General features: G+C 40.4%; 5 protein-coding genes and 1 long non-coding RNA gene across 18 annotated transcripts; 1 reads left to right on the top strand and 5 right to left on the bottom strand.

Moving 5' to 3' along the window:
- Positions 1 to 1,046: 1,046 nt before the first annotated feature.
- SSX2IP (SSX family member 2 interacting protein) lies at positions 1,047 to 21,527 on the bottom strand. Of its 4 annotated transcripts, none has more exons than XR_013775365.1 (15): positions 21,407 to 21,527; positions 21,064 to 21,159; positions 14,462 to 14,595; positions 13,555 to 13,721; positions 13,106 to 13,306; positions 11,271 to 11,381; positions 9,880 to 10,015; positions 8,162 to 8,237; positions 7,916 to 8,087; positions 6,976 to 7,126; positions 5,657 to 5,793; positions 5,080 to 5,247; positions 2,941 to 3,050; positions 2,101 to 2,221; positions 1,047 to 1,926 (listed from the first exon to the last, which is right to left on the bottom strand). XR_013775365.1 is itself a non-coding variant. In XM_079314411.1 (15 exons), exons 3-15 carry the CDS (start codon positions 14,502 to 14,504, stop codon positions 1,776 to 1,778), a joined length of 1,767 nt encoding a protein of 588 aa, XP_079170537.1. In that variant the 5' UTR covers positions 14,505 to 14,595; positions 21,064 to 21,159; positions 21,407 to 21,527; the 3' UTR covers positions 1,047 to 1,775. The 4 variants fall into 4 exon arrangements, 3 of the variants coding, with proteins under 3 accessions (XP_079170537.1, XP_079170536.1, XP_079170535.1); XM_079314411.1 differs by having other exon boundaries at positions 2,101 to 2,244; XM_079314410.1 differs by lacking the exons at positions 1,047 to 1,926; positions 2,101 to 2,221; positions 21,064 to 21,159 and having other exon boundaries at positions 2,871 to 3,050; positions 21,407 to 21,493.
- A 27,581-nt stretch (positions 21,528 to 49,108) lies between these two features.
- Positions 49,109 to 60,783, bottom strand: LPAR3 (lysophosphatidic acid receptor 3). The gene is made up of 3 exons (XM_079314500.1): positions 60,248 to 60,783; positions 57,019 to 57,776; positions 49,109 to 50,597 (listed from the first exon to the last, which is right to left on the bottom strand). The coding sequence occupies exons 2-3, from the start codon at positions 57,752 to 57,754 to the stop codon at positions 50,248 to 50,250; spliced, it is 1,086 nt and encodes a 361-aa protein (XP_079170626.1). The 5' UTR covers positions 57,755 to 57,776; positions 60,248 to 60,783; the 3' UTR covers positions 49,109 to 50,247.
- A 9,236-nt stretch (positions 60,784 to 70,019) lies between these two features.
- On the bottom strand, positions 70,020 to 89,385 carry MCOLN2 (mucolipin TRP cation channel 2). 4 transcript variants are annotated; one of them, XM_079314494.1, is made up of 14 exons: positions 89,238 to 89,384; positions 85,934 to 86,093; positions 83,790 to 83,963; positions 80,163 to 80,307; positions 79,530 to 79,617; positions 79,303 to 79,399; positions 78,744 to 78,843; positions 78,491 to 78,606; positions 77,285 to 77,434; positions 75,786 to 75,887; positions 75,540 to 75,662; positions 72,925 to 73,131; positions 71,680 to 71,795; positions 70,020 to 70,505 (listed from the first exon to the last, which is right to left on the bottom strand). In XM_079314494.1, exons 1-14 carry the CDS (start codon positions 89,285 to 89,287, stop codon positions 70,469 to 70,471), a joined length of 1,665 nt encoding a protein of 554 aa, XP_079170620.1. In that variant the 5' UTR covers positions 89,288 to 89,384; the 3' UTR covers positions 70,020 to 70,468. The 4 variants fall into 4 exon arrangements, with proteins under 4 accessions (XP_079170620.1, XP_079170622.1, XP_079170621.1 ...); XM_079314496.1 differs by lacking the exon at positions 89,238 to 89,384 and adding an exon at positions 88,917 to 89,006; XM_079314495.1 differs by lacking the exon at positions 89,238 to 89,384 and adding an exon at positions 87,306 to 87,343.
- Positions 89,386 to 92,545: 3,160 nt separating this feature from the next.
- On the bottom strand, positions 92,546 to 107,603 carry MCOLN3 (mucolipin TRP cation channel 3). 6 transcript variants are annotated; one of them, XR_013775391.1, is made up of 14 exons: positions 106,180 to 106,318; positions 104,247 to 104,476; positions 102,331 to 102,498; positions 101,664 to 101,817; positions 101,284 to 101,368; positions 101,108 to 101,204; positions 100,402 to 100,501; positions 98,733 to 98,845; positions 98,506 to 98,655; positions 96,440 to 96,572; positions 96,237 to 96,359; positions 95,502 to 95,708; positions 95,002 to 95,131; positions 92,546 to 93,821 (listed from the first exon to the last, which is right to left on the bottom strand). XR_013775391.1 is itself a non-coding variant. In XM_079314493.1 (14 exons), the coding sequence occupies exons 2-14, from the start codon at positions 104,472 to 104,474 to the stop codon at positions 93,811 to 93,813; spliced, it is 1,668 nt and encodes a 555-aa protein (XP_079170619.1). In that variant the 5' UTR covers positions 104,475 to 104,476; positions 107,271 to 107,603; the 3' UTR covers positions 92,546 to 93,810. The 6 variants fall into 6 exon arrangements, 5 of the variants coding, with proteins under 5 accessions (XP_079170619.1, XP_079170618.1, XP_079170616.1 ...); XM_079314493.1 differs by lacking the exon at positions 106,180 to 106,318 and adding an exon at positions 107,271 to 107,603 and having other exon boundaries at positions 96,471 to 96,572; XM_079314492.1 differs by having other exon boundaries at positions 92,547 to 93,821; positions 96,471 to 96,572.
- A 73-nt stretch (positions 107,604 to 107,676) lies between these two features.
- Positions 107,677 to 133,407, top strand: DNAI3 (dynein axonemal intermediate chain 3). Of its 2 annotated transcripts, none has more exons than XM_079313862.1 (23): positions 107,677 to 107,785; positions 113,634 to 113,715; positions 113,958 to 113,996; positions 117,478 to 117,659; positions 118,219 to 118,323; positions 119,152 to 119,289; positions 119,730 to 119,929; positions 120,195 to 120,311; positions 120,985 to 121,169; positions 122,064 to 122,188; positions 122,292 to 122,381; positions 122,801 to 122,917; positions 123,720 to 123,848; positions 125,800 to 125,873; positions 126,648 to 126,795; positions 127,532 to 127,619; positions 128,157 to 128,287; positions 129,603 to 129,666; positions 130,022 to 130,152; positions 130,810 to 131,014; positions 131,385 to 131,473; positions 132,702 to 132,835; positions 133,180 to 133,407. In XM_079313862.1, the coding sequence occupies exons 2-23, from the start codon at positions 113,646 to 113,648 to the stop codon at positions 133,184 to 133,186; spliced, it is 2,568 nt and encodes an 855-aa protein (XP_079169988.1). In that variant the 5' UTR covers positions 107,677 to 107,785; positions 113,634 to 113,645; the 3' UTR covers positions 133,187 to 133,407. The 2 variants fall into 2 exon arrangements, with proteins under 2 accessions (XP_079169988.1, XP_079169987.1); XM_079313861.1 differs by having other exon boundaries at positions 131,382 to 131,473.
- LOC306805760 lies at positions 133,222 to 134,131 on the bottom strand. The gene is made up of 2 exons (XR_013775292.1): positions 133,992 to 134,131; positions 133,222 to 133,912 (listed from the first exon to the last, which is right to left on the bottom strand). It is a non-coding gene; the product is annotated as an uncharacterized lncRNA (long non-coding RNA).
- Between the last annotated feature and the right edge of the window lie 2,371 nt (positions 134,132 to 136,502).

Genomic DNA, 136,502 nt, shown 5'->3' with positions numbered 1-136,502 from the left:
CCATGAGCACACAATGGAACAGCAGCAGCCCCTGGTGGCATCTGGATCCTGCCTCAGCCATGGAGATCTGCAGACACTCATGGCTTGAAAATAATCCTGCTTGCAGAGTGCTGTTCTCCCACTTAATAGATTAAATTTTCACTTTACTTACCTCAGTTTTTTTAATGTGTATTTATTCTTCCACTAGTAAAATTCAGGCAAGAGCTGCCCAACAGTTGGGAAATGTGAAACCAACATGAACTGTATGCTGCTAAAAAGCTGAACAACATGATTCTGAACATCCATTTATTGGGGAAGAACAGGAGAAACAGAAATATGATATTGTCTTTCCAGCCTGACTACCCATACAGCAAAAAGCCCACCAAGACATTAGTATTGGCATTATCATTATATCCACTTCTGCTCCCTTACAGGTGCTATATGAAAGCCACACAAGGATCCTTTGCAGTTTATATTGCCTATTTCATCTCAGGATGGAACTTAGTGGACTGAGCTCACCAGCAGAAACTGCAGCTTCTTACCTTTGTTTCTTTGAGAACTGCTGTTTCTTCTTCTCCCTGTATTATCCTACTGCTAATTTTCCAGATAATCAAAACACTACACTCCATCCAATTCTGAAGAAAATGGGCAGAGTAGCAATGCATTTTCAGTGAGGGATTCTAAACTTCAGTTAGTTTCTCATCTCTGACCCCAAGAAAGGCAGTTTAAACTCAGACATCTTCCAAAAGACCAAATACACAATAGCCAGAGCTATACAAGTGATCACAGATGCACAAAAAACCCAGCAAGAGAAGATGGATTTATACTGGGGAGGGAAAATTACATGCACTGAGTAAGGTGAAGGAGACCTTGAAACATCTTATCACTAACTTGGCTATTTTTATTGCATTATAAACAAAAGAGACTTCCTCAAGGCTACACAGAAAATAAAATTCAGGAGTCAATTAAAATAAATACAAAACCAGCACCAGATTTGTAGACATTGCATACAGCCCTATAACCATGGTAGCTTAAAAGTTTACTGCACATAAATCATAGAACCAGAGTTTTTTAGAATAGAATTACACGTTTATTGTTCACATTCGAAATACTTTGGCTCCTCATTGAACCACTGAAAGTCCTAATGGATCTGTAAACTGAGTATCACTATAAAACAATTTAAAATGTCATGTAAAATAACATTTATGTATGCATGTATTTCATTTCATGGTTTCTCAGCATTACCACTTGCTCTATTTACAAATATATAAAGATTTTGCACTTTTAATCATTGAGATATCAAAGAGGTATTTTCAAATCACACAATAAATATAGAACCTGTTTTGTTAAAAATCTACAGTATACTGTACATTCAAGTCGAGGCAAAAGAGGATTTAATGCCAGTTACACTTGAGACATAAATGAATAATTCCAGTAATTAAACAATTTCTAAAAGTGCTATCTCTGCCTGTGATGAAAGGTAACATTAGGATCCAGTATTTCATTACAGTCAAAGTTTTAGACCATTGCTTTATTCACAGAATTAGAGCTTCTGTTACTAGAAAAATATCAAAGCTTTTATATATTTTTAAATTTTCTCTAAAGAGTTGCAAGAAAGAGGCAAAAAATGGTCTAAAAAATAAAAGCCATGTGCACACACGTAGAAACACACCACAATTCAGACCACCACATAATCCTCCAGAAGAATGATCAAACTCACAGCATTCTGTTTCATTTAGAATGACAAGTTTATGAACAAGTCTCTAACAAAAAACCCAGCAGGCAACCCTAGAAGTCTAAGGCAGCTGTTTCATGTGCAAGTTTCTAAATAGAGGGCCAACTCCAGAGTCTTCCCATGACTTTGTGCATTCTTCAGTTTCTTCTTTGTCATCACTTTCCACCCACAGATTTGGCATGTTGTCTGCAGTAGGTTTTTCTGATGCAACACTGGAAGCAGAAAAAAAGAAGTTACAATGCAAATAAATGTTTTGAATGGAAACAGTAAAGTTTCTATGACATAATGTTTAATATCTGTATAGCAACCATAAGCTTTAGATTATACCAAAAGAGTTACATAGAGTTCTGCACTCTAAAAACCATCTCCAACGTTGTTTCACAAACCTGTTTTGTGCAATGTGCTGAGATATCTGAAAAGGTTCTGGTGAAACAGCAGGACTCAACACAGAGGGAAATCTCCTTTGCCGAGATGCAGACTTCACCAAACGAACGTCTGGGTCAGAACCTAAGAGACACACACCAGTTAAACTGCAGCCCACTGGAAACAAGCAAGTGTTTGTGCCCTCTGCTTAAAAAAACAAACAAACAAATAAACAACCCCACAAAGACCTTAAAGCAGAGTTATAATAACAACTCTTATTGATACAGACATAAATAAAACTTTTAAGTATATGTAATGCTATGGAATTAAGTTATGTTAAAATATGCACAGACAGTAATTAACACCAACATAGAAACCTACAAACTTGTCAGAACATAGAAAACAAAATCAAAATGACATGAGATGTCTTACTGTGTCATGAACCTGACCATCACTCAAGCCAATGGAAAGACATGGCCAATTTAGCAGGGCCAGATCAATCCCTTCTCACATTTCTATTTCAAAGCTTTCATATGAAGGGGAAAACCAGAATAATGAATGTTCTACTGTATTTATGAAAGCACATGAAAGTTACCTGCTGTACTATGAGGTATTTGATATTCACTAGATTGTTTCACAAATATAAATTTACCACGTAAGTCATTATCAGGAAGGGAGTTACAATTCCCTTTTTAAAAGTATATTTGGAACCATGAGTTGCCCTGACAGGTGGAGGCATGCAGATACATGGTAAAATTTTACTTGAGACCTTTTGGGCTTTTAATTGTTTTTTTCATAGCTGCAACTTCTAGTTGAAAAGAAGAAAAAGAAACTGTGCAAGAACATAAATTTGAACCAAATACTTGCTTTTTAAGAAGGCACTTGTAGTCGTATTTTCAGGCTTGCAATCAGCAGTCATACTTAAGAACTGGTGCTTCAGCCATGCTCCTCTATCTTCTTCAAATGCCTTTCTCTAAGAAAAGGAATGACAGTTTACACTTATGACCACAGAAAAAAGTCTAGTCCACGTTAAACTGATGTTATTGTATTTCAGAATGCCAAAGTTGTAACATGCCCATGTCACTAAAAAGAGCCAGCAGCTTAACACAGCAAATACTGTTTGTGAGCAAACTTTAGAGCTCAACAAGGACTGGCTGAGGGGGCACTTAGGCTTCTAAGACCCACAGAGATCTGAGTAATCCTTTCACTCTACTGCTCCAGTGACACCATCTCCTGTGCTCTCTATCCCTCTCAGAGCAGCAGCAGCTCCCATCCAAGGCAGCTGCCAGGAACAATTACTGCTTAAACCTTCTAAACAGGGAAAAATACATTGAAAATAGCACTGATTGCTTCTGCCTAAAACAGGGGCAAAAAAAAAAGACTGTTGTTTTACTTTCTAGCCCTTCTGAGCACAGAAAAAGAAAACCTCAAAGAGATCCAAAGGCTTTGGAATCAAGCAACAAGCTATTTAATCTCCAAAAACCATCAGTGAAACAGGATGCTCCTATTCTTTGTCAGTTGAAAAACAGAGGAAGCTGAACTCCAACGCAAACTTTCACAAACACCTACAAAGCTTACAGCATTGCTTCTCATTTCACATTTCAGCATTCTGACAAGCTGAAGCATGAGCAGTTATGCTGCAATGTAGCCCTAAACATTTCCAGACAAACAATTATTGTTTATTATCACTCACAATTTTTAAAGCCGAATTCAATGGACGACATGAAATTAACCAACTCACTAAAATGCAGATAAAATTAAATTAGTCATAGTTAGTATTTGTTACCATGTAAACTACTGCTATCCCAGTAGCTTAAGCAAACCCAGAGAATTGTATTTTCTGGGTCAGAGAGGTTGGCCAGTTAGCTCTGTATTCTGTCTCCAACAGTGGCCACAAGAGATGCAATTTATGAGCATGGTCACTGCCATTTCTGCAGTGCATTCTCTCACAGGTTCCCATTCCCAAAAGCCATTTGATTTCACAGGTACTGAAAGGCACCCCCTTGTGCCTCATTTTTATCACATGTGAGTGTGCTGCCCATAAGCTCAGGCAACTGCTTTTTGAACTTGATGGTACACACCATCTTTACAATCTCCTTTGAAAAAAATCCAGAAGTCAACTACCTTACTATAAAAAAAAAAAAAAAGTACCTTTTTGGGTATGTTTTTTACTTAATTTCAAAATTAAGAGTTCCCTCTAGTCCAAGTCTTGAGGGATTTGGTGAACAACAGTAGCGCTTTCATCTGCTTAAACTGAATCCACAGCTTTATAAATTTTAATCACATCCCACTCCAACTTTCTGCTCTGCACATCAAAGCAAGCTGGCCTGTAAGCAATGAAGTCCATTTCTTTTTCCTTCAATGGCTTTTTTCCTCTCATATCTGTACCATCCTAATTTCACAGTCACATCAGCATGAGCATTCCCTGCCAACCTTTAAGCCCCTTCACAGTTTTGCCCCTACCTATGGGCTAGGCCAAAGGACATGTGCTAGAGCTCATTCACAGACATCTACCCTGACTGCCAGATCTGGCCAGCTTAACAACAAAACCAGAACTGATAATGACCCTACAAAGGGAAACACCAATTACTGGTGTTTTTGCAACAGTCACTGGTTTTCAAAGTTTAGAAATCAAATAGCTTTGAGATTTAACTCTGATGCCAAATTTGACTGAAATTTGCAGAGGCCTTACTTTTGTAGGAAACCAACAATACCCAAGTGATTTAGATAATAAATTTTGGAAGCACTTAAGACATTTCAAAAGCTGAAATAAAAATTGTTTGGTTCCAGTTGCAGAAACTGCATTTTCCAACACACACAAAAACCTTGGCTTTTTGAATTGCCAAGAGAATAAACTTTCAGAACAAACAAAGATATGATTTATACAGTATGGCAATGATCTCTCTCTATAGACATCAGAAACAGATATTTCTGGATGGCTGCACTTTAGCACATATAAAAGAAAGTAATTCATCTTCCATGAGAGCTCCCTTTCCCAATACCTCAAGTCCTAATCTAATAGCAGCTTCTGTAAAACTTTTTCGTTCCTTCTCAAAATTCTTTTTTTGCTCTCGAAACAGTCTCCATTCTTCCTGAAGACGCTCTCTTTCTTCCAACAAATAGCAGTCTTGTAGTAACAGAGTGGTGTCATCATCACATGTAAGCTGTTGCTGTAAATATAGAGCAACAGAAGACAAATGGTAATTTGGGAGTGACTCAAGAGGTACAGTATTTCCACAGGCTCAGTTTTATCACAAAAATGATTTAAGTTTAATATGGAAACAATGCAGTAGATATCAAGTAGGTGGATAGTGGGGACAGATTTCAGATAGCAATCAAAATGTTCAGGCAGCCTCACCTTTGTTTAACCCCCAAAATTATTCCTACCAGGAGTATGAAATCCTTAAATTATTAACTAAGCCACTAGCACAGTTATATTCAGACAGCCCACTAAGTTGTTATATTTTAAAAACATGATCAAGGAATATGGAGAAAGGCTCAGAGGCAAGAAGAGTGGAACATTAAATAAAATACACTTGGATTCAATTGAAAGAAATATTAAAAAATAAGGCCTATTACCTGTAAGAGCTGTTGCTGAGTTTTGATCATTTCTTTACATTGCTGAATCTCTAACTCTAGTTTTTCAGTTTCTAGCTCATGGTCTTCTCTTGAAATGACATCTTTTTCATTCCAAGCTCCTGAATGTCCACGTGACACTAAGAGGAGGGAAGAAAGCATATTTAAAACAAGTTTAAAAAACCCCAACACCTCATATCAGAGACTCATTGGAAGAGCAAAATATTTTAGACTATTTGTTTCAGCCTGAAAGACAGACAGACAGTGTGCTCAAAAGCATTGCTACCAGAAACAAGAGATCCAAAATTGATGCTACATAAGTAATTATCCATCAAATCCAGTTCAGAAAAAAAAGGCAAAAAAACCATGGCTGTTTCACATTCCCCAAGGTAAACCCACCATCTATGCTGCAGTATTACACAAAATCCTTGTCTAGTTCAGCAGTCATTTAAAAGAAAACTCAAGACAACTAAGATTTTTTTTTTCCACTGACACGCTGTTAGCCCATTCTTCTGAGCCCATTTTTGAAGGGCTTATGTGTTCATAAAAATATGACAGTAACTATATTTATCACAGATATAAAAAGCAAGCCTTTCCTTTCAAGTCCCGTGAAGGAAAAAATGGAGCTAACAAACACTGGATGTGTGTTTTCTTTCCAGTAAGGGAATGAATTACAGAAATGGTTGCATTCTGTACAATTACATACTGGTTTAGTTAACTTAATGCATAGCTAAATCACAATGATTGTAAGAAGCCAAGTTTTAATCCCCCAAAAGCCTGTACTTGAACACTAATAGAATCCTAAAGAGCTATACTATGGTCATCCCTATAAACTAAAAAAACCTAGAAGATTATTCCAAAAAAGAAGCAAATAATTTTAAATTTTTTTCTAATGCTTATTTTTCAGTTAGTTACACCAAATAAAGTATTGCAAGCATTCTTCAAATCCTTTCTAGGGTGTAAACATACTCTCAAAGGCCATCTGCTCTTTTATTTGCAATTGCATGCATGACCTTCTCAATCTTACTCTTGACAGCAAACATCCCTGTGGTAGTGGCTGCATTTACTTGCATGGGAAAATAATACTAGGAAAGAATTTTATATATTTTTAGCTGTCTTAATGCTGTTTAACAGCTGGAAATGAGGAGAGTCCAGCACCAAACCATCAGTCAGTTTCTTTTAGAATGCCACAAGAAGTCTCAGAGGATGTGGCAAGACAAGGCTCTTGAGAGGGAACTGCATATTTTGCATCCAATTATTTCAAAGTGCCACATCTGCATTAACTTTTCTAAAATGCATTTTATATGCAGTCAAACACCAACCTTGGTTATCCAGCTTTTCGACGTGGTTCTTCAACATTCGCCACTGTTTTCTAATGCTGTTGGTAAGCTGTTCTCGCACAGTTTCACAAGATAATTCCCACATATTCTCTTTATTTAATTCTCCAATATCTTCCTCCTGGTCTGACAGCACCTGTAGTAGCAGAAATAAGAAGCTGCAAACTATTTCAACCCTCCAAATATGTCTATTTGTTTATATAAATATGTGCATAGATTCAATTTACTGAGGAGAAGGAAAACCCTTACATAAAGATTTTTCCATCCAGGGAAATTTGACTCTCAGGGAGTTCAGTTCCCTGACAACATAATGCTGAGGAGGCATGTGACCAGGCAGTCCCCAGAACCCCACCACAGAGGCTGTGGGTCAGCTAGCAAGACTCAGTCATTCTCACACCTTCAACCTAGACAGGTTCAGACTGCTGAGTTCTGATGCCAGAGTTAAGCAGTAGCTGCCCAGTATGAGGGCAAGTCATCCAGTCAAGAAAAGCACTCACACCTTATAAAGAAGGTGACAGAGAGAATCTAATGCTTTTCTACACAGCCATGGCAATAAACTGTTCAATAAAAACATCCCATGTAAAGAAATACTTAAAATCAGGAGACAAACAAACAAAAATCCCAGGTATGCAAAATCCACTATTCTGCACTGCAATACAGAATTATATACCAGTAGCTACTGCATTTAAATTCAAAGAGTATTTTCAAAGCTTTTCATTGACTTACTGGAAAGAATACACTGTGCATTGTTCACAGAGAGCAGAATATTTAAACATGGATGGATTTCATACAAAGAACATGATGTTCAATCCGCTGCAATTTTCAGAAGAAGTTTGCTTTTTTTTTTTTTTTTAATAACTATCAGGTTATTCCAGCACAATACCAAACTACTATGGAGATTTAATTTTAATTGAAGAATACTTACCAGCCCATCTTCAGATCTTTCTTTAGGTTTTTGTTTCTGTGGTGGAAGAAGTGAAATAATATCTTTCTTCATTTGCTGGAGAATTTTCTTTAGCTCAGCATTTTCCAGTAAAAGCTGCTTTTGGCGTTGTTCATAATCACTTAACAGAACTTTGTACATTTCTTCTTCATTTCTGGAAGAAATAATCTTACAGTAACAACATAACAGCCCTAATACATGCTTCAATTAATGTTCTAAGACAACTACCTGGCTTCTGTCTTATCAGTCCTCCATGCACCTCTCTTCCCATCAGCTCTACCAACATAATTTAGAACTTCCATAGCTACAAATGAAAAGGATATTTCAAAGTTGAAACAATATGCAAAAAGATAAAGATTTAAATGACATTGCATTGATATGTATTTATTATAAAAAGACCACATTACTCAAATTTCCCCCTCAATTTGCAGACTCATATGAAACCACATGACTCTGCTTAAAGCAAAAATACCATAGTCAAAGAAAAAAAGTTTTAGAGTTTGGAAACTCAGAAGAATGCATTCTCATCCTGTCTTATCTTTTTTATGCATTTCTTAATGACACTTTAATCTTTAGCCTTTATATCAATTTATCAACTCTATGCTCCTTCTGGCAATAATGCCAGTTTTATCTCCTGTTTAGGGTAAGGAACTTATTAATCTTTCGTAAGGTATTCTCAAAACAAGTTTCTCTGTCTACATTTGAATAAAAATAAAATAAAAAAAATCCAACCACATCATTGACAAAAACTGAAACCCAATATATGACTACAGATTAGTGGTCCAAGCTAGTTAGCTACCAAGCAACCAGTAACTAGTTTTTAAACCCTGCTATTTTCACCTCACTGATACTTGAATTAGCACTAGCCACATGAAATCAAGAATGTTTAAGTTTTGCTGATGTGAGAGTGAAGTTTCTAGAGCTCACTGAACTGGTATCTAAAGATTGTCTGCACCAAAACAGGTGTTTCTCCTACTGTGTCCTAACCTGGTTTGGCTTAACCACAAGGACTTTCAGAAAACTAAGTCAGCAGAAAACCATCTTGGCAACAACATGAATAGTTTTCTTCTGGTTTAGAGCTAAAGGAGCTTACTAAAACATGTACTACAGCTGGCAATCAGCTGAGTTTGGGAGTGACAGGTGGACAAGGGCAGCACTTCCACTGGAGATATATTACATAAATACTTTAGGGCCAGCTATATGAACCAAAAGGTATTCTTTTCTAAGACCTAACAATAATACCCATTTCCAGCTATTTTTCACAGAAAACTACAAGGTAAATAGCACTGATGAGTGTCCTGAACACAATTTTTGAGCAGTACCACATACAAGTACTGATGATAAAGGAGATCTGGTTTCTCCTCACTTCACACAGCACAGGATGGTGCATGTGCCTTGTGTTACCTCCTCTCATAGTACAGGACAGTACATCCTGGTACCTCCTCTCAAACCTCTCAGTACTTGTGCTAACCAGAAGCAGGTGCAGTATCTCCACAGTAAAAATTTCACACAGTATGCCTTCCTGATGGCAACTGCTTGGAACAATACAGTGTTTATGGCATCACCCAAAATCTTTTGATAGCAACACTAGCAAGAAAATAGAGGAGAGATGGCGCTGGCAGAGGTGTTGATTCCTATGGAATTCTGGGAATAAATTTTCCTTACTAAGGAAAAAAAAACCCAACCCCAAAAAACAATCCCACCTCATTTGGTAAAGATCAGCATTTGGTTTATGCTTGGTATGTGATCTTATGGAACACAACGTAGAAAAGTCTTACACAGTCAATAACATGAAATATTGCATCTTTTCTTTAACATTCTAGCACCCAAATAAAAATCTCCAAGAGGGTTGCATTGCCTTTAATGACAAAAATGCTTAAAATGGGCTCTGGTTAACATACAGAATATCCTAATTTTGCTGTGGTAAAATTCAAAGAGTTACTTACCTAACTTTTTGTCTTTTTTATTCATGACTAACTGATGTAAGCGTTCCTTTAATTTGTTATATTCTCTCTCTTTCCTCTTCATGTCATGATTGTATTGTGTAGCTCTACTTGAAATTATGTTCTGTAGCTTCTGAACCTAAAAGCAATGCCACAAAAGGCTGTTTCTTCAACTAAAGTACAAACATAAATTTCTTCAGAAAACCAAAACACATGAGGCAAAATAAAACTTCTATTAAACTGTACTTCTGGTGAAAGGAAGCAACAGAAGCAATCATAAGAGCTCTCCCACCCCATGGACTCTGATCTCAGACTTATCTCAGGACAGCTACTTTGTTTTCAGCAAAAATCCACATCATAAGCAGCAGATTATAATACTATAATTCCTCTAAAGTACAACTGAATTCATGCTCTGATAAATCACAACTTTTAATGCCTTTACTGGACAGAGTAGAGAAAGATACACCTTTACTTTCAGTAATTCATGTCCAAGATCTAGGCTTACTCCAATTCTAAAGCATGCTTGTTAGGCTTAGACTAAAAAAATAAACTTCCCTTCCTTGGGGCAGCAGGACATTGAAAGACAGACTATTCCATTTGGTCTAAAAGAACACTAAAACATCATAAAGCAAATTTTTGACATGTACTATCAATTCCTAGGGCTCTATTATTTGGGGTTTTTAAAATTTTCTGATTTAACCTTACAAACATACAGCACATTCAGTATCATAGGCTGGAACTTCAGGAAGTCACTATGTCCACTTAGTACTGTGATTCCCACTGTATGAATATGTTCATGAACACAGAACATTCACAGAAACTTAGAGGAGCCACATTTACAAAAACACAGGAGCCATGTCAAGTACAATGCTAGGGAAGGAGCATACAGGAAACAAATCCCAAACTAAGAAGTGCCATGAATGTCAAAGTGTTTTCTGATCTTGATTGTTTAAAGATATTTAAGTTTTATGAGACTGTGGTTTTGAGCTGGGTTTCCCCCCACCTCCCTTCTTATTGGTCTTTTGCTCCCCTCTATAACATAATAGGAAAACCCCAAAAGCCTGTATATACAAATGTTTGCATAAGTGACTGAATCCTGTTGCCCCTCCTACTTTTTGATATATCTGAACATTCTAAGATAAAGCTGTACAGAAAATCTCTGAAAACTGCACATCTGCATTCCAGAAATACTCTCTATTATTGCCGTACTTTGGACATATTCCTTATAGGGATATTATTATATTATCCATATGCAACATGCCAGTCACCTTGAAAGACAACATTTACCAACAAAAAGCCACATTCAAAATGAGCAACTACAAGACTCCGTGCAAGAAAAAAAAATATCTTCAATATCTATATAATGACTTGTGTTAATGTACAAAATAACTCACTTCATCCTTTTCATTTTTAAGTAACTGGTGCAAATTTCTGTTCTTGCTTTGCAGTTGTCTGTCTCTTTCCTGAAGCCCAACTATTTCCCTTTTAGATAATTCCAACTGTTCCTAGAAAAAGTGTTGATAGTTCAATATCAGTAAGAATTAAAAACATAAAATTTTAAAAAAACCCAACCAACCAAAACAAACAAGCCATCTTAACCAAACTTCCAAACCACCTCACTTGAGATCCAGCTTGGTATTTAACAGATATTTATTACAGTTAGTACTTTTTCATTAAGTCAGGATTCTCTAAGCATATCTGTACTGTGACAGTGAGGTGGATACTAAGCAACCTGTATGAATTTGTAACTAGAACTTTACTGGAGCATTTCTGCTGAATCAAGGGTACAATTAACACAGATATACAGACTGTGAGCATAACAATGCAAATGGAATATTTCACATATACAGAGAAGGCTAGACAGATGATCTCATTATAATAGACTATAATATAAATATTTTTATTATTTATATTATATATTTATATAAATATATTTATTTATTTTATATTTATATTATATATTTTACTATAAATGCAAAACTAGCTTTTTAGAAAGTTTTGTCCATAAATAAGACTCAGACCTGAAATTGGCAGCTTAAATGACAGCCAAATACTATATATAAGCTTTTCCTTCATATGCCTAGTGAGGTACAAATGTGTAGATACATTTCAGCAACAAGAACTTCTAAACAAGTCACAGTGAAGTACAGGTAACACAATAATGGAAGTCCAGAGGACAGCTGTATGGTATCTGAAAGACTCTACATGAGAAACTTCACATGCTGACAGCCAAATTAAATGCCCTGGGATTCATGTAGTACTTAGATTTCCCTCTTTCTCCTTAAAACTATTCATCTAGAGAAAGCAACTGGAGTATTCTAGAACCTAACATTTTCTAGTGTTTGCATAAAAATCAGTGCAGCTGCAGATTATTTTAATGTCATCAAAATCCTTCTACACAACCAATTTCAGCAAAAGGGCTGCTATGATTTTGAAAAACAACAGCAGTATTTCTCAGGAGATAGTGCCAACCAGTCCAAGTGAAAAGCAAACCTAAAAAAGCACTGAATGACACACTGAAATATTTTCTCTTTTTTAATATTTTATTTTATTGACAGACTTAAGAGAAAGTCAAGTCTTTTCTAACATGACTGCACATACAAGTGCACCCAGGAACTTCCAATATATCAGCTACTCCACAGGGACTGGCCTTGAGCACATGTTTATCCTGTGATAAAATGAAGCTTAGTAACTTCTGGTTTGGCAACAGTTTCTGAGCAATTCTTGCAAAGAGACTTTGAAGCTGGATGTTCAAGGAATCCAACAACAAAAAAAAAAAAACACATGGAAAAAGCTTATTTTAGGAAATGGAAAAAGACTAATAAAATCCTGCACTACAAGAGTGATCTGTGCTTTTACTTGTTACACTGGGAATTTATCTTTCAGAGCTGAGCATACCCTTTTAATCAATACTAAATGATAGGAAGTGAAGCATTTAATATTTTCACTCAGAGTGTACATTAACATTCCCAATTCAGTCTTCCCCCTTCCTTGATTAAGGAGGCTAAAATTCTAAGTAATTAGAAGTTCTCTTATTAACTCATATTTCATTAACTTTAAGGCATTTTCATTTGGAAAAAAAGACTTCTAAAAACCCCAAAATACACATGAAAATACAATTGCAAATTAGTACTGGGAAGAAAACAAACAAACAAACAACCAAAAAAAGGACTTGCTGTTAAGAATTCAGGGATCTGCACAATTCTAGTGGAATAATCTTGTTTTTTACCTTTAACTTAGCATAGCAGTTCTGTAAGTGATCCATATCACTTCCCAGCTTCATATGCTGCATTTCTACTTCTTCCTGAGCTCGAAGGTTCTTGTGCTGCAGTACAAGCAATTCATTCATACAATTTATGATACATACTAAATTTAATTCCTTTCCTTTGGGCTCTGCATATATAGAAGGAAAGCCCATTGTTGTTAATTCCTGGTAAAAGACAAGGCGGGAGGGGAGGGAAATGAGATCAATAACTGGATCAATCTCCCATCATAATCCAAAAGACAGAAACAGCATCAAGTGAAATTCTGAATGAAAGCAAAAACCCCAATCTTACTTCCCACCAACTTCAGCTTCTGGGCACCAAGTAAGAAGCCTTCTTAATCCAGTCAATTTTTTTTACCATGATATATTGTGTGCAGGTGACAATGGCCAATAAACAGAAAGATCTGGCTTACCCTATCAATATAGGATATACTCTGTTCAAGATTCTCTTCTGTGCAGAAGGCACCGAAAAAGCTGTACATGTTTTTGGGTGAAGGCAGTGACAAACGTAGCACTTGTGAGTTCATGCTTGTAGGAGATCTCTTTCTTTCTGAGGTATATGGAAATATATTTTTGCTATCTAAAAGTTAAACATTTAGAAGAAATCAGCTATTATTTTAGCACTTCACGTAAAATCACACTCTGATGTACTAAAGTTATTATTTACAGAAATTTAGATTCCAGACCTCAGAATTTGATCTAGAATGACATTAAACAATTCACAATATATATATAAAAGAAACTTCCACTGAAGATTTAGACTCAATAACACTTTAAAGAGTTGTACCTTTCAAATTTTACTCATCCACCAAGAAAAAGCTGACCACACTTCCTTTTTTACTGACTTAGTAAAACACAAGTGCAAGAGATGTGCATTCAGTAAAATTCTTGTAGAATGTATAGTATTATTATACTTATTAAGTGTATGCTACAATTTACTCTTCCACTAGGCAAAAATAGGCATGAAAATATTTACTCCTTTAACAAATTTGCTCCTTTACCAATTTATGAAGCAAAAGAATATAGAGCAAGTGAAGAAATCTTTGAAAACACAAGATACATTAATAGGCGTGATTATAAAAAATAAAATGTGACTGCAAGTCCTAAACCTTTCCATACATATGCAAGTACAGTATTTTACATTAGCATTCCTGCAAGGACTCAATCCAAGACAAAGCACTGTTTGTACTACATATTATTTACAATGCTGTTTAACTATTCAAACATGTCATACACAAAATTCCAGTCTCTCTCTTTAGCTGCTATACCATCGCTGGTAAAATTAGCAAATCAACTAAATTCAAAATATTCCCAGTTTACCTGATGACAGCAATGGCACAGTTATAGACTTCCAATCTCCCATAGCAACAGAGACAGGCTGGGTACCTGAGCAACTGGTTCAGCAGCAAAGTATTTAGTACAATTGCTGGCAACGTGTGTTACGTAGGCATCTCCTAAAATAGCAAGAGCATTTCAGATTAACAAAAGCAGCTAATACAGCTAGAAGGTTAAAGAAAGCACAGGAGAGTGACTACTGAACTTGAACCACGTGGAATTTTTCTATTTCTTTACACTAAATTTGGAACACAGTAAGCACAGCAAATAGTATACTGTAAAAATGATGCACCTATCTATATTTAGACTTAACTGTCCTGTAAAACATTAACTAAAGCTAAAGTGCCATGCACATGTGAAAATAAACACTCATACTACAGATAACTAGTTGTTTCTGTTGATGTACATCAGAGAAAACAGAGCAAGCCAAATATTTTGTCCTGCCATATATAACCAGGAAGCAATTTTATTACTGCAAGCTTATATGAGGTTTTAACATATGTCTGTCTAAATGGGATTGTTGCTTAAAGAGATGTATTACAAAGGCTCTAAAGAGGATATATTGGCAGAGGGCAAAGGAGCTTTTAATAATTATTTAACCACTTAAATTAACTTATACATTTAGTAATACTGCCTTTCCCTAGCAAGTTCCTTGCTTCCTTGCAGAAACTCCAAAATTCTTGAAGGAAACAAACAGGAGAAGCTTTACTCTTGGCACAGCCACTCAGTATAGCCCAGTCCCTCTGGAAACCAAAGAGAAGGCACCCACCCCAAGGAAAGAACAAAGTGCTGGTCCCCTCACCCCACCTCCAGCACACAGCAAGAAGGCACATAATAGCATTAGTTATCCCTCACTGCTGGAAACTTTAAATCCAGCTTGGATGCTAATTGGACAGCACAACCCATCAGCTGTTAGGGGAACAATGATACTTCAGGGAAACAAACTTTCCACCTGACAGAAAAGAGGCCCTTTTGTTTCAACCAACACTTTGGAACAAAGTCTAAATCCTGTTATAAATGGATTCCGTACATCTTAGAGCACAGGGATGTTTTTACCTAACCTCTTGCTAATGTTTCAATAAACATACTTTGGCTAAGCAACTTCTAAATTTCTGGCACCAAAACCTTATATTTTTATCACCGTGGAAAAAAAAATTCATTTGGGCAGGGAAAGACAGGAAGGGATTGGGGGAGTGTTTTATTATCCCTAAGGTCTCTTGAGAACATAGACAGTAAAAATCCTTATCAAATGACAAAGCACAAAATACAATGTCCAAGAAACACCAAGTTTTTAAGAGATCATACTGGTGCACAGTCATGTTACAGAATGCACAGCACTAAAATATACCTCTTAATTCTTATCCAGCTAGATTAACATTTCTCCAAGTTCATAAATGTACATGTGGAAAAAAGGTAAACAGTTATTCCTCGCATGTGTTGCAATTTACTAGCTCCTGAGAACTTTCAGATCAGAAAGTACACATAAGGCAACAAGAAAACACAGTCAATGTAACAATTTAGTTGTTGCTCTTGTTAAAGAAATTACTTGTTCTGCTTTCTCTCTACACTTGATTTATGTGTATTTTTCTTTTTTCCACCCCTGTAAAAGCAAGATGCTCACAAATTAACTATACAACAGTGCTTTTAAAATTTAATTCAAAGTCAGTAAGTATTAAGAGGACACACTTCTTACATGCTACTTCCATTTCTGCTGGATGCATCAGATAAATAAATGCACAAACATAAGAGACAAAAGGTAGAAAATTAAGGTACAAGTATGTTTTCATTACTGACATCACAACCCTGCAATCTAATAACATTTTTCAAAATATTATTAGGAACCTCAAGACACAAATTCCATCAAGCCAAGTCCACAAAAATACTTACCTCATTTTAGATATGCTGCTACCTCCAAACAAACTGGCATTTATTCTTTAAGAGACTGCACCCACACTCCCTGAACACACAGTATTATCAACCCCAGGTCACTGTGCACTGACAATATTATTCTGACACAGCATCTGTCACCCTAAACAATGCCTGACTGGAAGCAGGGCTAATCCAGGTGTAGGAATGCAATGATTCTCTAAACTTGCACCCTGCAAATCACACACAGATCCATTCAGAGCAGATGCTTTAGCAAGACTACCCTGTGCCCAGGGTGAATTCCCTACCAGGTTCAATGACTTGCCCAAAAACCTGTAACCACCCACTGCTTTCTAGAGATAATTGCCCCAATTAGCAGTGTCACTTCTTCCCCCGAGCAGGAAATTCCTGGAGGCCAAGACATGGATGGATTGTGCAAAAATGAGCCTGAGGGACCCAACTCCAAAGTGTGAATACAAGGACAGAGCCACCTCACTGAAAAACAAAACCTTGTATCAAACAAAAAGACCCAAACACACACACCACTAAAATCACAGAAACTTTGATTAATACCAAGGAAGTAGTAATCAAACCAAGGCATTTAAGTGCTAGATGGAACAAGTGAAGTACAAAAACCTCAATGAACTTTAAAAAAAAGTGCATTGCCATGGCAATAACATACCAGAACTTCTTTGAAAGCCAACTTGGGAATTTTTGACAAAAAACTACAGAAATATTTCCAGAAACTTCTACGTAATTCACTAATAAATACATCTTTCTTTTCAAGAACACGACTGAAGTTCAAAATTAGTGTATTTCATAAGTCCAAAGAGCTAAAAGAAGTTGTTCATAAAATTACTGGCTTGTGTTTTGGGGGACAGGAGAGCAACTGGCAATAAATGCACAAGATTTAAGACAAATCTGATTAAACAAACCTGAGCTCAGGCCATAGAAAAACTTGAAAATCATAAGCAGCAAGAAGTAGAATTATAAACTTAACACAATATAGCAGAATTAAAAATCCTAAATATCATGTTTAAACTTGAAAAGGAGCAGTTGTAACTGGATTTGTAAAGCACACTCAAACAATCAGCAGAGAATTGTCACAGTGCTGTGATCATATTGCACCATCTGGTCATCCCAAACCCAGACAGGGTGTGACAAGTGGGAAATGCAGTATCTGCTAACCCCGAAAACTTCTATCCACCACCAAGGTAGGGAGGATATGGAAAGGCACCTTCTGGAGACATGCAATGTCTTAGAAGAAAGTTTGAAGAATCAGCATCAACCAGAAATTGTCCAACATTCCTTCTCTGTATATTTCAAACACTACACCTTGTGACATGCATGTGTTCCAACTTGTAAAACTGCGGGGGTACTTAGCATTTACTTGAGGACCAATGTGATTCTTATACACTAAAATAATACCCAAAGGGAGCTATGGAGCTGCTCAAAGCTTTTACATTTGTCTAGTAATCCTCAGATGTCACGCAGATGGCTTTGATCCGGATAGACAAAAAGGCACAAAAGTCCAGGTAAATTCAGGGTACACTGTAGACATGACATTGAAGGTTTACAAATACATTCCTGATAATGTCGTGACACATACTTGCTTTAATTCATGTAATCACTGTGGAAGTCTCTGCATTTCCTCCCTAGAGTTTTGATATTATTGTCTCTCTACAGAATTCCTAATAACAGTTTACCACTTGCATAATGATATATATAATATATATATACACTAATAAATATATCCAGTGATAATAGTACAGTAAAAAGTATACCTTCCTCTAAAAATCTATTACAGTTTTAGTGATCTTTATTTAATATTGTAATTTTAATGATGGCTCTTGCAACCAAATCTGAGCCCAGATTTTTCTTCCCACACTTACAAAATTGTGGCAATTTAATCATTGATCTATTAGCTTCAAAATGAGGGTGAAGAAATCCCTCAGCTTATACACATTCCATGGAAACTTCCAGTAATAGTAGATTTTCAGCTGAATTTCCCAGTATGTTTAAAAGTAACATGAAAAATCAATTCAAACCACCCAGTCTGTGGGTATGAATTCTCTGGTCATTCTGAATGTATCATATTCACAAATCCCAACTACATTTCTCCCTTTCATTTTACTCAAAAAAAACAAACAGGAAAACAAAATTTCCAACGGTTTTAAGAACATAAATATTTAATTTTCTCAACACAAGAATATTCTCTTACATCTGATAAAATGCAGTCTTCAATGACTATTCTGTCATGGTCTTTCCCTCAAACACTCAGGTTACAAGGAACATAATCTGAGGTACTACCTCAAGATTCAACTCTACATATTAAATACACAGATAACTGAAATTCTGTTAATTCAATCACTGAAAGAATTGAAACACAGGGAAACATTTTATCTGGCTCCCAAATTCCTATCCCATTTTGAAACTAACACCACGGATTTCACATTAGCATTTTCCTATCACTAAACAATAACTCTATTGTCAATCTTCAAAACTGCATTTCTCCCTTTGCATTCACAAACCATGTACTACATGCAGCTGAAGCAGAACATTCTGTTAGCAAATCTCCCTATGGCACAGGCAAGAGAAGAATCTCAGAAACCAACTTCTGCATGTTCTGCTCTTCTTCCCGAGGTCAACTTTAGCCAAATTTGACAGCTGTCTGTCTCTGCAAGCAGAACTTTTGTTTTTAAAAGAAAAGCAAACCTCTATCTTATTAGATCCTATAGTTGGTGAGATATTTATTGGGCAGAGCCAGAACTAGTATTCCAGATATCAGTAATTAGGAGAAGTACCTGTTTCAGTAGCATATAACCTGAAAGTTAAATGAGGCATGGAATGCAAGAAGATAACTACATAATTTCTCTAGAGATTACCAGGGAATTCAAGGAATAATTCTCCTGTAAATTCTAGGTTTCTGTTAATAAAAAAATGACACAGAAAGACTTGACAACTCCAAACAAATGAACTGGTGAAATGTCAGCACACCTTCTGGGGAAGGAAGGAACTAACAAGTCTGCCACAGTGCTCTGGAAGAAGGAATCACCCAACAAACCCCAGCCAAAACAGCATAACTGGATTTTCAAAAAGCTTTTCACAATGTTCCCTCCAAAAGCTCTTAAACTAAGACATTAAGAAATTTATTAATGACTGATTATAAATGGGAAAGGGCAAAGTGTAGAAACAAGTTACAGAAGAGTGAGTAAAGTGTATGAAAGTGTCAAGGAGACAAAAATTAGAGTCCCAAAGGGGTCTGTGTAGGCATTGTTTGTCAGTAAATTTAAAAGAGGTGATGAACACGTGTTATGCTCATGTACTATACAGAGTTATTCACAAAAATAAACACAGGTTGAATAACAAACTGCAGAACGTTCATACTGAACAAATGGATAATAAAAACACCAGCTGAAATTCCTTGTTCATAAACACAAACTAACACAATGCAAAAGACAACTCTGCTATGCACTTAAACCAACAGACTCTAGTTAGGCATTATCATGCAGGAAGAGATCCCGAGTCCCTGTGATTAGTCCTCTGGAAATAACAACTCCCAGGCAGTTTACAGAACCCTGGAGCAGAGGACAGAAGAGATCACCATAACATCTCCTGATGAATACTAAGTTTCCCCACCTTAAATATCTCACAGAGGTACAATCTTCCCTGTAAAAAGGCAGAATATACCTAAATATGGTGTAAGAAAGACCAAGCAATGCTTTCATTCAAGAAACTAATAGGCTGTGACTTTTCAACTAGAAGAGGAAACAGCTGGAGTAACAGGACCAACACACAGAAAACAAATTCTTTGCTTCTTTTAACACAGCAGTTGTAAAGAATGTAATGAAACATTCAGGGCAAAAGCTGGGAAAACAGGGCATTTTTTCCATATAAACAATTAAATTGTGGACTTGCATCACCATGAGGTGCTGTGAATACTCAATATATTAACTGCCTCAAATTAAAAAAAAATAAAAAAAAAAATCCAGCATCTATTACATTTTACAAGACAGATATAGCCTCTGCTGAGAAATCCCTCAACTCCACACTGCAGCATTTTGGGAGGATACACAGATAAAAGCATTGCTGTACAACCAAACTACACTTAACATCTTTCCTTTAGCTGCCAGGTTCAGAACCAAGGTATTGAGCTCCATGAACCTGGTGTTACCCTCTCTTGGGATCTTTCCAGTCCAAATTAAAACTGACATTAGTATCACAGCTTTCTGCCCCCATCCTTCCACCCCCTCCAAAAAAAACCCCTAGAAATAACATCTTTCCCCATAAACACTTGGAATCTGAAATCCCCATTCATTGTATCAAATCATTTCTCTAGGTCTCCTTTCTAAGTTCACTATTAAAATTTACCTAATGCGTTCACACTTGACTTCGAATACCTCTTATTTTAAGTCATTGCCCTGAAATTCCTATCATACCTTGGCAGCCTATGGAGCTCCGCTTAACTATTTCACTGAGCACTGCAAGCAGCAGAGCATTCTACACAATCTGGGGATGCAGAAACACTACAAACTGGTCCCGCATTAAGACTTGATCTTCAAATTTAAAGTAGATTTGCTGCAAATAAATAAATTTTTAAATACAGTTTAAAAAATGCCCAAGTCACTTACGGACCCTGTACTCTGACATGACGTGAGCCGCCAGCTCAGCCCGAGCAGTCACAAATGCCCTGACTCAGTAGGAAGCTTTACGGCTCTCACCTCCGAGCATCAGCCGCTCGCAGCTTCCCGGAGACCGCAAGCGCCGGCAAAGCCCAGCCCGCCGGGCTGCGCCTGGACCCGCCGCTCAGCCGGGGCCTGGCGGAGGGGAGCACATGTCAGCACCCACCGCCCGCACGGCCCTCCCCGGCCGGGGGAGCCCGGACACGGGAGCGCCGCGACCCCCGGGCCCGGCAGGAGAGCCGAGCCGAGCCGAGCCCAGCCCAGCAGCGCCGGTACCTCCGCCCCCCGCCGCCGCCTCACCCGCGCCCCGCCGGCGGCCGCCGTTACCCGCCGCGCCCAACGCCCCGCCCGCCACGGGGCGGAGGAGCCGCGCACCCCCCACCTGCTGCGGCCGCAGGGAGGAGACGGAGAAGGAGCCGGAGGAACGCGGCTCCCGAGCGAGCCCGCGGGCGGTGCGGCCCGGCCGGGCCCCGCGGGGTTAGAGCCGCGCCGGGCCCGCCCCGCGCCGCCGCCATTGGCCGCGCGGTTGCCGGGAGACGCCGCCGGCACCTGCCCGGGCCCGGGCCGCGCCTCCGCCACCTGCCCGGGCCCGGGCCGCGCTGCTGCGGCCGGCTAACCGGCCCCGAGCCCCGCTCTCTGCCTGTAAGAAAAGTCACGCTGTCTCTTTCAAATGCACTCTTCGGGAGCGGGGAGGTGCAGTGAGGTTTGCCCCGAGCCATCTTCAGGCTCAGCAGTCCCAGCTCTCCCAGCCTGAGGTGCTCCAGCTCTCTGAGCATCTTCATGCTCCTCTCTCACGGAGCAGAGAGAGCACCCCATCCTTGACCTGTTGGCCATGGTTCTTTGGCTACAGCCCAGCACAGGGTTGGTTCATGTCCAGCTTTTCATCCACTAGAACCCCCAAGTCCTTCTGCCACTCCCATGTCACAAAAATGCCTCCCCATGGAAGACCTGACAGCCTTCCCTATGCCTGGGAGTGATGGTGAAGGAGCACCAAGATACACAGTCTGGCATTTGCTTTACTGCCCAGAGAACATCAATTAAACCTTCCAGTGTCACACCATTAAATATGTGATGTGTTGCCTTTCAAAATTTGAAGTTTTCATCCTACTGTATTTCCAGATGTAGAAACAACAATTTTCAGTATTATCAACCTTAACCTGTTGTGCTTTTTAATTAGGATGAGGTCACCAGAACAATATTCTCTTCACATTTAGCTTTGAGGAGAGTACTTTGTTGGAGGATTCAGTGCAAGCATTAAACAAAGCAATCTCAAGGAAAGCATTCTTCAGAAAATCTGGGACCATAAAAGGGAAATTTTGAGGTGTGGGGTGCTCACAAACAACCACCAAAGACGTCATATTCAAATAAGTTAACGGAAATAATTAGCATATACATATGTATTCAGGAAATGTAATGAATATGTAGTAGAAATGTGATAAATATGCATTAGTTCCAGGGATATAACCTGGCCTGTTAGGTTGCTAATCATGAATGCATTGAGGAGAAATCCCCATGCATTGAACACTGCTAATAAACTAATGTCAACTTTCTAACCTAGTAAATTTACCGGGAGACATTTGTTTCCTGGTTTTTGGTGACAGGGAGAAATTGATGATTATTCTTGCTATTTTTTCAAAAGCTAGGGTGTTATAGATGAGATCAAGAAACTAAAGAAATTATTGGCAGAAAAGAGGCTTACAATGTAGGTACTAATGTGCCTATTGTGACTGGAAAGACACAACCACAGAGAAATAGCAGCAAATAGGATATAAAATATTTTTTAATGGATTGTAGTGATATACCCTTTCTTAAATTCACTTGTCCACCCAAGTTGGCAAATTTTGCTTATTTTCTGAGTATTTTCAGTATAAGAAAGTGGTAACACAAGACACAAGTAGTACATTAGCATTTTCACTTTTAGGGTCACCAAGTAGATAGAACAATGCTCTGTGTGCAACAAGGGCTGGAATTGCAAAAGAAAATGAGGTTTGTAGGTTTTTCTGCTACAAACATAGCTGTGATAAACCTCCCTACATCTCTCACACACTGCTTGCCCTGCTTCCGGATTCTCTTTCATTCAGCATTTCTGGTTTTCAAAGGTCAGCTTAAGAATGGAAAAATGCTGAGTTAGGTCAAAATCAGCCTTTCAACAGTCAACAAAATTTAACTTCCAGGGGCAAAATATACTCCTGCCATACATATTGGAAATAAAGCTACTTCTCTTATTTATGAGCAGACCATAACTACCTTTCCAGGCGGTGAAAAAGAATATGGGGCAAGTAAACTGACTATTTCTTCTTGTGTCAGAAGGACTTTCTGTCAGCTTGCAGAAATACCAATTATTGCTTTGGCTTTTGGAACATTTGCAAAAGCACTACACAAATTTTAATAACTAAATTTCTCTAATGTTATTTGGGTTGTAGGAAATCGTTCCTCTCAGTGCAGAAAAAAAAATTCATTTTATCTCTCAGGTTAATGAAGAGACTTTGGACCTTTATACTACAGCTTTGCCACAGGTGCACTCCGAGGAGGAAGCAGACTTACACAGAATATGTTAGTGGAAATGGCAAGTGGGACAACAGACCTTGTTCACAGGAAGGATTAAGCTCCTGGAGCTTTAAAACATAATGCAGGCATGGGTGGTGCCGAATTCCCTTTGTCCATTTGATCTTAGCAGCTGTTCCTGAAGCTGATGCTATTCAAAGGAGAACTCCCCAAGCACTCTTCTGTGCATCATGGATCGGGTTTGGTTTATGTTTTTTTAAAGGGTGACTAGGAAAGGCAAAGTCTTTGTGGCATGCATTCAGGCAAAAGTGCCAGGAAATTTTACCTTATGAAAAACTGTAGTCCAACAGAGTCCTTCACTGATAATGCACCAATTTGGTATAACATAGCCTTTGTAAACTGTGGTGAGAAGTAAAATACAGCTTTCTAAAGTGATTCATAACAGGGTGACATAAGGAGGATTTTGGTATAGAGAAAGGATTGTGTCTGTGGAAGCTTGGGACACAGTAAAGGATAACATCAACTGTTTCCTGTACTCTCTTGAGTAATATCATAAATATCCCGTAGTGGATGTCAGGTCTTTGACAACAATTGATTTTTAAAAGTAACTCCTTAAACACTTTGTCCTTATTTACTTGGGCTTGCTTGAGTCTAATCACTTGATTTATCTGGAGTCTCCTTTTATTTTGTTTCATAATTCAATTTTAAAATAACCAAATAACTTGTGTTATTTCATGGCTGTTCTGCTCTGTGATATAGACCGCTAGCCTAAAAATTAATTGTCATTCCATTTCTTTTATAAACAGTCTTTACAGAACAAATTATTAGAGAAATCTTGAAGATATATTTATAATTTCTTCTTTGTAATTATTTGCTAAAAAATGGGATTAAGTATTACAATGGGAAAAATGTTAAAGAACCAGAGGAAACTGCTTTATGAAGTGAAATATACAAAATATCTCTCAAAACTTAAATTCAAGCTAGATTAAACCGTAACATGAACAGTAAGACAATAGGCTCCTACAATCCAGAAAGAGAGGGGCTGACCCACGGTTTGTTTGCATTTCAATTCAAACTCATCTTCTTAAGTACATTCAGAAGCGCTGTTTGCTGGAGTGGTTTCTATAGCAGTGTCCTGCTTGATTACAAACCAGCGGGGCTGACGAAGGCTGGACCAGCAGAAGCTCATTAAAATGTCTGATCCGGTTATGCAATAGGCCAGTGGCAGCCTGTGACTCCTGTATTGTCCCTTGGTGGAAGAAATGTGTCTCCACAAAGCCCAGCTCATGGGGCTTTCGTGTCTCTTTGTGGAGGTGCATAAAAATAACCCCATAAGCCAGGCTGTGCGTTGTGCTCTGCACTGGTAAGCGCTTTAAGGTCTGCTCTCAGTTCCAGCTCACACATTAGAGGCTCCAGTCATGCAGTGATCTTAATAGTTGTCTCTGGAGCACATTGGAGACTCCAAAGATGCAGACCTACTGCAGTTTACAGGACTTTACATTCTTAAGCCACCACTGTGATCAATTCTCACCTCTCTCCCAGTGTCCCACTACATAAAAGTCACTTGGCTCAATATTTAAAGATCATTCAGCTTCTGGCTGAAAATTTCCTCTGCTTCTGCACTTGACAGTGAAATTTCAGACTGATCCCTGTTAGGTTAAAAAAAGCAGAGAGAAAGATCTATCCCCAGGACATCCTATCTTTCCCCAGGAGTTTGACTAAGGACTCCAACAGTCACAAAAATATCCACAGATGAGATGGTGTTCTTACCTGTCAGAGTGACAAGTCTTTGTGCCAAGCCAAAGCCACAGAAAGCAAACTAGGCTTCAGGAGTCCAAGTGAATGCAACATAAGAAGGATGCTGACTCCACAGAAAAGAAACCACAGGCAAAACCTTTGAACAAGACTGCCTCAGGGTGACTGACAAGATGCCAACTAAAACATGGATGGACTGCCACTATTTCACTGCTCTTCCCCAGAATTGTCTACATAGTTATGCTTTTGCACAGGCCCTGGTTTTTATTGCATCCTCATCTGAGTCAGTTCGGCTCATTAATTCTGTTTATTTCATTTTTTTGTTGGGCTAGAGTTCCAGCAGCTTAGCAAGTGAATTGGCTCACAGGGTGTTCCAAATATGCTAGAGCAAGTACAAAACAATCTAGGATAGAAGAGAGAGAAAAGAAAGGACAGGGAGAGGAATGGGACTCCCCAGTTTTAGTGTCAATGAGGCATTAGATACTAATCCCTTTCAGGGAACTACAACCTCTCTCTGCAACTTTATTTCTCATTAAAGATGGGAGCAGATATTTCTCTCATTTAACTATCTCCACACATGATATGGGCACCATAGCCACTCAATTTTTTCTTCCATTTTGGGAGGCAGGCACCAGGTAAACTTTCACCAAATTTACCCCAAAGACCTTTGGAGGAAGATAAAACATCAAATGGCTGCAATGCCTGCAACAACTCAGGTTCCCTTCTGAAATTGTTTGGACTATTAGTAGTTTGAGGGACCTCTTCCATGAAGTAAGGAGCAGCACAGACAATGCCATTTCATTTAACTGTGGTGAAGAGTTTCAGTGATGCAGATTTTCATGACAAATTTTGATGTTAGTAGCTATAGCAACTCATGCCATGAAACAGCTGTTCTCCTTCCCACCCTATCCTGTGCTACACATACATCATCCTTGGAGAATATGTGCAATGTTTTGAATGTCTGCTTCAATCTCCATCTGAAAAACCTTCACAAAAATTTGTTCAGCATCTCACACTTGTCAAATATCACTATAGGCAGGGCTAAATGTCACTGAATCTTGTGCATCTAACTGCTCTCCTTCATTACACCAGCTGTTGAAATAGTTGTGCAAATGCCATTACCAAACACTAAGGCACTCAAAAGTGTTTGAAATTGTTCTAGTGTGTTTATAAAGGAGGAAGAGCCAAAGGTATCACCAGAGAAATGAAGAGAAGCTTCCACAGCTTGTGAAAAGCAGCAAAATAGCATTTTAGGGGAAAACAATGAATGAAGTTTGTTCATTTGGTGTGTGCAGGAACAGTGTGTGGTTTATCTGATCTCTCATGTCATGAAAACAAGACTTTTATTTTACTTTCAGCAAATAAACAAATCTATGTCATAGTAGTTCAACACCCCAAATTAAACACACAACCCCAAACTCTGAAGAGTTATCAGAGAAAAGGAAGTAGGAGTGGTGTTAATTTTAAATATGTGGGAAATGAGGCACCAAAGTGTTAAGTGTATCTTTAGGGAAATCCAATACACAACCAAGGGCTGCAATTTATTTTCTAAGTTCAAATTTCAGATCATTAGAACATTACATTTTGATAAAAATATGCCCCTGACACACTCAGCTGAGTTTACTATTTGTTTTTCAGTCTCATGAAGCAGCACAGGCCTCAGAGCTACCTGCAGGACACTGCATGTAAATACAAATCTTCTCCTTCCATAAGAAAATTTACTGTAGCATCATTTATTGACTGTAAAAACAAGAATTAAAAGCTTTCACCCTGTGCTACTATCAACCATATAGTGAAATATTTAAGAAAATAAAATTTCTAGAATCATATTTCACCACAACACTGTCCTTTCAGTCTGATGCCCACAAAGCAACATGGAGTGTTAGAAAAGCAGCATAATGTAATCATTTCAATCCAGTCTCTCTTTGGCTGTTCTCTGATTAGCTTGCAGAGCCATTAAACTGCAGTTGTCCACACAGAACACAGCTGATACTCCAGTTTTGAAGCCTTCTCAGCTGCAACTAGTTTTCAACAATGCCTCTCCCCAGAGAGGTGCTTCATGTCACTCTGCTGCAATATAGTGTGGGCTAGGGTGAGTTAAAGACACTTGAATCAAAATCCTTTCTTTTTTCTTTCAGGATGAGCTCAGCAAAAATTTAGGAAACAAATGTGTATATGATTTTCTATAACTCTTCAGTCTGATGAGTGCTGATTCTCAGGTGCCTATGTACAACTTCAACTAAATGTGCACAAGTGCACCTGCACTAGGGAAAATAAAAAGAAATTTCAAGACAGATTACCAGCTGAAAGACTCTTTAACTATATTGCAAAAATACAATATTCAAGTTAATGTCTTAAAAATATAATCAAATACCTATGGTTTAAAATAAATTTGAGGCACAGCAGTATGGAAGTGAGCAGCATCTCTCAGTATCTGCCCAGACATGCTGTCTCTGTAGAGCTGGCCTGCCTCTTGCATGCTGTGCCTGCAGCAGAAATGCAAAGGCCAAACCAAAAAGGAAGAAAATATTTTAAAATATATATATAAAGATAGTAAGAAAGTCTTGGTAATGTGAGTTGTTCTCCTTAGTTCTTGATCTGAAGCCTGCATAAAAAAACTTCTCATTCACCAGCACACACAGTCTAAACATGATAAATAGCTGGTACAGTAACTCTGTCCAGAATTGGAAAGACAATGATGGACAACTTGTTCTTACCAGTCTCTAAGGTAATTTTAAAAAAGTTTTCTGTAAATAAAGTTTTTCTGAAATAAAGTGAGCTGCTTAAAAAAAAAAAAAAAAAAACAAAAAACAGATTGAGGCCAACAAATGGATCTTTAAAAATGCCCTTGAGTGAAATAATTTTTGTAAAATTGTTATCAGAAATTGCATTCCAGAAAACACCTGAATATTCCACTCCATAAACTTAGTTTATTTCTTTGTATATCAGTAGAAACAACATCTAATCTTGTATACTGTGGGAATGGTAACAACTCTCTTACGCACTTCTGCAGTCATTGTCCAGGCTATGATGTGCTTTAGAACAATTATTATTATTATTATTATTATTATTATTATTATTATTATTATTATTATTATTATTATTACTATTATTATTACATCAGGTTCCTTTTGAATGAAATCTGATATTCTACATTGTACAATTGGATTTACAAAAAATTAAGTAGTGCCCTTTTGAAAAGAAACCAAAAGAAATCTTTGAAAATACCTGCATTAGAGCATAAAAGGAATCCACAATGAATAAAGAAAGGCCATTTTTTCAAATAAAAGTGATTATGAAGCATAGTGGGGAAGGTTTGTTGTCATACTGAAGTCACTCAAACTGCTGAAAACTGCAAAAGAAAAAAGCATGGTGATTTGTTTTAGGTTCAGTCATAAATAATGCTGTTTTCTCTGGCTCCATATCCACATAGCTGACAGTTACCTTCCCCTGGTGACTAAAGTACACTTCCTGGATTTTGAAAGGCAGTTGAAAAATGAGGTTAGGGATTCCTCAGCTAGAATAAAGCAATCTTGATTTTAATTTCAAACATCCAGTATTTTGTGTGTGCGTGAAAGATTGCCAATAGAAGGAATGCATATGGGTTTCAAAAGGAAAAAAAAAAACACAACTGTATTTCCCTCTTATATTATCTGTAGGAAAGCAAGAAAAGGGAAAAGCTTCTTTCTAGTTGTACAGTGAGGTGCCAACATGTAACATAATTCCCTGATTTAGTGCAAAGTTTTAGAGCAGAGCATTTAAGACAATATTACCTGCAGTTGTTTTCTTTACCTGTTGCTGGAGGTGACTGCCTCTGGAATATCAAGCAGAGCAGTTAAGAGCAAAATGTCTATTCCTTCATGATGGAGTTATCTCCTGGAAATGAGAAAAATCCACACTATGGCTCCATGGCAGAGACAGTGAGGGATGAATGGTGTTGATGTGTGGACAACTTGCACAGGAGACGACTGAGGAAAAGCTGGGAGCAGAGGGGCTCACAAGCAGCATCATTGCTCACACTTTCCAGTACCAGAGCAGGGCTCAGTGCCAGCTCCAAGTGGGAATTTAATCATGGAAAACATCAGCATGAGATAGTGCACGGATCCAGTGTCGTGGGAGGCTTTGGGGCAGTGCTACAGCCTGTGTTTATCCTAAGGGCAAAAGCAAAGCCCTTTCAGGGGGAAAGGCTGCAGAGCATTCCTGGGAACACCTCAGCACTGCTCCTTTCCCTGAGAGCTGCAGGGCTTCCCTGTGAGCTTCCAAAGGTCACAGATCTTGACAAGCTGCACACACAAACCTGAGGATGGTGAGAAATACAGCAAGCCATGTCCCTGATTCTGCAGACAGGCAGAACTGGTCTGGCTTCAAATACATATATATATACAGCTTTAAATTATTAAAAACAGTAAAGAGATTTTTAAAAGCAAGATAATCCAGACCTACTCACATAGAGAAAATTTCACAATGTTATAACACTGTTCTCCTCTAATCTTAATGTCTCTCTGACATCCAATCCTGAACTTATTACAGACAGAGGCTCTGAGCATCCCTGCAGCCTCTGCCAGCTGGGGAACACAGTACCATGGCCATCTCCCCAGTTCAGGTCTCTGAATATTTGGAGGTTTATGTTAGGTCATTCATCTTTTCCTCTTTTCCTGAAAATTGCCTAAATATTCTGCATGATGAGAGTGTGGATTTGGAATTGTTCCTCTTTAGTCAAAAGATGGAGGTAGCCTGCCAGGGCCTTCAAAGGGAGTGACTAGTGCTGTGATTCCTGCAGGGAAGGGGCTCTGAGCCCAGAGAAAAATCAAATTTCTAAACACAGTAAAAGGCATTAATAATTTCAAATCTAATTGCTTATTTTCTACAGAAAATTGCACATAGCAGTGCTATTTGAAGTCACCTCTTAGGGATAGTAAGCCAGTCAGAATACACCACTAAGCATCACTTCAGTGGAACAATAGTGGCATCCAGTGGTCAATCAGCAAATTAAAAGCCCTGCTTCTCCGGGGTTTCACTGCAATACTGTGATCTGCTCATGCACCTCATAGTCTGTCCTTGATTGCTTTTTTTTTTTTTTTAATGGTGGTAGATAGTACTTTCCCTTGAAACTTGAGTGTATTTGCATTGCTGTAGAAAGAATAAAATACTTTTCTGAAGTCCAATAGTTAAAATGTTTATTCTCCAAGGCCCTATTGCAGCTGGCAAGTAACTGTAGGGAGCACAGAGTTGGCCTTGATGTGAACACATTTGATCTAAAGGCCCTGTTCTTGAGATGTAGGAGGTCAAACAAACAGTAATACATCATTCCAGCTGTCTGCTGTGTTTGCTTCCTCTGGCTGTCTGGAGGAAGATCTGTGTGCAGCTTTATAAATCACCAGAAGTAATCCTTAGTTTGCTATAAATCCTTGGAAACTTACTTTGCCATGTCAGTGAAGTCAGTTGCATCACGTCTCCTTACTAACCGTTCCACTATTAGGAAAATGTGTTTTGTAGCTTTATACCATTTCTTCCTAGACATAAATCATGTTTTAAGAAAATATTATTTGCCCTATTTGGTTTTAGAGTCTCACCTTTGAACTGTGGATGAACACCTTCCATTCCCACCAGGTTGATCATCTTAATGCCCATTGCCTCTGTTCCTGCACCAAAAGAAAGGGGTGTTCTCTCCACCAGAACCCCAAGTAGCCCATTTACATCCATCTTCTGTTAACTCCATTTAGATTGCAGCCAAAACAATGAACATAGCCCTGACTCAGTAATGACAAAATATTTGTCTGCAGTCTCAGTCCTGCAGGAAACAAAATTCTGTAAATGCGATCCTGTGATACCTGGGGAAAATGCAAAAACAATTGCACTAACATCTTGTAACGAGCATAATATTTTTCCATCAGATATAATGCTGACAAAAGTTTAAAGATTCAAACAGGGGAACTTGGTTTTGAGTTGTGTAACTTGATAGGTGTCATATATTTGCACATCAGTCAAGGGGAAAACAAAATACTTAACAACCTGTATTCAGATTTCTTCGGTGTAAATATTGATATACCATCCATGATTGTCATAAGTAATTATGAATATTCTGAACAGTATATCTTTCCAATGTCCATCTTAAAAACTAAATACAGTTTTTACTTTCAATGAATAGAGTAGCATAAAATGTGTTGAAGCTTTCCATCTGCCTGTCTTGGTAGCATTCATGTCTATCCAAACCACGTCAAATGTAAGTTCTGTAGTGTTTTCCCATTTCAGGTAATATATATTTTCTTAACAGCTTTTGTGCTACTTGACAAATACAGAAATACAATTAATTATAATTAGGTGGTAAGACATCTGACAGAGAAAACTGAGTTAGCTTCTTTGAGAAGTTCAGAAAAGTTTACTGTCCTGTAATTTAATCATGGCTGTCAGGAGGGGCATTTATGGAAGGGAAGGGGGGGAGACTTCAGTTGTGCTTAGTAGATGCTTTCTGCCCAACAAAAGGATGTCTTCTATCCCACATGTTTTATGCATTTTATTTGGGCTTATGAAATTCCCAATTCTGATTTTGGTCAGGTTTGCCTATCCCCTTCTTTTTCCCTCCCTGCCTTCAAATGTGTAAGGTCCCAACTCAGTCCCCATTGAAGTGATTGTAGACTCCCACTGACTGCAGTGGGAATTGGATTAAATCTCTAAAACAACAATTACATGCCTAATTGCTTTTTATTGCTCACTTAAAAATGCATTCTTTGAAACACTACCAATATTTGTAAGGGCTGAGGGCTTAATGTGCCAAATTGTTTAGGTTATTTGGAGACCTATTTTCCACCAGTGCCTGGGGATGTAAATAAATGCTATAAAAGTGTGTTATTTACATTATGCATGTTTAATAGAAGTGTTTATATTGCATTATTATTCTTCATATTAATTTTCCTCTAAATGCCAAGACTTTGCTGCTTTGAATTCAGTGGGTCTGCCCCTGACTTCATCCAGACTGGGAGCTGAGGAAAGTGGGATGCAGTTCTCAAATCAGGCTGAAAGACAAATTTTGTGAAATCCTCTTCCTAGAATCTGTGCTGTCTCTCCTGAAGATCACCCTTGCCCTGTGCATTCCTCAGTGGACAGGCACTGTGTGTCCCAGGCACCAAGAGCCCATATTTTAGCTGGGAGGTGGCTGTGAACAGCAGTTGAAGTGACTCTGCTGGTTGGAGAGTGGCTCAGAGAGCTTCCCTTCTGCAACTGGCAGCCTGCACCAGCTCAGCTCTCCCTGTCACAATCCTAATTCTAAAATATGAACCCCATCCTATAATGGGTGTGAGAAGGTTATGCAGAAATTAATTAACCACCAGAGATCTTTCACTTGACCTCTGAGCCTCTGAAAATAAGCAGTCACTGAAGGAAAACAGAACAATCCTCTTCCTATAAAATCTACTTGAAAGAAACACTATAATTAAAACAACCCGGGATCTCATAAGCATGGCCTAGAGGAAGGTTTTATAATCTGAATTTGGCTTCATGCCTAATGACTTTTACTGCAGAAATGTTATCTTCCTTCATCACCATCCTCCCCTCTGAATGTGCAAACCCCATCTCTGCCACAGAATTCTTCTGACTATAATGGGCCAGGCTCAGGCATCTTTCTAAACAGATACAGCAGTAACACCCTTCATAGGCTTGGAAATACTGCTGAGGAGTCCTGTTTGGCACCATAAGGAGGCAAGTAAGATTTGGGAAATGGATTGAAATGGTTACAGAATTTTCTCTCCAATTTGACAGATTGGCAAAGGACGTGTTGAAAGCAAATAGCCTGAAATGCCCACAAATCAGCTGATCAGTAAATAAAAATAAGCATGCCATGAGTTTACAAATTAAGGTGGAAAGTACATCCACACTCTTAATTTCTACAGTGTTTCAATGTATGGTGATTGCAGACCAAAGGAGCCGGATTTTTCCAGGAATTAAAAGTGTTCTCCATTTTCTAAAATATATTGATATGCTCAAGACTCAGATTTAAAATCATTTCAACATCATATCCTGATATGCTGCTGTAATAAAAAACCACTGTGCTAGTTTCTAGTGGACAATGCTGTTTGTCTAGAACTAATATAAAAGTTACAAATTACTCTTCTGCTAATTCAATAAAGTTAAATAACTTGAAAGCAACCTATTAAAATATCTCAAGATTAAGACTGCATATAAGCACTTTGCTTTTGCAGGACTCTTGTTAATTGTAGAAGGTTTTTCCACAAAACTATAGACTAAGAAGATGGCTCCCAATTCTTTCTGTTTGCAGCCCTGCATTTCACCCTGTGACTACAGGTACAATTTGTACCTAAAAGCTTTAAATTTTTTTACAATTTAAATTCTCATGGTCAAGGTTATCTGACTAGGAAAATTTTCCTTGCCAGTATTATTTGATTAGTAAAATGTTACTATGATGCTAGAGGCAAACATTTTCAGTACAATTAAGAACACCATGAAACTAGGGCAAAGCTGAAGATTGCTGAACACAACAAAGTGAAAGGACATTAATGTGGGACATAACAATATTGAACTTTATCATATATTGTAATGGCAGTGGATCAAACAAACACTTCTGGACTAATGGAAAATGGTTGTGCAACAGGACAGACATGATAAAAGAAAAGGTCAGTTGTGTCCCTATGCCAGGTTGGTTAAAACAAACAATCCTCCTCTTCAATTCCATTTTCTTAGTGATGTTCTCCATGTTGCTGGGTCTGAACAGCATCTGACTGATGCAGCACTGTGGTAAGTCAGTGCACTGCAAATGGAAGGGTTATACTTGACCAGATAATTTAAACACAAACATGAACATAACACTTCTATAAAACAAAACCAACAAAGACCAATGTTCCACAAGCTGAAACACTATTAGTACTACTATTACTACCTAAGGTCCCCCCAGCATTTTTTCAATGTAAGGAGTGATGATTTTAGAGCCTATTACCCAGCTTTCAGTGAGCTCAGGTCCATTTCCATGGCAACACAAGATGCAGCCATCTGAAAAGTTGTCAGAAGGCTGTAATGTTTGGCTCCTGTGCAGTGCATTGCTGATGACAGTCCACAAAGCTGTATGAATTATTCTCCACTGCAGGCTTTTAACTAAATGAAACAGAAAAATAAATATCCTATTAATTGACTGGGGGTGTATGCTATTGTACAATTCAGCTTTTTAAAGATTTAATAAAATAAGTCTTTGTAGGAGTGTTTATTGTCTAGAAAGTTCCAGTACTTTGGTTATAGCCCAAGCCTTTGCAGTAGAAACTTGACCTGATTCTTTTTTCTTTCTTTGGTTTGTCTATTAGTTTGTTTAAAGTCAGTGCTTTTTCTGTTTCTCTTCAGGTCAGACTTGTTCACAGACTTTGGCAGGGGCTGACAGCCCATGTAACCCTGTGCATACAGACTGCAAGGGGTAGTTGTGTGGTTTATAAGCTGGAATGTGGTGACTAACAATAGATTGAATAGACTGTGGATGTGATGGGACAAATGGTCTCAGGATGAATTTGTGCAATTTAATAAAGTTTGTATGAGAAAATAACTCAAACCTCTGGAAGATTCCTAAGTGTTTGACCAGTGGAAGAGCCAGTACAGCCTTTTGAAAGGTACATACCCTGCACACACTGAGGGCCAAACAGCAGCTGGATGTAGCTGTGGCCCTTGGAGCCATTCCAGGTGTAGGGGAATGTCCTGCCCTTCCTGGAAGTCAAACAGCTGCCCTAGCTGACTGCCCTGCATATTAACACAAGAGGAAACCTGCCAAGCTCTAACTTAACACACCAAGCTGTAAAATGTGGTGGCTCAGTGAAGCTGTACATTCCCTTCAGCCACACCTCCCACTCAAACACTCGTCCAGGGCAGGGGCCAGGTGGTCGCCCAGGGGCTGTGGCTGCAGCACTCTGAATGGTGGCCATGAGCCCTGATGGCACTGCTCTTTGCCAAAATGCTTCTGGCACCCTCACTCCTTCCCCAGCTGCCGTGGCAGAGCAGTGATTGATGGTGCTGAGCATGCAACAAGCCATCCATGGGTTAGGCAGCTTTATTCTCCTAACAGGATTTGCTGCTTGCACAAGTTCCTGAAACACAGCACAGCCTGCTTCTACTGTGAGCATATTGAATTGTAAGGAACTAGAAAAGTACAGGGGAGCGTGGCATAATACTGTGTAACATATGGCTGTTCTGGTCTGCCATGCCCAAATTCTGTCTAGCATAAATAGGCTCGTTTCCCACTGACATCAAGAGTTGCTGTCTTAGATTATTCTGTACTGAAATCTAAAAGTGGATCTTGATCATCTCCCACATTATCAAACAGAAACTTGTTGTGCAAAGCCAGGCAAAATTCTCAAAACAGCTTTAGCATATGCCATGTCTCTTTCCCTGACAAGTGATTTTCCTCTCATTGCACTGACTGTCCTCTGATTCAGCAGATTACTAGCAGGACAACATGGAGAATGGACTTCTTCCAAATGCACACAGCAAGAAATAACTCAGTTCTGGCTTGCAGCTTGGTTGAAATGGTGCCAGAACTGCCCCACACACTAACCAGTTCCATTCCAGGTGTAGAGAAGAAAAGTGATACATAAATGAGGCTGAAATTTGACTCCTGATTCACTCCCAGGCCCTCTGCTCTCCAAGAGCAGCCGTGGTAGGATGTGGCTCATGATAGACATCCACCATCTCCAGCAGACAGCTGTGTGTGTTTCCACTGACACACAAGCACATTTTAGGGAATACAAGGCCATGATGACCCCCTTTATATGATCAGCAGTTCCTCCAGCTATTCATGTTCTGCATCCCAGCTCCTCCTGCACAGATGGTGTCCCAGGATGTGAGGGCTGGGAGACACAGCAGTGGCTGGGCCCCTTCCCCCAGAGAAAGCTCTGCCACACAGCCCAGCTGTAGCACCAAGCCTTGTGAGCTCTGCTTTGCCTCAGACTGCAGCACCACATGAACACTCTTGCTTTTTCATGGCAAAAGGGAGTTTCTCCAGGAAAGGACACAGTCTGACATTCTTACTGATTTTCCTGCAGCTTTTCTGGTGGAGTAAGGGAGAAGCCACATCAGCTGTCAGTGAGATGCCCTTTGGACTAATGTTTTTCAAGTGGTCTGCTGTGTTGAATCCCTAATTGCACAAATGAACCTAATGAACCAAAAGTCCTGGAGGAAGCAGAGAACATCACAGTGAGAGGGGAATTTAAAATTAAATCTAATAAAGTGCTTGGGAATATATTGCCAGGAGCAGTTCTGTCTTAGAGCTGGTGGTGGCTTATAGGTCCTAATCACCCTCTGCCTGTCTTAATCTCCAAGAGCAGTTGCATTTCTCTTGGTTGGCAAAAGCAGACCCACCTTACCCAAGATTGTGGGGAGCAGCAAGGAGACAGCTCTGCACCACCCAAGCCACAGCATTCTCATTTTCCTGCTGTGCAGGAGGGGATTCCTGCCCTGGTACCCTCTCCTTCCAGGGTGTTCTGTGTAGATTCATTGCATTGCACCCCATCTCACCCACCTACAAGTTGGATGCTGCAGGGCTCACCATTCCCAGTCTTGGTTCTGAGAAGATGATCCTTAATAACTCTGCCTTTGATTTTCCCACAGGATTTGCTACTGGCAGTCATGAACTTCTGCTGATCTCCCATCTCAGCCTTCTAGCAGGAACACATTCAGCCCTGAAGAGGAGAGGCTCATGAACTGTTATTTTTTTATTCCAAAAAAAAAATGCAAATAAACAGGCAAACCACTTATTTCCTAATGTACCCTAATGTGCCTAATGTTCCCCATGGCTATTAACCGGATGTCTGCTGCTTTTAGTATCTGTTTAAAGTTGTTTTTTATAATTATTTTGTCTGAAATAGGAGTGTGTAGGGCACAGCTTGCTTCACAGTTCTAAGATGATATTTAATTATTGAGTGGCCCAGCATTCAGATGCTCAGAGCTATCTTTTAGTAACAAATTAGATTGTTTCTGTATCTCCCCTGCTGTAACTGCCTGATATATAACACCTTTTACTTCATTTTCATTTTCTTAAACTGGGTAAAGAAAGAAGCAGGACCCAGCTGCTGCAGACCTGTGCTTTGACTAAAGCACCAGCAGCTATTGAGATTCCGTGACCAACCTGCATTCTGGTGCTGGTCAAAGTAACTGAGAGGAAGGCCATGTGGGGTTTGTTATGCTGTGGTTGCCATAGAATTATTTAAAAGGTATTTCATTGCAGGACAGCAAACTTCAAAAAAGCAACAGAAACAACATGAGTCTTTCACATTTTTCTTCAGTTACCCTTGCTCCTGTTTGTAAGTACAAATATTTATATATGAGCCTGGATAGTTTATCCCTCCTGCCGCCTTAACAGCAACATAATACTACTTAGCAGATCTTTAGTTCCACTCCCATAGAGACCTCAGCTCATTTCAGGAAAGAGTTTAGCTGTTAACCCTTTCAAGAAGGCCAGGAATTGTAAGATTATTACCTGCAGATAATGCTGCTCAGGAGCAGCAGTGGAACCAGTAGTGGGTCTGGGAGCTGAGGTTGTGAGGTCTTGAGCTCTGGCTGCCAGCCTGGCTTCACCTCTTCCCCACCTCTGAAGGTCTGTGCACCATCCCTTGTTACTGTGAAGAATTTCACTGAATTTTACAGAGAGCAGCTCTGCAAGCTTTGCAGCAAGGGCAGATTAAAAGCAGATGCACAGACAGTAAGGGGTTCTCAAAAGGTTGCTCAATGAAATAGGGGAAAAGAATTGGAAGACAAAAGAAAATAATTCATTTTCCTGGGTCAGCAATGCCGTGACTCTGAAAGGAGCTGGTAGACATTCAGACTCCAACAAAGAAGGGACTAAAAGACTGTCAGCAATCAGAGGAAAGGACCATTTAGCAATCGTTGGTGGATTAATTCTGTGCTGTTTTAGCTTCAGCCTGCTGCTCCCAGGATTCATGCTTTGAAGCGCCACATTAATTGTACCAAGGCATTGTACCTGCAGATTGATGGCAAAACTCACAGACTCTTAACTCAAAACTGCAGCAGCAGCTACAAAGTCAACATTTTTACACTGAGTAGCAGTTAGTGTAACTCGGGATTCCCCTCGGAACAGCAGGAATTCACAGTAGCTACTGTTTCTTTTCCAAGGACACATTCACTTATAGGCACGCATGGTACCTCTCAAGTGCTGAGAGAATGTAAAATTAGATAAAACAATCCTGATAATATATCGTTTTGTACAGGTTGCAGTTTTCTAATTAGAAACTAGCCCTTTTATTTTTACCTTCCCTTCGACAACATGATAAAAACCTCCCTGCTTCCAGTCATTAGCTACTACGCTTTAACTAAACACATCCATTATTTTTAAGTACAGAACTAAGCTCAGTTTAGGCAGGCCCAATAGCCCATGAACGCCTCTAAAGCTCTGTCTCAGTGGCCCGGGATGTGATGGGGCAGCAGCAGAGCAGAGCACCGGGCTGGGTGTGCCTGTTTGGAGATGTTTGTCCTACCACCCCTTCCTCCCCACCTCCTGGGACTGGCAGGTGCAGAGCCTGTGCCCTGCCCATGTCACAGCTTCCATCGCCTCGGAGGGCAGGAGAAGAGCCCTTGGCATTCCTGCCGGGCACAATCCCCTGGGAAGGAGGGCAGGAGGGGCACAGCCGGGCTCCCAGCGAGGGACAGAGGCGAACGTGCCATGTTCACCGCGGCTGGGGGGACAGAGGCAGCCCGAACCTGCATCTGCCTGCCCTCACCAAGAGCTTAATCATTTTTAAATTCGGAGAATGAATGCCATGACCTGCAATTATTCATCTTTTGTGTTGTTAGCTACAGCTCCCTGCGCTGTGCCAAATCACACGGTTCCAGACCGGTTTGGTGGTTGGAGCCTTATCAACAACCCCATCTTTCCCCTCCTCCGCCTGCCCTGTCCCTAAAGCCCGTGACCCCTGCCCAGTGCCTGGTGAGGGGCTGCAAGCCCCGGGCAGGATCAGAGCCCTGTGCAGGGTGCTGAGGGAGCCCTTGGGCTGGCACACGGCCCGCAGTGATGCCAGCAGTGATGCCAGCGAGGCGCTGGGCTGTGCTGGCAGGCTCCAGGCACGGGTGGAGGGGCAGGAGTGCCGTGTTCCTGGCAGGGAACGTGCCGTGCTACCTTCCCAGAGCGGCTCCTGCCGGCTGCCCCACGGCTGCACCGTCAGGAACAAAACCAGCCGCACCAAAAGCACACCCCACCTGACACACTGCAGCTGCTGTCAGCAGGAAGAGCCTGGGCCCCAGCACAACTGCTTCCCATTTCTGGTTTCAGCCCTAAAACATGCATTTCTCCAAGGTACTTTTTAGACATCCACAATCGTGAGCAGGGAGATGCCCATCAAATGCCGGGAAAGCTGCTGGTGCTGCTGCTGTGTCCTTCAGCTCTCCGGGAATGTGCAGCTGCCATAGGGCACCACTCACCCCTGTGACTATTGCTGGGGCAGACCTAGCCCCAAGAGCAGCTGGTGGCCATTGCATCATCACCCCGTCCCTCTTGGGCTGTGACTGAAGAACTGTGCTCCTGTTTTCCATGTTGGCTGGAGGACCAGCAGGTGCTGAGCCCATGGGGAGAGGGGTGTAGGAGCAGCCAGGACCAGGGACAGGGTGCCCAGACCTCCTGCAGACACACAGCTTGTCTGTGTGCAGCATCGTGGAGCTGCAGTGTTGCAAAATTCTTTGGTTGATTCCTTGTGCCTGGTCAAGACTCTGAGGCTTCTGAAGGAACTGCAGTCCATTAGGCAATGCTTATTAATGGGACACCTGTCCTCAAGGAGTCTTCAGATCTACTCAATTAGCATAAACAAAGTTAATTTGTTGCTCCAATTATCATTCATATTTAAATGCACTATTCACTACAGAATTGTAATTTTACATTTCTAAGTGATACACAGGACTTGGTCCAGAGCATCTCCTGCTTCATGAGCAATGCTTATAATTAGACTTTTGATTTGTCATGAAGTCATGGGGGTTACCCAGAAAATGAGACATAGGTTTGGCCCAAGTGTACCCTTTTTATCCTATGGGAACTCCCAGAGTTGGGAAGCAACCAAACAGAACACTGAATGCAGATATAACAGAGGGTTATATATTTGTACATGGGTTATAAACAAGACAACATTGTCTAAACCAGGAATAAACAAATAATTGTACTTAAAACAATAGATGAGTACAACCTCCCTCCTATCAAAAGTAAAATTCCAGAGGTGCTCAGCGTAGTAACATTTCTAAAATCAGACCCAAAGAAAACCTTATTGTAATAAAACTTGGCTTATCTTCAGTGGTGTCAGGTTTTACTTCTTTTTGAAGATGCCTAAATAGACCTTTGACAGCTGCTACTGTTATGATATTTGTGCTGCTGGGGCCATGGCATCTAACAGATAGAAAGAGATAATGCAATAACAGCATTCATGAGTAATGTTTCAGAAGCAGGAGTCATAGTCTTTAAATAAAACTGGGCAAAGCAGAGCTGAGTCAACTTCACTCCTAGATCAAAGAAAGCTAAAGTTGCTTCAACTTTGACAATGCCAAAAATGTTCCTTAAAAACTAAAGGGGCAAAAATTTAAACCTCATACCTGGAAAGATTCCTGAGTGCCTGTGGCTCTCCAAGGACAGTCATGAGGAACCTGCAAAGAGCCCACATGCAGGTGGGAAGCAGCTACTGCACATTGTCTGACCAGGACCACCAGCACTCCTGCAGCCCACCCTCAGGCTCTCCTGACTCCTTCCAAAATGTGGCAGGAAATGTAAGGAGCTCCCAGCTGCACTTGGTGGGCAAGCAGTCCCAGTCACTGTGGCAACTCCAGAAGCCTGAGGTCCTTATTCTCACAGTGACATCTCCCACTAACCCATGCAGAAGGGAGGTGCACAGAAATCAAGAGAGCAAAACACAACAGTGCCACCCTCTCACAGAGAATGTTTTTAGTGTACTGTTCATAGAAACAACACATCAAAAGAGCATTGCTTGTCTCCCAGCCAAACATGGAGACCAAATAAAACATTAGCAAAAACCGACTTTGCTGGGCTGGGTGAGGCACTGGTTGTGTCATCTCTGGCGTGTTGATACAAATACATGCTGGATCCAGTTTGCCTTTCGAAATAATAGCTCACTCAATCTTCATTGTGGGATTAAATGAATCAACAACCCTCCAGGACAGCTCCTGATGGAGCCTGTTACTACCATTTGTACCCAATCAGTGGTTAACAGCCCACAGGAAATTATTGTAGCAAGTCAAAATATTCAGTCTGACTGCCTCAGGGGAGGATGAACTTCTCATACCAAATCCGAATGTTATCTCATCACTGGCACCTCTTCTAATCAATGCTTGGCTTGACTGGCCTAAAGTTATTTGTACTTCAAATCTGAAGCTTGTACTGCTGTTGCAAAGGGTGAAAAGAGACAGAGGGCAAGACAAGAGCGGAGGGGGGAGAGAGAGAAGTGAATTTTTATCCACCAGAGATTCACTGAGCCATTGGGGTTAAACCCCTTGAGATACTGAAGTGTCACCTCCTAATATTCCTTTCAGCTTCTGACCCTTGTGTCAGGGCACAGAACACCAGCACCTGGTCCTGCTGCCCCTGAAAGACAGCAGAGCCTCTGAACACCCAGAGCACCAGGATGGCCCAGTCTCTTCCAGATAAAAAGGGCTAACAACCACAGCTGGTACCTGAACAGCCCAATGGAGAGTCAGTACCATCAGGTTTAGTCAACAAGAAGAGTTTCCCCCTGCACTGGGAATCTCCTGTGACCATCTGCATCCCCTGAGGCTCCTTAGGTCAATCCCTCTGTGATTTCTGGCTCATTTGAACTCATTCCACCAAACAGAAAGGTCTCAGAAGTCACACACAAGTAAATAATTTGAAAACCCTCTGAACCTCAGGTATCACAAAGTAAGCAGACCATACACAAGGTGAGTGACCACAGAAGCCTGATTTTCCTTCACACAGAACTGTGTTTATAGATGGACTCACAGCTCCTTGCAAGTCATCCTGCTGCCTTTTGAAGAAGCCATATTCATACTCCTGCAGAGGAAAGGAGCCAAGACTATCTCACCTCAATAATTCTGTAACAGTTTTGCTGACTACAAAAATACTACTATAAATGACTATAAAGATGGCAGACTGGTATTTTCCTGGCATTGGCTGGGTTTGATTGAAGAGTAGAGACACAGCAGTGATGGGATACCAGGGTGCTGATGATTTGCTGAGAAGACACTTTGGGGATTGCCTTCATCCTCTTCCTGCAAGTCCTCACCTATGCTCAGGTAAGCATAAAATTGCATCCATAAAACATTTTTACCCTGATTTCTGAATGGAATGAGGCATGGGCAGTGTGTCACTTTTTGCCTGGCTAGTCCCTAGAAACTTTTGAAACCATCACTCACTTTCAATAAAACTTGGCTGAGTGACAAAGATCTAAAGGTGTTGCCTTACCAACACGTTTAGGGAAAATAAACAGTTGGGCAGGGAGAAGCAAGGACCATGCTGAAATCTCAGCCACCACTGGAGACAGAAGGCACAAGCCCTTAACAGAAAGTCTCAAGGCAGAGATCACTCAATGTTCTGCAGAAGTTCCTCCATCCTGGGGCTTGGTCTTGTTTCTGCAAATCAGCAAAGCTCCTGGAGCCCATGGAGACAAACGTGGGCTTAGGTGGGGGAAGGGGCTCAGGAGATCACCCTCCTGCCTGGATCCCCTCGTGCTGGGAGGGAGCTGAATGCACATGGCAGCTTCTGTCCAGTTCTGAGAAACCAATCAGAAAACAAATTTCTTTGCTTCTATTACCCAGAAAACTCACAAATTAAAAGTTTGGAACTCCCAACTCATATTTTTATGCAAAAATCAGCATAAGCTCAGGGTTTCCTTTTCTTTTGACAAAGTATTTTTCTGCAATATCTTTACCTAATACATGCAAGCATAACTATTTTTTGTTATTTTTGGTATTCTGACCTTGCAAAAGCTTAAGACTGAAATCTCTGCTCAACAATCTTTAATTCTTTTTGTGGCTCTCTGGTCTGTGAAATTGAAGGGTTGCTATAGGTCCCAATACTGCTGGAATTTATCTGTTTAGAGAGAAGTGTGGTTTAATCTGTGCTTTGAAGAACAAAGCAGAACACACAAAAAATTGCATGGACTGTGCAAAGAGATTATAAAGGAGAAAAAATAGGATAAAACAATGTAGGTCAAATTTGGGACACAATCCAATATTGTAAATTTGTGGGTATGGGGACAAATCTTTCCTCTTTAGAACCAGTAATTTTGTCTGAGAGGAGTTGGTGTGTTTGTCAGCCAACCTTTTGCTATAAGGTTGGTTTCCCATATAGCAGGGACTTTCCATCTCAGCCACACCATTAAATGTCTTCACCTCACAACTGCTGACACCCACAGAGCTCCTTTCACAGAAAAGTGGCCACTGAGAGCAGTGTCACAGAGTTAAAGCATGGGGTGAGCAAGTTCACTGTTCACCAGCCCTTTACCCCTACAAGCACAAACTTTTACGTTTCTAATTAAATTAACTCATTTATACCTGTGGGAAAATCCCAGCCCAGTATCACAGAGTGCACTGCACAAGCCAGTACACTAACATTCATAACAACTGAGGCATTAACTGGGATTTGAATAGAAGCATTTAAGCATTAATAACATTTCCATCTCTGGAGATCAAGCCTTTTCACTTCCATGCATTTTGACATCCTTTAGCAACTGAGCATATTGTTAACAGAAATCTAAGAAAAGCCAACACACCAAGCATTTGTTTGCATAAATACAAATGGAACCTGGGGATAAAATTAGGGCTACAGAGCTGAGAGAGTCTTTAGCATAAACAAAAGAATCTTAACATGTAGAGACAATACAGTAAATATATATTCTTAACTATTACTCATATGAAATGCAGTAATTGGTAAGACAACGATGCTCCCAGGCCAGTATCCCACCACCTTCCACAGAAGCTTTAGGAGGGAAGCTAAACAATCTATTTAGATAAGAAGCACATCCTCAGGAGATCACATACCAAACCCCTAAGCAACTACTTGTGTTCAGAAACAAGAATTCCTTATTTTCATATATCTCAAAGTAAGCCAGTTAAACTAAAGTTCATGGATGGTAAGTGTGCTGTCTTACTTCTAGACTACAGATATGCATAAAGTTGGGTTTGTTGTGGTTTTTTTGTTTGCCATAGCCTTTTAACGGGAATTTTTGTTTATTTCTTTTGGGTTTTTTTAGAGAAGTTAGGCCATATCTATGAGTTGCATAAATTTAATGTGTAAAGTTAAAATACAGTTGTTACTGAAAACAGATTAACAAGCGATTTGTGCTTTTCTTATTCTCCATGTTGACATTCTTACAGGGCCATATATCAGAATCCGAAGTGCAAAGTTGGGATTTTAGTAAAGGCCAGCTCAGAAAACAAAGCTGTCCTCAGCACAGCTGTCTGTGGTAAGTACAGCAGAGGGTAGTTTAAACACTGATTCACGTCAGCTCACACAGCAGGAGATGCATGGATGCACGTACAAGACAATTCACAATGGCATACCTGGGAGCTGCAAGGTAGCACTTCCAAGTGGGCTGGAAGAAAACAGATGCTGCTGCCTGCTGCAATGAAAAAAACACTCTCAGTACTATAAAAATGTGTACAAAAAAAAAGCCAGGGACCAAATGGTACTTGAAAGATAAGCAGGATGTTTTGAATAATGTCTGAAAGCGTACAAGTCTAAATTCCCTATCTTCCAAAAGACCTTGGGGGTGGGCATAAACTATCATGACCTAATTCCCCATTTCCAGATGGATTTTTTTTCTTTTTCCCTGATAGAAGCATGCCTAGACACTGCAAAGTATAGCATTTAAGGGGGACTGTGTTTTACAAAGATTTCTTAAGAGAAAATAATCTGTGTGACTCCACATAGCAAGCAGAGGAAATAATGCAGCTGCTGGCTCATGGCAAATTAAAAAAAATTCTGTAGTTGCTAGCAAAATGTGGCATGCAGGGTTACTTTTCAGACCTGCAACAGTTCACAATATGGTCTCAATAATGGCTTCACCAGCATAAGTAGGAGTGGGTGCAAGGGGGAAAGTGGGACCACTTCTTCCAAGTGATTTAATTAGAATTATAGGCTGGGATACATAACAGAATTTCCCTGCTTGCTTCTTTTTAACATTTCCATGTATTTTCCTTTTTTTGCTCTAATCTTGCAAGCTTTGAGCAGGACCAAAGGCTGATCCTGCCCTGCATCTGCTTGGGTAGTGGCATGTAGCCAGAACCATAGGGAAAAGGCATAAGAAATATGACAAGCTTAAAAGGGCCCTTCCTCTGTCATCTTCCATTAATCAGTAATTTAGAGTCTTCATGCAGAGCTCACTAAAACTGTGAGAGAATCATATCAGAAATATTGCTCCTATAGTTCACTGCTACTTAGAGAGAGTTTTAAGGGAAAAATATATAAAAATATGTATAAAATAAAGTTCTGATCAGAGAAAGGCATCATCATATAGCTGCAGTAATTATTGCAGTTCAAATATATGCACAAACTGTCATATGCACAAATACAGATGTATTTCACCAATCTGCAGGAATTACTGAAAAAAAATATAGCTCACAAAAAAACCTATACAGAAGGAAAATAGTCACGGCAAAGCAGCCCCAAAGTAGTGGAAGGGTCATGGTCTAGAGGCACTGAAGCTTTAGCAGTCTGGCTGCTGTCCCAGAGGACTCATCACCCACAGCAACACCCACCTGGGACAAACTGACAGCACAGATATCAGGGAAACCTCTCTCCCACGCACACAGCTATTGAACAATCATCAGTCTAGCTGCTTATCCAGAAAGATTCAAAAGATCTAGAGTGTAAAATAAAACCTCATTGTTCCCAGCTTTTAATAATAGTTCTCTGAAAAGCATCTCTAATGATCGTGGCCACACAGGCTTTATGGGAGAGCAAATCACAGAGGACAGACCATACATCTTTGCCCTGGGAAAAGCCAGGCAGCATTTCTTCCTGGACCCAATGGTCAACTGGAAAAGTAACTTTGGTTTGGGAGCAGCTGGAGGGAGAAAAGAGAAGGAGAAAAAAAGGTTTTCAAACCATAATTGCTATGAAAACATTGTCTTAGAAGTATCTGCTTGCTACTTTCTGCAATGCAGCAGCTCTCAAGGATGTCAGATGCAGAAAGACCTCCAACACCACCAGGAATATGCAGAATCTCATAACTGTCTGACTTAATGGTAACTCTTCTCTTTCCTTCCTCTGCCTCCTATGAACTCATGTCCTGGGGTTTCTGTGAGTGTTCACACAGATATTTTGGGATATTAGTGAAAAAAGGAACAAGGGAACCCCACAGAACTTGCCTTCACCAACTACTCTTTGTTCTTTTAATTATTCTTTTTCCTACTCAAGTATAAATAGTGCTTTAATGGTTTCCTTGAGACAAACTCTTCTGACAAATGTTTATGCAGTTAATAAGGAATTCCCTGCTCTGTGAGTAGGTTGATGTTTAGACAGTTTGATATGGGAAACATTACACAGCCTGGGCCGTAGCAACTCATAGGAAAGTTTGATGCAAGATCAGTTTCCTTTTCCAGTCATGTCACATTGCAATTTATAGCAGTAGATCATGAGGTAGCAGCTCCAAGGAAAGCATCCTGAAGAAACAAAGGACATCACTGCAAATAGTACCATTCTCCAAGCATCAGTTTGCAGGCTTTTGGGGGGTTGTTTTGTTGAAAGCTTTTGGGTGGAGGGAGGGGTTCTTCTTCATTTTTTTTCTAATTTAGACAACAGAAAGGATGACTTCAAACCCTCCCAATTACTTGTAGCAGAATGATTGGTATTACCTCTCAGACCTTAACCCAGACCAGGAGTCCACTGGAGGAGGTGCTGTAAAAAAAAAAAAAAAAAAGAAGAGACCTTTACCTTCACAGAAGTCACCTTTATATCATCCAAAGGTAGTTGTATTGCATGCTAAATCCCAAGCTCTGCAGGAGAGACCTGTTTTTTCCTCTGCTGCAGATGGTCAAGATCTTCATCCAAGCTCTCTTCAGGGGCTGATTCAACCAAGCAATACACTGGCTAGTATTGCTAGTAAATAGGAAAATTTTATTAAAACAACACCCACCCCCACCCTGGACCCACAGTGACATGAAACAACATTTCCTCATCGTTGTTCAATCATCATTCAAACAGGAAGCAAAACATTTTGAAGTACCATTTTATTTTCTATTAGGTTTGTATACAGAGCTTCAGCCTAGTTCAGACAAACTGTGCACTGCAGTAGTTGCAGGGGGGTACAGGGGTGGCTTTTGGGAGAAGAAACCAGAAACTTCCCAATGTCTGACAGAGCCAATGCCAGCTGGCTCCAAGACAGACCCACCCCTGTCCAAAGCTGAGTCCATGCAGAGGATCTGGGATAACCTATTTAAGATGGATGGAAAAAATCCTGTGCAACTGCAGCTGCAGAGGAGAGTGAGAATGTGTGAGAGAAACAACTGTGCCAACACCAAGGGGGGCAGGAGGTGCTCCAGGTGCCAGAGCTGAGCTTCCCCTGCAGCCCATGGAGGCCCATGGTGGAGCAAGGATCTCCCTGCAGCCTGGCAGGATCCCTTGCTGGAGAAGGGGAATGCCCACAGGAGGCTGTGAACATGGAAAGCCCATGCTGGAGCAGGTTTGCTGGCCAGTGACTCCATGGAGGACTCATGCTGCTAGAGAAATCTGAGGAGAACTGTGTTCTGTGGGAGGGACCCCACAAAGAGAGAGGAAGAGTGTGAGGAAACCTCACCATGAGGAGGAAGGAGTGGCAATGACTGATGAACTGACCACATTCCCTGTTCCCCTGCACCATTGTGGAGTGGAGATAGAGAAAATCAGGAGTAAAGCTAAGCCCAGGAAAAACAGAGGATGGGAGGAAAGTATTGAGATATGGATTTATTTCCCATTATCCTACCCTGATGTGATTGGTAATAACTTAATTTTTCTCCAAGTCAAGTCTATAATCAGTGATCAATCTCTCCCTGTCCTTATCTTGATCCATGAGCCTTGTTTTATTTTCTCTCCCCTGTCCAGCTGAGGAGAGGAGTGATGGAGCAGCTTTGGTGGACACCTGGTCTCTGGCCAGGCTCAACCCACCACACCACCACCCCTACAAAGCACCACTTTACACACTTTTCAGAATACCAAAGCAGTGAAGTAGTATTTGCACCAAAAAATTGCATTATAATAGCAAAAAATGTGTAAACATTTTTAGCATTACTGAAATACAGTATCTACCTTGAATACTGGGCCACATCCCTACAAGATAATGCATGATATGGGAGAGCTCTCTGAACAGGGCCTTGCTGGGTTTGTAAGATATGCTAAGGGCTGCTGTGAAGTCCCCCAGTGCATTCTGCAACTCCTCTGCTCAGCCTTTGAGCCAAGGGCTGGTTCTGTTTGACCAACACAGTCCAGATATCCGTATGCAAGTGGAACCCAAGGAAGAATTTGTCCAAATTGCAGCTGAACTTTATCTTTCAGCTTCATAAAATATATTCTTGGTGTTGTTCTCTGATAATTCCAGGTGGCCAAAACTTACAAAATTTTTTGAAGTGACCTCTGGTTGTGGTCACCTGCCTTAATACCAGGGATCAGATTTTCTCTAGGAAACAACACATGAAACTCCTCTTGAAGTTAAAATGGCAACAGGGAGTTCACTGCTGTTGAAACCAGACAGCATAAATCAGCTTTTTAGAGTACTGAGAAATCCACAGCCCAGCTTTTAATCTGAAAGTTTAAATATAAGAAGTTTACCCTAGAGCTGGACACTCTGTTAGAGAACAGTCCATAAGTCACAACTCCAGCTGTTTGTGGTTGCATCAGCACTAGATTTGATCATTCACAATGCTGAAAGCCCTCCATGGCTCACTGTTTCATGGTCTCTTGCTCAAGTACTTGTTCCAGTAACATCTGCTCATAAATCAGAGGTTCTTTGTGGTCCAGACAAGGTCCAACAATCAATGCAGACTGTACTATGGTAGGGGCTTAAACTGATTTCAGGCTTTTTTTGCCTGTAAATTAATTTCTATTTTAAATAGCTTCATTGAACCTGGAGATATGGGTATTTAAGCTTCACTTAAAATTTCTCTTGTAAGCCAGGCTTTGGATCTCATTTCTGTCAGTGGCACGGCAGGTAAAGAGGAGTGAGCACACCTGTTTGATGTTATCTAGGGAAGCAAGAAATGAGCATAATGACCACAGCCTCACTGCTTTTCTGTTAATCCACCCTCAACACCTGCCTACACAATAGCAGCAGGGAGTGCACTGTCTTAGCCTGCAGCATTCACCCCACTAAAGAAGAAGTAATGGCTTTTGTGCTTTCTGTACTTTCAGAAATATCCACAGTCAGACATACTTACACACACTGATACCTGGTCTGGGTCTCCCATGCCAAGCTCCTGGCATAGCTTTAATAAACTATCAAACTACCTATTTTGAAAGCAAGATAAGGAGGAGGAAGAGAAGAGGTAAGCATGAACTATTTCATGAACTTCACAAACCAAAAAAAAAGAGGTCACAGTTCTGTCCAACCAAGTCTACAATCCTCCTCAAAAATGCACAGAAACTATTCAAAGCATAAATACTCAATGATTGCCAAACCTGCATAGTCAAGCAGGTTTCTTCTCTCCGTAGGAGCTTAAGGAGGGTTTCTCCACATTGCTTACATTTTGTTTCCATGCACAAGAAGTCTCTGAGAGGTATTTATTCCATTCACATGAAAAACAATTTCATGTACTTGAAAGACAAAAAGGATGGCAGCACAGAAAGTTTTCTTCATTACAAAGTGTTTTTCCATCAGGCAATTATTTATAAGAACTTTTGTTAACACTGGAGTTGAGGCTCTGGAACAAAGTGGATATATTGTTTACTAGCTTTGCCAGTCAATCTCCTCTTACAAAACCTCTCCCTTCCCCCTCTCCTTTTCCAGCCAAGTCAGTCCCTTGCACAGTTCAGGAGTTTCCTTTGTCACCAAGATCTCCTTTTCCACAAATGGTCCCTTGAATAATGCCATCCTCAATGTAGTGGCCCGAGATATCCGTGCTCCTGCAGAGAACGGTCGAGGGGATCCGAGATGAGCGTCTCTCCTGGCTCTTATCCTCAGAGGAGCAGCAAATCATCCTTTTCATGGTAGCCCACATCTCATCATCTTTGTATGAATAAATAATTGGATTCATGACAGAGTTCAACAGGGCCAGGAGAAGGAACCACCTTTTGACATTCTGAATCCCACAGTCAGTACAGTTCAGGCCATCGAGCAACAAGACGACCAGGCCAGGGGTCCAGCAGACAACAAAGGCACCTAGAAATACAGGAGACAATAAAAAGAAAACCAAACCTGACTTCAAACTTCTAGGGTTTTGGAGTGTTTAGTATCTTACAAGATTATCAAGTTTGTCAAAATTATACACAAAAATGATAAAATTAGGAATGGACAAAATTCTAATGACAGTAGCAAGATTATATCTGCAACAGCTCTTCTGCTCTCAGGAGACTGCAGGGAGCAAGAATCTGAGCTGCTGACAGCATAAACTCAAACACACATGGGAAAGGTCATCACAACAGTGATTTATCCTTGCTGATAAATAAACAAGAGCTCTGAAGCATTTAAAAGCAGAGAACTGGCACTGGAACACACTTCCTCTGTTCATCTCTCTCATGTACTAGAGGAGAAGACATCAGGTGGTTCACTTCCATCACTGTCATAATATGATCCACATAATATGACAAGTCTCCTGCCACCCCACAGCTGACTCTGCAGTGCCAATTAATTATTTAAACATGTCCTGGGTGGGAAACCCACAGTTAGTGTAGGATGTGTGTCACTGCCTACAGCACACTGTGGGGCTCCCTGGTCAGAGCTGAACTCACCTCCTTCCACTGCTCCCTCCCAGCCTCTGCATGCTGAGACACACTAATTTGGCTGCAGGAAAAAATATGAGCTACAGAGGAAAAGAGGAGGAAACAATTAGATGAGTTGGTGAAGGTGAAGTGAAGGATATAGCAGTCAGGGCAGAGAAATGAAGGATCAGGGAAAATAAAAACCAAAACCAAAACAAAAAGTATGAGGAAGTAAGTGCATAGTAGTGAGGGAAAACTCTGCAAGAGAGGAAAAAAAAACTTAAAGGGAGTGTAAGGGAGATCTTAGACAGACTGAACAGAGCAAAAAGAAAGCATTAAAACCACAGCTTACAGGGCAGTCAAATATTGCATTTGCACCTTCTGATGTTCCTGCACATCCACACCAAGAGTGAGGGCAACACTGCTACCAAATGCAGCCTCAGCCACAAGAGGAGAGGGGCCCTGGACTGCCCCATCTGCCCCTTGGTCTCCCCACTGCTCTGCACCCCGTGATCCCTTGCCCAGAGCCCAGGGAAGGAGCAGCCAAATGCATGATAATACTAACTTAGCACAAGCCACAATTGCTGTCTGACATACAGAAATAGAAAATTACAACTCTGCCCGGCAGTCACAGTTTGGAATTTCCTTGGTACATTGTTCAATCACTTATCACAGCAGAGTTTACCCATTTTGGAGCTTAGAAAAAAGTAATTCAGCAAATAATAGCATCTAGATGCCTAAAAGGTCTCCTGGGGATGTGGATATCTGTTCAACACTTCTGGTAGAACAAGCAAGTCCATCTCACCTTTTAAAAGCTGCTGATATTGCCAAATGCAAGCTGTGGAAGCCAGCAGTGGGAGGGAGGCTGGATCCCAGTGCTCAGCAGCACCTGAGGCACCCCCAGCCATGCTGCACATGGGCTGGTGGCAGCAGCACTGACACTTGTCCCCATCAAGGACTGGAGTGGACATTCCCAATGACAGGCAGGCCATAATGGGATGTTAACTGGATCTGTGTGATTTAACTAGGATTGCTGAAAAATGCATCCAGGACAAGGTATTGTGGATCTTGCTGCAACCTTGTGCTCCTGGACTACAGACAAAATTCAACTCATTTACTCTGTTCCAGGCAACACTGAACAGAAAGGCAAGAGACAACTTTCTTCAGAAACTGGGTTTTCTACTCTGCTGTACCAAGATTTTTGTGATGCTAAGTACTAATTTCATGGTGTTAGTTTTGAGATACTGGTTAACATCAGTAACATTCCTCCATTGCCCACTGGCATTGGGAGCTGCATGCTGCTACCACAACACTTGTTTTCCCTGGTCAGTCTTTGTACTACACACTGGTTTGGCTTCTGCAAGCTGAGTAAGCAGTTGTGAGCAGGGCACCAGCTCTCTCTTATCATCTACAGTGGAGAAAACACTGCACAGATTTGCTGTCCTGGGGTTCACCAGCAAATCCCATCAGTTTTAACAAGTGCTGTAACCCAGTCACCCAGACAATACTGTGCCTAGTTAAGTGTCTCAGCAAGCATTCAGACACAAAGCTTTCACTGCATACCAAGGGTCACTGGCAAAGCTGCCAATCCACCAGCTCCAGGCAGAAACTGAGACAGCAACAAACCCTCCTTAGAACAGACATTGAAACCATTTTGACCACTTGCACCATAAAGTGTGCAAGGTACAACCATGCTGTTATGGAAGTCAGCAGGAGAGGAAAGAGTCCCCAAAAGGCACATTTAAGAAAAGACACAGATCTCTCCTTCAAACAGAACCCATGACTGCAGGCAGTAGTGGTCCCAAACTCATAGGATGTATCCCTGTATATCTATACAAGCAAAATCATAAAAAGTTTCAGCTGCAGAAGTAAGGGAAGATAAAAAAGACATCTGCAGGTGTGTGTCCACACATTTCCCACAACCAAAAACAAGGATGGGGCAATGCCGTGGCAGTGTCCAAGTTACTGGATAATGCTTTCTCTAGACCGCTGCTTTGACTCCATCAAAAACACATTTTACTCTTAGCACCACAGAGATTAAAGTGAAGCACGTCTCAGACTCACAGCCTTGCTCAGATGTTGTTATTTTTACCACCAAGCTTTCAGAGGGAACCATGGTTAAGTATAAAAATATATCTCAGTCTCTGCCCTTCAGCAATTTTCTTGTTTGCAGAATATTTATCCCATAGGAGCTCCCCTCCCTGACAAAGTGCCCACACCAAAAATAATTTAACTTCTGTGACTCTTAAAATTCACAAAAGTGACATGAAATACAGCCTGACTACCACCACACAGATTAGAACAACTTGGAGTCTTTCCACTATATTATGGGAGATCAGGTGTCACAATGTCTCAAGGTTAAGGACTTTCCATTAGATTTAACCATGGAATTTCTTGTAGATCACATCATCCCTGTTTAAAAAATTAATTCCTGCAGATCTGGAAGCACTACTGATGCTTCAACAGCATCATTTCATAAACTCCTGCACATCCTGCTGTCCCCTAAGCATGCCAACACTGAGAGAAAAAAAAACCCCAACAAACGTGCAGTAGGTTCCAGCTGCCAATGCCACATGTGCGACTAAGTTAAAACAGCAAGTTACCAATTAAACTATAAATTCACTGAAACTGAAAATCATCCCCTCCAAAGCTGCTATTTCAGCAGGAATCTCGCTGCCAGGTTCAGAGGAGCTACCACATACACAACCACCTGAAAAATCACATACCAGCACACCTGCAGCCACCCTTCTCCAAAGCTACACTCACAGCTGAGCTGGGGCTATGCCACAAGGTCAGCCCAAGTGGATTCTAGGCCCTTTTCCTTGGTTTCACATCATCCAGCTTCCACTAGATAAGTCCCTGTGGTTCAGCATGTCCAAGGGAAAGCCTTACTCCCACACTATGATGGACAATTCTAGGGGTTATGACAGGAATATGCAGATTAGAAGGAGCAGTCTCCCAGCCTCTGGAAGAGACCCTCCAAGCCTAAGTGAGGGTACAACTGTAGCTGTGGCCACCAGGAATCCATGAAATTACACTAAAATCTCAGTACCCCAACTCTCAGCTGTAGGACCACAGGAGGAGAACACCAGAGAGGACAGGGATGTTTTGCTGGAAGGGCAGCCAGCCACAGCCCAGCCTTCCCAAGGAGGGAGCAGGGGGAAGCTGGGAGGAGCAGCATGCCAGCAGTACCCAGCTACACACAGCCTCCTTCCACACAGCAGCAGAGGAGAAGGATTTTGTCCTGGTTCTCCCATGAAAACAACAGAGCACATGAACAAGAATGTATTATGCTTTATCCAGCACAGCATCTTGGGATGGGCTTTTAGTTAAGATGATAGCAGGCATGTACTCCAAAGCATTTTCAGACGTTTTGGAAAAAAAACATTAAAAATAACTACTTTGGGCAAAAGCCACATGCTGCATATAGCTCTAGACTCTTGCAGCAGTTATAAGCAGAATTTTGGAACTTTGGTCACTTGGTGACTCCTGTGGTAATTGGAATGTCCAGAAAACAAGCTATTTGGTTTTTAATACATTTTGCACACAGTGCTTGAATGACTTGGCCAGGAGAGACATTTCAAACTGTTTAAAAAAGATAAGTTCTCATTCTTGTGAATAAATGGTTATAAAAAGCCCCTCAGAGTCAAAATTTGGAGAACTGATATCAAGGAACATGCCAAAATACATTTGCTCTGACCCAAGAGTTTGAAGTGGATGGTACACCCAGGAAAACCAGCATAATTTAACTTCTTTGGAAGCAGGCTCTGTTTTGGTTTTGTTTCTGACTGACAAAGTAAATATACAAAATTATGATCTCCAAAGTGGTGCTCAAGCTAAGTTAGATTTGTCTGGCCCAGCACACAATAACATTAAATGTTCTGCTTGAATTACAGTTCAATTTCATGGCTGAAAAGCCATATGCTGTAAGAGGAAGCTAATGCTGAACTTCAAATCAACCCATAGTCCTAAAGCCTCACTCTCTAGTAAAAGAGGTATCAAATTTGAAATGAGATTTTAAGTGAGGTTTATTTCCACACAGCGGCACAGTCACAGAGAACACCAAAGGCTTGCCACAGGCTAAAGGATCCCAAGGGATAAGTGAATGGCAGCCACCATCCCTGTCCCTCCCACTCCCACATGGGCTGCAGGGTGCAGTTCTGCCTTCAACAGAAATGCTCAGAGAGCTGCTTTTTACAAGTGCTCTGTTTTCTGTCTCTTTCCAATGCAGCAGCTAACTACAGTTTACTCATCCCCATGCACTAGAAGTAGTATATTTGGAGCAATTCTGAGTTTTCCTGCAGAGATTTTCTCCTTCCAGGTGGATGGTTTAGGTTTCACAGCACAAGAGCAAAGGTAGGGCAAAAGATCAAACCTTACTCTTGCAAGTCAAGGGCAGGGGGACAGGAACAACCACCAAACTGAATCTCAAAAGAAGAACAGCTGGGGAAGGTTTTAGAAAGAAAAGGCTCTGGCAGTGGACAAGCCAACTCCAGAAGACACAGAAACACAAGTGAGAACCTTGTACATGCTTGAACTATCAGTCCACTTTCTTTTACATGGTCAGGCATTGTAAGTTTAATGGATTTCAGCTTCTGAAGCTCTTTAAGACATCATTTGGTAGACAAAGGTGTTATGTAGCATAGCTCTATTATTTCAGAAAAAAAGTAATAAAATCAGATGTCAGACTATCCAAACAGCATCCAAAAACTGCAAGGGGAAAAAAGTGTCCTCAACTTGAACTTCTTCCCCTGGCAAGCCCTACCTCCATTAAAAATCACATTTTCTCCCAGAGCTCTGTGATACTGCCATGCTGCAGCTGTGTCCCAGGCATACATGACCACCAGCTTTCCCAAAAGCTCCAGCTTTACTGTATTGGCTCATCCAACCTCAGAGCAGCTGTCAGAGCAGTAAAGCCATATTTTTGGGTTTAGAGTCCCGCACCACCTGAGCCCAGCTTCACAAATGTCTCAATATAACTCCTGTTGCACCTGGAGCCCTGCTTACGCGATATCTGGTTTCCAGGACGCATCTTGTTCAGACTCAAGTAATTCTGGGGAAAACTGACTGCTACAGCTGGTATTTGCTCCAAGGATCTGTCACCTGCTGTGTTCATCTCTAATTTAGTGTGCACTACATCACAATTCCCTGATGAAGTGATCTGAGCTGCTCAAGGATCAACACTGTCTTTAGGGTAGAATCCAGGGCAAATCTCATGTTATGATTTAGAGATCCAACATTAGGCTGTACCATCATTATCTAAAAGCATTTTGCACCTTGCAATATCCACAGAATGAAAGTAAATCCTTCACTTGAAAAACAAATCTCTGTCAAAATCACAGACCCAACAGCCATTCTATCCTTTCCCTAGGGAAGATGCATTTCCAGGGGGAAGAAGTTTCTGTGTTGGGGAAACCAAGGGGAAGATGTGCAAAGAAAACTATCAACATCCAATATTAGTGCTCATGGCCTTGTGCAAATATTAAAATCATTATTTTGAAAATGTTCTACTACATAATTATAAACCTTCACAAGCCTTTCTCCAAAGCGATTCATCTTCCTGCTTAAAAAAAAATAAGGCAAAAAATCTTTACCTTCGCAATTTGTGTTTTGTAACAAGGCATCTACTTTTCATCTATGTGTTGACCAGTTCTCTATCTCATGTTTCTGCATAGTACAAAAGCTATTTCACTGTCTAAAGCACACAGAAGTCTAGATGCCTCCAGTACTTACAAGTCCAGTGAGGTTTTTTTTGTGTTAGGTGGGCTGACCAATTTTTGTGGAGTTTTTTTGTTGGTTTGTTTCATATAAAAGCTAAACCAAACCAACACAAAGCAATATGGCACTGCCAGCCTTGCCCACCATGGTTTGAAGTCTCTTACCTAAGACAGTCATGACAGTCTTCATGAGCTTCACAGGGGTTCTCCTCCGGCTGATGGACCCGCTGGTGTGCGACGACAAGACATTGGTTTTCCTCTGGACATACATGTAGATTCTGATGTAAACCACCACCATAATGAAGAACACAACCAGGTTTAGGACACTCCAGAACACCAGGTAACTTCTGCTGTAAATGGGTGCCAGGGATGAGCAGACAGCAATGTCACAGAGGCAGTTCCAGCCCAGGGTGGGAACGGCGCCCATGAAGATGGCGATGGCCCAGATGGCGGCGATGAGGAAGGTGACTCTCCTCTTGGTGAGGTTGCTGTGGATCTTCATGCGCATGATGGACATGTGGCGCTCCACGGCGATGACCAGCAGGTTGACCAGGGACGCCGTCAGGCTGGTGTCCAGCAGCCCCTGCCGCAGGAACCAGCGGTTCACCGTCAGCGTCTTGGACACCGGGCCCGTGTTGAACATCAGGAACACGTAGGCGATGCCGGCAAAAAAGTCTGCAGCTGCCAAGTTGGCCAGAAGATAGTAAAAGGGAAAGTGAAACCTCCTGTTCTTCACCACAGCTGCTATGACCAGTGAATTGGAAATAAAAATGAAGAGGCAGAAGAACGTGCCAAAGCAGAGAACGCCGATGAGCTGTGGGCCTGTCCACTCATCCGCCGTGTCCGCCTTGGTCCTGTTGTAGAAAAAGTCCATGCGCTTGTCATAGTAGCATTCGTTCATCCTGGATTAGAGCCCCTGCATCCTAGGAACAGAGGAAGGCAAGAGAAAGAAGATCAACAATCAGCTAATAGCCCTGCTTCAATCACCACCTTCCTTTTGGGGGAGTGACAGGGACATGAGAGGGTGCATACAGGGAGGCCTTGAGTAAAGATTTAAACTGTGCAGGGTTGATGCAGAAGGTACTCTGGAGGACCACAGTGCATGATGCTTGGATGAATCAGGAATTTTAAAAGATTTTCCCACTTTAAAAATTCCAGCATGGTTCTTTTGCACTAGCAGTCATACTGCAACAAAGGCAACAAAGTGGAAGCTAGGAAAATTACTTTTTGGAGGTCATGGAGAAAATCTGAGCAACAGCCAAGCCATTCTTGCTTTGAAATCCCATGTTTGAGCCACAGCCCCATCATTATTTCCATTTCTCAGTGTAGCCAGTTGGAGTAGGGAAGCATAAATCATAACTCTTCCATTTTACTGACTAAGCAATAAAAGGCCCATAGCAGAAAAAAAATATTTTTTGGTTTCTGAATTACATATTAATAAATGTAAAAAAGATATGTATATAAGATACTACAGGCCTATATATTCTGAGCACATATCTGTTATATACTACTAGAGGACTTAAGTAAATATGCTGAAAAGGGAATATTTTCTAGATATTTGACTATTCTAAAGCCAGGAATTATTTTACTGAGCTCTCAACCCACAGGCTTAAGAGCACCACACAGCCCAGTTATCTTTAAAACCAAAATCCAGATCCCTACCCAACCACACCAAGCAAGCCCCAGGAACAGCAGAAGTGCTGGGGTTTATTTCTCATACCCACTCAGCACTATTTTGGACACTATTAAATTTGATAATGGAGAGAGAATTCAAGTTCCAGATTACATCACACTTCTACTCTGGCCAGGTCAATGTCAGCTGCCTTGGCAATTTTTACTGCCTTTTTTATGAACCAAACTGAACCTGGACTAATTTTTACAGGAGATCTGTCAGCACTATCTCATGGCTGCTGGACCCCATGCAGGGTCTCACAGCACAGAAGGGAGAGTTTGTGTCTAACCATCACTGGCCCTCACATTCCCTGCCAGTATCCAAAGAAGGGTTTTAATAATTCATCAATAGATATTGTATGGTTTTAGCAAAACCCAGGAACACAGATCCTAATCATGTTCAATATTCTACAGAGTGGCAACCAACACAAAACCTAGAAATGGTTACAGGCAAAAATATTTTAAAAAGCATAGGCTTTCCACCTCTGCAGCAAAAATTGTTGACAGATAAAAATCGAGTCCACTTAGTCTATTATCACCCTGTGGTTATTTCACACTTAAATCTTATCTCCCCAGGGACTGGGAAGCAAATTAAATTATCCCCAGCAGACTAGTTAATACACTACTGTTATATCAAAGGTTCTTTCCAAGCTTTAAACTAAAAAAGTCCATCTTCTGTAATTTATCTTACACTACCTGTGTTATTTCACACAATATTTAAAGTCATTTTAAATCAAATTACACTATTCCATAAGTAATATTTTCAGGAAATTTATCTTTTTTTAGCATTCCATTTTTCTGAACTGGCTCCTTAGCCTTTAGTCCTTGATTTTTCTTAATTCCCACCTAGTAATCAACATGAAAGCAGGCCATTTGACATTGTTGTCCATTTTAATATCCTCAAAAACGTGGCCAGACACTTTTTTTGCAAAAGACTGTATTACTTGAAGCATCAAATTTAAGCACATAGTCAGAACTAAGAACAGCTACTTAAGGACAAGAAGTGGAAGGAAACAAGTAAATCACCCCTTGTGCTGAAATATTACAGAGCATCCCTCCATCTAAAAATAAAAAAGCCTCAGCGATGCAGATGAGTCAACTGGAATCCAACGCCCACTGCTCCCTGCTCATGGCAAGGAGGGGGAGCTGGGCAGTCAGTACCTTCCCCATTCTCACCTAGGAAGTACTTGAAAATCAAATTCAGTCTCTAAGTGACCAGAAGTCCCCGAGGAGCTGCAGACCACAGCTACTGGGGCAGCCGAGTGCTGGGAACCCTGCCAGCAGAGAAACCTCTGCTCTAACACAGCAAGGCAGCAAAGGACTTACTGAGCTTGACATTAAGCTTTTACAGAACAGCCCAAATGCCTGCAAATAGAAGCAGCATTTTGGGCAGGAATGGCAGGGTAAAAAAAAAAAAAAAAAAAAAAAAAGCAAAACTGTGAAAATTACAGGGAAGGTTGTCTGAACATGTTGTATCTTACTGTGTAATCATCTCAACAGATGAATCTCTTGCTTGCAGTGACTGAAGAGGAAAGAAATCTGCAGATGCTTTTTGCATCTCAGCTGTATAAAACCTAAAAAAAAATCCAAAATATCAACTATGAATTTATTCTAAATACTTCAGCTTAACGAGGTCCCATCCTTATTTGAAGTAGTAACCAAAGAAAAAAAAAATTCACAATCCATTATTCTCCACTGAAATAATTACACTACAAATACTTACTGTCACACAGCACAGCTCAAATGACAAATTATTTTGAAAGAGATGTCTTGAGGTGTTGAGGTAAGGTGAGAAGGAATAGAAAAGCATCCAGCTGAGATCTCAGGGTCACAGAGCAGACTCTGGACACTTCCAAATGGAAGCTGCACCCAAGCAGAAGCTGAGCTGGAACTCCAGCATGCAAATCCAGCTGGCCCCAGTCCTTCCAAGTGGAGATGCAGCACTTGGCAGTCTGCACCAGCCTGTGTGCAAAAAGCACCCACAACACCAGGGGCCCTGCAGACAGTAGCTTTCTTCACACCTTTATCTGAAGTCCTCCCAGCAGAATTATCCTGGTCTCAGGGGAGCTGCACAGCTGTGACAGAGCTAGGCAGCTGAATCCTCAGTGGCCCTGCCCCAGTGCACACCAGGCACCAAACGTGGGATAGGATATCCCATAGCTCCTGGCATGTCACATATCCTGGCAGGACTTTCTTCTCCAGGTCTTCTCTTCTGCAGCCAAAAGAGAGATGCTTATCTTGATCACAGCAGGTTTAAACCTAAGAAGAAAAAAATAATCCTTAAATATAACCCTTCATTAAAAATAATCCTAAATATTACACATTTCAGATCTGTTTATTAAGTACACAGGAATTTGATAATTCAGGCAAAATATTGTTCAAAGTTATTAGAAAAACAACTAAACTTGTTAGTCCAGACTAAAAAGGCAAGAGAGTCATCCAGAGCCTGCAGCAGAGAACTCCCCTGTTGTGCTACTCACTTTAAGAAAAATTACCTTATTTTGCTTTGAAATTGCCTCTCCCAAGCTTGATAGTTCTTGGGGCTTTTTATGAGAAAGGGCAAACAATCTCTATTCCCCTGTTCTACACCTACTTGGTGTTTCCTATCCCACTATGCAGATCTCCAGCAGTTATCACCCACTGCATATTCTACAGATGAGCTTGCTCTTTTACTTGCGGGCAAATGCAGCAAAACTTGTCAACTGCCAAAAGGATACCCTTGTCTAAAAGGTTCTTTACTTCATTTCAATTTATTTACCTCATTTTAACCAATAGTGGCTGCAAAGATCACAAACTGATGGACTATGAACTGCATTTTCCTCTACCACTTTTGAGTAAACATTAAAGCTTTTTCTCTGTTCAAAAAAATCTCAAAGGATTTGGGATTTTAGTTAAACTGTTTTCAAATGCCAAAGAACACTCAAAGAATTCTTCCCAATATATAACATCTTGAACTTTGTCTTCATGACAGTTTGTATATTTTGCTTATAAATTCCTCTATGACAGTATAACTCCTACCAAGTCAGAATATGTTCTTCACTGTTCCTTAAATAAAAGTCAAGAATTTGCATGAGTAAGTAGGAATAAATAACTGAATAAAGAGGTAGTGAAATAAAACAGCACCTAGGTAATTTTTTCAATGTAAGGTTTGGCCAGTTGCAAGCTAGCATGCTTTTATAGTTGTTATTCAATTAGAATCTTGTTTTCTTCAATAAATTCACTAAAAATGTGTATACTTATAATAAAATTTAATGTCAGTTATTTGTCACAGATTTTGCTGATTGAAACTGTGATTAAAATTAGCTTTAAGTAATTTTGATTAAAAATTTAATCTTGCCTGTAAATCAACTCTAAGTTGAATTACTCATTATTAATGCAAACTTTTCTGAAGGAAAACACAAATAGTACTTTAATGATAAAGTCATTATAAAATTTAGCCTGCAAACCACAATGTGATTCATGGCACACCCCCATGGTTTTCTGCCTCTTCCCTGACCATTAAAAACCAAGATGTTTCAATACATTGGTACAACTTTATTGAAGGGCTGGCGTCAGTTTGAGGGACTTTGATGGTTTCTGCCCTTTATAAATGCAAGGGGGAGCAAGCAGACAGGCCTGGGTTGGCACAGAAAGCTACTGTGAGAGGATTCAAGCCAACTCTAGAGATGGACTGAAAGGTCCTGAGAACAAAACTGAGCCTACAAGGAGGATGAGAGTGGTGAAGCCCTTTAGCAGGGCAGAAAATCATCTCAGGGGAGAGGGAAGGGTGTGTGCCCAGGCAGAACACCAGCCTGGTATACTGCTGGCTTTCCTGAGGAGGAATTTCTGTGCAGAATTTCAGGGTAGCTCAACACCCAAAATGACAGACTGTGGCACAGGAGAGATCACCAAGCCAGTACAGTCCGGGCAGGTCTGTGAGACAGACCAAGGAGCAGGCTGTGCCCAGGCTCAGCCTGCAGAGCAGGCAGGCTGCCAGCTCTGCATGAACACTTCACCTCCGGGCTCCCCTTCTCCATTAGCACAGACCAGGTATTAAATACAGATCGCCGAGAGATTTTGAAACTTAGTACAAAAGTTGCTCTGCAGAAAGCTGAGTTTATCACACTGACTGATCACAGGCACAGGTGGCAGAACAAGGAAGAGAGTCACTTGAAATATTCTCTTCACATTCAGACTGTCACTGCAGAGAAATATCAGTAGCAATTACCTACTTGTACATGTACCTTCAGCTTTTTTAATTTACCCTACAAGCAGCAAATGGCTCTTGATAGAGCACCACCAAAGGAGTGTCTGGAGGCTTGCAGCCTGTGCAGCCCCTGCCAAGGGCTTGCTGCACAAATGCAGGGCTGCATTTGCTTGCCTGCACCCCATGCCACAGGCAGACACCCTCTGTCCTGTCCTCTTCTTCTGGATCAACCACTGCTGCTGGTTTTGTTTGTCCCATTACTGAAAAGCTCTCTCACCTTATTCCCCAGAGGAAGGCACAGGCAGAAGGAAGCCAGGGTGCTAAAGCTGTGCACACCAGCAGTACCAGCTCAGAATGGGAACTGGTTCCTTCTTCCCCCCACACCCTGCTACATGTATAGTCACGGAGGAAAACACAGCCCAATGATTGCACAGTAACCCAAGAAACCCATCCAGGTGACCTCAGCTTAGAAAGAAATACCAATGCAGAAAGGGGTGTGTAACACAGCAGAAGCCAAAAATGTTAATATGAACTGTAAGGAAGTTTTGTGAGATAAGTGCTCTGGTTCACTTTTGTCTTGGATAGTTTATTGATATTATAACCAAAATCTATTTAGAGAAACAAACTGAAAGGAAGCACATAGAGAACATAAAATTATGAATACAAATATATCTAAACTAAAGCTTTTTAAAATCTGGTACTACCGGAGGATATAATTGAAGCCATCATTCATTTAACGGGTTTTAGAGAGACAAATTATCTCAGAAATGCAAGTGTTTTAAATTTTGTTTATTACAGAAATTGTGCAGGCACTGCCTGTACTTGAAACAGCATGGTACATAGTATACTTCAAGCACCTGAGAATGCAATTTTTCCTAAGCATTTTTAAAACGCAGCTTTACAAACTGAAAAAAAAAAAAAAAAGTTATGACCAAAAAACTATGAGACCAAATGAGTAAGTTTTTCAACCAGAGAACTTGCTTATCAGTACAGGGATCTACTTGTTGTTCTGTTTGGCTCTATTTTTTTTCTTTAACTGAAATATATCCAAGTTCAGATAACTGGCCAAACTCAAACCAATCACTCCCCACCAGCATTATTCCATTACCTAGGTCTTCAACACCTTTCAGACCAAAGAGAGCAAAGTGCAACATCCATTTTCTCTCCAAGCCTGTTTCACCTACGTAAGGTTAACTTATGGAAAGTGCAGCAGCACTCATATTTCCATCATGGTTCTGGACATTTCCAGTAATAGTCCTTTTCTGTGGTGTCATCTTTTTTACTGGGAAGGGAGTGCGCCAAAAGGAATGAAGATGATTCTTTGGCAACTCTTAAGTATCTGTGGTGGAAACATTTAAGGGGTTTTTTTATCATACATCCTGCATGAAAGACTAATGTTATATGGCACAAATAGAGAGCCTCAAGAAAAGTAATGAGCTTATCAAAAATGTTGAAGCTCAAGACTAAATATTTAAAGTTGCAGAGAGAGGAAGGAGTACCACCAGCCACAGTGCTCTGTACACACAGTCTGATAAGAGGCTTAAAAATCGTTGTCAGAGCACACAAGTGTCCCCCTGTGCATGTAAGTGACAGTGCTGCTCCTGCTGCACACTGACCCACACAGTGGAACTGTGAAACAGAGATACAGAGGCACCTCCACCAAGGTATTACAAAGATCAGGCTCTAGCTCCTGAAATCCCTTTAGAACAAAGCTGTTCTACTGCACTAAACTGCTTGTGAAAGTTCTGATACTTTGCAGAAATTTGTTAGGGACAGATAGCAAGTAACTCACTAGTTACCACAAGTTTAGACTTCAGTAGACTTGGGTAATTTAAGACTTTCTGAAATTATGGTTTACTAGATCTATATATGGAGTTCAAACTAAAAACTTTACTGCAAAGCTTTCATTTAGTCTCCTTTAAGTGTGGTTCTGGAAGGAGCTGGCAGGTCATCCTATAATGCGGAAACAGACACAGCATTTAAAGTATTTAAAAGTCATTCAAACAGCCTATACATTGTGAAACATGCCTTGAAGAAAATACCTGTTCTGCCTCTAAAGTAAGTTTCCCATTTCTGCAGAACTTCCAGGTCCTCTCACTGACCACTAGCAGCTCCATTTTACCATTCAACAAATCAGCTTTCTTTCACAAAACCTACAGAATGTGAATACAGACTATTTCAGCACAGACCCAAACATATAAACTTTTACTACTTATTTTCAGCACATACTGATCACACCACTGCTGATTAAAACAAGTCACTTGACTGCATCTGATCTGTTAAGAGATTTGGAGCCTGGGTTTCCAAGCAAACATGTCAGTGGAACTGTTAGAAATAGCACACTCCAAGACATATTTGCTCAAGACAAAGAAGCTGGCCTAATGGCATAATAGAATTCAGGTATTTCAGTCTTTAAGACTAATACCCAACATGAATATATTCTCTTACAGAGTCAAACCATAATACCTCACAGATTTTATTGCATTATCTGATGGCATAAAGCCTATGCTGGAAGACATTCCTAAATGGTTAATGGTCAGTGTAGCACAGGAGGATAAGGACACAGCCAGTGGAACTTGTCTGAAACTTTCACCAGCATAGTATAAAAAAAAAAAAAAAAAAAAAAAAAAAAAGCTAAACACATCTCTCAGATTCACATGGTATTAAGAGCTGCTGCTTCTTTATTGATTATGCAGATTTGGTTTGTGGGGTTGTTTGATTTATTTGTTTACTTTTAATTTAATCTCCAGTACAGAGATAAGCTCAGTGAAATCAGATTTTTCACCACATAACTGGATTTGAGTTGTGCTTTCTACTGCACCTTTTAGAGAACCATAAGAACATGCAAGAAACCATACACTCAGCACAGCTTAAAGAACAAAGCCATAGCAATGAAACTTACCAGTCTGCCACAAGAAATGTCTTTTTCTAAATAGGAGAGGAGACCTAACTATACGGTCCCTGGAAACACAAGGGTACTAAACTGCTTCCTCTCCCTCTCCCCCCCTCCCCGACTTTGTTTCCTTAAGGGAAAGAATTTACCATGCAAAATAACGGCAGCATATTTTTTTCGGTGTATTGCACAGATTAAGATAACACCGTATGAAGAGAACTACTTTACAGAAGCTCCTTCGGCAGAGCCCGCAGCTCCTCCCAGCCGCCCGCAGCTCAGCGGGGCAGGGCCCCGGGCACCCCGGGTGTGCAGACGGAGCCTCAAACACATGGAAACTCACGCGTGTGTTTTTATTCGTGTCTGAGCACACCGCGGGTCTCCGCGGGCCGGAGCGGCAGCGGCGGCGCGGCTCTGCCCGCCGGGCTCTGGCTGTGCTCCGGCCGCTGCGAGCCCGGGCTCCGGCACCGCGCAAAGAGCCGCGGAACTGCCAAAGCAGCGCCAGCCCGGCTCCTGCGGGAAAGGCGCACTCCGCCCGGAGCTCCTCCAGCCCGTAGCAACACAGCTCCCACCGCTGCCCCGGCCCCGCCAGGGGCTCAGCCCGCCCGTCCGTGCCCCGCAGCCCGCGCCGGGGGCTCAGCCCGCCCGTCCGTGCCCCGCAGCCCGCGCCGGGGGCTCAGCCCGCCCGTCCGTGCCCCGCAGCCCGCGCCGGGGGCTCACCCCGCCCGTCCGTGCCCCGCAGCCCGCGCCGGGGGCTCAGCCCGCCCGTCCGTGCCCCGCAGCCCGCGCCGGGGGCTCACCCCGCCCGTCCGTGCCCCGCAGCCCGCGCCGGGGGCTCAGCCCGCCCGTCCGTGCCCCGCAGCCCGCGCCGGGGGCTCAGCCCGCCCGTCCGTGCCCCCCAGCCCGCGCCGGGGGCTCACCCCGCCCGTCCGTGCCCCGCAGCCCGCGCCGGGGGCTCAGCCCGCCCGGCCGCACTCACCGCAGCCCGGAGCGCAGCAGCGCCAGCGCCGCCGCCAGCGCGGCCCTCCCGTCCCGTCCCGTCCCGCTCCGCTCCGCGCCCGGAGCGCCCCGCCCGCCTTAACCCGTCCGGCCCCGCCCGCACCTGCCCCGGCCAGCGGCACAGCTCGCCAGCCCTTCGTTTCCTCGCCGGGGCCCGGGCTTGGCTGTGGAGAGCGCTGGCAAGACCCCCAGGGAGCTGCGGGAGTCTAAAGGGCTGCGCTGCCCGGGGAGCCCAGCCGCAGGCACATCACCGCTCACGCGTTAGGGAACAAATGCAAAACCTGACAAAACTGCAATAACTTCTGCGGATAGATCCGGACAGTACGGGCAGATAGAGCACCGCACGTAGCTGTTCTTTGAAACAGTGTAAAAAGCAAACAAGAACCACTTCACGCCCAACAGTGTGATACAGAAACCTGGCGGCTCACACCACCTCCAAGGGGCAGGACTGAGCTCACGCAGCTTTGCGGCTAAGGACGAGTCAAACTCAAAAGTAGAAGTAGTACAAAATCTAATTTATCTGAAGCATGTTATCAAATGGATCTGAGCCATTGCTACCTACCTGAATCACTTACTGAGGCCAGGCGTATGTCCACATAGTGCAGACCTAGGCACAGGTCTGCTCAGAGCTGGAGAGCTGACAAAAGAAAATCTCAGCAGATCTCTGCCCCACTTCTCAGAAACCCTGGTAAAAATCACAGCATGAAATTCAGAGTATTAAAGACTAAGTACAGCATTGCATGTGAATATTATATATGAAATGCCAAACAGAATCCATTCTAGAAGTTTTTTTCTGTTTTACCCCCCCCCCAAAAAAAAGAAAAAAAAAAACCCAAACAAAACAAAAAAACCAAAAAAAAAAAAAAAAAAAAAAAAAAAAAACACAACAAAAAAAACCTAAAACAACCCTCAGAATAAGAGCCCAAAATCTTATTGACTCTGTTCCCCTCACTTGAATGTTCACCTTGAAGATGGCTCAGGAAATTTTCTTCTCTTCATTACTGTCCACATCTTTCTGATACAAGCTTCTCACTGTCTCATCCATTTCTGTGCTCCTTTTGTTAAGTCCTATAAGCAATTAGCAAAAGCTTCTTATTCCCAGAGAACAAGAGTATGAAAGGCAAGAGCCCTTTTTCAGAGCACTTTTAAAAAGTTTATGTTCCAGTTCTGCTTCCATTACTGTGCATCACCTCCTTTGCAGCTGGAGTGGGACCACCTATCAGCCAGCAACTGTGTTCAAATCTGTATTAATGTGCAGAGCTCAGAGTCAACATATGCCAGATTTCCTGTTAAGTTTCACCTCTGTGGAATAGAGAGGCAGTAATAGCCTCCAGCAAGTGTCTCTTATCTTTTGTTTTAAGAGAAAAAAATACAGAACACCAGATGGTGAAGATAAAAATTGTTTTTTACCACACATTAGTGTGCTCTAATATGGTAGGGCTGAAACAACAGTCTAGCTACCAAGTATTTCATATTATTTAAACCATAAAAAAAAATCAATACTGGACAAGAAAGCTTTATGATTCCATTACAGATATTAAGTCTTATAATTATTTAAGAAATATTAAGTATTCTCTTTTGTTGATAATGCTTTCCCTCATTCCCTGAGGGATTCTCTCACAAACAAGTATTTATCTGAGCAATGGTTTTGGCAGGTCACACTAAGAAAGAGCTGGAGCCTGAGTGAGGAGCCACAGCTCCTGCACCATGGCTCCATGTCAGGGGTGTGGGAGGCACCTCACCTGCTCCAGGGAAGAGAGGCACCAGGTCTCTGGAGGTGATGAACCTGTTGCATTGTTCATACATTCCACTGCTAATTATCACACACATCCCTTAGTATCTGCTTTTGCTAGGTTCCAGTCTCTAACCCAAGATTTCTGTAAGTACTGGCAGAGGGCAGAGCAGTAGGGAAAATAAAATTAATTTTCAGATATGATGGGACCGTTTGATTTAGAAAGGCACTCCAGAAAGCTAACCAGTAAAATGGCAGCAGAGTTTTTGGGTTATCCAGTGCCCCAGAGCATCCACCAGAAGACTAACATTGCCCCAAACAAGTTCTGCAGATAAACACCAGGAGAAAAGTTGACTCTCCTGTCAACAGTGATGAAAAGGCAGTTACAGAAAATCTTTCCTAAGAGCACAGTGCCTTGGTTTTTAGTAGCAATTTCAGTTATAGCCGCAAGCTGTAGTGAGATTAGGCCACAGCAATGCATTGCACAGACTGGGATAGGAAAAAATCCACTGTCCCAAATACATTTCAGCAATAGAAGCAATAAAATGTGCAGAGCCTGGATGCATCAAAATCCTGACACATAAAAAAAATTCGTTCTAGACACCTAGCTGCAGCCTAAACAAAAGGCAAAATTGTATAAAGTTTCAACAACATCCACAAAAGTTTAATTGTCACGAAGGTAAACACTAGGCAGGAGATTAAAACAAACAAAAAGGGGGGAAACCCCCCCCCAAAAAAAACAAACCCAAAAAGCCAAAAAATAAACAAAAACCCTGCTACTCATCTCACTCATACCAAGGCAGCATTTTGAATTCCCTTTGCTATCTGAAACACTAAAGCCAGAACCCACAGAAAACTCATTAGTGGTTAAGAACATACAGCAAGACTGAGCCACCACACTGATATCATCTACTAAAAAGTGGTTTTGGTTTTTTTAGAGAGCTAATAGTGGAGAGACAGAAGTGTAGCATCTAATATAATAGTACATCCACCCCAGGAACTGTCAGCACTCCTGGAAGTTTCCAGAAATACCTGGTTAACATTTATGCACTACAGTCCTGGAAATTTTAAGTTCCCCAGAGTCCTCTGTTATCACTGAAAAAAGTTTATAAAGAGGCAAGGGGAAAGTACAGTCTTTAGAGCTGACAATCCCATAAACAGCTAGAAAGTCACTTGAACAAATCAACTGCAAGACCCAGTTGCTACATATTTTCTTCCAGTTTACATGTGCTTGAAGTAAAAGAAGTAAAATTAAATGGCACCATTTTTGCCTGAATTTTCCCTCTGTGTTACGACAATACAGCAGTATAATATTGCTCAAAAAAAAAAAAAAAAAAACCCCAAAAAAACTTTCCAGCAGCCTTCAGATAACACTTACCTTGAAAGTTTCCAACCATGCAAAATGCAAAAAGCATTTAACTATAGGCAGTAAGTTTAATCTGGACACAGTACAAATCAATATTGTGGGTATAATAGAAAAGACAGCCAAAAAAAGATAAAAGGATAACAAACTGCTTTTTAGTAAAGCTGTTAAATGAAAGACTGACCTACAAGTGGTTTGTGTTAAAATGATATACAAGAGGGAAAACTGCAATTACTTTCCACTTGTGCAGCTTTTTAGTTTTACAAAAATTTAATTCAAGTAAATGAAATGTGCCAAGTAGAAATGACAGGCTGAATGCATCAAGTTAAATGAAAAACTCCTCCCTTCTTGACTTCTTTTTATTTAATACTCTGAATCACAGGATTATTTTTTAAAAATTATTTTCATATAATTCTTTTTATTATTAACAACAACAGCTGATTCAAGGCCATTTTCCTTCCTCCTCAAGATCATTAGCAAACGGAGCTTCCACAGACAGTGCTCAAGGATCAGTCTTCTCTAACATGACAGAACTTGAGGCAAGAACACAGAATTCTTCACAGCTGTCCTCCAGACACAGCTTCTGGGTCTCCTGTTGGTCAGCCAGCTGCTGTCACATTAATAGTTTCCTTCCCCAGAAGTTTAATTAGCCAAGACAATCTGTTCATGAGGCAGATCCAGGTGCCAGGTTCCACTGCAATTTGGAGAATTATCCTTCTCCATATCACTATGCTTTCTTTGCATATGTCAGTGGTGGATTTCAATGTGCAGCCATCAATTAATAAGTATCAAGTTGTCATCACTCTGTTGTCTGCAAAGAAAAAAATTCCCAATTCTCCATTCAGCAATAAATGCAATAGGAAGCATCTACTCATACGAGCTCAGTTCTGACCCTTCTGTTCTCTGCTCTCCTGTTTCCACACACAACTCTAAAGCCTGCACTGGACCATGATGCAAAAACTGCTAGAGTAGCAAAAGCTCTAGATTTTCACTCCAACCACCAGGTTGTGCCCTCAGTACTGCACAGCATATTATGGGGCATATTTATTATGCTCAGGCACACAAATCTCTTATTCTGCACAGTGACTTGCAGGTGAAACATGGAGCTGGACCAGGCTGGACTTCTTGTTAACTAGTTGGTTTTCATGTGTCCCCAGCAACCACTGGGATACCTGCCCACCATCATCTCATGCTCTTTTTCTGGCTATCAGGTCCCCCTTTGTCAGGGTGCACCAAAAATATAAAATTGCATTTCACAAAAAACAAAAAAACAAACAAACAAACAAAAAAAAAATCAGTATACAAGTGGACAACTATCCTACTGCTAAAAGGGGATTTGTTACACCATTGTGATTAAGTGGTCACATATTTTGGTTTGTTCCTTCTCCCACAGCCTGGCTTCCTTGCACAGCACCCACAACCATTCTGTGCACATGACTGGATTATCCTGGACTGCCCAGGGACAGTGACAAGATCCCTCCTGATGTTCATCTCTCACCACCTTAAAAAGGAGCACTGCCACAATGCCTACAAGACATTCACCAGTGTGCTTCCAATATTCTGGCAGATGGTATTCAAACAGTTTGCCTGAGACACAGCATAGTTTTGGGGTTAAGCACCAACCTCTGGCTGAATCACCTTCTCACTTTCTGCTACTACTCCAAGCTTAGTAGCAAAACCTTTTTGGAAACAGACAACTTGAAGCAAAGACTTGGTTTGCTCCAGAACTCTTGGTAGTTTCATGCTGTACTCCACAGTTCTCTCATCAGTTTTGCATAGTAGTTTTTACAAGAGTATAACAGTTAAAACATGTTTAAGCTCAGAATTGCTGCCTTTGCATCATCAGCTGACTAAAGATCTAACATGATCCAAATATCACACAGGCTGAATTCTGGATGCTCCAGCATTTGTGAAGCAGCATTTTGCAGTGAGAAACTAACTGTTGTACTTGCCAGTAAAACACTCACTAAAAACACCCTACTGACCTCCTGCAGCAGCAGATGAATGGAAAAGAAGTTCTCTCTTTTCTGTAGCCAGCACTGCTATGGTCTTTTAGAAATTCATGTAAATCTGTTACTGGAAAACCACTTTGTTGGTATTTCTGAAAGAAAAAGTATTTAATTTACAACACATGAGAAGTTACTGGGCATGAAACATTCTAAAATTTCCTCTAGAGTGTGACAGTTAAAGCAGATTATTTGGTTCAAAAGTTCAGTATTGCTATAGGAAGGAAAAAACCCATTCCCATCCTAGAAACACTACATAGCTTGCTTTGTTCCATCAACAATGTAAGTGACAGAAAATTCACATTGTTCACAGATTCTCTTATGTTTTGTTTGCTGCCCATAAGGCCAAGCAAGCAATCTCAGACCATAATGGTACTGGTTCTCCCTTGTTCACAGTGAGCTGCTGTGCTCACTGCAAGTGCCTTGGACTCCTTTTCCCTAGGAGCTCTAATTCTGGATTTGAAGGGTTCCAGTGTGACTATTCAACATTGCCATGCTGAAGAAATGCTATGAAAATAAAAACAAGTTCAGCCTACTGAAACAGCTCCCAATTGATCCATGTGAAATTCTCAAAGGGAAGGGTCAGTAAAATACCATTTTGCAGATTAGACCATCCAGTAAACTAAGAAGCACAGACAAATAAGTTACATTTTGAGGGGCTTCAAAAGTGAAGCTCTTGCTTGGTCTGGAAGTTGCAGTTCATGTCAGACCAGCCTTATTCTGCTGGCCTGTATCTGACACCAAGGCAGGAAAGATGAGAGCTGAAGGGTGTGATCCACACTGCCTTCCCCTGGTCACTGAGGCTACAGGAGCACAAAAGGCAGAGAACACTTGAGGTCAAGAACAGAAGGTAATTACCGAAAACTTCAGCTCACTCTCAGAGTACTGGAAATGGACAACACAATTTAAACTTGAACGAGAAGTAGTGCACCTCTCAGAAGAGATTTCCTTTTAACCACACACTTCCAAGCAGCACATTAAGGAGGCCTGGGCACCTAAATGACTTCAGAGTTTTCTTCTTGAACCTTTCCAAACTCCTGCCAAAGGCACATCTTTGAGATGTCAGCAAACCCAACCACTCTTCCAATTTTGCCAGAGACTAAGCTAAAAGATTATAATATTCTCATCATACATCAGAACCCATAGTAGATGGTATGGTGATGAGCAATTAACAAGAACAAACACAAAATTGATTAGAAGTGTAACAGAAAAAAAAAGCTTTACCTTTATGGTGTCATAGGAGTCAGTAATGAGTGCAATAAAAAGGCTGAGGATCATGTATATAAACAGACTAATGAAGGAGTACAGATACAATCGGCTGAACATCCACACCAGTGAGCTCTTCTGTTGGATTTGAGCAAATGTTGCAAACATATCATCACCATTGACCAAGGAAAACAGACATTCAGCCACAGTGTTCAGATCTTCAAACTAGAAAATAAGCACAAATTATTATCAGAATGTGAAGATCAATCAAGACTCAAAGTAAATAAAAAAGCCAACCCAGGCAATCAAATGCTACCATGCTTTCCTGTATGTTCATGCCAAAATATACATGTCAGTAATAGAACCATGTAGAAATATCATTTTGTCTAAGCATGATGTGTTAACATCAGACATAATAATACCAGAGATAATAATATTTATTATCAAGAAATAAAATTTATGATGTCCCACAGGCAGAACAGTTAATAACAGACCACCACAAAGCTACTGAATTATAAGCAATTTTGGACCTGCAGAAAAGCATCATTCCATTTCCCAAAGCACAGCTAAAGTGATTTCACAGAATCTATACAGTAAATTAGTGGTATTATGCTGGGAACACAATCCACATTCTCTGGCTTCCCAGCTCTGCAGCATTACTGAAGTATGGGTAATAAATCAATATGGTATTAAGGGGTTACAGTTAGCACATAGCCATCAAAACTCAAATGTCTAAACTGAATTAGCCATCTGCCACTCAGAAAGCCCTCAATGAGCTTTAAGCACAAGCTATAGCTGTATTATGAAGCTACTGGAGCACACCCTGTACAAGAGTAATAGTTGAATTTCAAGGATAGTCTCTTAAATTCCAAACTCCATTTCCCTAAACTGGAATGTGTCCTGAGACTAAAACCTTCTTTTATCAATTAGATAAGCCCACTTCCCATTTTGTTCTGCCCTTCCAAATAACTGGATTTTTAAACTATAATTTATTGGAAAATATAAATTAATAGCAGCATTAAAACATAGTTTATTGATAATGCACAAACACAATTGTGGCCCCATAATGAAAACAAGATGTCAAGAGGTATGGGAATATATTGGTGCACAGGAACAGTGGGTCTGGTTTACACCTATGGCTTATTTTATTTTAATTTTTTTAAATTGAATTTTAAAGCCATTGTGAAACTCAGAAGCAAATTATCCAGAAAGAAGAGAGGCACAGCACAGATAATTTTTGATGTGCTGACACAGAGAGATCTGCTAAGGACTGCTCACCTGGAAACCCCTGAACTGACACAGCACAAAATGCAGGATATCCACTCCCTCTCTCTGACTATAGTAAGGGTGTATTTCTATATTTTTGAGTATTTCCATATTAAGGAGCTCTCCAGTGTTTCTGCACATCAGTGAAGACTCTTCCATTTCTTACAGGATGGCTGGAGAGCCTGCTTTGCACAGAGCCACTTTGCCTTCCTGTGGGACACAGGGGAGCTGGCAGGAACAGGAATCCTCCACAGCCACTTTCCTTGGCATTGACACATGATATTTAGGCAAGAGGTAACATTTTCATAGATAAGCATGTTGCTGACTATCCTTCCTTTGGCTCAGATAATGTACTTGTTCCAGGGAAGTTACAACAATCATCGTGCTGTGCTTTATAACGTTATAAACAATTGAACCACTGCTGTGGCAAAGGATCCCACTGCATCCAGCATCCCACAGAGAAATGCATTGCCATCAAGCTGGAACGTGCAGACTGAATACCTACACTGCTCAAAGGACAGAATTACAGTAAATTAGAGCAATGAGAGCTCTGGGGGCAGAGGAAGCTGAATGAAGCACTGCAGCACTTCTCTCTGTTACATATACACTGTGTGCACCCAGAGATCAGGAATGAGAAATCAGACATTTGTTAGTCATTAACAGACATCTAGAATTTTCCATGACAGGAATCTGCCTCTGTTCAAACTGTCACATAGAGCATCTGCCAAGAGGAAAAGCAAACAAGATTTAGGGTTGTTTTGGCTTGTGTTCTAGAATATACAAAGCCTTACTCCTTCACCCAGGTTTCAAGACAAGACATACCAGGCACACACTTTGATACTAGCCTTAAGAAAACAAACAAACAAACCCACAACACACCCCCATACAGGAAGCTAAGCAAACAAGACAAACATTCACCCATCCCTTTATGAGTCACAATTTGGGAGATGAAGTTACATGGCACAGGAAAGATTTGGAAAAACAAGGCCAGAGCCAAGGAGATTTTTTAAAAAATAGTTCCAGTGAACTGTTTAGTGCCTCTTTAACCCAGCTGAGCTGGGATTGCCAGAAGAGGGCAGAAGACACAGACCAATGCACAGGGCTTGGACAAACCATCCCCTCACCACAAACGGCTGGGGACCACACTGACTTCAAGCACACAGTAAAAGCAAGAATAGTCATTTTGTTAAAAGGAGAAGGTAGAAGGATGTACAGATGGAATGAGAAACACACCTGCATTTACATTACAGCTTTTAAACGGGCATTTTCATTTAAGACACATTTCTGCTGGTTTGGCTAGGAGCTATACACACACACAGAGATATTCCCCTCATTACACCACAAAAGGAGTGATACTGCTGATGTACCTTTTCATGATAAGGTCCCAGGACAATCCAGCCACAGAAAGTATAGCCAAGATAGATCATCCCAGCACAGCAACAGAACCTTAGCACTTTGGGCAATGATGCCTGCATAGTTAAAATGAGCACCTACAAGTCAGAGTGGAGAAGAGAAGAAAAAGCAAAAAATTAGAGAGATATCTGGGGGGAAAGTGACATGTATATGTGGATATATACATGTTTTAATTGTTAGACATTTGATTTCCTCCTTACATTGTAGGTTTGAAAGTATCCCAGGTATCTGATGACTCCAACCCAGACAAGCAAAGTTGATGTTCCAAGTAAAATGCTGCAGACATCATAACTTGCGAGGTTCTGAGGATTCCAAACAGAGCAGGTGGTCAAGTTACAAAGCAGTAGACATGGCAGCTTGGCAGCTAAGCAAGTTCCAGCAGTTCAAACAAACAAAGCAGGGCAGTCTAGTACTGAAAGTCTGTTGCTTCATCACAAAAATCAGATCAATGTGAACTGCAGTTATTTACTGAGATCATTCAAACACAACAGTGCTGCAAAGTGGAAGCACACCTATGCTGATATTCTTGAAATTTTGCATTAAGTGCAAAGTCTGGAAGAAAAAAAAGCCCTTAGTTTGGTCACATAGTTTAAAAATTAGATTGAAACCTCAATTTTTGTTTAAAAAGGTTACTCTTTGCTGCTAGGCACAGAAGCTCTCATTCACTATTTAAAAAAACATGAGCCATCATTTACATGAAAATGACCCTTGGGACTGCAGCCCTTTCCATGCTTACATTCATTTACATCTCTGAATAGGTTCTCTGCCAGCAGCTCAGAACCTGAGCATTGTTTTTACTACAGCCAAACCTACTTGGACTTTACCTGAGGAGGCCAGAGCAGGTTGCAGTAAGCCCAAGAGAGCCATCTAGCTCAAGCTTTCCTACTCTCAATTCCCACCTCACCCACAGCCAGTGATTCCCAAGTGCTTCCTCTGAAGGCCACTCTGGGATCTGCCCTTTGAGCCTCAGTACACGTGAGGCAGCAGCAGCACACTACCTACTCTGTTTTTCCCAGAATACAGAGTTTTGTGAACACACAAATTGTTGACACATGTCTATTGAAGATTAAAAAAAAACCCAAAAAACAAAAAAAAGCCCAAAAAACCCCCCACAAAAAAACAACAACAACAAAAACTATAAAAAAAAAAAAAAAACCACTAAACTAAGCCCAAAAGCCTCCTGAAGAGCTGCCAGCTGGACAAAGCACAGTGATTTCAGCAAGCCCAGGCAGGGAGCTCAAGGACGAGCAGTCTGTGACTGAGTGACCCTGTTTGTGCCTGTGCTTGCCAGGAAAGCAAGCTGTGACAGTCCTGCAAGCCATCAGCACCTGTTTCATTCCAGGGGATGACTCGTGGCTTCCTGGTGCTGTACCTGCTACTACTTCTTACAGAACTAACAACTCAAATTGTTGGGTCTTTCTGTAAGGAACTGCCTACCCACAGGTCCCATACCAGGGATTAGAGGTTTTAGCACTGTGGAAATAAGAAGTTTAAATAGCTTACATGGACTTACTGAAAGATTTTGGGGATGAGTAACTGAAAGCAGTTGTTAGATATACTAGCACTGGGAAATGAGCTACAATGAACAAACAGATGGCTATGGACTATCACAGCTCACTTCCACCTGTCCCCAAGTTAAAGCACAACACACATGGTTATTGCAAAAATTAGTATTTTAGCTGAAGTATGAAATTCTTACCTTGGCTTTTATTTCCATTTTTAGGATTGACCCAATGATTGTCATCACATCACTGATAATTACCAGGACATACCACCCATTTAGGAACTCCAGGCGATCGGAGTAACAGACACAGCGCTTGTATTTCTCCAGGAAGAAATTCACAAATCTCTATTGACAAGCATTTAGATGTTTAGTTACATGTCACCTTGGATGAAAAACGTGGCAGTGTTCAAGTTTCACACAAACCCTTTTCCTATAGTATTTACTGGAATAGTAGTTTGAAGCTAATTCTCAATTGCGACAGAAATAAATAGGAAAAAAAATTAAGATGGATTTCAGCCAGTGAAAATGAACTTTCCACAGACCACCTGATTTCATAACCCATTCTCCCTAACCTAACCATGGCCTGTTGTCCCCTTTACCATAAGTTCTATCCACCTCTAACAGAACAAGGCCACTCAATTAAAGAAGTGAAAAAGAACTGAAATCCAACTACAGGTCCAGAGCACCCAATAGAGCAAACAGCATCACCTCTATGCCCAGCACTGCCCATCTGCTTTCACCTGCTCCTTTTGCTCAGGAGTAAGTGTGAAATGCCTATTCCTGAGAGCAGTTTCACAATGCCTCTCTTGAATCACATCCTCTTGACTCCTGGTCAAAAAGGATGTAATGAGCTAGATAAACAAGTATTTTTGTTTTCATATCCTACTCTTCTTCTAACTCTCATGAGCCACATGGTTACAAAAAACCCCATCAGAGTCAGACTGTGCTGTGCTTTACACTTTCTCCAGTCAGAGCTGGCTTTGAGCAATGTTCATTAAAGCATTAATGTATGACTAGACCTCCATGGGAATTCTACTTTGAAGCCAGGGAAAGAGGACTTGTGGTTTGGAGGTGCAGGACATTGCCTGTTTGCAGCACAAAAACTCAGAAATCTTTTTGTCTAAAATCTTGGGGGGCAGGGGGGGAGTCTCCTCTTGCCCATTGAGAGACACAACAAAATACTCCAAGTTACAGCACTACACAAAAAGAAATAAAATCCATTTGCAGTTAGCAATTGTCCACCAAGACATCTACACATCCTTTAGGGGAAACACTAAGAGAGGCATCTTGCAACAGATTTACTCACTTGAATATTTCATGTTTCAAAAGGTGCCCCTTCACAGGGCCAGCAGCAAAGAAGGCAGGGACCAAAGAAGCATTAAAGTCATGAGCACTGCTTACCTTTTGTAGCCTCCAGGCAAGAACAATGGATCGTGTGCAGAGGATGAGAGAAGCCAAGCAGCTCAATATGACAAATCCATCAAAGACTAGAATATACTGAGTGTTTTTCTGGAGAACTGTAAAGAGCCAAGGAAATAAAGTAAGGTTAGTCTTTCCACGTCTTTTAATGCAAGTTATGTGGCATTTTGTAACAATTCATGCTCAAATACTCTCACACCATAAGCAGATGCAACCACTCATGTATCACACTTACCTGAGTTAAATATGTGCCAGTCTTTGCATTCCTGAATATCAGTGTCACTATCAAAATAGATCTTGATTTTTCCACTGTGAGCTCTATTATTGAAAGTTATCTGAAAATACAGAGCTATATCAGAAAAAGGGCTAGCAAGATTGCATTCCAGGAAAATAAATCCTGCTAAGTGCTTTGGACACAGCATGCTTTAATTTTGTTGATCAGATAGGCTTTAAGAAAGTTGTCACCATAAATGATGGTGTGGACATCACTTGAGTAGGTGACATGTATTGCCTAATGAGCAGTATTCCAAGAGGTCAAACTTCACACTTGGTCTTTAGATAAAGAACAATTCCTTATCCCTTTCTCAGGTTATGAAATTACCACCTGGAATATGTTACAAAGCAACATAGTCCCACAGCAACACCACTTCAGCAGCCTTTGGGAAGGGGGTAAGGGCCAGGACATCTCAGCTGTGTTTCTCTTGCAGGCTAAATATGAGGATGACACCTACACTTTAGCTTAAGCTCTGATTATATATACAGTGTTGGAAGTGCCACAGCCCATTTTCACTTACAGTATTCTGAAATGCATAGCAATCAGGCAATTCACGGGCATGGATTGTCTGTAGAGCAATGCCTTGCAGCTTGAAGGAGATTTCAACTTGTATAAGCCTGCATATTTGAAAAAGTGTAGAAATACATTTAAATATCACAGAAATAGACACAAACTGCACAAATTAGAACCCACCATATTAATATGAAAGGACAAGTTGTAATAATTTTTAAAAACCCATCACTCTACCTGTAAAATTCCAGATTGAAAAAAGAAGAGTTCAGCTTCAGTTCTGCCTTCTTACCAATTAGTTCCTTTGGCTTTAAAAGGATACATTCTGGAAAGACAAGAAGAAAAATTTGTCTTCACAAAAAACTTCACATTGAAAGTAGCATTAAACTGAGATGATCAATGTGTATAGCAAGTCCTAATCAGGCAAAACATCGATTTGGAGCAATCCTTTTCAGAACCCAAACTAGTGGGGTCAGAAGCAGGTTTGTGTGCTGACTTGAGAGCAGCCAGGACAGCTCTGAGAGGCAGTGAGAGCACTCACTCCTGGAAGGCACAGACTGACCTGCATCCAGAACTCTGCATTTGAACCTCCTGCAGAGGGGGAGGAGGTGTGCTTAGGAAAAACAACAACAAAACACCACCTCACCATCAACTACAAAGATTTGTAGGTGGTTGAAGAGAGCTGCTTATAATCACAGCTGTCTCTTCTAGACAGCTACTAATAACCAAGGGAATAATAACAAAAGGGAAGTAGGCAAGAAGCATGGTAATGTTCCTGTTATTTCCACACAAAATGCTATTGATTTTAAGCTTTAGAACTAGAATTTAAGTACTCCACAGCAAGACATTTTAAGTACAATGGCACTGTACCTGTTTCAGTAGAGACATCTATGTTCAATGTATCATTGGAAGGAAGCATTGTGCCTCTCTTGTACTGTTGTTTACAGATTTTTAAACCTGATTCTTCGTGTTCATAACCAAGTGTCCCCAGGGATATGTTCTTCAAGTGCCTATACTAGTTTAAAAACAAAAACAGAACTAGAAGTTAGAGAAAGTCATCTCTTTTTGCATGAGACAGCAAATGGAAACCTCAAAGTTATATGCATCAGTGCAGGTTTTTAATTTTTAAAAAATCTTGACTTCCACATAGAAGCTTTCCACTCAATTTACAGACAAGAGGGCTGCTGGCCACTAATTAGTAGTGATCAGCATCCTGGTGACACAGTGACCAGAAGCCCTGTGCCTACTGGGCTCCTGCAGGTGATCACCATGGTCATTAGACACCTGGTAATTAATGTCTGGCAGAGGCTTCAGCACAGTATTGCTGCTAACCACACCCCCAGGGGCATGGTTCACTCAGGAAGGTGATGGTTTTCACACCACTCGAAGCCTGATCATTGTACACATGATCTGAGTCACAGTTCTTATCAAATCCATGCCAAGATCAAAACCAGAGCAGCTCCCTGTGTGACTACAGAAGGGGGAAGCTGTGCACTCTCTATATAACCAGGGAACACACACACAGCTCCAGCAGCCTCCAATTTAACTCAATCTTCCTGCTTTACACAAGCACAGGAGCAGCTGAAAACAGGCCTGTGAGGAAGGTACTTTCTTTTTCCACTTACTCCAAAATACAGCACAAGTCACTTCTTCATTTACAAGACATGCTTGAAAACAAGGAGAGCAAATAAATCTGTGCCAAAGTAAGCATTGCCCAAACATGGATCAGCCCTGAGCAACACCAAGAACTATGGCCCCTTCAGACTTGATTTCCACACAGCCTTAGGATCTACTGGAAGCAAGATGTGCCCTCTGATCACTGGAGTCACACCTGCCCTTCCTGCACAAGTGAGCAAACCCCAGGGCACAGCTCTTCCTCTGCTCTTGGCTCCTCTACAGCTGATCCATTATTTTTTTATTATTATTTTTTTTAATATTTATTATTATTATTAATTAACCATGGAGGGCAGGAGATCAATGACTAACCATGCAGGCAGCTGCCTGCCAGCTCAGTTTCCCAAGAGCTAACACTGCCCAAGAGAAGCCAGACAGACCCATGGCCTTTGGGGGAAGAAGGCATAAACACAGCAATTTGTTAGTTTTTATTGTTACTTGACCTAGCAAAAGAGCTCAGGGCAGCATACAGCAGTGGTCTGCTCTCAAGAAAGCATTTAGCTTTCTTGGAGGCCTGAAGCAAATAAACATGGGAAGTCAGACAAGGTTTCCTATTACTTAAAAATGTGTTCAGCTGGCTTTAGTTCCTTTTCCCTTTTAACATGGATTTCGGTATTTTGCATCATTCATTATCATCCTATTTCTCCCTTCCTATGGGCATTGTGGCCACTAGCCCACCTGGTGAGGTACAACATCCCACCAGTCATTAAACAACCACACAACTCATGTCCAGAACTGGAAATCAAACAAGCTACCACCCTTGTATGCAAAGCTTTGCCTTGCAGTGCCACTGTGAGTATTAGACAGCCCAGGAGCAAGGCATGGCCTCCCCACCCTGTCAGTGCCTGGACTCAGAGCAAGCTAAGGAAGCCACATCTGACTAAGGCAGGTCAAGTGAGTGGAAACAGCAATTAGTCACAGCTGCTCATCCCACCCAGGACATCTCCAGATCACTGCCTGCAGCAGCTGCTGCCCTGCCCATGTGTTTTCTCAGGCTCTGCCCTCCTGACAGCACAGCACGAGGTTCTGGGCAACCCACATGCCACTTAAACAACACTATGAATCAGCAAAAGCAAAATTCCTGTTTATAAGTATACAAACAGCCTCAGAGCAGGCAGCAGAACATCCTGGTCTTACAGCCTCGTCCACAGGGCAGAGCACAAGAGGCACAACTTCACAGCTGCCTCCTAATAGAAACTTCAGCTTGAACCCAGTAGAGAAGCAAGGGAAACCTGTGTACTCTACCAAGTGTAAGTGTATGTTTGGGCTTGTATGTTATCAGGGTTTTTTTTCCCAAGTGTTAAAATATCCTCAGTGGTATATCACACAAAGGCTAAAATTTGTTTTTGACAACTCCATCTTTGCTGTGCACAATTACTATTTTCTGTAATGCCATATCCTTCTGCTTCACCCACCCAGCCATGCATTTCAAAAACACAAACCAGAACACCAAATCCCATGTCTTCTAGCTACCCATCTCAAAATAAATAAATAAATAAATAATTTTAAATAGAAAGGCTTTCTTTTAGCTTAGGAGTCATCTAGATTGGCTCATCCCACAAGGCATCCTCTAAAGACAGACAAAAAAAAGGCAACAGTAGTCAATGTTCACATGAAAGATTGTTTTTTTAATTCTTACATGTGATATTAAATTTTCAGTAATGTCACAGGATACTAGAGAACCCAGATTTCACAATTTAAATCTCCTTGAAAATATGACTACATTTTATACCACACAGACATTTTATGAAGAGACCTTTTTCTGATGCCTGGCTCATCTTGAGGATATAAAGCTATTGTTTCTCTACTGTCTTGTATCTGGAATTCACCTCAGCCTTAGTGCCTACAAAATAAGGAAAGAGAAACAAAGCAAGAAAGAAAGATACAAAAAAGAAAGCAAGCATGGTTTATTGCAGAAACAGTGGCAATATGGAGAGTTCAAAGAAAGACTGAGAAAACTGCTTCACCATTCATTTAGAATGCCAGGAATGAGAGTCCTGGGTCTTGTCCAGCACTTTTGATCTGCTGCTGGCCCTGCTGCAGCTCACAGGAGGAGACAGGAGAGCACAAGCCCCACGAGTGGATGGCTGAGGAAGGTTTGGCTCTTCACAGCCCTGCAGCTCCCAGGTGCTGCTGGGCACAGCTGCAGGGCCAACACTGCTCTAACCCAGGTGCCAGAGCTCTGTGCCAAGGCCAGTGAACGTGAAAGGAATTTAAAACCAATTTTTACTCATCCAGTGTTACACATTTCTGGGTTTATCATCATTCAAGTCAAGAGACATTTCATAGTCCAGAGTCTTTATCATGTTCATACATACATTCCAAATGTATTAATGTTAAACACAAAAACATTTGCAGAATTTTCATGCTAGATTTATTCACTGTTTTCTGAAAACTGTAAAGGGACTGTTTTTTTAAAATACCATCCCTGACCAGGGTGAATGCCTCTACACTCCTAATTACTATATTCTCCATTTTGGGGCTCCCAGCCCTTACTACAAAGCTGCAATTCAGGAGAGCTGTTAAGGATATTTTTTAAAGCATGCATAGGTATATTTAGGCCCATATGCCTTCAAAGTAAGACCTAAATCAAGGTTCCAGTTCATGCAATTTTCAAATTTTCTAGATTTTTTACCTGAGTACAATTCTTATTAGGATTCATCTTCAAGAGAAAAAAATTCAGCTACAACACAAACTTTAGGACACCCCATCTACACTGATTTAGTGAAATACCAAACTGAAATCCAAGAATGGAAACAGAAAATCAGAAACTTAGTGAAGGTTATAGCGGTATATAACAGTTATAAAAACACACTCACCTACCTGATTAATAACATAAAAAATGCTATCATAAGCATCTTGTTGTGTGTATATACTGCAGCTGTAGTCATCTTCATCAGTTCCAGAATAGTCTTTCAGGAATATGTGTTTAAAAGCAACAATGTTTTCCTCTTTGAATGAGACCACCAGCTGGTTACTCAAACCAAAAAAAACAAGCTGACAAGAGAAAAAAGAAACCGATTTGAATTTTGAACAGTGGTCAAGCAGCAGCATTTTGAAAACAGCTTTAAACTACAATAAATACAAAACAGGTGCCTGTAGCTGTAACTCTGCTATGGCAGGAGCAGAGAACCTGTTAATTAATGCCATAAGATACCCAAGGCAAGGTTATCACATGCAGGGTAAGTGAAAGAGAAATGTAAGTACAGTAAGAGAACAGACAGCTACATCACTTGCACTATTTACATATCATGCACCAACAACTCCAACTGGAATTTGCAAAAACCTTTGTGGAGGATGCAAATGGCAGAAAAGACAACTTAGCACAACCTGCTACCCCTGAAATGCTCTGCTTTGCTATGGAAAAATTCCTGCACCTTTCCTGCCTCTGGCATGGCACAGGATTGGAGCAAACCTATGTGAGACCCTACAGCAATAAAAACATCACCTGCCTGACCCAGGGGATGCTTAAGGAGGCTATAACAAGAAGGAACAACAAACAGCAGAGGTACTACTGAAGACTTGTGTTCCCCTGCCATATGGATGCTCCTATTTCCACCACCAAGGAAAACAAACAGAGCCTAAAAACTGCTTGGCTTTTCAGCAAGAGTTTCTTCACAGGCATAGTAGCAGGAGGATATCCCCAAGCCACAGCTATGTGCCTGACACCTGAGCAAAACCAAGGGCTGACAAGAAAAGTCTCAGGCAGCAGTCCAGAAAAATCTTGTGGCCTTTGAAAGCCAAGCAGCAAAGCACCCCTCTGCTCAAAGGATAGCAGGAGACTGGGGCAGCAGACAGGAAAACTGTATGTTCAGTGGTACTCCCAAAAACTGAACTCAGGAGGTTAGGACAGATGGCAGCACTGAACCTTTTCAGAGACATGTGAAGTTGTGTTTTGTATCATCATTCATATGCAAAGCTGACTGTCCTGTCTTTGAAGGAAGAGGAACAGCCCACATATGAGGTACAGCTGCCAGTAAAGAAACCTTGGGCACCCCTTCCTTTCAGCTGGCACTGTGCTCACACTGCCCACCCCACACACTTTAATACAATCCCTGCTCCCATCAGCTCTATCTCTACAGGTCACAATCACTTATTTTAATTAGCTTTGCCTAGACAGACCAACCACAGCACCCCACTCCTGCCTGCAGAGAGAGACCTGTCAGGATTTGAGCACAGCATGGCAGAGGCAGAGTTCAAACCCCAGAGCTTGCCATGGTCAATAAAACACCAGCACACATCAGCTGGGGTTGTGCTTCCTTTCATTCATAGCAGGCAACTCAAACACAAAACAGAGATCCCACAACTCAGCACATATATTAACCTGTTCTTGCAAACTGCCAGATGTCAATCTTGCACTTCAAAGATTCAGAAAAAGTTGTTTCTACCTGTATGTGCAGTCACTACTAGAGAACTGTAAAATGACCAACTGCACTGTGATACCAGTGCAGCTTACACACACCCTCTTCTTCACCTGCATGTGATATCTCCAACAGTACACGACTTTTCAGATGTATTATTTGACTACAAAAGCAAGAGGCACATCCAATTCCTGCACCCCAGCCATCCCATCATCATCAGATACCACAGCATATTCACATTGAACATGGACACTTTAATTTTCTGATTCGATATCAGGAAATATCACTTTTTAAATAGCCCAGTGAAACTAAAATGTAACAAAAAGCAGTACTGTGACAAGCCTGAAGACAGTGCTGACTTTAGTAGGAAGAGTAATTTGCTTTAAAGTATTGTGTCAAAAATGGCAAAATACCTGGTCAAGCACTGCCCCAAAAATCTCCAGGAGACTTTTATAGTTTATTCTTATTCTTCCCCCTTGAAATACCTTTCATAGTATTTTTTCTTTTTCCCTGGGTAACAAATACCAGGGATGACAAAGGCCCAGAAGCACAGACCTGCTTCACTTGCTCATCATTGCTACTGTAAAAGTAAAAACAGAGGATTACCTGTGTTGTAACCATGAGTATCTTCAAAATCTGCAAAGCCAATTTCCATGGTATCTGACGTCTTGCTCTGTACTTTTCACATGGGTTCATGAAGTAAAACTTCAAATCCTCTTTCAAAGCAGTCTCTCTTAGGTCTAAATCTGACTGAGTCACCATATTTCTGCCACAAACAACATATTAATTAGAAACCAACAGAATGCTTTGGCAGACAATTTCCTCATTGCAGCATCACCTCAGATCACCTCAGGACATAAAAGGTCCAAAATAGTTTTCGGGTTATTTTATGGAAATGCAAAAAATATTTCCCTGTGATCACATAATTAAAAATTATTCAAATACATCTGATCATTAAAACACACCATTTGGACAAATGAATAACAGGCATTAAATAAGAGAGTTTGTAACAGAAAGAAATGTAGACTTGCTATTACTCTTAAAAATCCATTTGAAACAAAGAGGGACCACTGCTAACAGAAAAACCCACATTCTGGCAGAAGAAAAGTTGTCTTAAAGATTAACCCAGAGCAGTCTTTACACACATTTCTGTTATGAACATGCAGCTCCAAGGGCTAAATTCATAGGCATTTTGTTATTTAAATACCTGGGCACGTAAAAATCAGAGGACCAAGTAGAAAGGACTGTAATTGTGTTTTAAACCACCTTAAGTTTCTCCTCAACTGAATGGGACATGAAAAAACTTTTCCCATCTCCTAATAATTTTAACCCTGTTTTCCAGTGTCATTAATTTTTCAGAACTTTCCTACTTCATACAGAGATCAGAACTAAACTTGTAATTTTTTTCTCTTTACATGTTAAGAGGATCATAACTGACACCAGCTGATTATCAGTTCCATTTACCATTCAGAATGTTATTCCTGAATTTTATAAAGGATAATATTTTTACCTCAGGCTTGAAACCAAAAGCATCCAAGTTTTCAGATACTTGGAATACTTTTTCATTTTTATTTTTTGTGCCCTCACCTGCCTCAAGTGCACAGATATTTAAGCTCAAACTGTAGATCACAAAGCACATTTGATGTGCTAGAACCAGCTGTCCCACAAGAAATTTCAGCTAAAGAAGCACAGTAAGGCTGACACTGTGGTGTTTCCTCAGAAGAGGAAGTGAAAACAAAAAAATCTACTTTAATGTTAAAAGCTCAAAAGTTATCTTTCCTACACAGCCTTAAATCAATCCCTCACAAAGATGATGAGAGGCAGGATGATTTTGGTTTTTAAAGCTGGAAAAAACATGGGAAGTTTCCAAGAAAAAAGAAACTGTGGGCAGCATTCCTGTTTGGACTTAAAATAAAAACATACTGGACTAGCTTTAGTAATGTTCAAGAAACAAAAACTTTGAAAGATGTAAACACACCTGACAGAAGAGCATGTGAGCATTGATTAAGGAAACAGGTACATACATATTTCAATCCTGCACTGACCCCCAGACATCACTGCTCCTGTAGCAGCTTCTCTCCAACAGGCAGAAGAATTTGTGTGGGTACAGAGTGAACATGAGCTAACTCAGAGTGAAAGTGACAGGAGGAGGTGGGAAAGAAAGAGGAAACAGAACAGGGTTAAGCTAAATCTGGTCAAATTTTAAAGCAAGAAGGTATGACATAAGAATAGCTCCAAGACTTCAGCAAAATCCTCTCTAAGCTCCCAATAAAAGTATATCAGAAGTGACAAACCTTTAAAAACAAAAAGCCAACAAACCAACAAAAGGGCCAAACCCCACACAAATCAAACAGCAAACTTCATAATAAACATTATTTTCTTACATATTCAAATTCATACCATGAAAAAGGTAATGGCTTACTCCACAGATATATGTCAAGACCTTACAGCTATTCAAAAAACTTGATGTCGACTAGTAACAGCACCTTTACACAACTCTCATTTGAGGCTAGGGGTTGTTGTCATTGATGTCTTTTGCCCCCTTTTAAATTAACTGTAGAAATGATGAGCAGGAAATTTGCCAAAGAAAGTAACACATTTTTTCAGCTTAGGAGAGAGCGCCAAGATTCAAACCTCTATCAATGTTGGACTTTGTTTTCCAATAAAAAAACAGGCATTCTCTGGTGTAGTATTTAAGAAAGATTTCTTAAACAGGTAACAGGGTAACAGGTGAAATACATCAACTGTTTTTCAACTTATTCATTTCTAGGACAGATTAAAAATTACATGCAAATAGTCCACATTAAATCAGCAGAACTAGAAATTTCAAACAAAGCACTGAAGAAGTTTAAAAGCTCCAAGAGATTACCAGTGACTTACCATATTTAAAACAAACCATCTAGTTCTACCACATGGCGATTAGCCTAATGATCTAAATCTAATTGAAACAAAGTACCCAGCTCACGATAAAGCAATGAAGCAATTACATTCTGACACACTAGTGTCATTAACACCACTCAATGGGTTTCCACCGTGTTTTGTGAAGCACTGACACAACCAAATTTTTTTTTGTGAATGAAGATTAACAGTATAATGCATGCTTAGGTGCACATCCGGGTGCCATGTGTCTCATACATTATAACTAACTCAGTTCTAACAGCTGCATTACTGTAACACTTTACTGCTGTAGCTGGCAGGACAGTCTTCGGCTATTTTGTTTTAGAGCTCGACCAGAAAGAGTTTTCAACAGTAAGGACTACAAGTTACAGCTGCCTGCTCATGAAATACACTTGTAGTAGCTCTTCACCCAGCAGAAAAAGCACCATTGAATCAAGTGGCTAAAATTCGCTTAGTAAGCGAGCACAGTCACTTTCTTTAATGAGTAACTCACTAGTGTAGCGACACTAAGTGTCCATCGGAGCTCCGTATCAGCAACATTTACCTACTAGAGCTCTGTATCTTGAGGAGATATTAACGAGAACGATGGGGTGCTAAGGGGGCAAGAAGGAGAAAACAAAACAAAAAAACCGGGAAAAATCCCATCATTGAGTTGAGTTCTACATATGAGCCTGGGCAACCCCAGCTTCACCTTCCCGGTCTGCACTAAGCTCAGCACTGTGCCAGAGGACGGCATCGCCTCTCGCTTCTCCGAATGGAGGGGAAAGCCTCCCGAGCAGGGCTCGCACCGCCCGCAGCCGCTCGGAGCCCGGCCAGGGCAGCACCTACCTGTGCGCAGCCCGAGACGCGAGCGCACCTGCGCCCCCCGAGCGGCTCCCCTGCCCTCCCGCTGCCCCGGAGCTGTCGCGGCCCCGGCCGGCGGGATGGGAAGGGATGGATGTGCCCAGCCCGCACCCGCCCGCAGCGCAGGAGCGCGCTGACCCCAGGGCCCGGCTCGGCCCGCTTCCCTCACCCGCTGGCGGCGGCCCGCCCGCCGGGGAGGGACTTGAGAGGGATCTCCATGGGCCGCGGAATTCGGCCGCTGCCCGGACGGGGCAGGACTCCGGCGGAGCAGCCCAAGCCCCGCGCCCTGCCCCGCCGGCCGCGCAGCCTTTATGGCCCGGCGGAGGAGGGCGCCCGCAGCCCACGTGCCCTGCGGCCCGGCCCGGCCCGGCTGCGGGTCCGCTGCAAGTTCGGCTCCCGCCGCCCCCCTCTGAGCGCGGGCTCTGGCTGCAAGAGTAACGCTCTGTGCTCTCAGGCACATGGTGTGACTCTTGGGGATGTCCCATGCGGGGCTGTGTGACTCTTGGGGATGTCCTGTGCAGGGCTGAGAGTTGGACTGGAACATCCTTGTGGGTCCCCTCCAACTCAGTATAATCTCCGATTCTGTGATAACAGTAGTTAACTTACTGCCAACTAGTAGTTGTAGACACAGAAGACTGCAGGTGAGATTAGCTGCTACAGAATTGGTTATCTTGCAGGTCAAGAGGTATTTAGTTCCTCAAAAGCTGTGGTTTAATACGGTAACTCCAAACCAGGGTGTTCAAAAGAGAATGCAGACTCATAAGAGGTGTATTTGCAGTAACTGAATTCTCTACTTGCCCACACAGTGGGCATGGGCAACTCAGGATTCTTGCATAATGCTCTCAGATGATGCTGCATTTGGTTGTGGTCACACTGTGTAAGGGAGAAGAACAAAAGCCCAGACAAACATCCATATGCAGTTTCTCAACATTAGCTGCAAAAGCATTGTGTCAATTCATGCTGAAAGTTTTCTTAAGACTTCCTCTGGTATTAGCTACTGCATGAGGCAGGAAGGTGCTCCTCACAGGTGAAGCCACAGGTTTTGTTTATTACAGCAGTGTCTGTGTGCTGTCTTACTTCTTTTCTCCATTCCTGTCCCCGTCCCCCTGTTGTCCCCCCCCCCCCCATCTGCCAGATAAATTATGCTTTACACATTTTAATACTGGTTAGGCATGAGCACATCTGAATTTGATTTCTTACTCTTCTGCACGCACACTGTTTACCTTCCCCTGAGAATGTGCTTCAACAATCCAGCATGGAAACTGGTACTTAGAAACAAGTAAGCTCACCACCACTTCCTCTCAAGTGTAACTTCATTATGTTAAAACATCTGGGCTCTGCTGAAAATAAGTTCTCCCTAACTGTATATGCAAAACATTGGCATTGAAATAGCCTTGGTATGAAATACTGACTATTGGTATTCTCAGGTGGCTTTCCAGAGCCCAGTGAGAATCAGAACAAAGAAAATCTTTTACCCTTGGTCAGGGCTGAAAGCTTTATTACCCTAAGAATGGCATATTTAAGCAAGTTTATCAGATGCTTTATCTGGTCCCTTGTTCTCCCCAACTGCATTTTATAGTTCTATCTGTGCCTGCTTGATTGTATCAGCATAAAGATACTGATGTCTCCAGGATGCAGCTTTACATGTGCTACCAGCATTGCTAATGCTGAGATCACTGATACTCTGAAGTCACAAGGTTTTTTTTAGAATAAGATCATTGTCACACATTTTGGCTCTTCAAGGCCATAGCCAGAGCATCATATATTGATAAGATTAAAAAGCCTCACCACACACACAACAGCAGCAGCCACAGATCTGGCAGAGCTGTACTTCATCTCAAATGCAGCCAGAAGGCTAGAAAACATTGACTCACTTCTTCCCAGGTGAGCAAAATACTCAGGCAGAAGATCTTAAACACCAAGGATCAAGCAGATCAGAAGCATGGACAAGCAAGCACTTGGACTGCCAGCAGTAGCACCAAGGTGAACAGTGCGTGTTTGAGCGTCTGCTTTTTTTGTTAAAAAATCAGAATGTAACTATCAGATATATAATACAAGCAGCATTTATTTTCCCAGTCAGAACTGGACATTTTGAGCAGCTGTAAGCCAGTAACCTTTCAGGGTACTGTTCTTCCCAGTGTAACAGCCTGCACCCATAGCCAGAAACACACAATTGCTGCCCTGCTAAATGTATAAGCAGTTGTCCCTCTTTTCCCCTCACCCCATCCTATACATTGCTTTAAACATTCTTCTACTTCTTTTAGATAAGTTCTCCCCTCTGGCTTCAGTCTGCCCATTACTGTCTGAAGGCAACTTGTAATTCATCAACTCTTTCCTCCCCAAACCTACACAGCTCCCAGCAAAGCTAAATTAAAAGCTGAGGAATCCAGCAGAAGTAACACAGACCGTGGTTTTTCAAATAATATCCATATCTCAGTTGATTGACTTGTTAGCTGCAGCACAAGCACAGGTCATCACTTAAAGACTCTACCAGGGATTCCACTGCTTCACTTCAGGCAGCAGAAACTAATCTTCAGTGGAAGACCACCACATTAGGAATAGAAGGAATCTAGATACAGTATCTTTTGCTGCTTTGTGGTCACCCGTTGTAGCTTTCCATGCCTTATGTTCATACTGCAGGCTTCTATTAACATGCTTTCTCTCTGCTATTGTAAAACTCTGTAAGAATTTGACACTTTAGAGCTCTGCAAATTTTGTTGAAACTTGCTGCCAATTTAATGAGTTAACAGTGACAAAGCACACGTTCTACCCCATTTCTAAATGAAATCACATCACTTCTTGCCTTATAACTATATTAGCAAACAAAGTATTCCATAGCTGTTTACAAAATGTACCTGTATTTTAAGTGAATTATTAATCTTAGCTTTCTCTTAACTCTGTATGAAAAAGCCATGTAAGTCTGCCTTCTGCATTTTATTGATCTTAAAGTGCTTGCCACCTTTACCAGAATTCCTTACATAAATTACTGTACACAATGGTTATGTGCATATTGTATTTTGTGTATTGTCAAAGATCCATAAGGAGTTAATTGTGTCAAAACAAAACATGGTCACTTAATATTTGCTTTGTGATGCAAGACTGCCTTGAGTCTTCTTGAAAAGCTTTGAAAGTCTTCAGTCTTAGGTGAGTGTTGAAAGAGAAGGACCTCAGTACACAAAACTTTCAGATACTGTGCATAATTTGCCTATGCCTTGCATTTGGTTTGCCTTTGCTGAATTTGAGGAGTGGTTTTAGTGTAGGTTAAATACTTGAATATTTGTTTCTATGGCAAACTCTGAAATGCTGTTAAACATCAACTGGAAGCAGGTCCTTGACAGGGTCCACAGGAAGTATCATGACTACAGGAAATACAAGTTCACACACTCCACACTGTTTCATGCAAGAAATTGCACAGTACTATTAAAAAACAAAGCTCCTATATTAACCCGGCAACAGATGAATACTGACACACCCAATACTTACTGCAGCTGTGTTTATTGTTGCACATTTACAATGTGTAGGCATTCAGACAGAACATGTTTAGTGTCCTCTGCAGCATTCATTATGCATTGTCACACACAGCTACAGCAATGTTGCTCACAAATGCAAGTTCTCTAAAATATGCTTCCCTTTAGTCTTCTATCTATTCTGCTCCCAGAGTGAACAGACTATAGAAAATAAGGCATCCATTAAATAGAATCACAATGAACAATGAATATAAACTAAGTTGTCAAAACTAAACTTTTATAAGAGCAATGTTTCAGCCAGCCACTGATAGTAGCAAGTTATTCAGTTGCTAGGAAACATCCAGTTTCTAAAGAGAGGAGAGATAAGACTCTCAGAGACATCTCCCTGTGTCTTTAATTTAGTTTAGACTTCAGTGTTTACAGACTTGTATGCCAGATGAAGATTTCAAATTTTTTAAAACTAGGTACTTTGAAAGTGTTTTTGTCTGATTTTTCCTTTAAAAACATAAGATCCAAACACTGTTAAGCTGAAGACTGTAACTGATCCTGCCCAGTGCTTGATATATGAGAACATTTCTCCATTCAGCTCATCCCTCAACTTCAACTTTAGCCTGGCATAACCCAGCCTCTCTGAGAATAGATTGCCACTTACATCCAGTGGTACTTGTCCCTAAAAAAATATTTATTTTATGCTTTCAGCTATATTTGAGTGGTTTGGTGTATCAACTCACTGTAATGACTCCAGAAACAAATTACACCAAATTTCATAGTATTTATTTATACTGTGAGTGCAAATAAACCAAAAATTCTGAGAGCTCTAGTGAGCTTTCATTCATTCAGTAAAAGGTCAGCCAAGGACAGGTAACGCCTGCATTACTGAGGGCTAGGTTGGTGTTCAAAGCTGAAGTAGTCCAACATGAGTTCTACTTACAGTTGAAAGTACTACATTTATTTTCTACTCTTATAATCTAGCCAAGTCACTGAACACAGATAGGTTTTTATGCCCTTTGCATTCTAGCACAATTTAACTGAGGAAACAAATAGAATAAAACTAATAAAAACCATCCCTAAGCCCCCCGAAATAGCAGTGAATATCTAATCAAAATGTTTGTAAATTTAGCATAAACTTCTGCCATAGGCTTACACTGTTTTTTGAGAAAAGCAAATAAAGTCTTCAGAGATAAGGTTTTCCACCAGCTCCATTGTCCAGTTCTTGCAATGTGTGCTGCTTTAAAGCCTCCATGATACTCTCCCACAATCCATTAAATATGTTCATTACATACAACCTGTACAAGAGAGGAGGAGAAAGTTGTCAGGCACATGCATCAAAATCATAGTTTCACTGTACAAGAAGCCTTAAAAATGCAACTGAACTATTAATAATTTGATGTTCACTAACAAGAAATTGCTATGAGCCACCAGAAAACATTTTGAGCATGAGACTGCTCTCCAAGATGCATGATCCCCACTGCACAGTCAGTAGGAAAATTATTACATCCCCACCCTGTCCCATCTTACGCTGGCTTTTTTGTCTGGTTAAACTGAGAGTTTTGTGCAGAAAAGCAAATATTAGTATGTCCATGCCCTTTACTGAGGAGCAAGATGCCCTGCTCTGCTCCATCCCACACTTTTATCTCCAGTAAGACACTCGGTCAGAACAGGGTCAAAATATGTCCCCATCTCCTCCCACTCATAAATATGCTCTATCAGGCATATAACAATACAGCCCACCAGAAAAGCCCAATATCAAGGAGTTGCACCTTTGATCTTTTTAATCAAGTGGCAAATATTTTTCAGCTCCCCCACCAAAAGGCTCTTCAGCAAGGAAGACTCAGACTTGCTGCCAGCCAGGTTAAATATAAACCACGTATCCTGCAATCAGTATTCCTGAAGAAACACAACCTCAAATAACTGAAGCATTTTCTCTTCATAATGTTAGTTAGGCAATGTTTTCCAGGAGCTGTGATAGTATCTTAATCTGCATGCTGTCTTAAAACCTTGACAAGCTGATTTTCTCCCCAAGTTTCAGGTCTGTTACCTGCACAAGGTGTGATTAAAAAGTGGATAAGAGACCACTGAGTGAGTTCTCTAAGTGCTGCCTGTTGCAATGAGTACAGGGAATGTTAATGCTTACACATTACACATATGGGGTTCCCAAGTTACTGTAAATATTACCTCACTTTTTGTATAATTTTTCACATGTTAAGTAATTCTTAATTTGGAAGTTCCCTCACATCTTCTAAGAAATTTGTTGGCTGCAAAACAACAGTTTTGCTGAAGTGCTCTTAGAAATAGTTTGAAATTTTTGTGTGGATTTCCCCCTCTCACACAACTTCCCCCAAAATTTTAAGTACTTTTCATAAACATTGTACCAGGGACATTTTTTTGCATGTTGCTTTTGCACATACCTTAACAGGTATATTAAGTAATAAGTTAATAATTAATAGTTTTAATATAGATACATACCATTACAACAACAGAAGAGAGATGCAGAACTTTCCTCCTCTAATCTGTACCTCCCAGAGTTTGGTGAGTCTTTGCACTGTGATATAAATCTCTGAAGTTCTGTCTCGGGAAAGCCATCTTGCTGGTAGTGCTAAAAATTGATACTTAGTTAAACCTCTAACAAGGCTAAATCCCACCATAAAACAAATTCTCCCCAGACCACTTTTGAGACACTGCTCAGGTGTGAAATGAGAAGATTCACAGGACCTAATGTAAAAATACTGCTTTTTAGTGGACATTTAGCTACCATTGGAGCAGAAAAACAGACAGACTTTTAAAGGAAAAACAAAGTAGAGAGGAATTAAAAACCTTCCAGTCTTCACTTGGCACCCTCAAAAGTAGTCGATATATTTATTTTTTAGATTGGCATGCACTGCAATTTACAGTATTGAGGGAGATGAGAGTTTTGATAGCACCAATCTTGCACTGTTACTCCAAATGGACAGTCAGACTGTGCTTACCTTGACTGTTTCATACGTATCTGTAATGAGTGCAATGAAGAGACTCAGCACCATATAGATGAACAGACTGATGAAGGAGTAGAGGTAGATCCTACTGAATAACCAAACCAAGTAACTTTTCTGCTGCATTTCTGCAAAGGTGGCAAACATGTCATCTCCATTGATCAGTGAAAAAAGGCATTCAGAAACCATGTTCAGAGTGCGAAACTAGAGAGGAGGGAAGAAGACAAGGATGTGTCACCACTTTATGTGGTCACAGAGACTGTACATAACATGAAGAAGATACACTGCTGGTGACTGGCTGCTTCAGATCTCTTCCTACACCCAGAGGATGACAAGGTGCAAACAGTAAAACATCCAAGGAACAAGCAAAGTTTGTCGCCTCCTACACACATGCGCATTCAATTCAAGCAAATTTCTCTTTAAAGAGGGATAAGCATAATGTCTCCAAAGTTTTAGTCTGATACCAGTGTTCTGCAGAATGGAAATTATTTCTTAAAATATCAGCATGTGATTGGGAGTCACAGCAGCTTCCACTTCTGACTTGGATCTTTCATAACTTGAGGAAAGTCTGATTGAGTCATGGAAGCCAGTCTCCTCAAACAGAGCAGCATCATGTTGAACATGCACTATTTTTACATTAAGGGAAGCCTTGATATGGAGAGCTAGAAAACAACAGTAGTGATCTCTCATTCTGTTATTCAAGTTGTCTTTTTTTTGTGGTCAGAACATTACCTTCACATGGTATGGTCCCAGTACAATCCATCCACAGAAACAATAACCCAGGTAGATCATAGCAGCACAACAGCAGAACCTCATTACATTGGGTAATGCTGCTCTCAGTGTTAGGATGAGAAGCTGCACAAAGCAATGCAAACAGTGAGAATTCAACCAGATACCTCTCTCAGTCCTCTTATAGCAACAAACAGAATAAATACCAACAATATGAAGATCCCAGGAGATCCTTACATTATACTTCTGAAAGAAACCTAGGTAGCGAATGACTCCAAGCCACACAAGCATAGTGGATATTCCCAAGAGTATGCTGCAGATATCATAGCTTGTCAGACTCTGAAAAAAAAGAAAAATAAGAAGCAAAAAAATAAGAAAGGAGAAAATTAGTCATTGTAACAACTGACAGGCTCTAAATTGCAACTCCCATTACTACAAAGATTTGTTAAGGAACATTTTTCCTTTGGCAAACTCTCCCAATTAGAAATTAGTTTGAGGCAATATACATTTGAGATAGGTCCCACAAAAAAAGCAGGGGCACAAGTGCAACTGATTTCTTTGCAATGCCTTTACACATGGCTGTTTGTAAAACAGATTCTTAGAGCTTTATTTGCAAGGCCAAGAGTGCAGGTGCACTGCAGAAGCAGAGATAGTTCCTCTGTCACCCAGCTCAGCAGGATCTGCAGTGGCATTGCAAACATTTTTATGCTGCTTCCAGACTTGCAGAAACTGCTTCTGGAATCTGCATTGACAGATTCCTCAGAGCATCTTAGGAATCTCTGCACTGCATCCCAATGGACAATGTAAACATGACATAGAACAAAGAAAGTTCTTACAGTACGAAGGAAAAGCTCTTTGGAAAAATTAGCATTGCTTGTCAGCATTCTCAGATAAATACTCAGGAGTTATGTAGTTGGGAACTATGAGCTATATAAAGCTATCAAGGAGAACACTAATTAGCTTCTAATGAATTCTGTCTGAAACTTACATCCATTGGCACTTTGCTGTTTTTTCCACCTATAGATACTGGCCTATTTTCATCCAAATTAGCATGCACTCTGTTCCTGAGCTGCAGCTCTACTCTGACATGGATTGTGACAGCTTATTTGAAAGAAGTTTTCATTCGTTTCTGTTTCTATTCTCCTAAGAATAAAGCATAAATAACATATATCTGCAAAGGATATTGGCTAATCTTTCCTATCAGCATAATTAATTTAGAGCTTGACAAAAAACAAATTTAGGCTACTTTAACGTGAACTTCTTATTCAACCACTTTCATACAGTAACATGGAACAAGATCTTGTTATTATGGTCCACAAGGCTTGCAAAATGGAGTAAAATGTACCTGTAGAGTTTTAATAAATTACTCTTACATATATATAAACAGATGTATTTATAGTACAAGATACAAGAATTTCAAATGCAAGATATTATTCCAATCTTATTCTCTTTGCTTCTCCCAAAGCAGAATGGAGCTATCTCTTATCTTGGGCAACTTCCTCACAGCTTCTTTCTACTCTCAGTGAGTTTATAGGCCCTATGGTGAGACAGGACAATTTGTACAGGGTGTTTGTGATAGTCAAGCTGTCAGCAAATGGATTTCAGACCCATCCTCTCATCACTACTGTCCAAAGTCCACTATGTTGCAATGTCACACTTCAAAGTCTGCAACAGATTTTGTGAAGAACAGTATTATCTGAATATCAGAGTGCTTCAGGATAGTATTTTATAATAATTTTTCTTCCCTAATTATGTAAAAAAAAAAAGTTTTACAAGTTTTGAGCTTTGTCCATAACAAGTTTACTTTAGAAAGTGAAAGCCCAGAACCTGCTGTGGCTGACTGTTATGAACATGCTGGAAAACAGAAGCTGGGAAAGCAGCAAAGTGATATTTAAGGAGATAAACACTCTGCTAAACACATATAGAGTTCAAAAAGTTAAATGATAAATTTGAAAAAAAAAATCATCAAATGAGCAAATATAAGTGAGGAAGGAAGTCAACAGTCAAATTTTCAGAGATTAACTACATTTCATTCCTCAGAGTCACAGGGAGCAAAGTTAATTCAGCACTATAATACAGAGTGATATTTGGAGTTTTTAAATCTTGCTACTAGAAACAACAGGCATGAGTTGCAATTCTGGAGGAGAAGGTAGAGTTTTAAAATGTTATGCCACTCAGATGCAAGTACAGCCAGCCTGAAGTCCTCTGAGAGATTTAAACCTAGGTTAGACAGAAACAGTTTCACTTCCATCTGACAGTATGAAAAGCCTACCTTTGCTTGTATCTCCATCTTTAGAGTTGATCCAACGATAGTTAGGACATCGCTAACCATAATCAGGATGTACCATCCATTGACAAATTCCATTTGATCACTGAAAGACACTTCTTTCTTATAATAATATAGGAAAAAGCTTACAAATTCCTAGGGGAAAGGAGGAAAGAAAACAATTAATAAGGCTAACACAAGATAAGGTTTTCCAAAGAAGGAGCTATACCCACCCTCTGGAGCCAAATTCCTTTAATCACTGATCGTGTGCAAAGGATCAATGAAGCCAGACAAGTCAATATGACAAAAGCATCGAAGATCATCATGTAATGAGTGTTCTTCTGTACTGCAAGAACAAAAATGTACATGTTTATAGTGCATTTATTCTTGTTGACCATCACTGAAGTAAAAATCCAGTTTGGATGTTAACTATATTTATTCAATCAAATTAAGCATTTACATAACTGAATCTTAACATTTTTTTCCTCACAAAATTTTATGACATATTTTATGAGAGACATATCTGCACTACAGATACCACTTCAGTAAATTTAGAAGGGTTGATACCACATCAAAAATATACCAGAATGTGAGTGCTTCTTACAGCCCTGCAGGATTATAGGTGAGAGTTAATCATTTTACAGAGACTGGAACGGCCTTTGGAGTCATAGACCTACTCAGAAATTTTTTTTAAGTCCTAGGAACTTTATATGTATCTTCTCTTTCAGACCAGTATTTGACAATCAGTTTTTCTGTCCTAGGGCAGTACAGATAACTTGTACTATTGCTCAGCTAGTCAAGACCAACAGTGAGCTATACAAATTCTCCATCTCTTATGTTACTAAAATTCACATTCTTGATCATCTTACATTAAACATAGCACCAAATAATTTTATTTGCTTTTATACCTACCTTACAGCTGCAAAGAAGGGAGACAGAAAAAGGATTAGATTTTAATTCTGAAGGAAGCTAAGGGACTCCAGGGGACGGTTTGGAAGGCTCGGGGCGCACTCGAGCCCCCAGCGCGTACCGGGACCGGGCCGGCAGCGCCGCCAGCTGGGCACTGCGGGCACGGCAGCCGCCAACCGGGCACCAGCGCAGAGCTCCGGTGCCCCGATAACTGCAGACTGCATCTTCACAAAAACACCAGTTATCCTTTTCCACTGCCTTCATTCCCTGACAAAGGCATAGCAACAGGGAAAGTGGCAAAGTAGAACATGGTTTATCCTGTTGCAAAGTGGAATCTAACAGTCCTGGAAAGCTTCTGACTATCAAAGAGATTTTTTTTTGCTAATGAGAAAAGGTCATGTTTTGAGCAGGCCGAATATCTGCCAATAAAGGTGGCTCATTCTCGTGAATCACTGTGTAAGAAATTTAACCATCCTGTGCACCTCAGTTGTAGCCAAATACATGGCAAATGGCATTTAAGCAACAAGAAGAAGCATTTCTAGCCATTCCACTCCAGCAAGCCTCAGCAACAATGCTTCCTTATCCTTCCTGGTGCTAAGTCCTGAAATAAGAGTAAATCAGCTTCAACTTTCCACCAGTATCATGTGTCCTGTTTCCTGGCTAGAACAGTTCACAACTTTGCCTTAAGAAATAAGCAGCCTAAATTTAGTAGCAAAAGACAGAAGGATGCACAGTGATGTATGAAAAAATTTTGGTTTGACATTATCAATGGTGAAAGCCTTGAGAACTGGTACAGAAAGTAATGGTGTGGCTAGATTCCCAGGTTTTCAGACCAGAGGTTGAAGAACAATAATTTCTTAGAAAATCAGATCTAGAGTGCATATATTAGAGATTGTATGTCAATGGTGCCTTTCACAAACAAAAAGGTTAACAAACATTCTGCTAGTGGACAAAATTTCAGCATGAAAATTTCAACAGATTTATGCCACTTACTTGATCCAGAAACGTGCCAGTCTTTACATTCCCTGATTGCTATTTCATTGTCTAGACTTATTTTAATTCTTCCACTATGTGCTTTATTATCAAACACAATCTGTATTAAAAACATAAACAAATTTTAAAAGCTCATGTCTTTATAAAGTTAAACAATTACACATGTAGACCACTGTATTGCTAAGCCTGCATAATGATGCAGAATAATTACCCTAGGGGAAAAGTTACAAAACTTTTCTAAGCTTAAACTAAATTCCAGTATCTTCAAATAAATGCTGTCAAAATGAAGACAAATCTGCTCAACCATGTATTTGCCACAAATTGTTTGATCAACTAGTTACTAGGTGAAATTCTTTTAAACTACATTCTCATTCCTCTATTATCTGAAAACAACCTTTCCCAGAAGCATCTCTCTAAAGAGAAGAGACTTACACTTCCATTATACTTCAGATGGATTAGAGTACAAGTGGCTATAAGCCAAGCAAGTACTTCAGGACCACATCAGGAGCACTCAAAGCTTAATTTCCCACAGTGACAGCTGCTGGTTATTTACAGGGTACACCAAGCCATAAGAGGGTAATCCAGGCCCCAGTGACCCAGTGGTACTCAACACTCTTTAGAAAATACCTGTGCTGACTGTGTGCAGTAAACCAGCAAGACATTTTCTGGTTTTGAACAGAATGATATGTGGCAGGCTTCCACATACCCGCAGAGTGAAATCGTAGCAGTCGGGGAGCTCGTGGTGACGAACGGTCTGGAGGTTGATTGCCTTCAGATTGAACATGAGCTGCACTGCCACCAGTCTGCAACAGAGCTCCAGGTTAGCTTTGCACAGGAAAATGCACCAAAACCCCAACAGAGGAGCTGTTCATTCCTCCTCACCTGGGGAAATCCAGAGTGAAATTCAAATTGTGCTTTCCCATTGTTGTGTTGTCTAATGAAGTCGTTGGCTCAATGTACAAGCAGTCTGGAATGGATAAGGACTCACAACAATATCTCATGGATTATCAGGTTCTTTAACTGTAATCTGCCTGTCCCACTCCCAAGGCTGTTATGAGCTGTTGGCTACACCAGACAAGATAACACACTTGAGTGAGGAGTCATCTGAGAAGCCAACTGACAAACAGACTGGCATCCTTGAACACCAGCCAAGTTATTCATCATGAATTTACAGGGAACACTCCTGAACATTATCCCCGAATTTATCAAAAATGTAGGTCCCATCCTCCCAAAGAACTGATAAAATAGATTAGGTTCATCACCAGTCACAATCTCTGGGTCTATATCAAAGGTGTCATTTCCAGGACAGATGATTCCTCGCTTGTAGAACTGCTGACAAACAGCCAGAGGTGTCTCTTCTGCTCCCTTCTTCTCATAAGCATGATTTCCAACAGAGATGTTGGGTAGCTGAAGGTACTAAAGTTCAGAACAAACAAACCAACTTAAATGCCAATAAAACTGTTAGACTCTGAAGAAAAATAAAAAAAACTGAACAAAGCAAACACAGAAGTGTTTGGATCAGTTATAACCCATCTCCTTTATTTAAAGGTCACCTAAAGAACTGAAACCTAAACCACACCACAGCTAAGTCCTCAAATATTTTAAGGTATTTGACAAAGGCACTAAGTACAGGATTTGGATCTACATACCTTTTTTCTTATCATGTTTTTTCTCTTCACAATTCTTACTAGAAAGCCTAATATATTCCTTGCAAAGAATTCTGGCTCAGATTCAAGGAGTGCTTTTAGTGTAGAACTAGTACACTGATTAACTTTAAGGATGTTACCATACTACAATGCTCCAGCAATGACAGAAAAACTTAACGAGTTGATGCTTTAGTCTTAAGCAATTGACACAGAAGTTCAATTCAGAAAAACATACCCAGGAAAATACCATATATATTGTAGATATTGCAGCAACAATCCCTACCTGGTTTATTGCAAAGAATATCTGATCATAGACATCTGTTTGTGTGTACACAGCATAGGTATCATCCATTCTGTCCATATACCCTTTCAAGAAAAGATGTTTGAATGCAACAGTGTTCTCTTCTTTGAAGGCAACCACCATTTGATTGCTCAATCCGAAAACCACCAGCTGAAAAAGACATTTATATTTCCTGTTCAAAGACAACATTGGCTTCTGGATTAACATGTGAACTCTAACGAATCTTTTGTCTCACTGGTAGACACATGGCAATTACATGCAGGCTGCTCCATTTCAAAGATGTTCAAATAAAAGTTTGACTTTAAGGAAACAGTGGGTTTCACAAATGTGCCTTTAACATATTTACAGCATCTTGGCGAAGGACTGGCATTTTTACAAAGAAAATGACACCATCTTGAGTTCGAGCTCCCTATATACTGTTACACACCCTTTGTTAGTTCAGCCTGGTGTCAATTGACTAGCCTTGGGGGAATATCATTGTTCCTCAGCCAAAAAACCAGGACAGGACTTCACAAGACCCCACTTTAAAGTCCTTACTCCAGGGGACAAAAGGGAAATTGAGGACAGCTTAGGAAAACAAACATCTCTCAATCAAGTTTCAGTGAAAAGTGCTTTGAGAATAACTCACCAAGCTGTGCTTGTAACAAGATAACACCTGAAGCTGGTAAAAAAAGTATACTGCAACCGTTTATGAAAAGCGAGCACAAAACTCTGTTAGTTGCTATCCAGACTGGAAAAGGTTTCTTAGAAGTACATGATGTACTTCTCAGAGCTCACAATTCTCTTGACTATTGTTTCAAATCTGGTGTCAGGTGTATTGTGAAGACACTCATCAGAGATAAGTCTGAATCAGTAGTCTACAGATTAGTTTTATGGCCATGGTGCAAACTGGATATGCAGGTTTTGATAAGGGTAACTCAGTTACAGAGATACTGGAATGCTCTGCAGGCAAGCTCAGCGTGCTCAGCACACAGGAATACACCAGCAAACCAACACTGATCAGACTGAATTATCTACAGGCAGATTTTCTCTGAAAATACAAAATCAGCATTAGCTTCTTTCCTATTTGGATTCTTCCATCATCAAATTTTAATTTTAGTTGCAAAATGGGAGAGATGGCAATCAGATGATGACACATGTAAAAACTAAGGGATACAAACGTGCTGCCAGATGCACAGCAGGAGAACTCTTATTTCTGCACTTTGTGCCATCATTCATACACATGGAAAGAAAACATTCTTTTCTATAGATGTGTTGTCATAGCACTGGCATGACCATAAAGGGAAATCACATGTGGGCATCTATGAAGGGTCATCTGAGGCCTTAGAAAGGTTAAATGAAAACTTTCTTCTGCCTTAACAACACAACTTTGAGACAAACAACTGTGTTTTGAGCAGCAGATAAATGTGTTATATGAAATCTGTGGTGCAAGGCTGGATGAGAGGAAGAATGAGGAAGACTTTCTGAGGTTTTTTGCAATGCAAGATATAAGCGAACATCATGAAAAAGTCACCAATTTCACTTCTCATCACTGTGATATCAAAACAGAAATAACTTTTCCTTCCCTTAAACACAACAGTGAAGCAAGTATTGAGGTAACACGTGTAGGGATGCCATTCTTTTGGGGGTAAAAATGGCAAAGATAAAAAAAGTAAACTAAAAAGTCAAGTTGAGCCCTTAAACACGGTTCCTCTCATTTGTACTCCTGGAATGCAATTTTTTTTCAGTCCATAGTTTTAGGAGAAAATTAGGCCATGTGAGATCTAAGCTACATATATGCAAATAAGATAATTTTGCAACCTATCCTTTCCCTTCCTCTGCACCACTCCATGAATAGCATGTTTCCTGCATTCATTTGACATCCCACAGGCTGAGTCCCTGCTTCCATAGGTACTCACCTGAACTGTAACCATTACTATTTTGAGTAACTGAATCCCAAGTTTCCAAGGTTTTCTGCCTCGGGCCCAAAACTTCTCACATGGGTTCATGAAGAAAAATTTTAACTTCCTTCTAAGCTGGTCTTCCAAAAGCCCCTCCTGTGATACTGATGAGTGTCGTTTGTAGCTGCAGAGGTTTTCATCATCATGCACACCGCAGCCACTCACAGTCACTTCAGGATTTTCCATTTCTGAAAAAAAAAAACCCAATCCTTGTAAGTTAAAACACATGTAAGCATCAATACAGCAGATCAGTCTGCACTAACAACCTAACTCCAAAACTGTTTATATTCTGTGAAAGGCACTTGCATATTACCCTGAATTTCAGACCTTTCTCATATTATTGCACACATTCTGCAGAACTCCAAGAAAAATTTGGGCAAGTCCTTAAATTTGCAGCTAGGTTGCCAGGACACTAATTTAATAGTGGAATTTCTGTCCATTTGGAATTACAGGGTCACTTCCAGAAAAATTCTTCCTCTCTCATTTGACAAGAGCAGCATATGTGCCAGACATCCTGACTCAAGAAGAGCACCAAAAGCCTCTCACAAGCATTCACTCTCCTGGAAAAATTATCTACTGCTGTAGCTTGTATTTTCCCCCACACCTACAAATCTATGCCCAGTCCCTGAAAGAAAAGGAATTTTCAAAAGATGCAGCAGCTTTCTTAAACACTACTACTAGCATGGCTCACTCTTGGAAATGGAGATGGAACATGACAAATTGTAATTCATATAAATTACCTGAGAACATTAACTTTTCATTTGATATAAGAGACCCAATGCAAACCACCAACAGTGATGAACCAAACAAAAAGACCAAGAGGTAATTGAATCATGATTATCCAAAGAGGCTCACATTTGCATTCAGTGTGAGGAGAAGATTAGATGAGAACCTTATAAACACATTTTGAGACATTACTCTGCATAGTATTCAGCATATTTATATTTTTATTTGTTACTAAATTCACTGACTGCTAAACATTTTATATGTGCTTTATAAAATATTTAAGAACTAGCCAGGAATATTTATTTCAGATAAAAGACTGAAGATATTAAAAAGAGAGAAGACGGCCTGGGCTGTGAATAAAGGTGTGCCTTATTAGACAGTTTATTTTGATTCCCATAAGAATAGTTTTGTATATAACTCAAACAAAAAATCATCACCAAGATTGATTTTTACTAATGTCCAGTCACATCCAGTCTCCTCCAGCAGCCCGTGCACGTAGCAGAACAACATTCTGTTTCAGATACGATTCAAGACCTTCAATTTCCCCAATTGTCAGAGAATGCAAGAAATATTTTGAGTCAGCAGTATAACACTAAAAACAGGCCCATACAGAGGCCGAAATAAGTTCAGCTCCTGTTTTATCTGACTTCCATTGTCCTGCAGAATAGAGCACAGTGTGCTGCGGCTTCCACTCATCTTTCTCACAGCTGATCCGGCATTTCTAAAATTAAGCCCTACTCTGCCACTGCAACAGCCCTGTCAATATCTGTGTGGGATTAAAAAAAAACAAAAGTAAAAACAAAACAAAAACCAACCACACAAAACCCCAAACCCAGTTTTGTCCCTCACGGTGGGCTTGAGGCGCAGCCCCGCGCTCCCGCACAGCCCGGGCCGGGTCTGTGCAGCCCGGGCGGGCACAGCCGGGGCGGCCACTGCGGGCCGGGCCCTTCCCTCGGCAGCTCCCAGCACCCGCGGGTGCCTCAGGGGCCCGACCCGGGAGCCGCCCGCACCCGCACCCGCATCGCCAGCCCCGGCCAGGCCGCAGCGCGGCAGCCGCTGCCCCTGCCGGGCTCGGCGCCCCTTTCCCGCGGCACCCCAAAGGCGCAGGCTGCGGGCCGAGGTGCACCCCGGCCCCTCTCCCCCGCTGCTACAGGCTCCGGCGTACCTGCCACCCGTGACTGCTGCTGCCGCCGCCCGGCCCCCGGGGGCTGCTGCCGCCGCGGGGGCGGCCGTGGGAGCGCAGAGCCCTCAGCGCGGAGCCCTCAGCGGGGAGCCCGCAGCTCGGAACCCGCAGCTCGGAGCCCGCAGCTCGGAGCCGTCAGCGCGGAGACCTCAGCGCGGAGCCCTCAGCGCGGAGCCCTCAGCGCAGAGCCCGCAGCTCGGAGCCCGCAGCCGCGCCGCGCCCTACCGGCTCCGCTTGGCCGGGCGGGAGAGCCGCGGCCTCCGTCAGCCCGCCCCAGCCCCCGGGCCGGGCTACGTTCGGCTGTGCCGCGCCGTGCCGGGCTAGGCTCGGCTCGGCTATGCGGGGCTGTGCCGGGCTAGGCTCGGCGGTGCCGTGCCGTGCCGTGCCGTGCACACCGGCACACGCGGCCTCTGACACCTTGCGCTGCTCATCTCCCGCCTGCCGCACGTGACGGGCGGCTCTCCACACTCTAATACACTTCCTAGAGGGTGGTAATGCCGGCTCCAGATTTATTGACATACGCTTCTCCAGCAGGGGAAGTAATATTTATGTTATAAATAGCTGTGTCGCACCCGTCAAAAAAAAAACAAAACAAAACAAAACAAAACACCCCCCACCCCCCAAACAAAAACAAACAAACAAAAATCCAAACAAAACCCAAACAAACAAAAAAAAGCGCCCCAAGAATCCCTCTCAGGTCACAGGACTGTGGTTATGAAGGGCAGCTAGCGGTACAGCGGACATGCTTAGGTTAGCCACTTATAAACAATTAAGCTATTAAAGTTATTATCTGAACTTCAAAGAGAACGGGCTCCTGCCATGGGTCTGCGCCAGTCCCACTGCCCTGCAGAAATGATCCCTTTTGCTGCCTGACAAGAGGATAACCTCGGCTTATAACTGTGCAGTCTTCAGCTGCCTAATTCGTGCTGCAAGTACCACTCTGAACACTGGCATGTAAGGAGAAGGTAAAATAAGGCCAAGACCAAAACAAAAAGAGTAGCAGGCATTTTGAGAAAGGGAACTTCCTGGCTGTACAGATTGACACGGAAGACAGAAGGAGCCCTCCTGCTTACCATAAGAAGGGGTGGATGGACCTCAGAGTGGCACCAAGGACCAGCCCTGGGTGCTCCACACAGAGAGAAAGGCTCCTGTGTTTTACATCGCAGCAAGGCAAACTAAATTATTTTTATGCATCCAAAATACAAAATATAGAGATTACAAATCTTCATATTAGCAAACCGCATCGAATCGCCTCAATGTCAGCGGGAGGCGGTCTCGGCACTGCCCGGCACACACCGAGGCGATGGGCTGGGGTGCGCGGGTGGCCCGGCTGCAGAGGGGACTGCCACCGCCTGCCGCCTACAAACCCCATCGTGCCCCGCGCCCCAGAGTGCCGCCGACGGCGCATCTGTAGCGCACGGCATGCTGGGATGAGTAGTTCGTGTCTGGCGCGACCCTGCAAGCTGCCGCTGCGGGGCGGGTCTGCAGAGCAGGGCTCTGATTGCCTGGCCGAGCCGTCAATCACGGCTGGCCCCGTCGCCATGACAGCCGCGCGCCGCCGGGGCCGCGCCGGGCCGGGGCCGCTCAGGTAGGGGACAAAGGGCACGAGGGGCGCCGGGCCGCGCTGTGGGCGCGGTGAGAGCGCCCGACCCGAGCGAACACGGGCAGCGGCCGGCAGGGCACAGCGGAGCCCGGCACTGCCTTCTGCGCCCGAGCCGCCTCCGCCGCCTCTGCCCGCGGCAGCGCCGTCCTGAGGGGCTGTGCCGAGGCTGGGGACGGGAGCGGGGCTGCAAACACGGCCCAGCCCCGCCGCAGCCCCCGTGCTGCTGCAACCCCCGCAAATCCACACCCCCATCCCATCCACACCCCCATCCCATCCCATCCCATCCCATCCCATCCCATCCCATCCCATCCCATCCCATCCCATCCCCATCCCATCCCCATCCCATCCACACCCCCATCCCATCCCATCCACACCCCCATCCCATCCCATCCCCATCCCATCCACACCCCCATCCCATCCCCATCCCATCCCATTCCATCCACACCCCCATCCCATCCACACCCCCATCCCATCCCATCCCATCCCATCCCATCCCATCCCATCCCATCCCATCCCATCCCATCCCATCCCATCCCATCCCATCCCATCCCATCCCCATCCCATCCACACCCCCATCCCATCCCATCCCCATCCCATCCACACCCCCATCCCATCCCCATCCCATCCCATTCCATCCACACCCCCATCCCATCCCATCCCATCCCCATCCCATCCACACCCCCATCCCATCCCATCCCCATCCCATCCACACCCCCATCCCATCCACACCCCCATCCCATCCCATCCCCATCCCATCCACACCCCCATCCCATCCCATCCCATCCCATCCCATCCCATCCCATCCCATCCCATCCCATCCCATCCCATCCCATCCCATCCCATCCCATCCCCATCCCCATCCCCTGTCTCCACACAGGATCTTGTTCCAGCCACCCAACTCTCATGTCGAAGACCAGATGATTATTTTTCTTACCTCTGCTTACAGAAGCCTTATCTAATGTAAATTTGAACAATATAGCCTTTCTGTTTCAAAAGTCATGACAATACAACATGTTACTGTTTAGTTCCTCACAGACCATTTTATGACAACTTCTATATCACGCTTAGTAACTTTTTAAGTACCAACCAAACTGTTATTCTAATAACCTAGACCAGCTGTACTGGCTTATACCAGAAGTTCTGTCCAGGCAAGATAATAGTAAAGCCATATTTCCACTCTTAGCACCCTTTCTTTTTTTGGGTTTGTAGTTTAATTTCTATAGCCAGATGTATTACCATTATTTTTAGTAGCCTTCAGTTTTTCATCTGTCAGTTTGCCCTGTTCCTTCTAAAATTGTGTGCTTCTGGCAGCTGTCCTGTCCACAGGCAGTATATTCCATAATTCACACACTTATTGTGCAATGAAACACTTCTGCAGTCCTGTTGTTTGTTCCCAGTTGTTTGTTCCACATCCCTAAGCTCATGTGATGCCAGCTGATCTCATGTTAGGACCATGAATCAGCATCTCCTGTCACTTTCTCTGTATCTCTTGTGATTTCACTGAGTTATATAATTTTCAGGCTAAAAATAATCCTTGTTTATTCCCAGTACAAAATATGTTCTATGTCCTCAATCATCCTTGTTATACCTTTCCCAATTTTAATCTGTTTCTCTTGGAGTAAAATAAAGGAGAGAATCAGAACAATATTAACCAACATTCTAATGAAGTTTTCAATTTTGTTCTCTTATGGCTTTATTACTAATTCTTAATTTTACACATATTGAATTTACCATCCCATATACTCTAACTACACCTACTGGTTTCTAGCAAATAACAAAATCAACACCAAGTTCAAGGAACCCTATTTTATTAAAAAGTTACAAGTTTGAAACCAGGTACATTCAAATTGAACTATTTATATGCTGAAATGATTTAGCAGCTGCCATAACTTTAGCTTTACTCCCTACTTATGCATTCAAGTTGTGTCCAATTATGCACAGGCATTATTAATAATTTTAATATATTTGTATTATTTGCTCTTTGTATGGAGCAAAATAGAAAAAATTTCATTAAAGGCAACATTGCATGTGAATTTCTGGAGAGAGTAATTTTCAAGATGGTATTTTCAACAAGTTCCTAAATGTTTACCAACAGAAATATGTTTTTTAGCTTGCTACTGATACAACAAAAAAAGCAATTAGCACATGGTTTTGATCCTTTGCTTGTAGTGCTTTTGTAAAATGGACACGCATCCAAATCTGTTATTCCAAATTATAGTAAATTGCAGTCCTAAAATAGCAATGCACACAAACTTTACCTTAAATAATTCAATTAGGCAACTAATGAATCATTCTGTGTCCTCAAATAAGTTGGCATCTTTTGTAGAACTGATAGCTAATTAGTTTTTGCCTTTTGCAGTACCTAGCAACTTCACGGATTTGTTCATAGCTGTAAATGTTTCAGTACATTAAATGATTAGGAGAACACTCTGATCTTATTTTTTCCTTTAAGCTTAATGTTCAAAATATTAAAGCCATCTGTAAACAAACTAGGCTATAAAATGTCAAACAAAGTTGTCAAATATTTACCCAGGTTTTAGCAATTACATAATGTAACACTGTGTTCCACTGAAAAACTACTGAAAAATTAGATTGAACATAATTAATGAAATCTAAATATTACTTACTTTTTAAAAATAAAATGGCAATATCTATGACAATTGATTTTCATAAGCTATAATTTTATATAGATTTTGCACTCTTGAAATTTTCAAATTATGTTAATTTAAATTCTTCTCAATTATAGAATTGTGAATTTTTATAAACATAACAGAAAAGCATAATACATTTTTGTGTGCCTTGACAAGTTGTTTTTAAATAAGCAGCATAGAAATATCCCTAAGAGAAGAAGAGCTAACCATAGATTTAAAAATTAATAGTTTTGATTAAATTTTCAGACAGTCTACTGATATAAACTGTTTTTTCATACTCCTTTGTAAAATCCAACTTTGCATATAGGCTTTGTAAATGACTGTGGGCCTGGGTGTGCTCCCAAAGAAGTTTCTGCCTTTGCTTTCTCTGCAGGCTTTCCCTGTTTCCTGACCACTGACAATCATGTGGCCACAGGATGGCAGAGGGGCAGGGTGATACTGTACTGGGGGTACTCTAAAAGAAGATAAGTAGTTTATAATTTTGTGTCTGCTTTCCAGCATCCCAGAGGGAAGCACCAACAGTGCCACTGGCTGCTCTACTCATCTGCAACCCTTAAGCAAGGGCACTTTTTTTATTAACAAATGCAAATGCATGCACCAGGCACTGACATCAGCTTCACCACCATGGCCTTTCTCTATACAGTGCTGCATCTACCTCTATAACCTCATCCTGTCAGTGAAGGAGGAGGAACTGATTACTGGGACACCATTTTCAAGAGTCTTAACTGTTTTCATAGGTAAAATATACTTGAAATCAGTTGAAAGGAAAGGGATGTTTTTATTTGTGAGTTATCTTACTAAACACAGGATCAGTCATCTCAGTTTCCCCCATTCATGTGACTTAGAGTTTAGGATACTTAGAGGAACTCACTCAAAATTTCCAAACTAGCTTTGTTGTCGTGCATAATTATGAAATGGTGAAGTAAGGCATTGTGACTGGAATATATATGAAATGGTTCATATTGTCCTTCAACTAATTTCTACAACAGCTGCCCTCACCTCCTGTCCTGGAGGGCTGTCTCTCTTACATAGAGGCATAGAGGTTGATTTCAAATTAGTCACAGAACCCATTTACAAAATGGGTCACAATTTTTATATGTAAAGTATACATGAAGATTGATAAGAAACAGCTTTTCACAGCTTTCCTTTTTAAATAAGGAAAAATTAGTCTCTTTTGACCATCTGAATTGATTTGCACTCTCAGTAAGGTGGACCTAAGTATTTCAGAACTATAAGCTAAGCATATTAAATAGGCTCCTTTGAAAGATTATACATATATATGATAATATATATTAAATATATGTATATAAATATATATATATATAAATACATTGACTTTTACACAGAACTATGTTAACAGTGTTGCTACTCCTGTATTTGACCAAAAAAGACTGTGTGAATGAGGGCAGAAAAATTTCCCAACTTTCTCCTTAGATTCTTTATATGTGATTTAGGGGTGAGAGGTTAAAAACAACATTTCATGCACAGCAAAAGTTTCAGAATTCTGAAATACTAGTTTTCTTTGCATTGGAATCATCATTGCTTTTTGGAAGAAGCAGAGGATTAAATTGCTACCATTCTTCAGACAGATTAATGAAGGGGACTGCATTTGCCATAATCAAGAGAGATTAAACAAGAGAATATACACTAACATGCCATTGATGCAGTCTGCCACTTGTGATCTGCAAGATCCAGTGTGATACAGAAAAGAGCCTGAGGATTTAGAAAGAATATTTTTCTACTTTGATTGGAGTGAATAACAAAATGCATAACTGTAATAAGAGTGTCAGACTCTGCTCACATTAAAGGCAACGTTGAAATTTACCTTGAGTTCATGGGAGGCCAACATCTGCCCCAAACTCAGCTCTTCCATCAGGCTATAATCCATGACATATATCTTGCCATCAGTGGCCAACTCCATACTAAAATTTAGATCAGAAGCTAAGATTATATGGTTTGCTTCTGGAGTTTTTAAGAACAGTGTTACAAAACAGTAAAACACTGTTTCTCAGTCTGGGTTTGCCACTGAAATTGCAAATACACAGACCACAGCATATTTGTTTCAGCACTCACTATTTTTAGGCTTTTCATAAGGAAACCCTCAAGATAGAACATTTATTTTATAAACTCACCTTTTCACCTTAAGCATCCTGACAGTAAATGTGCAGTTCATGTGTACAGGCAGACAGGCTGTATCTCCTGTAAGAGATCATCAGAAATTATTATGTCATGACAGCGTCCTTGAAGGTGTCCTCTGTCCTATCACTGTCCTATTTGCATCTACTTTCCTCTTGTCAGTGATAAAACTGTAATAGCACCCAAATACTGTAGGTGCTCTGTAGACACAAAATGGTTCATCTCCCAGTCAGTTTACAGTCTTAAAGAGCATGAACATGAGAGGGAGGACACAAATAAAGTGAGAGCCCCATTGTCCTCATCCTGTCTGAATGCCTCTGGTTCTTCAATATTAACATCAAACAACTTTAACACTTCTTAGAGAATTTGGGGCATCCTGATTTAGTTGCTCCATCAGCTGCTGTGTGAGCACCTCCCACTTGATGGTGCTGTCCAGCCTGAGCAGCAGGCAGGCTGAACTGCATTTCTTCTTCCCATGGAACTGAGTCCTTCTTTCACTACTGTTCTAATCCTTTCTCCAGATATTGGAATGAAGGAGGGCAAATGAAACAGAGCAGGCTTCTATACAATATCATCTCCTGCTGTATGGTTGCTACATTTAATTAGGCAATTTAATACATTTAATACATCTTCTTCCCAACTTTGCCCTCTGCAGAGCTATACTGAAAAATAACCTGGAAATAGAAATGCTTTGTTCAACTGAGTAATGATTTACACTTACAAACATTGGGAGAAACATTTATGGCTGCTCTTTCTACTTTATCTCAGATCCTTAGCTTTCAGTAAGGGAAACCTCTATTAATTTAACCTGTCACTGTTTTGGACAATCAGGGCTCACTTTTAAACACCCTGGACAAAAGAAGTTTTTCTAACTATTACACATGATATGAAAATACAGCTTATGATTTAAAACTATGAACATACCTTTAGCTGCATATGAAAATATTACAATAAGCTACATAAAGTCATGGGCAGAATTTTCACTCCTACATGGTGCATTCTCTCATCTACTTAAAATTATTGATGGTACGTATCTCTCTCTACAGAAATCTGAAAAAATGTCAGAAAAGGTCAAATCCACCAAGACCACCTTGAAAAGTTCAAAAACATCATCAAAGAAACGAAAAGGTAAAACAAAGTTAAGGAATTATGAAAAGGAGCACAGCTTGGTTTGTAAGGTAGAGCAACAATGAAACAAGCAGCAGTCTGGGCTCACATGGGTTATGCCTTAACTATTTTGGCCCCATGCATTAAAAATCAGTGAGAACAATTAGAATATGCTATTTTATATAAATAACTGGGAGAGGAAAAAATACTTATTATAGTTCTGCAACCAACACTACTGATAATATCATGTCATTATATTTCAGGTAAAAAGGATGAAGTTGATCTTTCTATGGCCAGTATAGGTAAGTGCTGTGATGACTGAGCATTAAAATAGTAGTTCTGAAATACTCAAAGCATTTTTGAAGTTTCAGTGTTACTAATACAGGGAATAAAAAGAAAATACTATTTTTTATGAATGGAAAAAAATAGAAACTCTTTAGAAATACAGCTATCACAGTGATTACAGTAGCTCTGAGTAGCAGGCAGTGCAGCAGGAAACAGGTATGGGTTTGCAGGAAAGGTCTTTTTCTTGGTTTTGAGAGGAGTTGGGATAAGGGGAAATAAAAAACATCATAACAGAATTATAGGGTGCAAAAAATCTTTGCATTTAGAAGTAGTTTAGCAATTGAAAGAAAGACATGATTTTTTAAAATAATTCATTAATCTTTGATCTTTGACAAACCATTATTAAATTTAATGATAAAATTATTTTATCATATCACTTGTGGTTTTTAATAATAGATACTAAAAGACATCAATTAGCATCCTTTTTTTGTTGGGGAAAAAATAATTTAAAAGTCACAATTTGGCTTATGTGCAAGTTCAGTTTTAAGCATGGCCATAGCTAAGGGCTAGAAGTATGTAACTATTCAAATTTAAATATATTCTTTTTTTCTTAGAAAAATTATTTCCAATGATTTGTTATTTTTCATATTTCTGGTTGTGTTTTTCTTCTGACCTGATTTGTGCAATTATTTTTCAGATACAACTTAAATTGATACTCAAGTAAAATTTATCTGTGGTTTACAGGAACAATCCAAAGGGTTATCTTAATAATTGGCTTGTAACAATACAGCTTTGATTGTTAAAAACTAAAACAGTGTGGCAAACAAGGAATACACAAATTAGGTAATTTTAAAAGAAATTATTAATCACTTGTTTTCCTCCATACTTCTATGAGCACTGGGTGAAAATTATTCTTTGGTTAGCATTGCCAAAATGGCTAAACTGCAGTTAATGAAAATGCATGAAATGCATCCCTCAGATGATTGAAGTGGTACTTTAAAAAATGTATTTTCAGTGTTCCAGGAGATAGTAAGAGAGAATTGTACCTCCACCTACTGGCAAATAAGGTTAGAGCTCTAACAGCTAAACTACTGCTAGGAACCTGTTGTTGAAAGCAGGAAAATAACACTGGTGTAAGCAAACACTGCCTGTGCAAGATTTAAACTCCATGCACACACTCCTTAGGCCTGCAAGTGTTCTTTACTTCTTCCTTGGAGTTTCTTGGTCTTTTGTGAAGTTCTCATAGCACTAAGAGCTGCTGACTGTTACAAATGATACAGGTACAATTTACTAACAGAAAAACAATGTGAAGCCTATGATCAGATGTTACTCATTTTTTCCTGAAAAAACAGCATTCAATAAAATATGTTTAGAATGTAAGAACTCGAGTATCAGCTCCTTATAATATAGATTTTGTTAAAAATTATATTCTGCTATAGAGAACTTCAGTTCTTTAGACTGAAAGGTATAATTTTAAATCTGATCATTACTTTGTTTTTAACTTGGTCTTATAGCAATAGAGCATTGAAAAAAATGCACTTAGAGTATCTGTCTTACTCTATTTCCTCTCATGATGTCCATTGTAATCTTGCTTAACTTTAATGCATGCTTGTATTGTTTCATTTGGCAATGAAACCTACATCTCTTTAAAAGGATTTTTTTCAGCATTAGCATTTGTGCACAAGGCTATATACATGATTCAGTATTTAAGAAACAGTAGCATAAAAGCTTATTGTTACAAACAATATAATGTCTAAAACAACCATTACCCCTGGCTGGGATTTTTGAGGTCTGGTGTTAGCAAGAGTGAGTTTGGCCCAGATGACCTAAAGGTCTTTTCCAATCAACATCCCTATGATTTTGTATTTTTTGGAAGCATCCACATAGAAACCCTGGAAATCTCCAAGACATCAAAAAAGGAAAATCTTGCAATATTGATTACAGCTTGTGAAGAAAGTGAACTAATGGCCCGTGCGTGCTACAAGCAGATTGTATGTGCTATGAAATAACAAGTGGACACTAAGTAATCCATGCTTGGAACAGTGTAGCATGCACCAGAAACATCAGGCATGCCATTAATTTTGGTGATGAATATGGCAGAGCAGATGCAGTGGAGTAGCAGCACTGAAAGATTTTAAAGGATAAATGTCAGATTCATCAAACATAATGTATTATGTGATAGGATTATGAAGAGATTAAGGAGAATTTATCTTTTTTTTAGTACTTGTTGGCTTAGATTAGAGATGATTCAAAGCATGCTGACATAGCTAGTCAAAATCATTTGAGGTATGTCAACTTCCCTTCAAGGCATGCACAAAGAGGAAAAACCCCTCAGGTGCTGGGAATTAAGATGAAATACTAAGGAACTTAAACTAAGAAAAGAGAGTGAAACAAAGATAGAAAGTATCAGCTATTATCACATCAGCCAGTGCATTTCAATACAGAAAAACAGTACATGGTGTGCATGTCCCTGTCTTTAGGTTCCAGTTCACCAAAAAATGGATGTCTGCTAACCTTCAAAGGGCAAAAATGTGGTGGCCTTAATGAGGAATGGTCTTACTAGAGTAGCTGAGACAGAGCAGGAATCTGCTAGCAGGGCAGTAAAGCAAAGGATGAGTTTCAGGGGCAGTGTTCAACTAGCTGGGCCTAGAGTGAGCTCAGCCACTTAGAGCTGTAATGCAAGCTGGAGACAGAACGTGTAACATGGGAAACACCAGCTTTTCACATACATTGTCTTGCTCACATACAGCTGGCACACGCCATAAGAAGCACTGTATATTATCTTCAGATTGAGTGTCTGCAAAGCACAGCTGACAGGTCACCTAACTGCATCCAGCCTCCCCTAAACCAATGAAGATATCCATGCTAATGCAAGGATAAGAAATATCTTGTTCTGAGTTAATATGAATTAACCTAAGAGAGATCATGTGTGTATAAAACAACAGCTATGTAAAAGCTGAAAAGAAATATCTGACTTTAATCTCAGTGAGCTAGCTTAAGTCTCATTTAATTAGTGACAAATAGTCTCTACTGCACTCTGAACTCAATGGGAGCAAGATGAAAGTCTGAAATCAGAAAAGCATCCTTACTTGGGAGAAGCCTCGCCTAGATTAAACTTTGGCTTAATATGGTGCTGCTCTACAAGGAAAGGCCACAGAGTATCTACTCCAAGGCTTTCTTAAGTCAGAACCATGTGGTTTTGCCCTCAATATATTAAAAACAATCCATTAAAGATTTTTAATAACTTGTTGATCAAAAAGAAAAAAATCCCCTCATACTAGGGAAATCATATTCTTTATGTGCAAAATGTTGGGTAGAGTATTTTCAAAGATTAATTAAGTAAATATAATTTGTATTTCGTGACTTCCAAAATACCAAAAACAAAGCTGAGATATTCAAAGGCATTATGCTAGAAACAGTAAAGACAGAGTTATCAAAGTATATATGCATGTTTAAACAACAATCTGAAGTTATCATGCAGTTTTGGTTTTTTCATAGGCCACCCAGAAATCTTTCCTTTGCTTTTGTCTGCAAAGACCCAAGAAATTTTCAATTGCCGACCTGATGAAGACGTCACAGAAGAAAATTGTTTCAAGTGTATTAAAAAAGAGGACATAATTCAAGACCTGAAAACAAGAGCTAAAGCTTCTGATTTCCACCCTCTCAAAAAAGTTATCCTGGTATGTAGCATATTTCATTCTCACTTTTAAGACTTATGCTCTCAGAGGGTGTGTTCTTATAAAGAATGGATCTGCTCTTGTTTGACTCTGTGTGAACACACTGATGCTGTAATACATGAGTGCTGGAACTCATAGACCATTGTTGACTCAAAGTTTCTCATGCTTGCCATGCATTTTTTTTACTAACTTCAGATTGAAAATAAGATAAAAGTAACATAAATACTTTTATGTAAGTATCAAAACTATAGTTTTGATTCTGTGAACTGACAGAGCTTCACATATTTGGCTACCCCTAATTCATGGCCTATTTATTGAGAATCATTAAAACTATTTATTTTCTGTTTAATTGGTTGTATGAAGGATTAGTTTTGTCCCAGAGTTATTTTTTTTACAAAATAAACCCCACCTATTCCTTTCAATTAGCACATGAAATTTTCTGTTAAGAATACAAAATTAACCAAAGATACTAAATTGGTGGTAGCTTTTCCAGTCACAACCTTATGTTTGTTTAGAATGTTATTTGTTTTCAGTTTTCCACTAGTTTTTTTCATTAAAATAGGAATATCCAGGGGAGGAAATCCTGGTAGTTTTTGATCCAAACCTCCAGTATGGACAGAACTTTTACATGATTGCTTCTGAAGAAGCCAAGGAAAACCTTTTACAGGTAAAATCCAAGTATACCACAGCATTGTTCTATCTGTGAATATTTCAGAATCTACTCTCAAACAAAGATGTCAGGAATGGTATTGTTAAGCACCTGATATTACTCTAATGGTTAAGCTGATCATGGAAAAATACGTGTATCACTGTAAAAATATATTTTATACTGAGAAGGGCTAAACTAATTTTTGTATTTTACTTCAGAGAACCAGTATAACCCCCACTGCTGCATTTTTATCATAAGCATTGATTTTCTTTGCCAATGCCTAGATTTCTCAGATGTAAAAATAACAGACAATAAATATATTGAGCGTTTTCAAAGAAGTATTATACTTATTTTTCATAATGTCTATGAATATATTCTTCAAATCACAAAAATGTTCTTGAGTCCCAAATAGCTGTAGATAAATAGAATTTGTACACTGCACGGTAGGAGAATGTTTATAGAAAGATTATATAATATTTCATTATGAGTTTGCCATCCAGCATCAGGGAATCAGGAGAAGCAACAATTAGGAAAAGTAAAATGCAGTTCCAGGCCAGAGGGCCTAATGGAAAAAATTGCCATAAATTACTTTTATATAAAATGATTTGCTTTCAAGACAACAGTCTCTCTTTAGTAGTTAAATATTAAATATTATTGGAAAACTCTAATGTACAAATGAACAGGACCTAAGCCAGCCCTACCCAGGGGCACAGTATACCCAGACCCACTGCACTGAGACAAAAGTAGAATGTGTGAGTGAAGACTGAAACTAGGTTTCTAGTCAATACTTACATTTCAGTAACAATTTTTTGAAAAAGTACCATTTTTCACCGTTTGATATCACAGTCTTTAGCAGCTGTGGAAGAAAGAGATGAAACAGAAGAAGAAAATATAGAAGAAACTCTGGAAATTCACAAACCTTGGGTTTCCCTTGGAAGTGAAAAGGAAGTTGAAGAAGAATCTCTTAAAGAAAGGGATACAAAGGTCAGAATCAACAGCTGTTAGTCAATCAAATAAATATAAACCCCCTATGTTTATTTTAAGTTCCTTTTAAAAAAACGTCAGAAAACTGGAAGCTACAATCCCAGTTTTTCTTGACGTCTTTCAAGAAAACTAACAGAGAGAAATTGAAAAATAGCTAAACTTTTAACAAAAGCTGAAAGTGCTGCAGACACTTTTATTTTGAACTCTGATCTCATTAGCGTGGTACTTTTTAAGGTGTGAGTTCAAAAACCTGTCTTCTATTACATATGTAGTTTATTTATATAAGCACTTCAGAATTTCAGAATGCAGAAATATGAATAACCTCAACACAGAAATCATTAATAGACCTAATTCTACAAGTATATGAATGCAGTCATTTTAAAGAATGAACTTTCCAAAAGCTTTCTTTTCTGCTGGCCATGGAAATGAATCTTTTCCAGATTAAGTACAAGATCTCTCGAGCTCGCAGGAAGTTTGGTGCACCAATTACATTTACTGACAAGAATGCTTCAGATGACAAAGACAGCTATGCTGAATGCACAGCCTATGAAGATGACACTTTCAGTATTAAACTGATTGAAAGGGATGTGGGGGTGCAAATAGTTCCAAAACTAAGAGAAGCTAGTACTCAGACGAAATGGTAAGTATGAGAAAAAAATTATCAGCTTATTTATTAAGATATGCACTGTTTCTTACATCAATTCAAGTTCTAGAGTTACTCAGTTACAAACTGATTAACAGAATAAAATTGGATGCTCTGTTTGCATCTTTTTTCTTAAATATTTTCTAAAAAGTTTCTAGAAAAACTGTATTTAAATTTTACATGTTACATAGATTTCTGTCTTTGAAATAGACAGTAGACTTTGTTTTCAATACTTACATTCAAATTTATTCCAATTGGGTAGGACCTATCCAAAAAATGCATCCACGCAGTATTGTCCCAGGCAGTTGTCAAATGAAGCAAAAGCAGAGAGTCTGTCATCTGAGAAGCTGAAAGAATTTCTTGCAGCAGTGCATGTAAGGTAAAATTATTGCACCAATACATTTAAAGACCACCTGAAATAACACAGAATACAGGCAAGTACTCTTGAGTGGATTATTGGTCTAGTCAAACATAAATTGTATTTTTTATTCCGAGATACTTTTTTCCTTTTTTAGTACTATAATGTTAACAAATAATAACTTAATACTTGTTTCTATGAAAATAACCATGAAGTCTATGCTATATAGACACAAACATTGCTTTAAATAGATACCAGAACTGCTAAAGTTGATAGCAACACATTTTTTCAAACAAACTGCAAAACTGATCTTTCAAACACTGCCCACTCAAGCAGATGGTTGTGCAGTGAGCAGAGGTGCTGTCTTACCCATTATTATGCCCTTAGCCATGTCCCATTAAGTGGGACAAGTCCTACTTAATGACATTTTTTGTACAAAGAATTGGACAATTGCCCTGTACTTGGTCTACAAAGAACTAGAGTTAAATTCTTGGTACAGTAGCTATTTCTGTTTAAACAGAAGAGTGTTTCCTTGCAGTGGTACATCACTGAGGAATTTATACTTGATTTTTAACTTATATGATTGTAATTTTGTGAAAAACAGAAGCTACCTCTTTAATGAAATATTTTTAATTCTACTATTGAGTAGTCACATCTGGATTATTAAGTGTTAACTGTTCTTTTCACAAAACAGAATGGAAATGGCATTGCAGCAAAATGAAATTATGAATGTTTTTTTTGATGACTGGAATGCCCTAGCAAAGGACCAAGAAGAAGGCAAGCCAGATGTTTATCTTAAAGAATACCAATCACTTACAGATGTGCAGTATCTCAAGAACAGAACCATTAGCTGTGTTCGCTGGCATCCAACCATTTATGGTAATGCAGCTACTGATTTGAGTCTTCAGTTATAGATATTATATGACAGCTATATCTTTCATAAAATCATCAGCTTTCAAATTTACAAAGAAATCCAAACTAATTTAGTATCCTTGTTTGAATTGCCAGTTTGAGGCAAAATGAAAAATGAGACCAATTATTTGTAGAATTCATATGGGCCATGCAAAGTCCTTTACCCTAATGTATCATAGGTAAGAGAAATTTCCCCCCATGAGGCTCATTTGAGCAGGGTTGTTTTGCCAGACTCTGCAGATGGCCCTGCATATCATTGTGTCCATGCCTGGCTCTCACAGCATGCCTAATACTGGTGAGGAATGTCACAGCCACAGCAGGACAGGCTCTGCTGAGTGCCAGGGAGCATCACAAGACATCTGAAATGTCAACCCCTGCACCCTGCTGTGGATTATTGCTCTGCATGGCCAGACCTAAAGCCACAATTAAGTTCTCTATAAATGCCACAGCTCCCAGCATACTACTAGCCAACACTGCAGCCTAGGTAAGAAAATGAATTGGGTTACAAGGCTTTTTTTTCATGATGGGTGGCCAAGATTGCATGCCTGTCACATCATTTCAGGTGCAGTATTACACCACTGAGGAACAAAAAAAGAGGAGTTTTATCCTGATGCATAGGTTCCATGACTCATTTTAAAATGAACTAACGTTAAGTAACAAAAATAGTTTCCTCAAAGATGATCTGAAAAAAAAAAAAAAAAAGAAATATACATGGTTGGTTTGTTTGGAGTTTCTTTCCTGCTTTGTGGATTTTTTTTCACTGTATTCAGAAGGTATAAATATAAGTAATTTAGAATAATTATCAATGTGTTGAAACTTGAATTGTCAGTTTCAAGAAAATTTATTTTCTGATTTGATTAGGGATTATAGCACTGTCAGCAGGAGAGCAGCCTTCAGATGAAGAGCAAGTTAACCTTTTTAATAAATCACTGCTACACCAGTCAGTTATACTTCTCTGGAGTTTTTTTGACCCTCTTTGCCTCCAGGTATTTAATCAAGACTTTAAAATATGCCAAGTATTTAAATAACATGAGAACAAACAAATGGTGTGACTGTATTTCTCAACTACCTTGTTTTTCTTCTCTCTAGTTGGTGTTGAAGGCTCCTGAAGACATTTACTGCTTTCAGTTCAATCCAAGTGATCCAAATATTATTGCTGGTGGCTGTGTCGATGGACAGGTTTTTTGCTCTTTACAATTTTTTCTATATTTTCTTCCTGTATAAAAATAAGGATGAAGAGATGTACTCAACATCCATAGTAACACATAGAGACAGAAGACAGATGTCACAGAGTCTTGAAGTTCTCTTGTCCTGGACTGAAGCTATGTCTGGTTATTCCATAGCTGAGCCATTACCATACAATATACTGATAAATAGGTCAAGTTGTAAAGACTATTTTTAAGAGACAAATGTAACCTTTCTGCTGATTGCATCAGACTGAAGAGAAAATACTTTAAAAACTTCATAAATTCTAGTTCAGAGAGTAGATTTCTTTTTCCCCAAACCTCCATGATATTATAAAAAAAAGCATATTAATGCACAGCATATAAATTCACATATACAAATATAATTTGTAATTGACTAATTTCTCATTATAGGTTGTACTGTGGGATATTTCTAAACATGAAACAAAGCTGGAAAATACAGTACCTGTTGTTGAAGAAACCACTGACTCAGCAGAGGGTGAGCCAAGAGCAGTAGCAAGGGTGCCTGAGGTAATTCCAGGGCTGGTGGCTGGAGAATGGTGTACAGGGGTCCCCAGCAGTGGCACTGGCAGCACAGAACACCAGCTGCATCCTGGGCTGCATCCAAAGCAGCATGGCTAGCAGGGCAAGGAGGGGATTCCACCCCTCTGCTCTGGTGAGATCTCACCTGCATCCAGCTCTGGGGTCCCCAACACAAGGAGGACATGGAACTGTTGGGCCACAAAGCACCTCCTCTACAAAGACAGGCTGAGACAGCTGGGGCTGTTCAGCCTGGGAAGGTTGCATGAAAGCCTCATAGGAACCTTCCAGTATCTGAAGGGAATCTAGAGAAGGACCCTTGGTTTGCAACTGTAGTGATAGGACAGTGAGTAATGGAAAAAAAAATTAATTTAGGTTAGATATTAGGAAGAAATTGTTTACTTTGTGAGGGTGATGAGACAGTGGCACAGGTTGCCCAGGGAGGCTGTGGATGCCCCAGCCCTGACAATGTTCAAAGCCAGGCTGGATAAGGCCTTGAGCAACCTGGTCTAGTGGGAGGTGTCCCTGTCCATGGCTGGGGGCTGGGACTACATAATCTTTAAGGTCCACTCCAACCCCCTAACATTGTATGATTCTATGAAATCAAGATAACAGCTGTTAATACAGTAAATGTATTAAAAACTAAAAGTATTAGACTCCTAGAAAGTTCTATAAATGGATATTAAATATGTGAAAAAGTGTTAAGAGAATGCAAAGTAACCTTTTATTCTTTGATAGATCTACTGTTATATTTTGAAAACACACTAAGGCATCTTTTTTAAAACATTTCTAGATACCACATATGCAAGTCCAGCAGAGTAGCATAGAGCCACCTCTAGTGAGACCCTGTGCAGCCTCTTCCATGCCATATACTCATACAAAGCCAGCAACAGATGTACATTGGCTACCACGTAGCTCTGAGGTGAGTTTAAAAATTCACTTCTTTTTATTGCTTTTCTAATCTACTACCTCAGAAATCCTAATGTAAACTCAAGAGAAAATATGACACAGTTAATTATTTGTATTCATTATTTCTCACTGCATTTAGTAAATACTAATAATCTGGTGCCTCTTGTCCTGTTCATTGTGCTTTACCACTCTGCTGTGCTCTCAGTCTGATATGAATCTGCTCATACTAGAAAAAATTTCCTGAACTTTTCTGTAAAGTATAATTGGAAATTTTAGTAAGCCTTCCATATTTAAAATGCACTGAAGTTCTACTATGAGCAATCTAGCTTGTCACCAAGAATTTCAAGAATAACTTCAATTATTTAAATATCTGGATACCCAAGAAGGGTGTTATTTTAGTCACCTTAATTTTTCTAGGTGCTGCCTGTGTACTTAGATTTTCCATTATGGTTTTAAAACTCCAAAGTACTTCCAGTCTATGTACTGAAAGGATCCAACAGGAACACTGAGTGCTGATTTACTATCAAAGTATGGCAAACAGTGCTAAATTAATTTGAAATGCAAATGTAGTCAAATGCAAAATAATGACAGTGGAAAACCAGACCAAGAAGAAGACAACTGACATCTTCAAAAGGTTTATGGAAATTATATATCAATAAATCTTTGGGAAAAAAAAATAAAGACTTCACAGGTACTACAGTCCTTTCCAGTGACATTTCCAGAAAAGTGAGAAAAGGAGCACATATATATCATAAAATGTCAGCTGATACCACTGTTCATTATTATTTTATACACTAATAGTCATGAATACTAACTGGTACCAGATGTAAGGCATGAAGAAAGGGATTGGATAGCAGAACATTGTTATGGTTTTTGTTGTTTGGGTGGGGTTTTCTTAGTCAAAGTTTAGGCACAGAAGACTGTTTTTGTGTTCATCTAGGATAACAGATACAGGAGACTCATGTTTAATAAATAACACTGACAAAGGAATCCCTTTGCTAGTGTTTAGCAACATGTACTGGGATATATTTTTGTTATATAAACATGGAATATGTCAGCCTTTGCATGACATAGCAGTTTTTGTGGCACAGTTTCTAAAATCAACAGTTTTATAATTACATATTAATGAAAAATTATTAAAAGGTATATCCAGAACCTAATTCAGCTTTGCCTGGCTGCATTATTACCATTGTGATTCCAGGTAGACAAATTCATGAATGAAAATTAGAGTAAGCCTAATTTGGCTTAAAAAATAGCTGAAAATTTGCTACATACTTGATAAACAGTTTTTGCCAAAATATGTTTGCTTTTCATATACTGGAAGTTAGATTTGATTAGCCTATAATCCCTTGTTACCCCTGACACCTTTCCTTTATTTTTCTAAATAATTAAAATTAACTTGCTATAAACCAATAGCTACTTGGTAAATAATAAATAGTATAAAACCTTCAGAACCCAACACACACAAACAAAACTATTAATAATTAACATTTGAAGGCACCACTACAATCCCACAGTGAGGTCCAGCCAAGTGATAATTTAAAATAGATGACCCATGGTGTAAACTTGGCACACACATAACTCCCACTACACTGAACTGTTGGAGATAAGTTTCTCAATTACTGGCTCTTTGGTTAAGTTGCATAAAGAAGATACAAACATGGCAAATTAAAGAGGGCCTGACTTGTAGTGGTACCAGTAAGCATTTATCCTGCCAAGTTAATTTAGAATTTTAGGTGTGTAGCAGGCAAAGCTGGTATCAGTTCACTTGAAGCACACTTGTAAAATAGTTTGACTTAATAACTGCAAATTAAAAAGTCTTGATTTTCAAACCTTACCCAAGCAGAAACAGTGACTTAATTTCTAGCAGCCTGTTTCATGTATTGAAGTAGTTACATATCAGAGTGTGATTTTTGTCTTTCATTATGTTTTTCCCCTGTAATAATGATTACTGTTATTTTCAGGACAACCAAAAGGGTGGTACTTCTGAACACAGAGGTGAAAATAACCTGCAGCTTGTAACCTGCTCCCCTGATTGGTATATACAATAGATATTCTACAAGACATTTTTCTGTTTCTTTTGAAAAACTTTGTGAGGCATAATCCATTATTTAAGTAGCACATTTCTGGATTCCTATCAGTATATCCTGAGTGGCTGAAATTCTGTATAAAGAAGACAAGCACTTTGCATTCTTGACCATTAAGAGTTTATTAACTGAAAACCCCTGCATATATATGTTTATATTCTGTGTATACTCTCTTCAGAAGAATGTTGATCACACATGTGTTAGCCTGGAAAGCCACATCCCCACACTTAAATGTGTTTGTGTGACATGCACAAAAAGCAGTTAAAAGATTCTAAGCCTATTTATACAGAAATATTGTAAACTATATATAAATTTAGAGACTTAACTGACAGAATTCTTTTTGTGAGTCTCCTCTTTTGTGGACTGAATAGTCATGACAGTTACATTATTATTCTGTGTGAAAGACTAGCAAGGGGGCAGAATGCAAAAGTGGAAATAAATGTTTAGCTTTCATAATATCAGAAGGCCTTAAGGCTTCAAGGCTGCATGACTGGGCTCAATCACATATTTGTTAGTTAAATCAAAGGGAGGGGCAGAGAGAGCAAAATTTTATGATGCTAAGTTATTTTTCCTAATCAAATAACAGAGAAGACTTTGAAGAATAAAATAAGATTGCAAATGCAGATAAAAGGTTAAAAAAACCTCAAGCTTTAAAATGTAAGGAAAATAGCATGCTGCTGCAAGCCAAAACACTATACAATATCCATTATAGAATTATTTTGCAGCTCAATATTATTTTGGGATATTCCATCCATCGAACATCGTGAAAGTTTTTTATCTCAGAAAATAAAGGAGGAGAGAAGATCTCACATGCCCCCTGATGTTTCTGACACTGATGAGGATTTAGATCTCTCCTGGAAACCTCTCATAAAGGTAGTGTTCACAAACATAGAACACAGGGATTAAGCTTAAGTGTTGATATGGGCAGAACTCTGTAAGAACGTATTCTTTTGCTTCCCAACTCTTTTTTCCAGCAAGTTGTGACTTTCTTGTAATTTTCTTTCTGGTTATGATATTAAATACTTCAACATTCCTTTGAAACTTCAATAGAATGCATTTTGGAAAGCTAATTCATGAGAAACTGCATTTCTTCTTCTAAAAAACTGCAGTAGGCCCAAAAGTAGTTGTGTAAATAGTGTAAGTTCCTATCAATCTTTTCAGATGCTCTCCTGTCTATCTCAGTGAGTCCCAAATGGTGGAACATGGTCATGGCCAGCAGAACCATAATTACTAGGAAACCAGTGTTCAGTCTAATGGTCATAGCAGTTTGTAGAAAAAAAGTGAGGCTGAAAACAATGTTAGGCCAGCAGAACCTGTGCTGTTCAGAATGACTGCAGCTGACATAGTTTTTGAACAACCATGACCACTGCAGCTGGGTTGTTTGGGCTTTTTTGCTAGAAAAAAAAAAAAGCAAAATTCTTTCAGGAAAAAAAGTTAACAAAGTGCATTTTCTCCATGCTTGTATGCAAGGTAGCCAATACTGTTTGTGGAGTTTTACAAAAACACAAACACACTGCAAAGACCTGTTGCATTACAGCAGAAACTCCTTTAGACTTGTACCTCAAAGATCTGACAAAATAGTTTAGCAAATGCCCTTCTTTCTGAACAGATAAATCTACGTGAAAGGGATAACGACACAGAGTATGGTCCCACCAGAATGAATTTAAAGGAGCTGCAGTATCGTTACAAACACTCAGGTAATATTTTTATTACACCTTGCAGGGGAAAATATTTTAATAAGCTTGTATTTCCAAATTGAGCAATTCCATATACACAGTGACTCTACCCAGTTTCACTCAGAAGCCCATGCAAATCCCTCACACAATATCTTTATCCCTGAAACAATATGTCCTTTTCAGCCGTTACAGAAAACTGTTTTTAGAAACATAATCCATTCCCTGGAGCAGAGACGTGAGCTCCTGCCTGTGGCAGCTCTGGGTGGTGTGTAAGGACAGCTCCCACTGAGACACTGGTGCTGTGTAAAACTGCCAAAGAACAGGATGCTGCTACCCTAAGTATTGTCTGGATATAAGGCACTGACTTCAGAGCTGCAGCAATGGGGAGACTCCACCAAGAAACAGCAAACCTACAGAACTGCTGCTTTACTTGGCAGCCTTTCTTCCTATCTCTTCTTGAAATTCCCCTTATCCACAAATTACTTTTACAAGACAAAGGGTTTGCTTGGTCTAATAAATTCCAGTGAGTAACAAAAAGATGTAACTGCTATTTCCCAGGGAAGGCAAAATCTCTGAGCGCAGTAAGAACACCCATCAAAGAGACCCCATATACAGAGATGAGTACATCTTCAAGCAAAAATCTGGAAGTGCTAGAGAATATATCCATAGACTTTTTTGTTGGAAATGAAGTAAGTGAAAATAATGTATTTCCAGTTAAAAAGTTAATTCAAGATATATAAAAGACTGAACAGCTAAATAACAGAATTTTCACAAATGTATCGACTTACATGCTTTCTTCAGGTGAAACTAAAAAGATCTCTCTGAACATGCCACCTTTTACTTCCACTTTAATAGTTTTACCTACATGCTTAAAAAATAATAAACCTCCAATATTCGGTAGACTATGAACCCTTACTTCAAGAGCAGAATTAGAAGACATTTCCAAAATGTTTTGAGCCTAACCACCTATTGGGAACCAAAGAATATTTTCTTCTTCCAGAACACATAAGATTAGTAATTTTTTGGTGTCTTCCCACATGTCATGTGAAAACATTTATTCTACAGTTTATCTCCCCTGACTTAATTTTACTTTAGGAAAGCCCAGCTATTCACAGCCTGCTACCTACCCTATGCTACTAAAATTCATGGGTCTTTCCCAGTTTGGACTTCATATGGAAATAAAAATTAGGCTTCTAGCTACCTTTTTGCTTCTGGTCATCTTTTCCCCATATACTGGAGCAAAGCATGAACTATCAAATCCAAGCACCTAATTCTGCAGGAAAGACTGCCTACATACATCATGGCAAATGAAGCTGCTTTGGGAGCACATAACTGAAAAACAGTGATGCAAAACTTTACTGTGTTTTCAGTCATTGACTGCAAATGCAGATTTTAATTTACTCAGATCATGTATAATGATGGTGATGTCTTTCCCTGGTCTTAAAAATGGAGAGCCAGACATGGTTAAGGGATTAGGGGTTTTTAATTTGGTATTTTTATAAGGATCCTTATGGTGCACCACTTTACCAAGGTGGGATGTGCCTCAATGCACACAATACAATAGATCATGTATACAATTTATAGACCTTACTAATTAGCATATCTAACAAGGCTGCTCCAGTGAGAGGCCTGGATGAATGTGTGATATTCCTCCATCAGGGAGGAATTCCTTCCTGGATGGGCCAAACCATATCCTGGTTTACAGGATATGCTCTAGAGAGGCCCTTGGTTTCCCAAGATGGAGAAGGGTTTTCTGGCCTCCTACTCCGAAGCCTTTAGGATGGTTGGTCTCCTGGCCTAACAGAATACTAGGACTATTAAGAAATAACAAGTATGCATTCTAAGAATACTGAGGATACATAAAAGGTATTTAAAAGAAAAGACAAAAAAATCATCTTAGTATCAATGATTATAATTAAGAAAAGTCCTACCTTAAAAATGTCACTTTGAAATAAACCACCAAGCTCTAACTTTAGCATGTGCTCGATTTTTTTGGCATTACAGGATGGAGAAGTTGTGTATTCTAACTGGAAGATGAAAATTGATACTAATTCAGCAAAACCAGTTAGTAAGTTCAAGTTTCTCAATACCTGTTTAAGCCTTAATATATCACTAACTTTAAATATTTGTGTCTATACTCTGTTTTCCTAAGGTTCTTGCTCATAGCTCTAATAGTCTCTCTCACTGGTAACACCTGGATTTTACAGTACACCCTCAGGAGTGCAAGCACTTTAGTTGACATGATAAAATAGCACAAAAATATTGGCACAAAGCATGGAAGTAACTAGATTTGTGGCAAATCCAATTCCTGTACCTTGTAAGCAAAAGAGGCTGATATCTTCCAGGCCTGTGGTAGGTCCTGCACTCTTATTTCTTGGTCCCTAAGGCACTAGTAACAAGCAACTGCCTTTTTCCTCCATTAGGTCAGAAGCACTCCCAGAAATATACTCTCCACACTGAAACTATCAACACACTCCAGCAATCTCCATTTTTTAAAGACATCTTTCTAAGCATTGGAAGCCAAAAGTTTGCCATTTGGAAAGAAGGAGTTACAGTAAGTTACTTTAGCACAGCTGTAACATTTGTGATATGTATACAAGACAGGACTAGAACAGGCTCAGAGACTGTATTTCAGAACAAGTAAGTCATGAAGCATCATATCTTAGAAACTAATCAGATATAAAAGAGGCTTTACATCTTCTTCACATCAGAAAACTATTTTAGATACAGCTTAGTAAACTTGCCTTTTACAGAAAAAGTGAAGTGACTTTCTTAAATTCAACCTTGTAAAAAGCATAGCATTCCAACTATCCATTTCTTCTGCTAGGGAAATGCATGCAGAACAAATCTGAAGAACTTGTATTTTAGGGCAAGGTTTTTTCATGTGAAGACAAAGAAACATGAGGGTTTTAAAAGTTTGTCTCATGCAGGAATCCAGGTTAGCTGCACCTGACAAAATCTCCAGACGATGCAGGTTTTAATAGCAGACAGACTACCTGAAGAGACTGGAAGAGAGAAACCAGGTTTTTAACTTCCTCACAAATCCTTTTTATCTACAGCAGGTAGCAGGAGTTTTGCCATTGACATAATTTCTGTAATGGGACCATTTAAATTGTAAGCATTTTCCAAAGACAGGAGATCTGAAGTAGTGCATTTGATAGTACTGTTTGATTGTCTGGTCTATCTTTTAATTGTTTTCAAAAAAATGAAGAATGGACCAATCCTTCAGTCAAGCTGCTCTGCAGGAAGATACACTGCAGGACAATGGTCCTTAACAAGACCAGGAGTTTTCTTCATTGGCAGAGACAATGGAAATATAGATATTTGGGACTTACTGAAGAAAACTCATGAGCCATCTCATTTCCAGAACATCTCCAAATCAATCATCACTTTTATCAGCCCCTCCAGTGCCTCAGGTATGAGGATGGTGATTGAATATTATTGTGCTATCCTGTTTGCAAAATGGGTACAAAACTTATTACAAATGATCTTATATAAGTACATACTTCCACAAATTTAACACTGTACATACAAAAATGCATACATCAGTTCTAAGTGTACCACAGTGGCATAAAAGCAGCTGAAAATATTTCATTTTTAAAAAGTTTAAAGGAATTAATAAAATAACCGAGCAATGAGGTTGCTTTTTTTTGCAGCAGTGAACAATAAACCAAATCTACCAGAAAAAAAAGAAGAACCCTCTGTAGCTTGTCTTTGGGTGGAGGTTCACATTGCTGTTGGAATTTAGATTGTTTATACGTTTTTTTGTCAAATATCTTTCAGCAGAGCAGCATTTTCTGGCTGTTTCTGACAATCTTGGAGTTCTGCATATTTTGGAAATCTGTCAAACACTATGTCACCCTTTGAGTAATGAGGTTAGTAAGAATTTTTATTAAATCTCTTTGACACTTTATCCTGAAAACTCCAACATAGAAACAAGTCTCCCTGGACAAAAATGCCTTCAAATAATGGCAATCAATTTGAAATCAGTATAGCCATATTCTCCAAAGATCATCTGTAACCAAACTGACTTTGTACAGAGCTTAGATAACAGTCAACTAAAGGAAATCTAATGACAGTTAGCAGAACTCCACTGTTCCAACCTGGCTACCTGAAAACACAATTGTCAGTATTTTTTGCCACATCCATAAAATGACACCTTTCATGCAGTAAAACAATGTTGTAGAGTGCACAATAATGTATATATACTGGAGTCCTTTTTCTTTACACTTCCTTGTCCACATTTGTGTTAATTTTTTTCCTTTAAATTTGGTAATTCAATTTACATGTCTTCTTATCTGATTCTAGTTCAGTGAAAGCACATTTTGAAAACTGTTACTAACATTCCCACTCATTCACGCTCTTGAAATAAGAACTAGTTGTACCAAAAGGCCATGGGAACAATGCAAGCAGTTTTAATGTCTCTTTTTTTCTACATAGTTTTCAGTTTTTATTTTCCTCCACCTCCCAGCCAAAGATTGAGCAAGTGTCAGTCTAGCAGTCTTGCCTGCTGCCAAGTCTTTAACATCATAAAATCATCTCACCATTCTATTGCAGTTTTATGTTTATGTAGGCACTTAATTTATAAACATCCCATAAAGGCTTGCCATGCACAGAGCTGCAATGGGTAGTAATAAAACATCACATTAGCAGCTTCATTTTAGTAAATATTACATCTCCAAAACAACTGAGCTAACTGAGTGATATGAGGGAACAATTGCTTCTGCACAGATTGCCTGTGGTTCAGAACTAAACTCTTTAGGGTGCTGAATTATCAACCAAGGGACAGTCACTAATATTTAGATTATGTTCATTGTAACAGAAGAATTCACTGAAAAATACTGGGTTGTTGAGGAGACTAATACAACTAAAACACATAATCCCAGATAAAATAAATGCATAGTGTGCTACCCAAGCATGGTGGTTTATGATTTCTTTATGCCTGAAGTTGGTCACATCTTTATACTGTTTTGCTACAAACTAATGGGATATATAGAGATATTCATATTTCCAATTTAGATGAAATATTAATATCATTCAGATCATCAACAGGATCTGTGTCTCTGAGCATGCAATGACCCTTGTTTTTCACTGTGTTTACAGCATGCCAATGTACTTGATTACTTCAAAAGAGAAATCGAATATCTGAAGTACTGTGAACAGGAGTTTAAAGAGTATCAAAAGTTCCAAGCCAAAACAGAATTGAAAACGAACTGGAGAGAGAGAGAGAGAAAACAGTATGTCATACTTGAAATTAAGAACATTTTCTATGTTTTTTTGTATCTTTAAAATGCACCTGTATTGCTTGATATAATAATGTTGCTCCTTCCTGCAAGGATGGATTCCAGCCTTCCATTCTTTACTCATATAAGAATTTTGCCTATCCATTCTTCAGCAAATGGTTTAATAACACTAAATAACTAAACTGTCATTTCTTTGGTTGATTGATATAGCCCATGGTGATGTCTACTTTCATTAATTTGTGACAGCACTGACACAACTCACTGGAAAGCAATGGGGTCACATAAGGGTTTCAAATATTAACAGTGCATTTTTGCCTGGTATGTTTTTTTTCCTTCAGCATATGACTCCAGAAAACAAAAGAAGAGATGGAAGATCAAGAAAATGCACATTATACTGTGTTTCTGGAGCTGGAGAAGCAGGTAGTAATGGATTTAGAGACAAGAAATACTTTCCTCATTAGATGATTGGAGCCTATTATCACCTTTAGAACTAGCAAGCTTCTTATTGAAAGACCTCTATTTCAGCAGAACATGTTTAGCTTTGGAAATAAAGCATCTTGCAGAAAGAGGTTATTGTTTCATTAACCTTATCTATTTGTTTGCTTACAGTGTGGTTAAAGAACAATTGATTTGGACCCAGTTTCCCTACTATCTTTCCTCAATACAGTTATAATAAATATTCTTTTTAAATAATGGTTTTCAAAGCTCTGTCATGACTCTGAACCACTTGCTATCATCAGTTTACAAACATATTGTTACTTAATCCTGGCAAGTGCTTACAAACAAAAACCAAGTCCATTAAAATATATTGTTCCCTCAAAGAAATCAGTATTTTTTAGAACAAAAAGCTTTCAGTAAGCTCACTGTAGCTGTGCATTTCTGTCAAAAGACAATTATCCCTCAGAGAGATCAAATGGTGTTCTACAGAAGTTTTAATATTTACCAGTCTAAATAAGTAACAGCTCATGAATATTAATGCCCATCCTCCATCCAGAGAGGACTCTTTGGTAAGTGGTTCTGCTGCTACTGGGTTTCAATAGCCAGGTCAGACACCATGTAAGTGAGCAGAGCCTGCCAGGCAGAAATGAAATCTATCAGAGGAGGACAGATTAAACTCTATACGGGTGAGTTCACTCTTTCCATGACTCACCAAAGTGTTTGAGGGTCACAGACTCCTGTCAAACAAATGTCCATGTGGTCACAGTAGACACTAAAGCACAAAAGACAACTGACACACAGGGGATTTGCAGAGAGGATCTTCAGCTGACAAGCAATACCAGCCCCAGTGCTCTGCTTGGTCAGAATAAAGAACAGCCAAAGAAAAAACAGCATCAGAGTGAGGCTCCTGTGTCCCAAAATAAACACTGCTAATTGGGGTTAGGCAGTGTTAAAGACATGCCCCTTCAATTTTCTACAGCCAGGATCTCCCTATTATGTGCTTTTAGCTCTTTGATTGAACTTTGGTCAGATTTAAGAGCAGTTTGGAGACACTAGATAGAACTTGGTTTGGAAAATGGTCTCGTTTGCTACTTTGAAGTTTAAATATTATTGCAATATGCCTTGTCCTTCACATTGAATTAGTTCTAAATTAAAACCAAGGAAAATTCAACAAGCATGTCCCTAGCACCTGCAGCACAGTGTTTACAGTCAGAGTGCAAACAGGAAGAGAACACTGCTCCTCTGCTAAATCAATATTTAACTAACAGCCTGCTCTACACAGATACATAAATATCATACAACTCACTAATTAAAAAGCTCACCTAATATCAGGCTTGGACTTTATTAGTAGACCACCTCAGAGCATCTTCCACAGATTTCTTTGGATTAACAAGGCTGCAAACTACAAATAAACAAGTCAGTATTATGGTCATGGCTTATCTGGAAAGCCCAGCCAACCTCTCCACTGCAGCTCTGTCACTACTCCCCAGAAGAGGCAGCAGCCTCAATGACAGCCTTGTTCCCCATCACAGAGGCACTCTTAAAAGAGTTTTGATTAAGAAAATATTGCAAAAGACAGAGGAATTTCAGATGGGCTTTCCTAACAGCACAGCCAAAGCAGCAGCAGATCAGGATTCTGCTTACCAGCTCCCCTCCCTCCCTGGAGCAAAGCAGTTTGGGGAGCTGCAGGAACGCCCCAATTGAAAGGGAGAAATCTTCCTGAGTGCCAGTTTCCTCTTCATCTCTGTTCCAAGTAACACAGGAGACATGAGATTATACATCCCATCAGGATCCTTTAATCTAATACAATTCTAGATGTGCAAATACCTGTAGGGTCAGCTTTGGATTGTTGGGCCCTTCCAATTTTGCCGTGAGGATACAAAGACATATTACAGGTTTTCCTGCTTGATTCTAAGAGACAAGCAGAATTAAAACAGTAAATTCATTATGTAGGATGACATTTTAAAGGAAACATATCATAGTTACATGACAGTGCAACATCAATCCCCCTCCCACTCCAAATAACCATGTTTCAGCTTGTGTTAGCTTCACAATTTGAGGCAACATTTTCCTATACCAGGAAAATGTCAAAAATCCCAGTATCCCCATCCTATTCCTTAGGAAGGGGAGGAAGGTGAAGGGGTTAAGATCTGACAGTGGAAATACCACGTGTCTCTCTGGCTTATCAGATTTATAGATTTATTCTGTTAAAATCCTGTATATCTGTTGGGGATGTTTCCCTCTATTTTTAGAACATGCCTGATTAACTGCAGATCTGTTTCTTATCTGGTGCATTAACAAAGATACATATAAGGTTACACATTTGGGAAAGACAGGTGTAAAAACCTGAAGCTTCTGAGCATGTAGGTCCCCAGTGGCTTAAGCCAGCCTGAGGTCATGCAAACCCACACCATCCCCACCCACCTCGTGCATGCTCCTGTAATAAGCACTTTGGGAAGCTAAAAGGGGGAGAAGCCAAAAGGTGGATCAGCCACACAGCACCAGTGTTTGGAATGTGGAAAATCCTATTTAAACAAACAGGAAAGGATTAAAACTCTATAAATGGGCCTAGTCCACTCCTAAATCCACCCAAGTGTATCACATCCCCAGCACTTGGCAGCAAAGAACAGCACAGACCTACTTTTGCATTTCTGCTTTTCCCTGGGGACTACAAACTACATTTCTTGGTTGTGACCCAGCCCTGCACATGGCCATCAGTGGCTTGGTTAAAACTATCAGTGCTTGGGTAAAACTATTTGTATGAGATTTTGGTGCAAGCCTTGGAACTGCCTCTGTAAAAGCACTCACACCCATTTTCTTTACCTGGGAAGCAGAGGTTACACCTGAAGGAAGTCCACAGATTCCAAGGACAATCTGCTCTCTGCTGTTAACCTCTTCCAGTCCCTGGTGAACAGGAGCTGCTCCAGATGCCCCAGGAGTCTCACCAAGCAGACAGCAGCACAGGTCAGCACAGCAAAGGAGGCTCCTGGCTGTGGCCACAGGGTTTGGAGGGACTCTGCCCTGCAATACACACAGCCAGAGGCTGCTCTTTTGTGTCAAGCCTTAATTACTGCTTTGGTAAAAGCAGGTTGTTTTAATCTTCCAATTCTTCTAAATTAAGGAAATTCCCACAGTAATCCTGTTCTTTAAAAATCTGTAACAATCACAAAAAGAATGCAGCTTGACCAAATTACATAACTAACTACATGAAATATAACAGTAT

Source organism: Erithacus rubecula (assembly GCF_903797595.1).
Source record: "Erithacus rubecula genome assembly, chromosome: 10".
NCBI classification, from domain to species: Eukaryota; Metazoa; Chordata; class Aves; order Passeriformes; family Muscicapidae; genus Erithacus; species Erithacus rubecula.
Note: the sequence above shows the minus strand (reverse complement) of the source record. Positions and strands in the feature narration are given on the sequence as shown.

Bases quoted from the DNA above. Each gene is read 5' to 3' on its own strand.
- SSX2IP (XM_079314411.1), bottom strand. From the start codon at position 14,504: ATGGGAGATTGGAAGTCTATAACTGTGCCATTGCTGTCATCAG. The intron at 13,307-13,554 runs GTAAGCCAGATC...GTCTTTTACCAG, and splicing joins GTATATCCTATATTGATAGG to GAATTAACAACAATGGGCTT. The intron at 7,127-7,915 runs GTAAGTATTCTT...CTGCTACTACAG, and splicing joins AAAGATCTGAAGATGGGCTG to GTGCTGTCAGACCAGGAGGA.
- LPAR3 (XM_079314500.1), bottom strand. From the start codon at position 57,754: ATGAACGAATGCTACTATGACAAGCGCATGGACTTTTTCTACAACAGG. The intron at 50,598-57,018 runs GTAAGAGACTTC...CTGTATTTCTAG, and splicing joins GACTGTCATGACTGTCTTAG to GTGCCTTTGTTGTCTGCTGG.
- MCOLN2 (XM_079314494.1), bottom strand. From the start codon at position 89,287: ATGGAGATCCCTCTCAAGTCCCTCCCCGGCGGGCGGGCCGCCGCCAGC. The intron at 79,618-80,162 runs GTACAGTGCCAT...TTGTCTTTCCAG, and splicing joins AGATGTCTCTACTGAAACAG to AATGTATCCTTTTAAAGCCA. The intron at 73,132-75,539 runs GTACATCAGCAG...CTTATTTTCTAG, and splicing joins TGGGACCTTATCATGAAAAG to TTTGAAGATCTGAACACTGT.
- MCOLN3 (XM_079314490.1), bottom strand. From the start codon at position 104,474: ATGGAAAATCCTGAAGTGACTGTGAGTGGCTGCGGTGTGCATGATGAT. The intron at 100,502-101,107 runs GTATGTGGAAGC...TTTTTAATACAG, and splicing joins GCTACGATTTCACTCTGCGG to ATTGTGTTTGATAATAAAGC. The intron at 96,573-98,505 runs GTAGGCTTTTCA...CTTTTTTTTCAG, and splicing joins AGATGGAGATACAAGCAAAG to AGTCTGACAAGCTATGATAT.
- DNAI3 (XM_079313861.1), top strand. From the start codon at position 113,646: ATGTCAGAAAAGGTCAAATCCACCAAGACCACCTTGAAAAGTTCAAAA. The intron at 128,288-129,602 runs GTAAGTGAAAAT...TTGGCATTACAG, and splicing joins ACTTTTTTGTTGGAAATGAA to GATGGAGAAGTTGTGTATTC. The intron at 131,474-132,701 runs GTTAGTAAGAAT...CTGTGTTTACAG, and splicing joins GTCACCCTTTGAGTAATGAG to CATGCCAATGTACTTGATTA.